The 127,172-nt window shown below is 31.9% G+C and overlaps 10 protein-coding genes and 2 long non-coding RNA genes across 14 annotated transcripts in view; 4 read left to right on the forward strand and 8 right to left on the reverse strand.

Annotated features, from left to right (window-relative positions):
• Positions 1-5,731: 5,731 nt before the first annotated feature.
• LOC123917667 (isoflavone 2'-hydroxylase) lies at positions 5,732-7,947 on the reverse strand. The gene is made up of 2 exons (XM_045969443.1): positions 6,990-7,947; positions 5,732-6,560 (listed from the first exon to the last, which is right to left on the reverse strand). Exons 1-2 carry the CDS (start codon positions 7,878-7,880, stop codon positions 5,955-5,957), a joined length of 1,497 nt encoding a protein of 498 aa, XP_045825399.1. The 5' UTR covers positions 7,881-7,947; the 3' UTR covers positions 5,732-5,954.
• Positions 7,948-23,234: 15,287 nt separating this feature from the next.
• Positions 23,235-25,350, reverse strand: LOC123915916 (isoflavone 2'-hydroxylase-like). The gene is made up of 2 exons (XM_045967192.1): positions 24,445-25,350; positions 23,235-24,017 (listed from the first exon to the last, which is right to left on the reverse strand). Exons 1-2 carry the CDS (start codon positions 25,333-25,335, stop codon positions 23,409-23,411), a joined length of 1,500 nt encoding a protein of 499 aa, XP_045823148.1. The 5' UTR covers positions 25,336-25,350; the 3' UTR covers positions 23,235-23,408.
• Positions 25,351-34,960: 9,610 nt separating this feature from the next.
• On the reverse strand, positions 34,961-38,036 carry LOC123916326. The gene is made up of 5 exons (XR_006812108.1): positions 37,795-38,036; positions 36,646-36,836; positions 36,204-36,288; positions 35,910-36,005; positions 34,961-35,042 (listed from the first exon to the last, which is right to left on the reverse strand). It is a non-coding gene; the product is annotated as an uncharacterized LOC123916326 (long non-coding RNA).
• A 2,689-nt stretch (positions 38,037-40,725) lies between these two features.
• On the reverse strand, positions 40,726-42,920 carry LOC123917604 (isoflavone 2'-hydroxylase-like). Its single transcript, XM_045969371.1, has 2 exons — positions 41,971-42,920; positions 40,726-41,554 (listed from the first exon to the last, which is right to left on the reverse strand). Exons 1-2 carry the CDS (start codon positions 42,859-42,861, stop codon positions 40,949-40,951), a joined length of 1,497 nt encoding a protein of 498 aa, XP_045825327.1. The 5' UTR covers positions 42,862-42,920; the 3' UTR covers positions 40,726-40,948.
• Positions 42,921-56,111: 13,191 nt separating this feature from the next.
• On the reverse strand, positions 56,112-58,372 carry LOC123917341 (isoflavone 2'-hydroxylase-like). The gene is made up of 2 exons (XM_045969034.1): positions 57,367-58,372; positions 56,112-56,938 (listed from the first exon to the last, which is right to left on the reverse strand). Exons 1-2 carry the CDS (start codon positions 58,255-58,257, stop codon positions 56,330-56,332), a joined length of 1,500 nt encoding a protein of 499 aa, XP_045824990.1. The 5' UTR covers positions 58,258-58,372; the 3' UTR covers positions 56,112-56,329.
• A 15,907-nt stretch (positions 58,373-74,279) lies between these two features.
• Positions 74,280-77,215, reverse strand: LOC123916437 (isoflavone 3'-hydroxylase-like). Its single transcript, XM_045967897.1, has 2 exons — positions 76,305-77,215; positions 74,280-75,034 (listed from the first exon to the last, which is right to left on the reverse strand). The coding sequence occupies exons 1-2, from the start codon at positions 77,160-77,162 to the stop codon at positions 74,414-74,416; spliced, it is 1,479 nt and encodes a 492-aa protein (XP_045823853.1). The 5' UTR covers positions 77,163-77,215; the 3' UTR covers positions 74,280-74,413.
• Positions 77,216-91,994: 14,779 nt separating this feature from the next.
• Positions 91,995-94,893, forward strand: LOC123917700. Of its 2 annotated transcripts, none has more exons than XR_006812544.1 (4): positions 91,995-92,195; positions 92,476-92,534; positions 93,027-93,153; positions 93,485-94,893. It is a non-coding gene; the product is annotated as an uncharacterized LOC123917700 (long non-coding RNA). The 2 variants fall into 2 exon arrangements; XR_006812545.1 differs by having other exon boundaries at positions 93,027-93,386; positions 93,485-94,116.
• A 1,576-nt stretch (positions 94,894-96,469) lies between these two features.
• Positions 96,470-98,902, forward strand: LOC123917629 (isoflavone 3'-hydroxylase-like). Its single transcript, XM_045969398.1, has 2 exons — positions 96,470-97,330; positions 98,282-98,902. Exons 1-2 carry the CDS (start codon positions 96,473-96,475, stop codon positions 98,900-98,902), a joined length of 1,479 nt encoding a protein of 492 aa, XP_045825354.1. The 5' UTR covers positions 96,470-96,472.
• A 3,350-nt stretch (positions 98,903-102,252) lies between these two features.
• Positions 102,253-104,948, forward strand: LOC123917698 (transcription factor bHLH91-like). The gene is made up of 4 exons (XM_045969491.1): positions 102,253-102,506; positions 102,855-103,833; positions 104,080-104,475; positions 104,583-104,948. Exons 2-4 carry the CDS (start codon positions 102,859-102,861, stop codon positions 104,685-104,687), a joined length of 1,476 nt encoding a protein of 491 aa, XP_045825447.1. The 5' UTR covers positions 102,253-102,506; positions 102,855-102,858; the 3' UTR covers positions 104,688-104,948.
• A 668-nt stretch (positions 104,949-105,616) lies between these two features.
• LOC123917699 (phosphatidate cytidylyltransferase, mitochondrial) lies at positions 105,617-110,531 on the reverse strand. The gene is made up of 11 exons (XM_045969492.1): positions 110,306-110,531; positions 109,988-110,131; positions 109,848-109,904; positions 109,680-109,742; positions 109,504-109,572; positions 109,224-109,316; positions 108,374-108,478; positions 108,213-108,290; positions 107,566-107,694; positions 106,355-106,460; positions 105,617-106,162 (listed from the first exon to the last, which is right to left on the reverse strand). Exons 2-11 carry the CDS (start codon positions 110,090-110,092, stop codon positions 105,972-105,974), a joined length of 996 nt encoding a protein of 331 aa, XP_045825448.1. The 5' UTR covers positions 110,093-110,131; positions 110,306-110,531; the 3' UTR covers positions 105,617-105,971.
• Positions 110,532-112,457: 1,926 nt separating this feature from the next.
• LOC123915747 (DNA polymerase eta) lies at positions 112,458-123,887 on the reverse strand. Its single transcript, XM_045966965.1, has 16 exons — positions 123,678-123,887; positions 123,447-123,567; positions 122,381-122,492; positions 122,109-122,279; positions 121,090-121,254; positions 120,869-120,972; positions 120,539-120,658; positions 120,088-120,211; positions 119,706-119,819; positions 119,352-119,558; positions 114,589-114,697; positions 114,406-114,506; positions 113,986-114,055; positions 113,769-113,896; positions 112,996-113,071; positions 112,458-112,892 (listed from the first exon to the last, which is right to left on the reverse strand). The coding sequence occupies exons 1-16, from the start codon at positions 123,751-123,753 to the stop codon at positions 112,618-112,620; spliced, it is 2,073 nt and encodes a 690-aa protein (XP_045822921.1). The 5' UTR covers positions 123,754-123,887; the 3' UTR covers positions 112,458-112,617.
• Positions 123,888-125,877: 1,990 nt separating this feature from the next.
• Positions 125,878-127,172, forward strand: part of LOC123918820 — a 2,431-nt gene continuing 1,136 nt past the window's right edge. The window contains exons 1-2 of one of the 2 annotated variants that reach the window (XM_045970973.1): positions 125,878-126,022; positions 127,141-127,166. In XM_045970973.1, the coding sequence (XP_045826929.1) occupies positions 127,151-127,166 (16 nt within the window). In that variant the 5' untranslated portion in view covers positions 125,878-126,022; positions 127,141-127,150. The remainder of the gene's footprint in view (positions 126,023-127,140; positions 127,167-127,172) is intronic. The other variant, XM_045970972.1, reaches the window with a different exon arrangement.

Raw genomic sequence — 127,172 nt, forward strand, 5'->3', positions numbered from 1 at the left:
TACTTACAAGCATTGTTTTGCCCCGCCGTGTAGAAGACAAAACATTGCTATAATTATTTTGTCGCATCATATGTCTGCAATTTTATTTTTTTAATCTAAGCCTCCAAAGTATCACGTACTGTACTGCATGAAATTACGTAAGAGATATTTTTTTTTTTAACGGCAAAATGATATTTATATATAAAAAACAAATTGGAAAAAAGTACAAGTGGTACTCAATCCACTTCTAAAGAAAAAGTACAAATAGTACTCCACCCAATTCGAAAAAACCATACACAAAACTAACTAGCTAAACAATCAAAAGGATTCATACACCACTCATAAAACAAGCAAGGTGTACCAATCTTTTTTGCCAAAAGTCATTTCCAAGAAACAAGCTTAATTCTATCCACCATCTCTTGTAACTCTACAATTCTCCCCAAAAAAATCCTATCGTTCCGAGAGCGCCATATAAAGTCCAAATGACCGCATGCCAAACCATAAGAACACCTTTTTAAAGCTGACATTCCATGTATGCACATCAAATTATAGAAACATTGCATCTTGGATTAAATATTTAAAATCTCGTAGATTTGCAAATGCTATGCTTAGAAATTTTCTCATATGAAAAGAAAGAATTTCTTATACTCATTCACATGGTAAATTTTTGGTTTAAAATTAATCGTGAATTCTTCAATACACATATTATGTGTGTTGAGTATGTCTTGAAATCTCAGTCACAAGAAATCAAAAAATTATGTTTTTGGGAGATTCTGTCTGCTCACGCCCAGGCGCAGCGCGTGTTGACAGTATTAGGGATGACAATGAGTAGGGTATGGGTAGGGTACTATAGTACCCATTCTCATACCCGCGGATTGAAAAAATACCCGTACCCATCCTCATACCTGCATGGGTAACAACTTTTGTCCCCGTCCCCATACCCTATGGGTACCTAGGTACCCATACCCGTACCCGTTACCCGCATTTTTATTAAAAATAAATTGATCAACTATAAAATATCATATAATTTTAATATAATTAAAAAAATTTCAAAGATTTTAATATTGACTAATAAAAATTATAAACAAAATTATTACTAACCTTATGTTAAAGTTCATATTAATGTTAAATATTCACATTATTTTTATATTATGTTATAAATAAACATTTTTATTAAAAATATGTAATAGTTTAGTATTGTTTTAAATTGATTTACATATATTATAATATAATAATACAAATAAAATAAATATATATTATGCGGGTAAGGGGAGGGTACTAAGGTACTCGTACCCGCATCCATACCCGTTCATTTTTACGGATAATTACTCATACCCGTGCCCGTATCCAAAATGCGGGTTTTTACCTACCCGTTGTGGGTAATTTTTGCGGGTACCCTTTGGGTATGGGTCAAATTGCCATCCCTAGACAACATGTATTGTTTTGCTGATTTTTGGAAAAAATCTTTTCTTGTAGCATATATATATATATGAGTCAGGATCCGTTGACACCAACTAGTTTGACACCAAATGTTACACCTCTCAATAACGTTTTAACCGATATAAATTTTATAAAATCCACCGTTGGATTGAAAGTTTACATCATATAGATCATTTGTCTAAAATTTCAAATAAATCCAAAATCATTTGATATGTTATTGAGATACATCAAAATTAACGGTTTTTGTATTTTTTTAAATGCCGTTAATCTTTATGTGTCTCAATAGCATATCAAATGATTTTGGATTTGTCTGAAATTTTACACAAATGATCTATATGATGTAAACTTTCAATCCAACGGTGGATTTTATAAAATTTATATCGGTTAAAACGTTATTGAGAGGTGTAACATTTGTTGTCAAACTAGTTGGTGTCAACGGATCCTGACTCTATATATTGATCGGTGTAGTACTATGATTGTTCTTTCTTGATGCGTTGCTCTTCAAGGAGTCCCAAGAACTCATCACATTTTTCACCAATACATTTTACTTTAATTTCTTCTCTAAGTTTTCAAAATCAGTCTTATTGTTTGCTCCTGATAACTGCAACAATCTTTTCCGTAGTATCTCTTTCTTGAGATTTCATGATGTTGTTGAAAATCATATTAAAGAACCTGAAAGTGGAGTTCTATTTTGACTATGAATGAATCCTTAACCAACTTTTAATTATTTGGTTTAAAATTTGATCTATGACCAATGGTGCATATGAAAAATATTTGTTAGAGATTTCAACACCTGAAATGAATCTAAATTATCCTGAAAGATTGGCTATACAATTATGTACGAAGAATATCTTAATTTAAAAATAAAATAAAAAATATACATCCACTTAAATGTGGTGAAATTTTTTACCGAATAAGACTAACAATTTTTTACTCATCTATTTTCAATTTATTTTCACCCATCATTTATTTTTATTTTTTGACTCATTTAATTAAAATTCTCATACTCATTTAAATGACAAATTTTCTGATCTTTCCAAATCAAAACTCAAGTCTACCCTCCCGAGTCACGACAATTATAGTACTACTAGCGGGCCAGGCAGTTCCGCGCCTGCCTGTGTCTAACTTATGTACCAAAAAAAAAAGATACGCTTTATGTTATGGTGAGTTTGTTAATAAAAGATTTTTGTTGCTACTAGGGGTGATCGCGGTGCGGTTTGGTTCGGTTTTGAGCATAAAAGTCATCCTAACCGCGAGATAAAAATGCATGCGGTTCGGTTTGGTTCGGTTGATTTTTAAAAAGTCATCCAAACCAAACCAAACCAAACCAATGCGGTTTGGATCGGTTCGGTTGGTGCGGTTTAAAACATAACGATTGTACCGAACAATTTTAAGCATTAAAAAAAAATAAAAAATTGAAGTTCCAAAATAACATTGTAGTACCAACAAAAATTATTTATCCAAAATAACATTATAGTAACTTACAATTTTAAATATATAAAAAAATTGAATTTTCAAAATAACATCACGGTACCGATAAAATTTGTTTATTTAAAATAACATTACAACACCAAAATAAAATTTCAGTACAAAAAATAAAAACAACTTGAAGTTCGATTAATTTGGTCGACTAACTTGGTAATTGGGCATGTATATTGGAATATAAATATATTTTCTTTTACGATATTGGAATATAAATATATAATAGTAACTTAATGCGGTTTTTGCGGTTATCCGCGGTTTTTGCGGTTTTTGCGGTTTGCGGTTTGCGGTTCAGTAAGAAAGCCATCCAAATACATCCAAACCAAATGCGGTTTTTGCGGTTTTCGGTTTGGTTTGGTTCGATTTGCGGTTTTACTTTTGGATTGGTTCGGATACGATCACCCCTAGTTGCTACTAAAAAAAAGCAAGGGTAATGTTGGTATTATGAAAATTCTACCCCAAAACTCATGTATTCTTTTTATATATTATAGTATAGAATAGATATAGATGAAAAAACCATAAAAAAAAAAAAGAGGAAGTTAAGGGCAATTATGGAATAATTAAAAAACCATAAAGGAAGTTAAGGGCAAAATGGACCAAAAAAAATCCAGCCCAAACTCTCTTATCCCCTTTATATATTGTTATATATATAGTATAGAATAGATATAGATGAAAAAACCATAAAAAAAAAGAGAGGAAGTTAAGGGCAATTATGGAATAATTAAAAAACCATAAAGAAAGTTAAGGACAAAATAGACAAAAAAAAATTCAGTCCAAACTCCCTTATCCCCTTTATATATTGTTATAGATATATTGTTATAGATATAGTATAGAATAGATATAGATGAAAAAACCATAAAAAAAAAAAGAGGAAGTTAAGGGCAATTATGAAATAATTAAAAAATCATAAAGGAAGTTAAGGGCAAAATAGACCAAAAAAAATCCAGCCCAAACTCTCTTATCCCCTTTATATATTGTTATAGATTAATTAATACTTCATCCGTCACAATAATATAAAAGGAAAAATTAGTAAAAAAAATTAATGTATATTTGGTTGGACTACATAGAGAATAGTTGTTGTTTTTCTTTACCAATTTTTCCTTACATTATTAGTTGCTGTTTTTTTTTTTACTCGGATAGACATGCTAATGCTAATTTTTTTTTTTTAATATGCAATATAATTTTTTTAATGACAGTAAAAAAATTCTAATCGCATCACTATTTTTTGAAATTCCGTCAATACTTATGATCACATAACGAGTGTGGTGTGCTGTCTCAATGGACTACCCCTTACTGGAATTCCTTGCTTATCCAAAAATTAAAATAAATAAAAAAATCTATAGCAACATTCAAAATTGTTACACTACTAAGACAAATTCTTATTTTTTCAACTCAAGAGTAGTATCCTCTCAGACAAATGTTTCGATATATCCTCATAAATTGATCGGAATCGGTGTCCTTCAAGACAAAATTTTTTTGTTACTCTCCCATCTCAAATTTTTTTTTGTCCCAAAACTTTAGTTCTTTTAATAAACCAAGATACAATTAATAATGTTTTATCATTTATACTCTTATAAAAGTTAAAGTATTTATTTATTATAAACCAAAACAAAAGTTAAAGCATTTATTAAATGAATTTTCTCTTTCTTAATAAATTAAGGGTAAAAAAGACTTAACTTATCAATCTTCATAGTTTTTTAATCTATGTGCAAAACTCTAAATGGACCAAAGTTTCGGGATGGAGGAAGCATACTAGTATACACATAATCAACAGATTGATTTTTTCTTTTAGGAAATTTTTATGGTACATTGATAAATTAAAATGTACCGGTATATTTAAATTCTAATTCAATAAATTAATAATTACTTTTTATAAATTAGAAAGTTATTTTCAATTATAGTATTTTAGAGAATATCATATAACAAGGAAAAACACAATTTAATTATTTATAACCATTATATTAATTTTTTTATATTTTTTTCCCATAAAATTATTACTAGAAAAAACACAATTTAATTATTTATAACCATTATATTATTTTTTAAATTTTTTTTTCCATAAAACATAATCATTTATACCTATTATGAATAAACAAAATTTTAGAAAAATTAAACATCCTAGTTGAAACGATGTGAGGGACTAAGGGAAATTATTAGTTTGTCATATCATATAAACAAGCACTTAAAAGAGTGATTGTATTTTTAGAATTGGGAGTTAGACTTAATTTAATTTTACAAGGTGATGATTGTCTCTATTTTATAAAGTTATATTCAAATCATCTTACATTTGATATGAGACTTCCTAACATGTACTCCCTCCGTTCTTAATTAAGCAAAACTTACTTTATTAGATTCATTCAACAACTGATAAATTTAGACTATATTATAAACCAGATTCATCAGTTATTGAATGAATATTCTAAAAAATAAGTTTTGCTTTAAAATAACAAAGCATAATAACAAAAAAAAAAATATATGACTTCTTAACATGTTGGTGATGGAGTTGCTACTTTGATTTTATATGAGCAGTATCATGGTCATATTAGTGAATTTTATTTAGTGGACCTGGTCAATCATTGGACCCCATGCCTTGTTATATGGTAGTCTCTTTTTCTTTTCGGACGTTGGTCCTCTTGTAATCCAAAAAATAATAATATGAAGAAATAAACAAGGAAAATTGTGCTAAATAATTACTTACAAATAATAAAAATAAAGAATTATATTTTCTCACCTTTCCGCACTCTTATTGTGTGAATTACATTGTGTGGCTATATTCTTCACACAATAGAAATGTAGAAAAGTGAGAAATTCGAGATTAGAAACCGACCCCTTCAAAAACATCCAATATTTATTAAAGAAGATTGAGTTTCAGAAAAGTTCTACAATGATATCTTATAACTTTTGCACATTACATTCATTTGAGCAAAGATTAATTGATACGGTACTTACTTTACTGGATCAAGAAAAATTACATAAAATTATTATCAATAAAAGTTTCAAAGAACGTACGGTACTATATATACTACTACACCGTTGCATGGGAAGTGAATTAATTATTTGAGAAGTTTGTTGATGACAGGACGAGTTTTACACATGGCTTTTAATGGTACCAATTTTGTTAAGGTGAAACCATCTCGCTCTGACATATCAATCTTCCCATCACCTGTAAGTTTCCAATCAAAACATTGAACCAATAATGCCAAAGTCATGCTAATCGCACGCATAGCCAAGGCTTCTCCCGGACAAGCCCTTCTTCCCATCCCAAACGCAATCAACTTCTCTGACTCTCCTTTTTTGTCGAACCTCTCGGGTTTGAAAGTCGTGGCTTCACTCCATGTTTCAGGGTCTCTATGAATGGCCCAAGCATTGATCAATATTATGGTGTCTCGTGGTACTTTGTATCCTCCAATAACACACTCGTCTAAAGTCGAGTGGGGTAATAACAAAGGAGCAGGAGTGTATAAGCGAAGAGTTTCGTTGATGACATTTTTAAGGTAAGTGAGTTTTGGAAGATCTGATTCATCTACCAAACGATCTTGGCCAACATGAGTATCTAATTCATCTCTCACCTTCTGCAATACTTCTGGATAGTTCAAAATGTTAGACATCGTCCACTCTAAAGTTATAGCCGACGAGTCGGTTCCAGCAAGAAGCATGCCCTACAATTTCAATCCAATTTGATAAGTTTTATTTCAAGTAAAACATTAAAAGTAAAGTTTAATTAACACATATTAACGTTAGAGTGAATACTCAGTATCCAACTAGATCACATCACGTCATGCTATTACTTTCAAAATATTATTACCAAAGTGAGGTGATGAAACAAATTTGGATTTAAATTCTATGCGATCAAAAGTTCTATGTTCACTTACATTTAATTTATTTTAAAGTTCAATTTTACTATTACCAACTATTATACTATTTTTCTCCATTCTCCTAGTTTTTTTGCACTAAATGTAGGTGAATGTGGAATTTTTGAATGTAGAGAATCAAAATCCAACAAATTTGTATGTTTTCATCGATCATTAACTAGTAGTAGTAGTAGTAGTAGTAGTAGTAAAACATTAATAATTTTATTTATAACTTACCAAAGCGAGGCCTTTGATGATTTGATCGGTGTAGTATTCTGGTTGCGATTCTTGCATATTTAGAAGATGATCTATCATAGTATTTGTACGCTCCTTCTTGTTTCGTTGCTCGTCAAGGAGTCCTTTCAAGAATTCGTCACATTTTTCTCCAATATGTTTGACTCTCTTCTCCAAGTTTTCAAAATCAAGAAACTTAAGAAAAGGCATGAAATCAGTCTTATTGTTTGCTCCTGATAATTGCAATAGTTGAGATACCATATCCCTAAATTGACTTGCTTCTTGAAGATCAGACATGTCACAATCTTCTCCATAGTACCTCTTTCCAGAGATCATTCTCATGATGTTGTTAAACGTCATATCGAAGAATCGGGAACTGAGTTCCACTTCTGCAAAATTAGTAGATGAATCTTCAGCCAACTTGGTGATCAACCTTTGAGTCTCATCCTTTCGGATTCCAGCAAAATTGTTGATCCGGTGGTTTGAAAGGACGTCAAGAGCAGTAATACGACGAAGGTTACGCCAGTGTTCACCGTAGTCTGTAGATCCTAAGGTTGTATAGTTGTAGAAAATGTATTTTCCTGATAAAAATTTTGGTCTATTTGCTAGGACAACGTCGTTTTTAGTAAAACATTGTTGGAATTCAGATAGAGAAGATACGACAACGACAAGACGTGATCCAAACCAAAGAGAAATCACGTTGCCGTACTTCTTGGTGAGTCCTTTAAAGGTACGATGGAGGGGGCGTTTGAGATGGTGGAGATCACCTATTATGGGAAGAGAGTTTGGCCCTGGTGGGAGGTTTTTGAATTTTCTTGATTGGAACAAAAGTCTTATGATGAAAAATATTGAAAGATAAAAGAGAGAGTAGAAGAAAAAGGAAAGGATCCCCATTGTTGAGTTTGTTAATTATTGTTTGGTTTTGGTTATTGATGAATGAGTGAGTGAGTAGTGATATAGCAAATGAAGTTTGGTATTTATAGAAACTGAACATAGAGTACGTAGTAGCTAGGCCAGCACTATTGAGACTAGTATTTGGGGGCTGCTTAGCACCACTAGGTGTAGTTGCCATCAGTACGAGGGAGGGAGTTGCCACGAAATTCCAATCCACGACTTCAATTATGGCTAGATCAATTTTCCTTTTATTTATCCCTGATTATTATTTATTTATTTGTTTATTTAGTAACACCTGATTATTTTAGTTTTTTTTGTTAAATAGTTTAGGACTAGAATTTCACCTTTTAAGATAAATAAGTAAGAGTATCTGAGTTTGAATCTCGGTCCTACTTATTAAAGACAATGTTCCTACTAAACTGGGTTATACACTCACATTAACATACCTGATTATTTTAATTTTTTGTTAAATAATTTAGTGACTAGAACTTCACACCTTTTAAGGGTGAACACCGGTATACATAATTATGTGGATATGTATCGGTACACAGTTTAGATGGATGATTGTGATTGGTCCACAAATAGTATTAATATAGAAAAATCAATAAATATTATTCGTAAACCAGAATCATCCACTTCAACAAATATACCGGTATATCCACATAATATGTGTACCGAAAAATTCCTCTTAAAATAAATAAGTGAGAGCATAATAATATACACGTACAATACTTATTTGAATCGATCCTGCATTATGCCCGTATAATTGTGCATGGCTGATTATATATTTTATTTTGTTGGCCCCATTTGCATAGGCAGAGAAGATAACATTGCTACAATTATTTATGGCATTGTGTTTTGCAAAGATTTTATTTCTTTTGTAATTTAAGGTATTTTTGCATTCATGTTTAATTGTAAGAACTAATTACTCAATGTAATTGATATTTATTTGAGAAAATGAGATCACTTGACATATACATAGATTTAATGCTTAACTAATTATTAAAAGATTTAAACATCAATGGAATTTTCTCAAACAATTTTGTCGTACAACTATGCGTGGAATTTTCTCATACTTTCCGTAGAAAAGAAAAAAAAAAATTCTACGACGACTATGATATCACAAAATTTCTGGTGTTCCAAATCCAAACTAATTTCTATTCAACAATAGGTGTAATAATAATAGACAAAGTACTAATAATTCGTAGACATTATTTTATTATTTTTTGAACAGCAAATATTGATATATATTAAAAGGTGGCCAGAAAAACTTCGTAGAAATTATTAGTTGCTGTTTTTTGACCAAAATCGAGATTGAAGAATTTCCAGATTTTCCAGATAGTGTTAGGCGGACAAATATTTAAGTTTTTAATTTAGTTGTTTATAATTAGTGTAATATTTTCTGAAGAATTTTTTGGTACCTTCTTGGAGTTAGTTAATTTATCACAACTCATTATTTACATATTTAGTGAAGTTTTGGTTTTCATTTGAAATGCACACACATACTAAAGTATAAGGATCGTAGTTTAAATTTCGATTATGGTAAATATTTTGAAAGGAAAGATTGTCAAAGTATCTTCGAATCCCGACAACTTGACTAAAGAGTATGGTCAGAGTCTCTTATTAGATGTCAGTGTAAAGTTGATTGAATTTCTTTTTAGTTGATAGACGAATGACAAAGTCATTAAAAATTCACACACATACAAAATGGAGTGATCGGTATTTCGAACTCTGGTCGTGACATCCGACACAAATAAATTTGACATTTCAGCCAGTTGAATTAGAATTTATATATGGACGATTGAATTTCTTTTTTATTTTGGTAAATACCAAATAAAATAAAAAAAGGCCGGAAGCCAAATTGAATAGTTTTGTTCATGCAGAATTTGTCTCCATTCCCACCCACATCACATGAAGTTTGCATTCATATATAACGTCTTGAAACAGTTGCTGACTATTATTGTTTTATATATATATATATATATATATATATATATATATATATATAAAACATCTAGAATAAACTGAATTCGCCAGCCAACAAAGACCATTTGCATCATAGCAACATTTTCCTTTTTCTTTTTTGGTTCGTAGCAACCATTTTTTATTTATTTTTTTATAGAGTCTGAACTAGAGGTATCCGCAGTTTGGTTTGGATCGGTTAAGAAACAAAAAGTCATCCGATCTAAAGAGAAAATAGCATTTGGTTTGGTTTGATTTTTGGATTACTAAAAATAAATCCAATTCAATCTAATTTTATGCGGTTTATTTTGGTTCAGTTGATTCGATTTTATTCAATTTTTAAATAAATAATACATAAATATTTGTAACAGTGACGGATCCGGTACCCCAAGTCAGGGGTGTAAAATTTATATACAAAAATAATTATTATATAAAATAATAAATATTATAATATATATTATTATTTTTTTAATATTATTAACCACATGAAATTTTAAATATAAGCAATAAGAACAATTTTTTTTGGACTAAAATCAGGGGCGGATCCAATCAGGTGCAGGTGACTAAAAAAATTATTTTACTAGAACTGATAAAAAAATATTAAGTAAGAAATTGACACATTTAGCATGTCCTGTCATTGATTTTCAGTAAGACATTAAAACATATTTTCAAATATCCTAGCAATAAAAATTTAAAATAAAGGTTAATATAATATATCATACTAATAAAAAGAAACATAAATATTATGTATGCAGTTTGGATCGGTTTTGAGAAATCAATCCAAAACTCGATCCGATCATGCAATTTTACAAAAGGGCGTTCAAATACATCTAAAATTATTCGATTTTTTGCAGTTTTTGAATTTTTGGATTGGTTTGTGGTTTTTAATTGAATTAGTTTGAAATTGAGCGACCCGTCTCAGCAACCATTTTCTGCGCTATTTAAATTATATATAATATTCATTTTTGGGTACTCTATTTAAATTATAAATAACTAGCGGTCAGATAGGGTGTATTCCACGTCTGTCTGTGTCTATTATACAAACTTATGTTAAAAAAAAATGGCTTATATATGTTTTAGTGAGTTTGTTAATAAGAAAATTTTGCTGCTAAAAAAATCATGTCTTATGATATGGTGAGTTCGTTAATAAAATATTTTTGTTGTTAAAAAAATATAATTAAGGGTATTGTTTGTATTGGGAAAAGTCAACACCAAAAAAAAATGTATCCTCTTTATATATAGTATAGTTGTTGGTATTGGGAAAAGTCTACACCAAAAAATTTTGTATCCTCTTTATATATAGTATAAATATTCTTTTTGAAGCTGGATAAAATTCCACAACAATTTGACACATCGATCCATACATATTACATATTTAATATTTCTATCAATTGAGTTATGCTTACATAAATTATATAATAGTCTCTTATGGCGAAAAAAAATAGATAATAGATCGATGATTCATTTTAATTGTTAATAATTTTTCTGGCGGCTTAATTAAGTGCTCGATAAAATTTAATTTAGTCTCCGACATTTTTATTTTATTGGCAAAATAAATTTTTATTATGAAAATATGAAAGACTTATGTAAATTTTATTTTTATAACTCTCTAAAGAATTGTCAAGAACTAAAATAAATATTTACTCTTTTAAAAAAGAATATATAACTCCCCACACCCTAAATTTTTATAAGAAAAAAGAATATATCTTCTTCTCCCGATCACTTGTGTTGGTCACTCACGCAGGCTTCTGGATTGCTAATGTTGTTGTTAGGGAGTAATCAGCTAGTTTATTCATTCACAATGAGGTCTTTTATAGGCAAGGTACAATAGATTGCAATCCAAGCCAACTAGTTGGCTAGCAAACCTGCAGGCAAGGCAAGGCAGGCCAGGCCAAGGCACGCGCGCGCACATCTGCAGGCCAGCAGGCTTGGCTTGGCTTAGGCTGCAACTAGTTACTTAACATACAAGCTAACCAATCCTAACATACCCTCCCTTAATTGAACCCATACAAACACAACACAAATGTTCAATGTATAAGACTACTAACATCACACATGCCTAAGCCCTCCCTTAATTTGCAAAAAGCTTCCAACTTCAAAGGCTTAGTGAGCAGGTCTGCTAACTGCTCCTCACTTCTGCAGTGAACCAATTCAATAGCTCCATCCTTAGTGAGATCTCTAAGGAAATGAAACCTGACATCAATGTGCTTTGATCTTCCATGCATAATTGGATTCTTTGAAAGCTTTATTGAGGAACTGTTGTCACAATAGATCATGATACACTCTGATTGCTTCAACTTCAAGTAATTCAACACATTTTTCAGCCATATCCCTTGACAAGCACAAGCAGCTGCTGATACATACTCAGCTTCAGTGGTTGACAGAGCCACAATTGGTTGTTTTTTAGAAGACCAAGAAACAGCACCACCTCCCAACATGAACACAAAACCTGTAGTGCTTTTCCTATCATCCAAATCACCAGCATAATCTGAGTCACACCACCCTTTCAAACACAAACCAGACTTGGAATTAAACTTGTACTGAATTCCAAACCCTAAAGTACCTTTCAGATATCTCATAATCCTTTTTACAGCAGTTACATGCATCTCAGTTGGCCTTTCCATGAATCTTGCCACCAAACATACTGAGTAGGCCAAGTCAGGCCTTGTAGCAAGTAAATACATTAGGCACCCTATCATTTGCTTATAGACAGTTGCATCTGTGCCTTGCTCAGTTTCTTCTTTGACAAGTTTGCAACCAGGCACTATAGGACTGCTTACTTCGTTACAATGTTCCATACCAAACCTAGATAGAACTTCTGCTGCATACTTCTGCTGAGTAATGAAGATACCATTGTTGTTTTGATGAACTTCCACACCAAGAAAGAACATCATCTTTCCCAAATCAGTCATAGCAAACTTCTTCTTCATAGATGACTTAAATTCATCCATCAATTTCTGATTGTTCCCAGTGTAGATCAAATCATCTACATACAAACTTACCAACAAAATCTCATTCTCCATACCATACTTGACAAATAAGGTATGCTCATATGGACACTTTTCAAACTTCTCTGTGCTGAAATAGAACTCAATTTTGCTGTACCAAGCCCTTGGAGCTTGCTTTAATCCACAATGCCTTCTTCAATCTATACAACATGGACTTGTCTTTGCTGATATATCCTAATGGCTGACTTACATAAATGTTTTATGACAATTCACCATGTAAGAAAGCAGATTTAACATCTAGATGATAGATTTTCAATCCATCATTGGCTGCAAATGCTAGAATGGATCTGATGGTGTCCCATCTAGCAACTGGTGCAAAGACCTCATGATAGTCAATACCATTATCTAGCTGATAGATTTTCCATCCATTATTGGCTGCAAATGCTAGAATGGATCTGATGGTGTCCCATCTAGCAACTGGTGCAAAGACCTCATGATAGTCAATACCATTATCTAGCTGATAGATTTTCCATCCATTATTGGCTGCAAATGCTAGAATGGATCTGATGGTGTCCCATCTAGCAACTGGTGCAAAGACCTCATGATAGTCAATACCATGCTTCTGTGTGTATCCTTTAGCCACTAGTCTTGCTTTGTGCTTATCAATCTCTCCCTTTTCATTATACTTTGTCTTGTAAATCCACTTCACACCAATGGAGTTGCAACCAGCAGGTAGAGTAGTGAGCTCCCAGGTATCATTATTCTTGATTGACTCCATCTCAATATCCATTGCATTTCTCCAAACCTCATGTTTAACTGCTTCATTGTAAGAAACTGGATCATTGTTGGTGTTAATCATTGCAAGATTGTGCAGCTCCAACTCATCTTCATCTACTTCTACAGCCTGACCAGTTACATAGTCATTCAATCTTACTGAGGGCTTTCTTATCCTAGGACCAAGTGGTGAGCTTCTCTCAGCTTCACTATCACTAGATGTTTCATTGACCATATTTTCATTGTTGGTAGCTGGAAATTGATCATCAGCTTGATCATCAGCATCAACTGGCTTCTCATCATCACTATTATTTGCTGATTCAGTTTCCTCCCAATCATCATCAGTTCTAGCTGGCTTCTTTGGCTTGTTCCAATTCCAGCTCTTAGATTCTTCAAATATCACATCTCTACTGATTATGATCTTATTCTCAACAGGGTCATAAAGCTTGTATGCTTTAGACTCTTCACTAACACCAAGCAAAACACACTTTTTGCTCTTGTCATCTAACTTCTTTCTTTGACTGTCATGAATGTGCACATGAGCCACACATCCAAAAACTTTGAAATGATGCACAGATGGCTTCCTCCCACTTCATGCTTCTTCTGGTGTCATATCTTTTACACTAAGTGTAGGACTTCTATTCATCACATAGGTTGCCCATTTGACTGCTTCAGGCCAGAATTTCTTTGGAACATTTCTTGCATGAATCATACTTCTAACAATGTTCAGCAATGTTCTATTTTTCCTCTCAGATACTCCATTCTGCTGTGGAGTATAGGCTGCAGTTAGCTGTCTTTTAATCCCTTCCTTACTGCTTCCTCCATTTGACTGAGGAGTGATAGGGCCACAGATATCTGAATGAACTAATTCAAGTTTTGCAGATGCTCTCCAATTTGCTTGTTTTGGGATAGAGTCTCTGGATTGCTTACCAGCCAAGCAATCAACACAATTATCTTCTATTTCTTCCAGCTCTGGTAATCCCTTAACCATTTGCTTCTTGGAAAGGGTGTTCAATCCCTTGAAATGCAAGTGACCATATCTTCCATGCCACAACACAGTTGACTCTTGTTTTGCAGACATCAAACATCTAGGGTTGATAACAGTTGCAGAAACCATATACATTCTATTACTAGACATAGCAGTGGTGAACAACAAACCCTTTTCTTCATGATAGATCTTGCAAACATCATCTTTGAAGATAACTGTGACTCTTTTCTGCTGTAATTGGCCTATACTGATGAGGTTGGTTTTTAATCCAGGCACAAAGTACACATTGGTAATCACATGAACCAAATCATTAATCTTTAACCTCACATTGCCTTTTCCCATCACAGCCATTCTTGAATCATCACCAAGTTTGACTGAATCTCTATAACTATCATCAAAATCAATAAACCAATCTTGATGACCTATCATGTGATTACTACATCCAGAGTCAAGATACCATGGTTCAATTGCATTGACTTTTGATTCTTGATTGGTTCTTGACATGAGTAGCATTTCTTCTACACTATTGTACTCAGCATAATGAACATTACCTTCATACTCAGGACACTCACTCTGATAATGTCCAAGCTTGTGGCACTTGAAACACTCAACAAATTCTTTGTTTTGCCTTCCCCTGCCACGACCTCTACCACCATTGTTTCTTCCTCTCCCTCTACCAGCTCCTTTCTCAGGATTAGAGATTTTCAAAGCCTGTTCATCTGTTACTTCAATCTGTCTCTTCATTCTCTGCTCTTGCACAATCAAACTACTCTGCAGGCTATCAATGGACATAGCTGTAACATCATTTGATTCCTCTATAGAGAAAACCACATAATTGAACTTTGAAGACAAAGATCGCAAGATCTTTTCAACAACTTCAACTTCTTGCAGTGTTTGACCTTGAGCACTCATGCGATTTGCAATTGCAAGAGTTCTTGAGAAGTATTGTTCAACTGTTTCATTATCTTTCATTTCAAGAACTTCAAATTCTCGCTTCAATGCTTGCAAATGAGCACGTTTCACCTTTGTGGATCCTTGATACTTGCGTTTCATAGCATCCCAAATATCTTTTGATGTGTTGCGAACAAGAATCGTTTCCATAATGGAACGCTCAATAGATTGAAAGAGATAGTTCTTTACCTTTAAGTCTTTCAATTTGAGCGCTTCAATTGCTTGCAATTGCTCAGCTGTAGCATCAGGTGGCGCCACCGTGATGCCTGGTTCAATTAAGCTCCATAGCTCCTTCGATCGAATGAGATTCTTCATTAGCATTGCCCAATGCTCGTAATAGCCATCAAATTTAGGAACTTTTGTGTGATTATACTTCGTTTCTTCCGCCATTGATGAAGAAAGAAAGCTTCAGATGAGAAAGAACGAAGAAGAATCTAACTGAAAACGGTTGCTAAAACGGTTGTAACGGATTTTGGTTAGAAATTGCAATTTCTCTCTCCTCATGTCCCTAGAATAGGAGAACCTGATACCAATTGTTGTTGTTAGGGAGTAATCAGCTAGTTTATTCATTCACAATGAGGCCTTTTATAGGCAAGGTACAATAGATTGCAATCCAAGCCAACCAGTTGGCTAGCAAGCCTGCAGGCAAGGCAAGGCAGGCCAGGCCAAGGCACGCGTGCGCACATCTGCAGGCCAGCAGGCTTGGCTTGGCTTAGGCTGCAACTAGTTACTTAACATACAAGCTAACCAATCCTAACAGCTAACACGTATATGTACGACTGTGTATATATATATTATTATTATCTGCTTATAATTATTTCTTCATCTCTATATTTATTTTTTAAGAGAATTTGATTTGGTGACAGATAACTTTATGTTTTTTTTTTTTAAGGAACAGATAACTTTAACTTTATGTTGTCACTCCGGTATAATGGTAGAGGCATGTGATGTGACAATCTCACGAAACCGCAATTCTTTCAAGTCTCACAAAGCATATGCCATCTCACTTGGTCAAATATGGGTCTTTCCAAAGTATAAAAGAAAGAAAGATAAAAAGGCTTTGAATAAACACATAAATAATGTCACTAAGAATTTAAAAATACTATTGTGTGAAAAATTAACGGAAAATTCTTTAAAAAGGAAAAATACTATTTGCTGAAATCATGTTCGAAACAATTATAATTTTGTAACTATCAATAGCCTCATCAAAAGTAGAAGAGAGACTAATGATTTCAACAAACGACTAAAAAATTTACCTAGTGTTTTAAATTGACTATAAGATTAAATAAAATATACAATTTTCTAAAATCATGTAGTCAAATATTAATAATGAGTAAATCAAAAAAATTGACGGAAAAATGAGTACGACCAATATCTTCATATCATCTTAAAAAATTAATAAAACGTCAAGATAATTATCAACTATGATAAAACTTATTAAAAAAAATATGAAGTGTCGGAGTTCGAACTCTGATTATCTCACTTATCTATTTTAAGGACGAAATTTATAATCACTAGGCTACTTAACCAAAAATAAAAACTTAATTATAACAAGAAAATAAATCTCACAAACAAATAATTATTTCAAACTAACGGAGAGGTATGTCAAAATTCACGTGTATCAATGTCCGGCCGAGGATTGTAATATGAAAATTGAACTCAGGCTCACGCTAAATATGAGGGTGTGTTGAAGTTGGCTTAAGTCTCATATTGCTCAGGTTTCTGGATTTTTGAGTGTATAAATGTGTTTGGACATCTCACTTTTTGAGCTAGATTTTGAAATGAGATTCAAATCCATTTCAGCTGGATTAAGGATTGGAATGTGAAAATTGAAAACAAGATCAGGCTCAGGGACAGACCTATGTTAAGGCCAACTGTGGCTATATATATATATAGTTAAATATGTTTTATCCCGGTGACCTTAACTCAGTTTGTTGAGACATCGCATATATTATTCATGAGTCAGAGTTCGAACTCCGGACACTCCACTTATTCATCTTTAAAGTGAAATTTCTAATTACTGGGCTACGTACTAAACAAAAAAAAAAGTTAAATATGTTTTTTATCTCTATAAAATAGTAACATTTTAAATTTAGTCTTTACTTAATTTTTATTAAATTTTTAATCCCTAAAAAATTATCATGCAGTCAATTTTGATCTCTACTGTTAAGAAAACTTGTATTTTTGAATGATTATTTCGTAGGTATGTTTAAAAAAAAGTTCATCTAGAAAATAAAACACAATTTTTTTTATTTATGGGTCATAATTTTCATTATTTTTATTTTAAAAAGTCATATTTAAATACATATCATGTCAAAAAAATGATAAATTAAAGAGGATTACAATTATTTAGTGTTGTAAATTTATTCCACTTGCATAAGTTTAATGTTAAATATAGTGAAGAGAATACTAAACTTTTAATATTCCCCTTGTTTCTAATTGTTTATTTTTGTCCTAAAATTTTAGTTATTTTAAAAAACCAAAGTATAGTTAATGATATTTTACCCTTTGTTTCCTCGTAAAAACTAAAAACATCTATTAAATGAATTGTTTTTAATAAAAAATAAGAGTAAAACTAACATAATATTTCAATATTTATTATTTCTTAATCTATGTGCTAAATTTAAAAATGACCAAATATTTAAAACATGTATAGTATATGTTTCAATGTTTGAATTCAAGATTGTCATTTAAATTCTTTTATGCTAATAAATTTTGACCACACAAAACAAAGAAATCTTAGATCCGCCCCTGCTTACGCTAGACGTGAAGGTGAATGTTGGAGTTGTTTGAGTCCCGCATTACTCAAATTTTCGGAATGTTTGGACATCACCCTATAAACTAGCTTTTATAATGAGATTTAAGTCCATTTCACACTACTCACAAAAATTATCTAAATTAAACATCGCTAAAATTTCAGCCAAAGCCCCAAAACAAATAACATTTACAACACTTCACCCATGCCACTTTTTCTTCTACTGTTGCTGCGCTTTCTATATATGTGTGAATCAATTTTTTCACACTTGCTGCCTTTTTATACTTGCAACTATTTTTTTTTTTATACTTGAATTTTAGCCAAAGTTTTAATGTGTTTAGCCACGGTTTAACCGTGGCAAAATTTCCGGATTTCTTTTTCGAACTTTTCCGGTAGCTATCTCCATTTGATTTGCTTTGTAACATACCGGATCTCTTTCTTTATAACATACCGGAACTCTTACTGTGAAAAAAAATAATACCAGATCTCTTTTCTTCAATTGTTCTGGTTTGAAATTTTGAATACCGAAAAACTTTGATAAAAAGATTAAGTCAAATGATAAAAAGGATAAAATTGGAAATAAAAATTATTTGTTGGGGTAAAGGTATACTACTCTGTCCCAAAATATAAGGGAAAATTGGTCAAAGAAAGTTGATGTATTTGGTTAAAAATTTGGACTAGATACATTAACTTTAGTTGACCAATTTTCCCTTATATTTTGGGACGGAGGGAGTAATTGTTAGGGTAGAAAAAAAAAATTTCAGTGTGGAATCCAACCATTCACTTTTTAAATAAAAAAATTAAAATTGAAGTGATAATAAAATGTAAGGCTGATATGTTACTGGATAGAAAACTGCACTGGAGAGTATCCTTTCCCCTTCACTTTATATATGTGAGTTTTTGATAACTTTGTCATTTCGTCTATCAATAAAATAAAAAAATGACATCTCATATACGTTTTTATATGCATATATTAAAGTTATAGAAAAATTGAAACTTGGACTAAATATTTTAAAGGCTTGATTAGTCTATTAATCTCTTAAAGACATTTTAGGTTTTACAATGTTCCCTTAAAGAAAAAAAGGTCTGGATTGGTCCTTTAAAGAAAAAGAGGCCCGGATTGGTCCCTTAAAGACACATATTTTTGTCATATTGGTCATTTCTGTTAAATTTTAACTCCAAATATAACAAAAAATTCCAATGGTTAAAATTTTAAAAATTAATAAGGTTTTTGGTGGACCACTTACACTTAATGACATCCACAATTCAGTCTACTAAAACTAACGTTTTTTGTAAAAATTGACGGAAAGGACCAATTGAGAAACGGATGTGTCTTTAATGGACCAATCCTAATCTTTTTTTCTTTAAGGGATCATTGTGAAACCTAAAATATCTTTAAGGAATCAAGCCTATTTTAAAAAATTCTATGAAAGACTGATATGCTTGGAAATTTTCTCATATGATCGAGAAGAAAGATATATATATTTTTTCTTAGCAAGATATAGAATTTTTTTTTTTTTTTTTTTGACTAAAGATATAGAATTTTCTTATACTCATATATTCAAATGGTAATTTTTCTGGTCATCCAAACTTGGTAAGTCTTATAATAATTTTCTTAGTACTTCATAGACAATGGTTGCTGTTTTGTTTTGACTCGTAGACGGAAGAAATTCTACAAAACGTACGTTAAACTAAAGTAGTCAATTTATACTGTATTCAGTATTCATCGTTATATGGTCAACAATTTAAATTCTTAGCAGAAATTAATAGCCAGCAGACTTAAATAGGTTTAGCTAATGTCTAAGTACGTAGGATATAGTCGGCCTGTATATAAGTAAGATTATTTTGTTTTACGCATATTAAGAAATTTGTTATTTTTACTAAAGTATTTTTTATAAGACAAATTCTAATATGGATCACTTTTTTAAGTGGTTTATGGTGGACCAGCCATTAATAACGTTATAATGAATACAAATTTTATAAAATTTACCGTTGGATTGAAAGTTTATATCGTATAGATCATCCATAAAAAAATTGAAAAAAATTGAAAATTATTTGATATGTTATTGGGACCCATTGAGATTAACGGTTTATGAGTTTTTCAAAAATACCGTTAATCTTGATAGGTTTGAATAACATATCAAATGATTTTCAATTTTTTAAATTTTTTTATGGATGATTTATAAGATATAAATTTCCAATCCAACGGTGAATTTTATAAAATTCGTATTCGTTATAATAGTATTGATCAATGGTCCATAGTGGACCACTTGTGAAGGTGGTCCACCGTAGCATCAACCTTCTTTATAAATTATAATACATTAAATTTGCATCGAGATTTGTAATCATTGTTAAAAAGTGGAACAATTAATTATTATATTTTTGGAATTATAGCATTTAATAAAGTTATTTTTTTATAACTTTTACTTATATTTGAGCCCAAAATATTTTGTTAACTTTTGCTTATAAATAAGGCCAGAAAAAGTATAGTAGAACAAAAGGTTAGTTAATTTAAAAGGGTTAGGGTGAGATGAGTAGTTCAACTAGTTGAATTAATCGATTTAAGGGTTAAAAGGAGTAGGAGATCCAGAATCCAAGTTCCGACAAAATCGTGTTTGATTATAAGAACTTATAAGCAAAATATAATTGCTTTGACAGAGTCGCGGTTGTGTTTTAAGCTTTTAAAGGTAAAAGATCAACTTCCAAAGTAAATTTGCAGAAAACTGATAATAAAGCACAAGAAAAGTTTAAAGAGATTTGAAAGTAAACGGTTTTCGACATAAATAAGCAAACAATAAATATGCAGGAAACTTGAATAAAAATGCAAGTTTGAACAAACTTGGAAAAGAAATTGATTCAATTAAAATGACAAGAAGAATAGTGCACAAAATCATACATTGGCCCTTAACATGGGTTCTTTGAATAATTTACAAAGAATTTTCTCGTAAGTGATTTACATAAAATCTCTATATATAGACAACAGAAACAATAAATGCCCCTAACGTCTTACATTAAGACTTCAACGCTTGTCTTGCTACGTATCCTTGTATTATTGATTGAGTATCTGACCAACGTTCTGAATCATTTATCAAGTCGGATGAAGACTTTAAGTAATTAATTAGAAAATATTCTAAGTCCGTATATACAGTTCGTAGGAAGAGTTTGAAGTAACATCATCTGATAGAGAAGATCTTGGAACTTTTGTTGATTATTTATTTATTTTTTTGACAATTTTTGTTGATTATGATGAATATCATAATATTCACACATTTATTTGATACTTCTCTTTGTGATTCCTTTGACACAATCAAACTGATCAGATAGTGTTTTCTCTCTTGCCTTCTCAGCTTTAGACTTGTAAATACTCTCTAATTAAGACTATTCATATACACTTTTCTTTGTTAAAAATATCATGTCTAAATTCCAGGATAACAATGACAAGAGCGATGCCGTTAAAAATATCATGTTAAATGATTATTAAGCTTGAATTGACTTTAATCTTTCAGGGTTCTATTAACACATGTCTTAAGGGCACGTGTTAAGGTATATAAAATTATAAATTTACATTTAATAATACCAAAAAAAATTATTAATGTTTAAAAAGTATAATGTATAAATTCCAAGAAAATATTTTTACATTTACATTTTTATTTAATTAAGATATGTGCTTTAAGGGCACAACATTTTCCAAACTTTCCGCCCATCTTTATATATTCTTGTTTTTTTTTTTTATCTATAATCAAACAATTTTTATGAACTTTCCTATTTATTTTTTTGTCTCGTAGTCTAGTGATTAGAAATTCTATCCTTAAGGTGGATATATGAGATGTTCAGGGTTCGAATCTCAGCCTCTGCATATAAAATGTGATGTTCTTTAACAACTGAGTTAAGTTCAAAGGAACTGAACTTTCCTATCTTGCGTAAGAATTTCACCTGAGCTAAGCCCTGCATATAAAATACTAACTCTGTTTTACTATAGATTTGCTACGAATTACCTACAAAGGAAGTGTCGTAGCTAATCCCGTATTTTCATGTGGTATACCTTAGAGATCGTAAGGTTTTTGTGTAGTATACTTTTGATCTAGGAAGCACTGACACCTCTATGATTAGGCGTGTCGCGGTGTCCGACATGTGTCGGTGTCCAACACTCGTATGACACTCGTCCGACATGTGTCGGATAGCTCATATAGGTGTCAGAAAATATTCAATTTTTTCTTTAGTTTGACACTCCTTTGATCGGTGTCCGACACCTGTAAGACACTCGTATGACACGTGTCGGACAAGTGTCCCAAAAATATTTTTTTTCTTTGTTTATACTCTCCTTAGGCACATATCAGACATATCTACAAGAGTTAAAGATGTGTAGAAACAACAATATTGATCAATGAGGGATTGAAGACATTACATTTTGATTACGATGTTTATAGTTTTTCGATTGTAGATGGATAAATAAAGGTAAAATACTATCATATCTTGTTTTAAAACTTTTTTAAAAAAATAACTTGCTCAAATTAGATTTACATGTATATATTTTGATTATCAATTTATATGTTTTATAAATATGTGTCAGTGTCCTATATTTTTTACATTAGTGTTGTCGTGGTGTCCGTGTCGTGTCGCGGTATCCGTGTCGGAGTCCGTGCTTCATAGCTTTTGACATTTCTTCATTTTTTTAATTTTTTTTGTAATTTTTTTGTTTTTATATATTTATATATAATTTTGTCATAAAAAAAACAACATAATCAAACAATTGATTGTTTTATATTATTCAACCTAGTTGCAATTCGATGAGAGGGACTACATGGAAATTATTAACTTGTCATATATAGATAAGTACATAGATATGTGCAATTTTTTTCTAAAAAAAATAAAATAACGAAGTCTATTCCTTGTAGAAAAAATAATATAACTCCAAATCCAAATACAGAATTAACTAAAAAAAAATATGATCTGAAGACAAAATATGCAAAATTTTGAAAATTACTAATGAAATGCAAAGAAAAAGTTACACTGATTGATTTGAGCAAGCATATAGCTAGGAGTATAATACTACTTACTACCATATCCCAGAAAATGAACATATAATTATCATCAAATTTTAATCAAAGAACCGTACTATAGTACGTACTATCGAATAGAAAGTGAATTAACTAGTACTTGAGAAGCTTGTTGATGACGGGACGAGTTTTACACATAGCCTTCAATGGTACCAATTTTGTTAAGGTGAAGCCATCTCGTTCTGACATATCAATCTTCCCATCACCTGTAAGTTTCCAATCAAAGCATTGAACCAATAATGCCAAAGTCATGCTAATTGCACGCATAGCCAAGGCTTCTCCCGGACATGCCCTTCTTCCCATCCCAAACGCAATCAACTTCTCGGACTCTCCTTTTTTGTCGAACCTCTCGGGTTTGAAAGTCGTGGCTTCACTCCATGTTTCAGGGTCTCTATGAATGGCCCAAGCATTGATCAATATTATGGTGTCTCGTGGTACTTTGTATCCTCCAATAACACACTCGTCTAAAGTCGAGTGGGGTAATAACAAAGGAGCAGGAGTGTATAAGCGAAGAGTTTCGTTGATGACATTTTTAAGGTAAGTGAGTTTTGGAAGATCTGATTCATCTACCAGACGATCTTGGCCAACATGAGTATCTAATTCATCTCTCACCTTCTGCAATACTTCTGGATAGTTCAAAATGTTAGACATCGACCACTCTAAAGTTATAGCCGACGAGTCGGTTCCAGCAAGAAGCATGCCCTACAATTTCAATCCAATTTGATAAGTTTTATTTCAAGTAAAACACATTAATAGTAAAGTTTAATTAACATTTAACACATATTAATGTTAGAGTTAAACAAGTTTACTCAGTATCCAACTAGATCACATCACATCACGCAATTACTTTCAAAATATTTTTACAAAAGTGAGGTGATAAAACAAATTTGAATTTAGATTTTATGCAATCAAAAGTTCTATGTTCACTTACATTTAATTTATTTTAAAGTTCAATTTTACTCTTACCACCTATTATACTATCTTTCTCCATTCTCCTAGTATTTTTGCACTAAATGTAGGTGAATGTGGAATTTTTGAATGTAGAGAATCAAAATCCAACAAATTTGTATGTTTTCATTGATCATTAACTAGTAGTAGTAAAACATTAATAATTTTATTTATAACTTACCAAAGCGAGGCCTTTGATGATTTGATCGGTGTAGTACTCTGGTTGTGATTCTTGCATATTTAGAAGATGATCTATCATAGTATTTGTACGCTCCTTCTTGTTTCGTTGCTCTTCAAGGAGTCCTTTCAAGAACTCATCACATTTTTCTCCAATATGTTTGACTCTCTTCTCCAAGTTTTCAAAATCAAGAAATTTAAGAAAAGGCATGAAATCAGTCTTATTGTTTGCTCCTGATAATTGCAATAGTTGAGATACCATATCCCTAAATTGACTTGCTTCTTGAAGATCAGACATGTCACAATCTTCTCCATAGTACCTCTTTCCAGAGATCATTCTCATGATGTTGTTAAACGTCATATCGAAGAATCGGGAAGTGAGTTCTACTTCTGCAAAATTAGTAGATGAATCTTCAGCCAACTTGGTGATCAACCTTTGAGTCTCGTCCTTTCGGATTCCAGCAAAATTGTTGATCCGGTGGTTTGAAAGGACGTCAAGAGCAGTAATACGACGAAGGTTACGCCAGTGTTCACCGTAGTCTGTAGATCCTAAGGTTGTATAGTTGTAGAAAATGTATTTTCCTGATAAAAATTTTGGTTTATTTGCTAGGACAACGTCGTTTTTAGTAAAACATTGTTGGAATTCAGATAGAGAAGATACGACAACGACAAGACGTGATCCAAACCAAAGAGAAATTACATTGCCGTACTTCTTGGCGAGTCCTTTAAAGGTACGATGGAGGGGGCGTTTGAGATGGTGGAGATCACCTATTATGGGAAGAGAGTTTGGACCAGGTGGAAGGTTTTTGAATTTTCTTGATTGGAACAAAAGTCTAATGATGAAAAATATAGAAAGATAAAAGAGTGAGTAGAAGAACAAGGAAATGATCCTCATTGTTTGGATTGTTAATTGCTTTTTGGTTTTTGAACTATAAGTTGTTTGTTGATGAATGAGAGTGAGTTGTGAATTGCAAATGAAGTTTGGTATTAGTATTTATAGAGTGAGAAGAGTAGTAGGGCAGTGTAGAGTATTATTATAAGTGTTTGGGGGCTGGGCTTGCTATGACTTCTTTTATTCAAACAATGAAGTGATGAACAGTCAATCATGGCTAGTATTTTATTTGTCTCTTGATAGTATTTTATAAGGTTTTTTTTTTTATCATACAAATTTGCATGTTAGAAAATTCAAAATAATAAATTTTCATTGAAACTTGTGTATTTTATGTGATTTTTTTTAATAATATGTTTTACATTTTGATTCATTTTAATATGAATAAATATTTTTGTGATAACCATTAATTTTAATCTATTACTATATTTTAATCTAAAATTAATAAATAAAAACTTAAATTTGGTCACCATTTAGAATTTGTCTGAAATTTTTATTTTATTTTAACATAAAATAAGATAGTTGTTTAAAAAAAACGTAAAATGAGAAAATAGTATAGTTTAAGTATCTTAAAGTATATCTTAACTAAAATATAGAATGGCTGCTATCTTATGTACCCAAAAACAAAAAGAATGGCTGCTATCTTTTAAGTAGCATTGTTTGTCTCTGGCCACCGTGTAGAACATAACATTAATTGCTACAATTATTTTATCCTATACTACTCCCTCGATCCTAAAACTTTGGTCTTTTTTTACCCATAGTTTTACACATGAATTTAAAAATAATATAGTAGATTGATAAGTTAAGTTTTTTTTTTACCCTTACTTTATTAAAAAAAAAAAGAATTTATTTAATAAACGTTTTAGTTTTTGTAAGGATACGAAAGATAATTAATCACCATTAATTGTACATTAATTTTTTAAAAGAACTAAAATTTTGAGACAAAATGTAAAACATATTAATATGTTTTACATTTTGATCCATTTTAATATGAATAAATGTTTTTATGATAATATTTTTTAATGACATTTGATAACAATTAACTTTAATCTATCATATTTTTATCCAAAATTAATTTTTAAAAAACTTAAATTTGTTCACCAATTACAATTTTGTCTGAAATTTAATTTAATCTTAACATAAATAAGATAATTGTTTAAAAAAACATAAAATAAGAAAATAGTATAATTTAAGTATCCTAAAAGAAAAGAAAGAATAATGTAGTTTATTAACATATAGAATGGCTGCTATCTTTTAAGTAGCATTGTTTGTCCATGTAACAATATTGCTTCTAAGGTAACATGCTTTACTTACATTTTGATCATTTTAAGATGAATAAATATTTTTAATTTAACTTCTTTTTTTTTTTTTGGATGGAAGAAGATTAATTAGGGGTTTTGAGGGGTGCCAACATAGTTGAAATGTCTTAGAATTCCTTTAATGTTATTAAGCTCTTAATTGAACGAAAAAAAAAGAAACATTTTTTTAATGGCATTTTTTTATAACAATTAACTTTAATTTTAATCTATCATATTTTTATCCAAAATTAATTAAAAGAAAACTTTAATTTGGTTACCATTTAGAATTTTTCCAAAAAAATTAATTTATTTTAATTACTCAATTTATGATGTGAACAAGAAAATACAGTAACAATATATGCATTACAAGTTTAATCATATTAATTAAAAGGATTTGTCTAACATGTGCAATGTGCAATATTGCACATGTTAAAGTAACCAAAAATAATAACTATTTAATGAAAAACAATAATTATTTATTAAAAAATTAAATATTTAATATAAAATACACAAATTCTAATGTAAATTTATTATTTTGAATTTCATAACATGTGCAAAGTTGCACATGATAGGAAAATCATAATTAAAATACACTAAAATGTTAATTAAGGAGGAAAAATTATATTTTAACATAATATATTTTGCTTAAACAACAGAAAATGTTTATTTTAAGATAAAATAAGAAATTAAAATATGATGATTTAAATATCCCTTAAAGAAAAGAGTGTAATTTACTAAAGGAAAATGCTAAACAGTGTCCCCGAGACACTGGTTAAGCATCTTAAAATAGAAATTCTATCTCGAAATACGTGCATTCAATGTCTCAAAAATACAAAAAGTTATTTTTTTAATATAAATTTTATTTTTTATTTTCTTTTTAGATATGCTTAACAAGTGCCCCGGGAGCACTGTTTAGCATCACTCTTTACTAAAATATAGAGGCTGCTATCTTTTATTTTTTTAGGAGGGTGTATTGGATTGAGATTTCATGGGATTTTAAAAGACTTTTTTATGACAAAAAAATCTTGAGGTATTCAATCAAGACTTTTACAAAAGTTAAATAAATCTTGTGGTATTCAATTAAGACAAACATGATTTTTTTTTCAGGGCAATAAAATCCGTTGGTATTCAATTGAGATTTGGTACTACTTTTAAAATGTCTACTGGTATTCAAAAGTCTACCGATTTTGATGGATTCTTCTATGGAATGGATTTTGAGAGACTTTTTAGTTGAAAATACACTTGATAGACTTTTTCAACAATCTCACCAAAAGCCTTGAGACTTTTTTGAAATCTCCAAGACTTTTTATTTTCATCATCACTGTATCAAATTTTTTTTTTCTTTATTTTTTCATAGTTCATCATCACTGCACTCCTTCTTCTTTTCTTTGTTCACTTGTTCAAGAATCTCACCAAAAGACTTGAGACTTTTTCAAACTCTCCAAGATTTTTTACTTTCATCATCATTATATCAGTTCTTCTTCTTCTTCTTCTTCTTCTTCTTCTTCTTCTTCTTCTTCTTCTATCAAATATGTTTTTTTGCAAAAAAATATTTTAACAAATTCTACATCTTTTTTACAAACTTTTGATTCAATACAACTTTTTACGGCAAATTTTTTTTCGTTACCTTCATCTGCTTCTTTTCCCATCAATGGTGATAATGGTTTTTATTTGTGATTAGAAACATATACGTGAAAAAAATGTAAGGCTTTTTTTTTGTTTAAAAATTTGGATTCCCAAAAAAATATAATTTCTTTTATTAAAATTTATTGATTCTTTTAAAATTTGCCTAATATACAAAAGTTTCTTAATATATAAAGTATTATGAAATCTTGATTGTAAAAAGTTTTTTGAAAAAAATCTCTCAAAATCCATTCAAATCATGTGTTAAAAATCTTGATTGTAAAAAAGTCTCTGTAAAAAAGTCTTTAAAATCTCACAAAATCAATATAGTCCAACAAAATCTCATAAAATCATCAAGACTTTTTTTGCCAAAATTGTCTCATGAAATCCCAATCCAATACACCCCCCTTAATCTAAGCCTCCAAAGTATCACGTACTGTACTGCATGAAATTACGTAAGAGATTAATAGTTTTCCTTTTTAAAGCTGACATTCCATGTATGCACATCAAATTATAGAAACATTGCATCTTGGATTAAATATTTAAAATCTCGTAGATTTGCAAATGCTATGCTTAGAAATTTTCTCATATGAAAAGAAAGAATTTCTTATACTCATTCACATGGTAAATTTTTGGTTTATAATTAATCGGGAATTATTCGATACACATATTATGTGTGTTGAGTATGCCTTGAAATCTCAGTCACAAGAAATCAGAAAATCATGTTTTTGGGAGATTCTGTCTGCTCACGCCCAGGCACAGCGCATGTTGACAGCATGTATTATTTTGCTGATTTTTGGGAAATATATATATATATTGATCATTCCTACACATATATTCCCAAGAATATTATTTCAAGAAACAAACACCCCCAAATACTTTGTCTCCTTTGTTCCGCCGCCGTTAACAAGAGTAGTTTCCTTTGTTCCGCCGCCGCCGTGGATGATCTGAAACAACTTTTCTTTGTTCCGCCGCCGCCGTGGATGATCTGAAACAACTTTTCTTGTACCGCCGCTGCCGAATCGTCATCTACTTCTGTTGGGTGCCGTCGTTTGTCTCCCCTAGGGTATATGCTTCTATTCCTGGTGGGTGTTTTGCTGTTCAATCGTTTAGGTTAGATCTAATCTGATTGCTTGTGTTATTGATTCATTTTGAATCCCCTGCTTAATTGTTTATATCAGTGAGTGTTTGTTATCTGCGATGACCGAGTTTCACTGTTTATGGCTGAACCCCTTTGATTGACTTCATCTCCACTATTGTTAATTATTTGCTTCCTCTGGTATTGATGGTATGATAGGGTCTTATCATAACCCGGTTATGTTTCAATTGTGGAATTTGATATTTGATGATGAAGGAATGGGTGCCACTTGCAATTTCATTAATATGCAAAATAAACTTGCTGAGAATGTGGTAATGGCTGGTGCTGGAAACCAAGTCCGCTGGCACAAATGAATATTGTTAGTTGGAACTGCCGGGGAGTGGGTCACCCGCGTGTAGTTCCTGGTCTTAAGTACCTCGTCCGGGTGTATAAGCCGGATGTTCTGTTCCTCAGTGAAACTTTATCAAATACTCGTAGAATGGAGGAGTTGCGTCATTTGTTGGGTTTTGATTCTTGTTTTGCCGTTAATCGTGAAGGTAGAGGGGGTGGTTTAGCTTTTATGTGGCGCTCTTCTTTCCATTGTTCTGTTACAAATTTCTCTTCTAATCATGTGGATGTGGAGGTAGCTGATGCAGTTAATGGTAATTGGAGGTTAACGAGCATCTATGGATTTCCTGGAAGTGGTCGAAGGAGAGACTCTTGGAATTTCTTGAAACAATTGTCACAGATTTCTAGTCTTCCTTGGTGTGTGCTTGGTGACTTTAATGATATTTTATCTCCGTCTGAGAAGAAAGGTAGGAATGACAGAGCACCTTGGCTGATCAATGGTTTTAGATCAGCTGTTTTGGAATCTGGTTTGGCAGATGTTCATATGGAGGGTTATCCCTTCACTTGGTTTAAGAGCCTCGGCACTTTTCGCGCAGTGGAGGAGAGGATAGAGCATTGGCTAATGATGCATGGTTCCATAAATTCCCTAATGCTGTTCTAGAAAATTTGCCTGCCCCAGCATCTGATCACTATCCTATCCTTCTGGTTCGTGAGCCTGAGTCTCGTACTAGAAGAGCTCGGTCTCGTTTCAAGTTCGAAAATGCTTGGCTTGTTGAGCCCGAGTTTAATGATTTTGTTAGCAACCGCTAGGTCTCTTATGGTGACAACCAAATTTTGCAAAAGCTGGATATGTGTGCATCTGATCTTTCTTCTTGGAATAGAAATTATTTCAAGCGGCTGCAGCGGGACATTGATACTTGCCGAAAAAGAATTGATCGTATTCGTAGTCAAGTGACCCCTGAAAATGTGAATTTATTTAATGCTTTGAGAAAGCGCATGGCTTTTTTACTTGTTCAGGAGGATGCTTATTGGCGTCAGCGTGCAAAAACTCATTGGTTACGTGATGGTGATTTAAATACAAAGTTTTTTCATGCTGCATCTACATCTAAGCGAAAGGTAAATCGCATTAATTCTTTGTTGGATTCTGCTGGCAACGTGGTTACAAAGGAGAATGAGTTATGTGAGATAGCCCGTGATTATTTTGTTGACATCTTCAATAAACAAAATAGCATTATTTATCCTGTCATCAACATTATTGATCACTCTATATCCTTGGAAGATAATACTATGTTGGTAGCACCTTTTACTATGGAAGAATTCAGGGATGCCATGTTCTCTATGCAACCAGATAAATGTCCAGGACCTGATGGATTTAATCCGGGTTTCTTTCAACATTTCTGGCATCTGTGTGGTCAAGACATCTTTGATGAATGTTGTAAATGGCTTACCACAGGTTCTTTCCCTTCTACACTAACTTTGACAAACATTGCTCTCATTCCTAAAGGGGATTCACAAGTATCTATGAAAGATTGGCGCCCTATCTCTCTTTGTAATGTTATCTACAAATTGGTGGCAAAAGTCTTGGCGAACAGGTTGAAGCCTATTTTAAGTAAGTGTATTTCTGATAATCAATCTGCTTTTGTCCCTGGTCGATCTATCCTGGATAATGCGATGGTAGCTATAGAGGTGGTGCACTATATGAAATCAAAGTTAAGAGGTAAAGTAGGAGACATAGCTCTTAAACTCGATATTAGCAAAGCCTATGATAGGATTGATTGGGATTATCTTCGCGGAGTTATGCTAAAGATGGGTTTCTGTACACAATGGCTAACGTGGATTATGATGTGTGTAGAAACAGTTGACTATTCCATCCTTGTGAATGACAAAGTGGCTGGGCCAATTACTCCTAGCAGAGGTCTTCGACAAGGAGATCCGCTTTCACCTTATCTTTTTATTATTTGTGCAGAAGGGCTCACAGCTCTTATCAGACAGGCAGAGGCTCGTGGTGACATACACGGCGTTAAAATTTGTCGGAATGCTCCTATTGTTTCTCATTTGTTATTTGCAGATGACTGCTTCTTATTTTTCAGAGCTAATATTAATGAAGCTGAGGCAATGAAAAATATTTTAAATACTTACGAAGCAGCGTCAGGACAATCTATAAACTTTCAAAAATCAGAAATCTTTTGTAGCCGAAACGTTTCAGCTGATATCCAAAACTCTGTTGCTACGTGTCTTCGAGTACATGCTGTCCTGGGTACTGGAAAACATCTAGGATTACCTTCGATGATTGGACGTAGTAAGAAATCTATTTTCAGCTTCATTAAAGATAGAGTGTGGAAGAAGATAAACTCTTGGAGTAGCAAAACTCTTTCTAAGGCAGGGCGTGAAGTTCTCATCAAATCTGTTCTTCAGTCTATACCGACATACTTCATGAGCATTTTTACAATCCCTTCCTCGCTTTGTGATGAAATTGAAAAAATGATGAATTCTTTCTGGTGGGGTCATTCAGGTGTTCGTAATAAAGGTATTCATTGGATGTCGTGGGAAAAACTATCTATGCATAAAAGTGATGGTGGGATGGGTTTTAAAAGTCTCCCTGCATTCAATCTCGCTATGTTGGGCAAGCAAGGATGGCGAGTGATGTCCAATCCGAATATACTTATCTCCAAAATCTACAAAGCTAGATATTTTCCTCATTGTGACTTCTTTGATTCTAAGGTGGGTCATAATCCTAGTTTTGTTTGGAGAAGTATTTGCAATTCTAAATTCATTCTTAAAGCAGGTAGTCGTTGGCGGATAGGAAGTGGTAAAGATATTCCTTTATTGAACGAAAATTGGTTATATGATGCTTCAGCTGTGAGCCTTCAACAAACCAATGTGCTTCTTGATGCTAGACTTACAGTGGCTGATATCATTATTCAGGATGAGAAGTGTTGGAATATGCCCCTTATAACATCAATTTTTGAGCCAAACTGTGTAACGAAAATTCTTGGTACTCCTTTATATAAATTAGTGGTAGATGATATGCGTATTTGGCGTGTGGAGAAAAATGGTATGTATTCTGTTAGAAGTGCTTATCGCCTTTGTGTTCAAGAATTACTAGATACTTCGCATTTAAAGGTGAACGGTGCTTGGGTTTTGCTCTGGAAAATTAAAGTCCCTCCGCGTGTTAAAAATCTGTTGTGGCGCATATGTCGTCGATGTATTCCAACTCGTGTTAATCTTCGTAGCAGAGGAGTAAATTGTATTGATACTTGCCCTTTATGCAACGAACACGAAGAAGATAGTTACCATATATTTTTTGACTGTCCAAGTAGCAGGAATGTGTGGAGTATGTGTACCTTCTATCCAATAATAGTAGCAGCAATGCAAAATGGGTATGATGCTGCTGAATTGATATTTCACCTGCTGCAGCAAATTAATGAGGAGGATGCTTCTCTTTTGGCGTGTGTTATATGGAGTATTTGGAAGCAAAGAAATAATATTATTTGGAATAATATTACCGACGCGCAAAATTTTGTTTTTTCACGTGCAAATATTACTCTACATGATTGGCGGGTTGTGCACACAGCTAGGACTGGTGTGAAGAACCAGCAGGTGCGACACGAGAGTAGGTGGAAAAAACCTTCTAGCGGGCGGATGAAATGCAACATTGATGCTTCCTTTTCATCTCTTAACAATAGAGTTGGTATTGGTGTTTGTATCCGAGATGAGTTTGGCGCTTATGTGTTGGCTAAATATGAACAATTTACACCTTTATGTGATGTTCGTTTTGGTGAAGCTCTCGGTTTACTTTCAGCTCTCAATTGGGTTCACGAGTTAAACTTAGGACCAGTTGATTTTGAGCTCGACTCAAAGATAGTGGTGGATAGTTTTCATTCAAATAAGTGTGATGCTACTGAGCTCGGTGATATTATTTCACATTGTAAACAGCTATTCTCTAATTATTACAACAACTCTAGTGTTGAGTTTATTAGGCGACAAGCCAATGAGGTTGCTCATAGTTTAGCTAAGGCGGCCACATATGCAGCTAGTCCCCGTATTTTGGTTGATATACCACATTGTATTGAACACCTATTGATCAATGAAATGCTATAAGTTCATTTTCTTCAAAAAAAAAAAATATATATATATATATATATATATTGATCGGTGTAGTACTATGATTGTTCTTTCTTGATGCGTTGCTCTTCAAGGAGTCCCAAGAACTCATCACATTTTTCACCAATACATTTTACATTAATTTCTTCTCTAAGTTTTCAAAATCAGTCTTATTGTTTGCTCCTGATAACTGCAACAATCTTTTCCGTAGTATCTCTTTCTTGAGATCATTTTCATGATGTTGTTGAAAATCATATTAAAGAACCTGAAAGTGGAGTTCTATTTTGACGATGAATGAATCCTTAACCAACTTTTAATTATTTGGTTTAAAATTTGATCTATGACCAATGGTGCATATGAAAAATATTTGTTAGAGATTTCAACACCTTAAATGAATCTAAATTATCCTGAAAGATTGGCTATACAATCACTACAAGAAAATACGGGATTTGCTACGACGGCCTTTGTAGCTAATCCGTAGCTAATCTCTAGTAAAACAGAGTTAGCTACAGATTTGTTGTGAATTAGCTGTCGTACAGGGCGTAGCATGGATTGGGTGGCAAATCACCTATCAAAAAATTTCCTAGCTAATTTGCAACTAATATATTGAATATCCTAGCTAGTTCCCAATTAATGCCTAGTTAAATAATGTTCAAACGTTTATGTTTCCTAACTAAATCGCTAGGATATTTCACAACGATTTCGCAATAAATCTCTAGCTACACATTCCTAGCGATTTCGCAGCCAAATCCAAGCTTTGAAAAAAAAATATATAATTATAAAATGCCGATTATGAATTCATGCCCAAAATTCAAGCTACTTATAAATTATTTATCATCTATTAAAAAATCGAAATAAGCCTAATTAAATGAACATGATTTACAGCTACAAGACTAAATTTTAAGCATAACAAAGTAACTAAACACATGTTAGCATTATATAAGTAATCAAGTATATCTTCCAACTTTGTCAAAACTAAAAAACCTAAAGAAAATGAAGACATAATATTCTCAACTTTACAAATGAAATCAAAGTACAAAAACCTTTAAAAGCTTTTATTAGCAAAACTGTACCTAGAACCATAGCTCCATCATTTGGTCTTTCATATCCCTCTCCTTCCTTCAAGATCTTCTTAAGGACCTTCCTATCCTTAGTAATGTCAGATACAATCCTCCACGATACTAACCCAAGATCCATTTGGAGCGAAGCATTGAGAGGCACAACACCAAAAATAAAATTCAAAGGTACTAGTTGGTGAGGCACTAGTAGGATCATCAAACATAAAAAATAGAATAGCTTCATCAAAGATTCGAAAACAAAAAAAAAGCAGTCATCTTGCCCTGCCACAATTGTATGGTAGCAGAGGAAATTAATTACAGGATAGAATATCAAGCCTTACGCAGAGAAAACACAAGGCAACGGCCTAAAATAACCCCATTCTGCCAACAAATTAGAAGCCTCACTTTCTAAACCCTCGTAAATGTGGTTACAAAACTCACAAAAGTTCAGTCCCACATGGTAGCACATATGTAAGAAAAAGCTCAGTCATCAATTTGAGGAAACTATTTGAGTCAAGTCTAGATTTACAAAATTGAGAACCTATTCAAACAAAGAAACTATAATGCACGTATGATCAATTATGAGTACCAAAATATGTCCTTGACTGCAGTAATAAAATATTCACCTGGTATAACTGTAGGAATTTTTCTCTCTCCAGGTACAACATATCACTATCTGTATTCTGTGTTTGTGTGTATCATTATGATCGATGTAAATCTTATTAGTTTTTGTTTCCTAATCAAAGTGATCATATGACAAAGAAAATTTGGAAATTTTCTTCTAACTACTTATATGTAGAACTCAAAAAATATATTCAGATGATGGACGATGTGTCAGTAGTAAAATTAAATTGATGGTAGCATAACCTATATAAGCTTCTTCTTCTAGAAGAATCTCTTTAAATTCCACAATTGCAAAGCTGGATATCGGTATCAAATCATCAATTTACAAGTATGAGGCATGTTCATGAATGTTGGTAGAATAAAAGATTCCTACTTCTACACATAAATCTCAAACTGATTTGGTAAAAGCAAACTGAATAATTTTCATTTCTAGCTTTGAATCAGTACCTGTTATAAAAGCTTTTTGCAACTGTCCACAATGTTAGATTATTTTAGCTTTTTGTGGCATCAAGAAGCTGACAATGAAAGCCCAAGGCATGGAAACTGCAAGGCCAATAACAGAAGAAACTAAAAAATCTGGAAGAACAACAGGGGCAAAAGTTGCTACCAAACCAATCACTAATATCTTAGACACTCCCACTAATACACTCTCAGCAACATACTTAGCTAGATTTGCAATTAAAATGCTTTGACATCAATAAATACATGAATTTAGAAGCTCATAATCTCATGATAACTTACAGCATGAAAACTTAGAGCAAATAATTACAAGGTAAGAATGTATGCCCTGATCCAACAGTTACTCCCATACACAACTGCATTAAGGCTAGGGAAAAAAACAGTGTTAGATTCAATGATGCAGGGAAGAATAAGTTAAATCATTTGGTAGATTGAATTACACAAGTTATTGATGCATCACTTTCAATTTGTCCATTTACAGTTTCTTCAATTCATCCAAAAGCAAGATAACACAAACTCATATATGTTCATTGAATCTTAAAATTCTAAAAATTTTGAACTAATTACTCATTCAAAAGGGAACTAGTAGCTATAACAATATCAAGAGAGCCTTAACCATAAAAGACAAACTTAACTCAATAATAAAATTCAATAATATACTAAATTGCATTACCATTTGAACCAATGAACTAAAATACAATAATAAATCAATTGAACCACATACCTGCATTGCATTACCATTTGAACCAATGAACTAAAATTAGTCACTATGCTTCACACACTCCGGCCACCAAAGTGACTCTGATGCTATTTCTTATATATGCTTCGACCACGTCTGAAAGTACCACTTGTAATGTAATGTTATTTCCTATATGTTGATGGGCAACCATAACAGCATATCTGGTCTCCATCAACCTGACATGCATTGTAACACAACCATACAAGAATTTAGTGGTTTGCAGCTGAAGAAAACAACAAACACCATTATATTTGAGTTGAAAATGTAAGAATATATACACATCACCTATGTTTCAGTGGCAGCAAATTAATAGTACTATCCCTACTTTTCAAACCCCCTTTCTTATAAACAGGACTATCCCTATATTACTTTGCAAATGAATATATATAGACAATATCACTTAAGCCTTGATATATCGAATTTTGAACGTTGAAAGTAACTCTTTCAACTTATTATTTATTAGAAGACAAAGCTGCTAAGTTGATATGAATAATCTAGAAATTGAGTTGTATTGATTAACTTATTAAACCATATCACAAATCACCTACACTAGAAAAGAAGATCATTATGAACACATATAAAGGGATCAGTGACTTGTACGAAAAAAAAGGGATTGGTGACTCATTGCTCTGCCCGTCAGTAAGCAATATACAGAGGGAATTATTGTCTCACAACAAAGTCTCTCGTAAGAATAAGTATCATGGAAGATCTAAATACATGCCACTGGAAATGCGACTTATAAAATCAATCCAATAAGTATCGTCTAATTCTATCACATAAAGTAAAATAAATTTGGTGAACAAATTCAGTAACCTGAACCGAATCTGTGCAAAACCTAATGAATTCAATTTGTGCAAAACCTAAATAAAGAAATGGAAACAAAAATTGCCATAAAATGTGTGCAATTGAAGACATTCAAAAAGATTTTTCTCTGTAAGTCTCATGGCAAGTAATAACATGCAAATAATCAATTCTTAGTGATTGGATCATTATCCAATTAAAGATGCATGAACTAGGAACCCTAATTTTTCGATTTTGCAGCAGTGATTATTCAGTGATATGCAAAATAAACATGAAATTCATAGCGTTCAAATCAAATCCAGAGCTCAATTAGAGTATTGAAATTTAACTTACGCAGAAATCACGAGAGGGATAGAAAATGAACAGAAACAATTTATAGAGAGGATCGAGCGGAGAGGGAGATCGGAGCAAGGTCGGACGGAGAGTCAAATCGGAGTGAGAACGGAGAAAAATCCTGAACAGAGCATGATCGGAGTGAGATCGGAGCAAAATCGTGAACTTAGTATGATCGGAGTGAGAGCGATGTTGAATGCGAACGGTGTCGCGTTCTCAGATTTTGTTTTACGTAAAAAAAAATGGAAAGAAGAGTAAGTAATAAATAAATTTGACCAAAAAATTTAAAAAGAAAAAGTAATATAAAATTACTTTCTGTCAATTGGTTGTTAATATACTTGAAATTAACAAGGAACACGTTTTGTAGCAAAATTATGGTAGCAAATCACGTTTTTTCTTGTAGTGAATTATGTACGAAGAATATCTTAATTTAAAAATAAAATAAAAAATATACATCCACTTAAATGTGGTGAAATTTTTTTAACGAATAAGACAAACAATTTTTTACTCATCTATTTTCAATTTATTTTCACGCATCATTTATTTTTATTTTTTGACTCATTTAATTAAAATTCTCATACTCATTTAAATGACAAATTTTTTTATCTTTCCAAATCAAAACTCAGGTCTACCCTCACGACAATTATAGTGCTATTAATTAATACTACATCCGTCACAATAATATAAGGAAAAATTAGTAAAAAAATTAAAAAATTAGTCCAACCAAATAGTTACTTCTTTTTTTTTATTAATTTTTTTTTATATTTTAGGACGGAGGGAGTATTTCATAGAGAATAGTTGCTGTTTTTTTTTTTTACTCAGATAGACATGCTAATGCTCGATTTGTTTTTTAATATGCAATATAATTTTTTTAATGACAGTAAGAAAATTCTAATCGCATCACTATTTTTTGGTTTTTTGAAATTCCGTCACTACTTATGATCACATAACGAGTGTGGTGTGCTGTCTCAATGGACTACCCCTTACTGGAATTCCTTGCTTATCCAAAAATTAAAATAAATAAAAAAATCTATAGCAACATTCAAAATTGTTACACTCGTTTTACACTCGTTTGCCTCTGACCTTTTTTTCTTCTTATTCAGAGCTTATGCAAACAACTTATGTAATTTTTATATATTATTATAAGTTTGTCAAGATAGTTTATTATAAAATAGCTTATAAAATTACAATTTTCACTAGTGTAAATTTATTAAATAGCATAAAACTTAATTTATATTGCATAAGCTGTTTGCATAAGCTCTAAAAAAAGTTGGGCCAAACAGACCATAAGACAAATTCTTTTTTTTTTTCAACCCAGTATCCTCTCAGACAAATGTTTCGATATCCTCATAAATCGATCGGAATCGGTGTCCTTCAAGACAAATTTTTTTTGTTACTCTCTCGTCTCAAATTTTTGGTTGTCCCAAAACTTTAGTTCTTTTAATAAACCAAGACACAATTAATGATGTTTTACCATTTATACTCTTATAAAAGTTAAAGTATTTATTATAAACAAAAAAAAAGTTAAAGCATTTATTAAATGAATTTTCTCTTTCTTAATAAATTAAGGGTAAAAATAACTTAACTTATCAATCTTCATAGTTTTTTAATCTATGTGGAAAACTCTAAAAGGACCAAAGTTTTGGGATGGAGGGAGCATACCGGTGTATCCACATAATCAACAAATTGATTTTTCTTTTAGGAAATTTTTATCGTACATTGATAAATTAAAAATTAATTTTTATAAATTAGAAAGTTATTTTCAATTATTGTATTTTAGAGAATATCATATAACAAGAAAAAACACAATTTAATTATTTATAACCATTATATTAATTTTATATTTTTTTCCATAAAACTATTACAAGAAAAAACACAATTTAATTATTTATAACCATTATAATAATTTTTTAAATTTTTTTTCCATAAAACATAATCATTTATACCTATTATGAATAAACAAAATTTTAGAAAAATTAAACATCCTAGTTGAAACGATCTGAGGGACTAAGGGAAATTATTAGTTTGTCATATCATATAAACAAGCACTTAAAAGAGTGATTGTATTTTTAGAATCGAGAGTTAGACTTAATTTAATTTTACAATATGATGATTTTCTCTATTTTATAAAGTCATATTCAAATCATCTTACATTTGATATGAGATTTCTTAACATGTACTCCCTCTGTTCTTAATTATAAGCAAAATTTATTTTTTTAGATTCATTCAATAATCGATAAATTTGGACTGTATTATAGACCAAATTCATCAGTTATTGAATGAATATTCTAAAAAATAAGTTTTGCTTTTAAAATAACAAAGCATAATAACAAAAAAATATATATATGACTTCTTAACATGTTGGTGATAGAGTTGCTACTTTGATTTTATATGAGCAGTATCCTGCTCATATTAGTGAATTTTATTTAGTGGACCTGGTCAATCATTGGACCCCATGCCTTGTTATATGGTAGTCTCTTTTTCTTTTCGGACGTTGGTCCTCTTGTAATCCAAAAAAAAAAAATAATATGAAGAAATAAACAAGGAAAATTGTGCTAAATAATTACTTACAAATAATAAAAATAAAGAATTATATTTCCTCACCTTTCTGCACTCTTATTGTGTGAATTATGTTAGGAGCCTCTAATTTTATTAGTTTTGCAGTATTTTGTGTATGTGTATAGCTTAGACTGTGTTGCTTGGGCCTTAAGTAAGTCTGGCGCGCGCGTGTATGTTGGCCAAGGCTTGCCTGCGTGCTTGGCTTGTGCTTTGTGCTTGTTTTGTATTATGACTTGGCCTATATAAGGCTTGTATTGTTGTTAGTAATCAATGAGAAGAACGAATTGCTTCAACAAATTATATTGTGTGGCTATATTCTTCACACAATAGAAATGCAGAAAAGTGAGAAATTCGAGATTAGAAACCGATCCCTTCAAAAATATCCAATGTTTATTAAAGAAGATTGAGTTTCAGAACAGTTCTACAATAATATCTTATAGCTTTTGCACATTACATTCATTTGAGCAAAGCATAATTGATACGGTACTTACTTTACCGGATCCAGAAAAATTACATATAATTATTATCAATAAAAATTTCAAAAAACGTACGGTACTATATATACTAGTACACCGTCGAATGGGAAGTGAATTAATTATTTGAGAAGTTTGTTGATGACAGGACGAGTTTTACACATAGCCTTTAATGGTACCAATTTTGTTAAGGTGAAACCATCTCGCTCTGACATATCAATCTTCCCATCACCTGTAAGTTTCCAATCAAAACATTGAACCAATAATGCCAAAGTCATGCTAATCGCACGCATAGCCAAGGCTTCTCCCGGACAAGCCCTTCTTCCCATTCCAAACGCAATCAACTTCTCCGACTCTCCTTTTTTGTCGAACCTCTCGGGTTTGAAAGTCGTGGCTTCACTCCATGTTTCAGGGTCTCTATGAATGGCCCAAGCATTGATCAATATTATGGTATCTCGTGGTACTTTGTATCCTCCAATAACACACTCGTCTAAAGTCGAGTGGGGTAATAACAAAGGAGCAGGAGTGTATAAGCGAAGAGTTTCGTTGATGACATTTTTAAGGTAAGTGAGTTTTGGAAGATCTGATTCATCTACCAAACGATCTTGGCCAACATGAGTATCCAATTCATCTCTCACCTTTTGCAATACTTCTGGATAGTTCAAAATGTTAGACATCGACCACTCTAAAGTTATAGCCGACGAGTCGGTTCCAGCAAGAAGCATGCCCTACAATTTCAATCCAATTTGATAAGTTTTATTTCAAGTAAAATACATTAATAGTAAAGTTTAATTAACACATATTAATGTTAGAGTTAAACAATTTTACTCAGTATCCAACTAGATCACATCACGCAATTACTTTCAAAATATTTTTACACTAGTGATGAAACAAATTTGGATTTAGATTCTATGCAATTAAAAGTTCTATGTTCACTTACATTTAATTTATTTTAAAGTTCAATTTTACTATTACCACATATTATACTATCTTTCTCCATTCTCCAAGTATTTTTGCACTAAATGTAGGTGAATGTGGAATTTTTGAATGTAGAGAATCAAAATCCAACAAATTTGTATGTTTTCATCGATCATTAACTAGTAGTAGTAGTAGTAAAACATTAATAATTTTATTTATAACTTACCAAAGCGAGGCCTTTGATGATTTGATCGGTGTAGTACTCTGGTTGCGATTCTTGCATATTTAGAAGATGATCTATCATAGTATTTGTACGCTCCTTCTTGTTTCGTTGCTCGTCAAGGAGTCCTTTCAAGAACTCGTCACATTTTTCTCCAATATGTTTGACTCTCTTCTCCAAGTTTTCAAAATCAAGAAACTTAAGAAAAGGCATGAAATCAGTCTTATTGTTTGCTCCTGATAATTGCAATAGTTGAGATACCATATCCCTAAATTGACTTGCTTCTTGAAGATCAGACATGTCACAATCTTCTCCATAGTACCTCTTTCCAGAGATCATTCTCATGATGTTGTTAAACGTCATATCGAAGAATCGGGAACTGAGTTCCACTTCTGCAAAATTAGTAGATGAATCTTCAGCCAACTTGGTGATCAACCTTTGAGTCTCGTCCTTTCGGATTCCAGCAAAATTGTTGATCCGGTGGTTTGAAAGGACGTCAAGAGCAGTAATACGACGAAGGTTACGCCAGTGTTCACCGTAGTCTGTAGATCCTAAGGTTGTATAGTTGTAGAAAATGTATTTTCCTGATAAAAATTTTGGTCTATTTGCTAGGACAACGTCGTTTTTAGTAAAACATTGTTGGAATTCGGATAGAGAAGATACGACAACGACAAGACGTGATCCAAACCAAAGAGAAATCACGTTGCCGTACTTCTTGGTGAGTCCTTTAAAGGTACGATGGAGGGGGCGTTTGAGATGGTGGAGATCACCTATTATGGGAAGAGAGTTTGGCCCTGGTGGGAGGTTTTTGAATTTTCTTGATTGGAACAAAAGTCTTATGATGAAAAATATTGAAAGATAAAAGAGAGAGTAGAAGAAAAAGGAAAGGATCCCCATTGTTGAGTTTGTTAATTATTGTTTGGTTTTGGTTATTGATGAATGAGTGAGTGAGTAGTGATATAGCAAATGAAGTTTGTTGGTATTTATAGAAACTGAACATAGAGTACGTAGTAGCTAGGCCAGCACTATGGAGACTAGTATTTGGGGGCTGCTTAGCACCACTAGGTGTAGTTGCCATCAGTACGAGGGAGGGAGTTGCCACGAAATTCCAATCCACGACTTCAATTATGGCTAGATCAATTTTCCTTTTATTTATCCCTGATTATTATTTATTTATTTGTTTATTTAGTAACACCTGATTATTTTAGTTTTTTTTGTTAAATAGTTTAAAAACTAGAATTTCACCTTTTAAGATGAATAAGTAAGAGTATCTGAGTTTGAATCTCGGTTCTGCATATTAAAGATAATGTTCCTACTAACTAGGTTATACTCACATTAATATATCTGATTATTTTAATTTTTTGTTAAATAGTTTAGTGACTAGAACTTCACACCTTTTAAGGGTGAACACCGGTATACATAATTATGTGGATATGTATCGGTACGCAGTTTAAATGGATGATTTTGATTGGTCCACAAATAGTATTAATATAAAAAAAAAATCAATAAATATTATTCGTAAACCAATCATAATCATTCACCTCAACAAATGTACCGGTGTATCCACATAATATGTATACCGAAAAATTCCTCTTAAAATATATAAGTGAGAGCATCAAAATTTGAATAATATACACGTACAGTACTTATTTGAATCGATCCTGCATTATGCACGTGTAATTGTGCATGGCTGGTTATATATTTTATTTTGTTGGCCCCATTTGCATAGGCAGAGAAGATAACATTGCTACAATTATTTTATGGCATTGTGTTTTGCAAAGATTTTATTTCTTTTGTAATTTAAGGTATTTTTGCATTCATGTTTAATTGTAACAACTAATTACTCAATGTAATTGATATTTATTTGAGAAAATGAGATCACTTGACATATACATAGATTTAATGCTTAACTAATTAATAAAAGATTTAAACATCAATGGAATTTTCTCAAACAATTTTGTCGTACAACTATGCGTGGAATTTTCTCATACTTTCCGTAGAAAAGAAAAAAAAAAATTCTACGACGACTATGATATCACAAAATTTCTGGTGTTCCAAATCCAAACTAATTTCTATTCAACAATAGGTGTAATAATAATAGACAAAGTACTAATAATTCGTAGACATTATTTTATTATTTTTTGAACAGCAAATATTGATATATATTAAAAGGTGGCCAGAAAAACTTCGTAGAAATTATTAGTTGCTGTTTTTTGACCAAAATCGAGATTGAAGAATTTCCAGATTTTCCAGATAGTGTTAGGCGGACAAATATTTAAGTTTTTAATTTAGTTGTTTATAATTAGTGTAATATTTTCTGAAGAATTTTTTGGTACCTTCTTGGAGTTAGTTAATTTATCACAACTCATTATTTACATATTACATATATAATATTTCTATCAATTGAGTTATGCTTACATAAATTATATAATAGTCTCTTATGGCGAAAAAAAATAGATAATAGATCGATGATTCATTTTAATTGTTAATAATTTTTCTGGCGGCTTAATTAAGTGCTCGATAAAATTTAATTTAGTCTCCGACATTTTTATTTTATTGGCAAAATAAATTTTTATTATGAAAATATGAAAGACTTATGTAAATTTTATTTTTATAACTCTCTAAAGAATTGTCAAGAACTAAAATAAATATTTACTCTTTTAAAAAAGAATATATAACTCCCCACACCCTAAATTTTTATAAGAAAAAAGAATATATCTTCTTCTCCCGATCACTTGTGTTGGTCACTCACGCAGGCTTCTGAATTGCTAATGTTGTTGTTAGGGAGTAATCAGTTAGTTTATTCATTCACAATGAGGCCTTTTATAGGCAAGGTACAATAGATTGCAATCCAAGCCAACCAGTTGGCTAGCAAGCCTGCAGGCAAGGCAAAGCAGGCCAGGCCAAGGCACGCGCGCGCACATCTGCAGGCCAGCAGGCTTGGCTTGGCTTAGGCTGCAACTAGTTACTTAACATACAAGCTAACCAATCCTAACATACCCTCCCTTAATTGAACCCATACAAACACAACACAAATGTTCAATGTACAAGACTACTAACAACACACATGCCTAAGCCCTCCCTTAATTTGCAAAAAGCTTCCAACTTCAAAGGCTTAGTGAGCAGGTCTGCTAACTGCTCCTCACTTCTGCAGTGAACCAATTCAATAGCTTCATCCTTAGTGAGATCTCTAAGGAAATGAAACCTGACATCAATGTGCTTTGATCTTCCATGCATAATTGGATTCTTTGAAAGCTTTATTGAGGAACTGTTGTCACAATAGATCATGATACACTCTGATTGCTTCAACTTCAAGTAATTCAACACATTTTTCAGCCATATCCCTTGACAAGCACAAGCAGCTGCTGATACATACTCAGCTTCAGTGGTTGACAGAGTCACAATTGGTTGTTTTTTAGAAGACCAAGAAACAGCACCACCTCCCAACATGAACACAAAACCTGTAGTGCTTTTCCTATCATCCAAATCACCAGCATAATCTGAGTCACACCACCCTTTCAAACACAAACCAGACTTGGAATTAAACTTGTACTGAATTCCAAACCCTAAAGTACCTTTCAGATATCTCATAATCCTTTTTACAGCAGTTACATGCATCTCAGTTGGCCTTTCCATGAATCTTGCCACCAAACATACTGAGTAGGCCAAGTCAGGCCTTGTAGCAAATAAATACATTAGGCACCCTATCATTTGCTTATAGACAGTTGCATCTGTGCCTTGCTCAGTTTCATCTTTGACAAGTTTGCAACCAGGCACTATAGGACTGCTTACTTGGTTACAATGTTCCATACCAAACCTAGATAGAACTTCTGCTGCATACTTCTGCTGAGTAATGAAGATACCATTGCTGTTTTGATGAACTTCCACACCAAGAAAGAACCTCATCTTTCCCAAATCAGTCATAGCAAACTTCTTCTTCATAGATGACTTAAATTCATCCATCAATTTCTGATTGTCCCCAGTGTAGATCAAATCATCTACATACAAACTTACCAACAAAATCTCATTCTCCATACCATACTTGACAAATAAGGTATGCTCATATGGACACTTTTCAAACTTCTCTGTGCTGAAATAGGACTCAATTTTGTTGTACCAAGCCCTTGGAGCTTGCTTTAATCCATACAATGCCTTCTTCAATCTATACACCATGGACTTGTCTTTGCTGATATATCCTAATGGTTGACTTACATAAATGTTTTCTGACAATTCACCATGTAAGAAAGCAGATTTAACATCTAGCTGATAGATTTTCCATCCATTATTGGCTGCAAATGCTAGAATGGATCTGATGGTGTCCCATCTAGCAACTGGTGCAAAGACCTCATGATAGTCAATACCATGATCTAGCTGATAGATTTTCCATCCATTATTGGCTGCAAATGCTAGAATGGATCTGATGGTGTCCCATCTAGCAACTGGTGCAAAGACCTCATGATAGTCAATACCATGCTTCTGTGTGTATCCTTTAGCCACTAGTCTTGCTTTGTGCTTATCAATCTCTCCCTTTTCATTATACTTTGTCTTGTAAATCCACTGACACCAATGGAGTTGCAACCAGCTGGTAGAGTAGTGAGCTCCCAGGTATCATTATTCTTAATTGACTCCATCTCAATATCCATTGCATTTCTCCAAACCTCATGTTTAACTGCTTCATTGTAAGAAACTGGATCATTGTTGGTGTTAATCATTGCAAGATTGTGCAGCTCAAACTCATCTTCATCTACTTCTGCAGCCTGACCAGTTACATAGTCATTCAATCTTACTGAGGGCTTTCTTATCCTAGGACCAAGTGGTGAGCTTCTCTCAGCTTCACTATCACTAGATGTTTCATTGACAATATTTTCATTGTTGGTAGCTGGAAATTGATCATCAGCTTGATCATCAGCATCAACTGGCTTCTCATCATCACTATTATTTGCTGATTCAGTTTCCTCCCAATCATCATCAGTTCTAGCTAGCTTCTTTGGCTTGTTCCAATTCCAGCTCTTAGATTCTTCAAATATCACATCTCTACTTATTATGATCTTATTCTCAACAGGGTCATAAAGCTTGTATGCTTTAGACTCTTCACTAACACCAAGCAAAACACACTTTTTGCTCTTGTCATCTAACTTCTTTCTTTGACTGTCATGAATGTGCACATGAGCCACACATCCAAAAACTTTGAAATGATGCACAGATGGCTTCCTCCCACTCCATGCTTCTTCTGGTGTCATATCTTTTACACTAAGTGTAGGACTTCTATTCATCACATAGGTTGCCCATTTGACTGCTTCAGGCCAGAATTTCTTTGGAACATTTCTTGCATGAATCATACTTCTAACAATGTTCAGCAATGTTCTATTTTTCCTCTCAGATACTCCATTCTGCTGTGGAGTATAGGCTGCAGTTAGCTGTCTTTTAATCCCTTCCTTACTGCTTCCTCCATTTGACTGAGGAGTGATAGGGCCACAGATATCTGAATGAACTAATTCAAGTTTTGCAGATGCTCTCCAATTTGCTTGTTTTGGGATAGAGTCTCTGGATTGCTTACCAGCCAAGCAATCAACACAATTATCTTCTATTTCTTCCAGCTCTGGTAATCCCTTAACCATTTGCTTCTTGGAAAGGGTGTTCAATCCCTTGAAATGCAAGTGACCATATCTTCCATGCCACAACACAGTTGACTCTTGTTTTGCAGACATCAAACATCTAGGGTTGATAATAGTTGCAGAAATCATATACATTCTATTACTAGACATAGCAGTGGTGAACAACAAACCCTTTTCTTCATGATAGATCTTGCAAACATCATCTTTGAAGATAACTGTGACTCTTTTCTGCTGTAATTGGCCTATACTGATGAGGTTGGTTTTTAATCCAGGCACAAAGTACACATTGGTAATCACATGAACCAAATCATTAATCTTTAACCTCACATTGCCTTTTCCCATCACAGCCATTCTTGAATCATCACCAAGTTTGACTGAATCTCTATAACTATCATCAAAATCAATAAACCAGTCTTGATGACCTATCATGTGATTACTACATCCAGAGTCAAGATACCATGGTTCAATTGCATTGACTTTTGATTCTTGATTGGTTCTTGACATGAGTAGCATTTCTTCTACACTATTGTACTCAGCATAATGAACATTACCTTCATACTCAGGACACTCACTCTGATAATGTCCAAGCTTGTGGCACTTGAAACACTCAACAAATTCTTTGTTTTGCCTTCCCCTGCCACGACCTCTACCACCATTGTTTCTTCCTCTCCCTCTACCAGCTCCTTTCTCAGGATTAGAGATTTTCAAAGCCTGTTCATCTGTTACTTCAATCTGTCTCTTCATTCTCTGCTCTTGCACAATCAAACTACTCTGCAGGCTATCAATGGACATAGCTGTAACATCATTTGATTCCTCTATAGAGCAAACCACATAATTGAACTTTGAAGACAAAGATCGCAAGATCTTTTCAACAACTTCAACTTCTTGCAGTGTTTGACCTTGAGCACTCATGCGATTTGCAATTGCAAGAGTTCTTGAGAAGTATTGTTTAACTGTTTCATTATCTTTCATTTCAAGAACTTAAAATCTCGCTTCAATGCTTGCAGATGAGCACGTTTCACCTTTGTGGATCCTTGATACTTGCGTTTCATAGCATCCCAAATATCTTTTGATGTGTTGCGAACAAGAATCGTTTCCATAATGGAACGCTCAATAGATTGAAAGAGATAGTTCTTTACCTTTAAGTCTTTCAATTTGAGCGCTTCAATTGCTTGCAATTGCTCAGCTGTAGCATCAGGTGGCGCCACCGTGATGCCTGGTTCAATTAAGCTCCATAGCTCCTTCGATCGAATGAGATTCTCCATTAGCATTGCCCAATGCTCGTAATAGCCATCAAATTTAGGATCTTTTGTGTGATTATACTTCGTTTCTTCCGCCATTGATGAAGAAAGAAAGCTTCAGATGAGAAAGAACGAAGAAGAATCTAACTGAAAACGGTTGCTAAAACGGTTGTAACGGATTTTGGTTAGAAATTGCAATTTCTCTCTCCTCAGGTCCCTAGAATAGGAGAACCTGATACCAATTGTTGTTGTTAGGGAGTAATCAGCTAGTTTATTCATTCACAATGAGGCCTTTTATAGGCAATGTACAATAGATTGCAATCCAAGCCAACCAGTTGGCTAGCAAGCCTGCAGGCAAGGCAAGGCAAGGCAGGCCAGGCCAAGGCACGCGCGCGCACATTTGCAGGCCAGCAAGCTTGGCTTGGCTTGGCTTAGGCTGCAACTAGTTACTTAACATACAAGCTAACCAATCCTAACAGCTAACACGTATATGTACGACTGTGTATATATATATTATTATTATCTGCTTATAATTATTTCTTCATCTCTATATTTATTTTTTTAAGAGAATTTGATTTGGTGACCGATAACTTTATTTTTTTTTTTTTTTGAAGGAACAGATAACTTTAACTTTATGTTGTCACTCCGGTATAATGGTAGAGGCATGTGATGTGACAATCTCACCAAACCGCAATTCTTTCAAGTCTCACAAAGCATATGCCATCTCACTTGGTCAAATATGGGTCTTTCCAAAGTATAAAAGAAAGAAAGATAAAAAGGCTTTGAATAAACACATAAATAATGTCACTAAGAATTTAAAAATACTATTGTGTGAAAAATTAACGGAAAATTCTTTAAAAAGGAAAAATACTATTTGCTGAAATCATGTTCGAAACAATTATAATTTTGTAACTATCAATAGCCTCATCAAAAGTAGAAGAGAGACTAATGATTTCAACAAACGACTAAAAAATTTACCTAGTGTTTTAAATTGACTATAAGATTAAATAAAATATACAATTTTCTAAAATCATGTAGTCAAATATTAATAATGAGCAAAAAAATTGACGGAAAAATTAGTACGACCAATATCTTCATATCATCTTAAAAAATTAATAAAACGTCAAGATAATTATCAACTATGATAAAACTTATTAAAAAAAATATGAAGTGTTGGAGTTCGAACTCTGATTATCTCACTTATCTATTTTAAGGACGAAATTTATAATCACTAGGCTACTTAACCAAAAATAAAAACTTAATTATAACAAGAAAATAAATCTCACAAACAAATAATTATTTCAAACTAACGGAGAGGTATGTCAAAATTCACGTGTATCAATGTCCAGCCGAGGATTGTAATATGAAAATTGAACTCAGGCTCACGCTAAATATGAGGGTGTGTTGAAGTTGGCTTAAGTCTCATATTGCTCAGGTTTCTGGATTTTTGAGTGTATAAATGTGTTTGGACATCTCACTTTTTGAGCTAGATTTTGAAATGAGATTCAAACCCATTTCAGCTGGATTAAGGATTGGAATGTGAAAATTGAAAACAAGATCAAGCTCAGGGACAGACCTATGTTAAGGCCAACTGTGGCTATATATATATATATATACAGTTAAATATGTTTTATCCCGGTGACCTTAACTCAGTTTGTTGAGACATCGCATATATTATTCATGAGTCAGAGTTCGAACTCCGGACACTCCACTTATTCATCTTTAAAGTGAAATTTTTAATTACTGGGCTACGTACTAAACAATAAAAAAAGTTAAATATGTTTTTTATCTCTATAAAATAGTAACATTTTAAATTTAGTCTTTACTTAATTTTTATTAAATTTTTAATCCCTAAAAAATTATCATGCAGTCAATTTTGATCTCTACTGTTAAGAAAACTTGTATTTTTGAATGATTATTTCGTAGGTATGTTTAAAAAAAAGTTCATCTAGAAAATAAAACACAATTTTTTTTATTTATGGGTCATAATTTTCATTATTTTTATTTAAAAAAGTCATATTTAAATACATATCATGTCAAAAAAATGATAAATAAAAGAGGATTACAATTATTTAGTGTTGTAAATTTATTCCACTTGCATAAGTTTAATGTTAAATATAGTGAAGAGAATACTAAACTTTTAATATTCCCCTTGTTTCTAATTGTTTATTTTTGTCCTAAAATTTTAGTTATTTTAAAAAACCAAAGTATAGTTAATGATATTTTACCCTTTGTTTCCTCGTAAAAACTAAAAACATCTATTAAATGAATTGTTTTTAATAAAAAATAAGAGTAAAACTAACATAATATTGCAATATTTGTTATTTCTTAATCTATGTGCTAAATTTAAAAATGACCAAATATTTAAAACATGTATAGTATATGTTTCAATGTTTGAATTCAAGATTGTCATTTAAATTCTTTTATGCTAATAAATTTTGGCCACACAAAAAAAGAAATCCTAGATCCGCCCCTGCTTACGCTAGACGTGAAGGTGAATGTTGGAGTTGTTTGAGTCCCGCATTACTCAAATTTTCGGAATGTTTGGACATCACCCTATAAACTAGCTTTTATAATGAGATTTAAGTCCATTTCACACTACTCACAAAAATTATCTAAATTAAACATCGCTAAAATTTCAGCCAAAGCCCCAAAACAAATAACATTTACAACACTTCACCCATGCCACTTTTTCTTCTACTGTTGCTGCGCTTTCTATATATGTGTGCATCAATTTTTTCACAGTTGCTGCCTTTTTATACTTGCAACTATTTTTTTTTTTTATACTTGAATTTTAGCCAAAGTTTTAATGTGTTTAGCCACGGTTTAACCGTGGCAAAATTTCCGGATTTCTTTTTCGAACTTTTCCGGTAGCTATCTCCATTTGATTTGCTTTATAACATACCGGATCTCTTTCTTTATAACATACCGGAACTCTTACTGTGAAAAAAAATAATACCAGATCTCTTTTCTTCAATTGTTCTGGTTTGAAATTTTGAATACCGAAAAACTTTGATAAAAAGATTAAGTCAAATGATAAAAAGGATAAAATTGGAAATAAAAATTATTTGTTGGGGTAAAGGTATAATTGTTAGGGTAGAAAAAAAAAATTCCAGTGTGGAATCCAACCATTCACTTTTTAAATAAAAAAATTAAAATTGAAGTGATAATAAAATGTAAGGCTGATATGTTACTGGACAGAAAACTGCACTGAGAGGATCTTTTCCCCTTCACTTTATATATGTGAGTTTTTGATAACTTTGTCATTTCGTCTATCAATAAAATAAAAAAATGACATCTCATATACGTTTTTATATGCATATATTAAAGTTATAGAAAAATTGAAACTTGGACTAAATATTTTAAAGGCTTAATTAGTCTATTAGTCTCTTAAAGACATTTTAGGTTTTACAATGGTCCCTTAAAGAAAAAAAGGTCTGGATTGGTCCCTTAAAGAAAAAGAGGTCCGGATTGGTCCCTTAAAGACACATATTTTTGTCATATTGGTCATTTCTGTTAAATTTTAACTCCAAATATAACAAAAAATTCCAATGGTTAAAATTTTAAAAATTAATAAGGTTTTTGGTGGACCACTTACACTTAATGACATCCACAATTCAGTCTACTAAAACTAACGTTTTTTGTAAAAAATTGACGGAAAGGACCAATTGAGAAACGGATGTGTCTTTAAGGGACCAATCCTGACCTTTTTTTCTTTAAGAGATCATTGTGAAACCTAAAATATCTTTAAGGGATCAAGCCTATTTTAAAAAATTCTATGAAAGACTGATATGCTTGGAAATTTTCTCATATGATCGAGAAGAAAGATATATATATTTTTTCTTAGCAAGATATAGAATTTTCTTTTTTTTTTTTTTTTGACTAAAGATATAGAATTTTCTTATTCTCATATATTCAAATGGTAATTTTTCTGGTCATCCAAACTTGGTAAGTCTTATAATAATTTTCTTAGTACTTCATAGACAATGGTTGCTGTTTTGTTTTGACTCGTAGACGGAAGAAATTCTACAAAACGTACGTTAAACTAAAGTAGTCAATTTATACTGTATTCAGTATTCATCGTTATATGGTCAACAATTTAAATTCTTAGCTGAAATTGATAGCCAGCAGACTGAAATAGGTTTAGCTAATGTCTAAGTACGTAGGATATAGTCGGCCTGTATATAAGTAAGATTATTTTGTTTTACGCATATTAAGAAATTTGTTATTTTTACTAAAGTATTTTTTATAAGACAAATTCTAATATGGATCACTTCTTTAAGTGGTCTATGGTGGACCAGCCATTAATAACGTTATAATGAATACAAATTTTACAAAATTTACCGTTGGATTGAAAGTTTATATCGTATAGATCATTCATAAAAAAATTGAAAAAAATTGAAAATTATTTGATATGTTATTGGGACCCATTGAGATTAACGGTTTATGAGTTTTTCAAAAATACCGTTAATCTTGATAAGTTTCAATAACATATCAAATGATTTTCAATTTTTTAAATTTTTTTATGGATGATTTATAAGATATAAATTTCCAATCCAACGGTGAATTTTATAAAATTCGTATTCGTTATAATAGTATTGATCAATGGTCCATAGTGGACCACTTGTGAAGGTGGTCCACCGTAGTATCAGCCTTCTTTATAAATTATAATACATTAAATTTGCATCGAGATTTGTAATCATTGTTAAAAAGTGGAACAATTAATTATTATATTTTTGGAATTATAGCATTTAATAAAGTTATTTTTTTATAACTTTTACTTATATTTGAGCCCAAAATATTTTGTTAACTTTTGCTTATAAATAAGGCCAGAAAGAGTATAGTAGAACAAAAGGTTAGTTAATTTAAAAGGGTTAGGGTGAGATGAGTAGTTCAACTAGTTGAATTAGTCGATTTAAGGGTTAAAAAGAGTAGGAGATCCAGAATCCAAGTTCCGACAAAATCGTGTTTGATTATAAGAACTTATAAGCAAAATATAATTGCTTTGACAGAGTCGCGGTTGTGTTTTAAGCTTTTAAAGGTAAAAGATCAACTTCCAAAGTAAATTTGCAGAAAACTGATAATAAAGCACAAGAAAAGTTTAAAGAGATTTGAAAGTAAACGGTTTTCGACATAAATAAGCAAACAATAAATATGCAGGAAACTTGAATAAAAATGCAAGTTTGAACAAACTTGGAAAAGAAATTGATTCAATTAAAATGACAAGAAGAATAGTGCACAAAATCATACATTGGCCCTTAACATGGGTTCTTTGAATAATTTACAAAGAATTTTCTCATAAGTGATTTGTGACCCTGATTTCGTACATAAAATCTCTATATATAGACAACAGAAACAATTAATGCCCCTAACGTCTTACATTAAGACTTCAACGCGTGTCTTGCTACGTATCCTTGTATTATTGATTGAGTATCTGACCAACGTTCCGAATCATTTATCGAGTCGGATGAAGACTTTAAGTAATTAATTAGAAAATATTATAAGTCCGTATATACAGTTCGTAGGAAGAGTTTGAAGTAACATCATCTGATAGAGAAGATCTTGGAATTTTGTTGATTATTTATTTATTTTTTTTGACAATTTTTGTTGATTATGGTGAATATCATAATATTCACACATTTATTTGATACTTCTCTTTGTGATTCCTTTGACACAATCAAACTGATCAGATAGTGTTTTCTCTCTTGCCTTCTCAGCTTTAGACTTGTAAATACTCTCTAATTAAGACTATTCATATACACTTTTCTTTGTTAAAAATATCATGTCTAAATTCCAGGATAACAATGACAAGAGCGATGCCACAAATACCGTTAAAAATATCATGTTAAATGATTATTAAGCTTGAATTGACTTTAATCTTTCAGGGTTCTATTAACACATGTCTTAAGGGCACGTGTTAAGGTATATAAAATTATAAATTTACATTTAATAATACCAAAAAAAATTATTAATGTTTAAAAAGTATAATGTATAAATTCCAAGAAAATATTTTTACATTTACATTTTTATTTAATTAAGATATGTGCTTTAAGGGCACAACATTTTCCAAACTTTCCGCCCATCTTTATATATTCTTGTTTTTTATTTTTTTATTTTTATCTATAATCAAACAATTTTTATGAACTTTCCTATTTATTTTTTTGTCTCGTAGTCTAGTGATTAGAAATTCTATCCTTAAGGTGGATATATGAGATGTTCAGGGATCGAATCTCAGCCTCTGCATATAAAATGTGATGTTCTTTAACAACTGAGTTAAGCTCAAAGGAACTGAACTTTCCTATCTTGCGTAAGAATTTCACCTGAGCTAAGCCCTGCATATAAAATACTAACTCTGTTTTACTATAGATTTGCTACGAATTACCTACAAAGGAAGTGTCGTAGCTAATCCCGTATTTTCATGTGGTATACCTTAGAGATCGTAAGGTTTTTGTGTAGTATACTTTTGACCTAGGAAGCACCGACACCTCTATGATTAGGCGTGTCGCGGTGTCCGACATGTGTCGGTGTCCAACACTCGTATGACACTCGTCCGACATGTGTCGGATAGCTCATATATGTGTCAGAAAATATTCAATTTTTTCTTTAGTTTGACACTCCTTTGATCGGTGTCCGACACCTGTAAGACACTCGTATGACACGTGTCGGACAAGTGTCCCAAATTTTTTTTTTCTTTGTTTATACTCTCCTTAGGCACATATCAGACATATCTACAAGAGTTAAAGATGTGTAGAAACAACAATATTGATCAATGAGGGATTGAAGACATTACATTTTGATTACGATGTTTATAGTTTTTCGATTGTAGATGGATAAATAAAGGTAAAATACTATCATATCTTGTTTTAAAACTTTTTTAAAAAAATAACTTGCTCAAATTAGATTTACATGTATATATTTTGATTCTCAATTTATATGTTTTATAAATATGTGTCGGTGTCCTATATTTTTTACATTAGTGTTGTCGTGGTGTCCGTGTCGTGTCGCGGTATCCGTGTCGGAGTCCGTGCTTCATAGCTTTTGACATTTCTTCATTTTTTTAATTTTTTTTGTAATTTTTTTGTTTTTATATATTTATATATAATTTTGTCATAAAAAAAACAACATAATCAAACAATTGATTGTTTTATATTATTCAACCTAGTTGCAATTCGATGAGAGGGACTACATGGAAATTATTAACTTGTCATATATAGATAAGTACGTAGATGTGCGATTTTTTTCTAAAAAAAATAAAATAACAAAGCCTATTCCTTGTAGAAAAAATAATATAACTCCAAATACAGAATTAACTAAAAAAAATATGATCTGAAGACAAAATTTTGAAAATTACTAATGAAATGCAAAGAAAAAGTTACACTGATTGATTTGAGCAAGCATATAGGAGTATAATACTACTTACTACCATATCCCAGAAAATGAACATATAATTATCATCAAATTTTAATCAAAGAACCGTACTATAGTACTATCGAATAGAAAGTGAATTAACTAGTACTTGAGAAGCTTGTTGATGACGGGACGAGTTTTACACATAGCCTTTAATGGTACCAATTTTGTTAAGGTGAAACCATCTCGCTCTGACATATCAATCTTCCCATCACCTGTAAGTTTCCAATCAAAGCATTGAACCAATAATGCCAAAGTCATGCTAATTGCACGCATAGCCAAGGCTTCTCCCGGACATGCCCTTCTTCCCATCCCAAACGCAATCAACTTCTCCGACTCTCCTTTTTTGTCGAACCTCTCGGGTTTGAAAGTCGTGGCTTCACTCCATGTTTCAGGGTCTCTATGAATGGCCCAAGCATTGATCAATATTATGGTGTCTCGTGGTACTTTGTATCCTCCAATAACACACTCGTCTAAAGTCGAGTGGGGTAATAACAAAGGAGCAGGAGTGTATAAGCGAAGAGTTTCGTTGATGACATTTTTAAGGTAAGTGAGTTTTGGAAGATCTGATTCATCTACCAAACGATCTTGGCCAACATGAGTATCTAATTCATCTCTCACCTTCTGCAATACTTCTGGGTAGTTCAAAATGTTAGACATCGACCACTCTAAAGTTATAGCCGACGAGTCGGTTCCAGCAAGAAGCATGCCCTACAATTTCAATCCATTTTGATAAGTTTTATTTCAAGTAAAATACATTAATAGTAAAGTTTAATTAACACATATTAATGTTAGAGTTAAACAATTTTACTCAGTATCCAACTAGATCATATCACATCACACAATTACTTTCAAAATATTTTTACAAAAGTGAGGTGATGAAACAAATTTGGATTTAGATTCTATGCGATCAAAAGTTCTATGTTCACTTACATTTAATTTATTTTAAAGTTCAATTTTACTATTACCACCTATTATACTCTCTTTCTCCATTCTCATAGCATTTTTGCACTAAATGTAGGTGAATATGAAATTTTTGAATGTATAGAGAATCAAAATCCAACAAATTTGTATGTTTTCATTGATCAATAACTAGTACTAGTAGTAGTAAAACATTAATAATTTTATTTATAACTTACCAAAGCGAGGCCTTTGATGATTTGATCGGTGTAGTACTCTGGTTGCGATTCTTGCATATTTAGAAGATGATCTATCATAGTATTTGTACGCTCCTTCTTGTTTCGTTGCTCGTCAAGGAGTCCTTTCAAGAACTCGTCACATTTTTCTCCAATATGTTTTACTCTCTTCTCCAAGTTTTCAAAATCAAGAAACTTAAGAAATGGCATGAAATCAGTCTTATTGTTTGCTCCTGATAATTGCAATAGTTGAGATACCATATCCCTAAATTGACTTGCTTCTTGAAGATCAGACATGTCACAATCTTCTCCATAGTACCTCTTTCCAGAGATCATTCTCATGATGTTGTTAAACGTCATATCGAAGAATCGGGAACTGAGTTCCACTTCTGCAAAATTAGTAGATGAATCTTCAGCCAACTTGGTGATCAACCTTTGAGTCTCGTCCTTTCGGATTCCAGCAAAATTGTTGATCCGGTGGTTTGAAAGGACGTCAAGAGCAGTAATACGACGAAGGTTACGCCAGTGTTCACCGTAGTCTGTAGATCCTAAGGTTGTATAGTTGTAGAAAATGTATTTTCCTGATAAAAATTTTGGTCTATTTGCTAGGACAACGTCGTTTTTAGTAAAACATTGTTGGAATTCAGATAGAGAAGATACGACAACGACAAGACGTGATCCAAACCAAAGAGAAATCACGTTGCCGTACTTCTTGGCGAGTCCTTTAAAGGTACGATGGAGGGGGCGTTTGAGATGGTGGAGATCACCTATTATGGGAAGAGAGTTTGGCCCTGGTGGGAGGTTTTTGAATTTTCTTGATTGGAACAAAAGTCTCATGATGAAAAATATTGAAAGATAAAAGAGAGAGTAGAAGAAAAAGGAAAGGATCCCCATTGTTGAGTTTGTTAATTATTGTTTGGTTTTGGTTATTGATGAATGAGTGAGTGAGTAGTGATATAGCAAATGAAGTTTGTTGGTATTTATAGAAACTGAACATAGAGTACGTAGTAGCTAGGCCAGCACTATGGAGACTAGTATTTGGGGGCTGCTTAGCACCACTAGGTGTAGTTGCCATCAGTACGAGGGAGGGAGTTGCCACGAAATTCCAATCCACGACTTCAATTATGGCTAGATCAATTTTCCTTTTATTTATCCCTGATTATTATTTATTTATTTGTTTATTTAGTAACACCTGATTATTTTAGTTTTTTTGTTAAATAGTTTAAAACTAGAATTTCACCTTTTAAGATGAATAAGTAAGAGTATCTGAGTTTGAATCTCGGTTCTGCATATTAAAGATAATGTTTCTACTAACTAGGTTATACTCACATTAATATATCTGATTATTTTAATTTTTTGTTAAATAGTTTAGTGACTAGAACTTCACACCTTTTAAGGGTGAACACCGGTATACATAATTATGTGGATATGTATCGGTACGCAGTTTAAATGGATGATTGTGATTGGTCCACAAATAGTATTAATATATAAAAAAAAATCAATAAATATTATTCGTAAACCAATCATAATCATTCACCTCAACAAATGTACCGGTGTATCCACATAATATGTATACCGAAAAATTCCTCTTAAAATATATAAGTGAGAGCATCAAAATTTGAATAATATACACGTACAGTACTTATTTGAATCGATCCTGCATTATGCACGTATAATTGTGCATGGCTGGTTATATATTTTATTTTGTTGGCCCCATTTGCATAGGCAGAGAAGATAACATTGCTACAATTATTTTATGGCATTGTGTTTTGCAAAGATTTTATTTCTTTTGTAATTTAAGGTATTTTTGCATTCATGTTTAATTGTAAGAACTAATTACTCAATGTAATTGATATTTATTTGAGAACATGAGATCACTTGACATACATAGATTTAATGCTTAACTAATTATTAAAAGATTTAAACATCAATGGAATTTTCTCAAACAATTTTGTCGTACAACTATGCGTGGAATTTTCTCATACTTTCCGTAGAAAAGAAAAAAAAAAAATTCTACGACGACTATGATATCACAAAATTTCTGGTGTTCCAAATCCAAACTAATTTCTATTCAACAATAGGTGTAATAATAATAGACAAAGTACTAATAATTCGTAGACATTATTTTATTATTTTTTGAACAGCAAATATTGATATATATTAAAAGGTGGCCAGAAAAACTTCGTAGAAATTATTAGTTGCTGTTTTTTGACCAAAATCGAGATTGAAGAATTTCCAGATTTTCCAGATAGTGTTAGGCGGACAAATATTTAAGTTTTTAATTTAGTTGTTTATAATTAGTGTAATATTTTCTGAAGAATTCTTTGGTACCTTCTTGGAGTTAGTTAATTTATCACAACTCATTATTTACATATTTAGTGAATTTTTGGTTTTCATTTGAAATGCACACACATACTAAAGTATAAGGATCGTAGTTTAAACTCCGATTATGGTAAATATTTTGAAAGGAAAGATTGTCAAAGTATCTTCGAACCCCGACAACTTGACTGAAGAGTATGGTCAAAGTCTCTTATTAGATGTCAGTGTAAAGTTGATTGAATTTCTTTTTAGTTGATAGACGAATGACAAAGTCATTAAAAATTCACACACATACAAAATAGAGTGATTGGTGTTTCGAACTCTGGTCGTGACATCCGACACAAATAATTTTGACATTTCAGCCAGTTGAATTAGAATTTATATATGGACGATTGAATTTCTTTTTTATTTTGGTAAATACCAAATAAAATAAAAAAAGGCCGGAAGCCAAATTGAATAGTTTTGTTCATGCAGAATTTGTCTCCATTCCCACCCACATCACGTGAAGTTTGCATTCATATATAACGTCTTGAAACAGTTGCTGACTATTATTGTTTTATATATATATATATATATATATATATATATATAAAACATCTAGAATAAACTGAATTCGCCAGCCAACAAAGACCATTTGCATCATAGCAACATTTTCCTTTTTCTTTTTTGGTTCGTAGCAACCATTTTTTATTTATTTTTTTATAGAGTCTGAACTAGAGGTACCCGCAGTTTGGTTTGGATCGGTTAAGAAACAAAAAGTCATCCGATCTAAAGAGAAAATAGCATTTGGTTTGGTTTGATTTTTGGATTACTAAAAAAAAATCCAATTCAATCTAATTTTATGCGGTTTATTTTGGTTCAGTTGATTCGATTTTATTCAATTTTTAAATAAATAATACATAAATATTTGTAACAGGGACGGATCCGGTACCCCAAGTCAGGGGTGTAAAATTTATATACAAAAATAATTATTATATAAAATAATAAATATTAAAATATATATTATTATTTTTGAATATTATTAACCACATGAAATTTTAAATATGAGCAATATCAATATTGAACAATTTTTTTGGACTAAAATCAGGGGTGGATCCAATCGGTGCAGGTGACTAAAAATTTTATTTTATCTAGAACTGATAAAAAAAATTAAGTAAGAAATTGACAAATTTAGCATGTCCTGTCATTGATTTTCAGCAAGACATTAAAACATATTTTCAAATATCCTAGCAATAAAAATTAAAAATATGTATGCAGTTTGGATCGGTTTTGAGAAATCAATTCAAAGCTCGATCCGATCACACTACAAGAAATATACTCCCTCCGGTCCTTATTATAAGAAACACTTTGACAAAATCACACAGACCAAGGAAGGTAAATTTTTTCATTAATGATTCTAACATTTTATGTTATATTCCAAAACTAACCTTTGACTAGCATGGGAAATAGACTTCTCTAATTAATGCACTGGCATTATAATGAATTATTTGATTGTATTTAATAAGGGTACAAATGGAATTGTGTCAAAGTGCTTCTTATAAAAAGGACCAAATTAAAATTCCAAAGTGTTTCTTATAAAAAGGACCGGAGGGAGTATTATTTACCAACAAAATTTATTGAGGGTTTAAGCCGCCAGTAAGTTTTGAGGGTTTAAGCCCTCACTCAAAAGAAAAAGCCGTCAGTAAGTGTTACTACACAAAACCTGATACTTTGTGGCGGTTTTAACCGCCAGTACATGTTCATGAATTAAAAAAAAAAACTGGACATTTTGTGGCTGCCCAAACCGCCAATACATGTTGCAGCAATTTCAACATAAAATATCAACCAAAACGTCAAGTTAGAATTATTCCCCATCACACTACCACAACAAACTTTCAGTTTCCATCTTCACCCATGAAACCAAACTCCCCCAAACAAAAAATAAACTATGGATTTTCAAACCACCGCTTATGCAAACCACCAACAAAGTATGGACCTGTGATGTCGATTTGGCAATAATTTCCATCATCAGATCTGTCTTGAGTTTTTTCGCCGGCCAAACCACCATGACATTCTTGGCAATTCCACAGTCAGAGATCTACAAAGACTCTTTTCTCGCGGCAGCTAAGTCAGCATCGGACGACGTTCATGTAGTTCATGAAACTCGCGGCGGTGCAAAGTCTCTTTTCTCTTGGAATTTTTCTAATACTTCTTCAGATCTGTCTTGTGTTTTTTCGTCGGCAAAACTATGACTGCTGATCCTTCATCTCACTGGATCTCATCAGATCTATCTTGAGTTTTTTATTTTTTTATGTTGCTTCAATGATAATTGATAACAATGAATTAATCATAATGAGTAGGACCTGTGCGAGCGGTTGAGGCGGAGGAGTTGTTGTTGTTGGAATGATTGTCTTTGGGGGAGAGACAGAGAAGACGTTGATGAGATATAGAAGGTGAAGAAAGAGCGAAAGAGTTGTTGTTGTTGATGATGAATGAGAAAGGTTTAAAACGAGAAATGGAATTGAATGGAGGAGATGAGAATCTGAATAGGGTTGAGGTTTCCGCCATGAATTAATCATGTGGCTTCAAGGATAACAATGAATTAATCACGTGGCTTCCAGGATAACAATGAATTAATCACAAATTGATAAAAAATAAATAATCACAGAGACACATACTGCACACTCTGTGATGCTTTAGAAACATAAATATGGTAGTGGCGGCTTGCACCGGCAGTAGTTAAAAAGTTGACACATATTATTTAGTGGCGGTCTAGGCCGCCACCGCCAGTAACTTTCGTCACACTACTTTCTGACGGTTCTGGCCGCCACAACACTTACCAACACACAATTTATTGGCGTTTTGAAGCCACCAGTAAATGGTAAGTTTGTGGCGTTTTTTGACACTTATAGAGGGTTTTTGGCCCCCAATAAATTGATGTTTTCTTGTAGTGTCATGCAGTTTTACAAAAGAGCATTCAAATACATCCAAAATTATTCGACTTTTTGCAGTTTTCGAATTTTTGGATTGGTTTGTGATTTTTAATTGAATTAGTTTGAATTTGAGTAACCCGTCTCAACAACCATTTTCTTCTACGCTATTTAAATTATATATAATATTCTTTTTTGGGGTACTCTATTTAAATTATACATAATTAGCGGTCAAACATGGCGTATTCCGCGTCTGTCTATGTCTATTATGCAAACTTATGTTAAAAAAAAATGACTTATGTTTTGGTGAGTTTGTTAATAAGAAAATTTTGCTCCTAAAAAAAAACATGTCTTATGATATGGTGAGTTCGTTAATAAAATATTTTTGTTGTTAAAAAAATATAATTAAGGGTATTGTTTGTATTGGGAAAAGTTAACACCAAAAAAATTTGTATCCTCTTTATATATAGTATAGTTGTTGGTATTAGGAAAAGTCTACACCAAAAAATTTTGTATCCTCTTTATATATAAATTTTGTATCCTCTTTATATATAGTATAGTTGTTGGTATTAGGAAAAGTCTACACCAAAAAATTTTGTATCCTCTTTATATATAGTATAAATATTCTTTTTGAAGCTGGATAAAATTCCACAACAATTTGACACATCGATCCATACATATTACATATTGTACCGGGCCATGGACCAGGGTGTGATTTGTTAAGGCCCAATACGAAAAAGCCCAATGGGAGCATCTAAAGGAGAAGCATGAAAACAACCATGAAAAACACATGATAAGCATGATCCACCATGACTTGGAGAAGAAGGAAGAAACTTGGAGAAGAAGGAAGAAGCTTGGAGAAGAAGGAAAATAAACCACCCACTACCCATGACTTCCTCTCCAAGCATGGCAGTTACTTAAGAAACAAGAGGAGATTTTTTGCCTATAAATAGGGTCTGTTTCAAGAGAAGAGGAGGATGATTTTTTTTACTGATTCTACAGAGGCTCTCATTCTGAGAAACCACCATACTTTCATTCTTGTAAAGACACAATTCTTTCAATCTTGTAAAGAGAAAATATTTTTCCTTTAATCATACTTGTATCCATTATCAATCTTGAATAATACAAACCCCCTATGTTTTTTACCAGAACACATATATAATATTTCTATCAATTGAGTTATGCTTACATAAATTATATAATAGTCTCTTATGGAGAAAAAAAATAGATAATAGATCGATGATTCATTTTAATTGTTAATAATTTTTCTGGCGGCTTAATTAAGTGCTCGACAAAATTTAATTCAGTCTCTAATTCTAAAGAATTGTCAAGAACTAAAATAAATATTTACTCTTTTAAAAAAGAATATATAACTCCCCACACCCTAAATTTTTATAAGAAAAAAGAATATATCTAATCTTCTTCTCCCGATCACTTGTGTTGTTGTTAGAAAACGGTTTACTGACTTTATAAAAAACAGAAAACGAATTTTTTAAAATTGGCAACGAAACAAATTATTGGCTGAGTCGCGTACTATGTCGCTTTCTTTAAGACGTTTCGCGGAACTACTCGAAGAAGTGCACTGTAGTATATCAACCGCGAAGTCCCCAGGATAAAATAGCCGTTTTCAATAAATACCGATAAACTACTGCACTGTAGTATCGGCCAGAATAACACCAAATATGGTCGAAATTTCGAACCACTCTAATTGATATACGAATATCAATTCTACGGTTTACAACCGTTCAAATATTGAAACAACAATAATTTAACGAAGAAGAAAAAAATAGAGAGGAAAGAAAGCAGTTTCTCAGAATGCAGAGAAAAGAAAAGTGAGTAAAAACTGAAGAAATGAAGTGGTATTTATAGGCAAGTAGGGAGCTGGAATCAGGCGAATTAAGGAGACGATTTAAAAGAAATTTAAATTCAAAAATTTCTTTTCTCTTAGTATTAAAAAATTAATATATCGCCCAAGCCCAAGCCCGGCCCGCCGGACGGATGGCGGCGGCGCGCGTGATATTCGACATTGTGTGCGGTCTCCCTTTCTTACAAAAGTGGGTACCCCAAGGGCACACCCTTGGGTTGCCACCTTGTGGTATATAAACACTACCAAGTAGTGTGATTTTTCCAATGTGAGACTCAAAGAATCTTTTTTCAATTCATACTATACATGGTTCTTACACTTGTGTTTATTTCAATACCAAGTTCCCTCAATAATTCTTCATTATGTTCCAACAGTTGGTCACTCACGCAGGCTTCTGGATTGCTAACACGTATATGTACGACTGTGTATATATATATTATTATTATCTACTTATAATTATTTCTTCATCTCTATATTTATTTTTTAAGAGAATTTGATTTGGTGACAGATAACTTTATGTTTGTTTTTTTTTTGAAGGAACAGATAACTTTAACTTTATGTTGTCACTCCGGTATAATGGTAGAGGCATGTGATGTGACAATCTCACCAAACCGCAATTCTTTCAAGTCTCACAAAGCATATGCCATCTCACTTGGTCAAATATGGGTCTTTCCAAAGTATAAAAGAAAGAAAGATAAAAAGGCTTTGAATAAACACATAAATAATGTCACTAAGAATTTAAAAATACTATTGTGTGAAAAATTAACGGAAAATTCTTTAAAAAGGAAAAATACTATTTGCTGAAATCATGTTCGAAACAATTATAATTTTGTAACTATCAATAGCCTCATCAAAAGTAGAAGAGAGACTAATGATTTCAACAAACGACTAAAAAATTTACCTAGTGTTTTAAATTGACTATAATAATGAGTAAATCAAAAAAATTGACGGAAAAATGAGTACGACCAATATCTTCATATCATCTTAAATTAATAAAACGTCAAGATAATTATCAACTATGATAAAACTTATTAAAAAAAATATGAAGTGTCGGAGTTCGAACTCTGATTATCTCACTTATCTATTTTAAGGACGAAATTTATAATCACTAGGTTACTTAACCAAAAATAAAAACTTAATTATAACAAGAAAATAAATCTCACAAACAAATAATTATTTCAAACTAACGGAGAGGTATGTCAAAATTCACGTGTATCAATGTCCAGCTGAGGATTGTAATATGAGAATTGAACTCAGGCTCACGCTAAGTGTGAGGGTGTGTTGAAGTTGGCTTGAGTCTCATATTGCTCAGGTTTCTGGATTTTTTAGTGTATAAATGTGTTTGGACATCCTCACTTTTTAAGCTAGATTTTAGAATGAGATTCAAACCCATTTCAGCTGGATTAAGGATTGGAATGTGGAAATTGAACACAAGATCAGGCTCAGAGACAGACCTATGTTAAGGCCAACTGTGGCCATCGCCACACCAAAATTTTCAAAAAAAAATTTATACATCTATGTATGTGTGTCTATATATATATATATATATATATATATATATATATATATATATATATATATATATATATATATATATATATATATATATAGTTAAATATGTTATATATATGTTTTATCCCGGTGACCTTAACTCAGTTTGTTGAGACATCGCATATATTATTCATGAGTCGGAGTTCGAACTTCGGACACTCCACTTATTTATCTTTAAAGTGAAATTTCTAATTACTGGGCTACGTCCTAAACAAAAAAAAAAAAGTTAAATATGTTTTTTGTCTCTATAAAATAGTAACATTTTAAATTTAGTCTTTACTTAATTTTTATTAAATTTTTAATCCCTAAAAAATTATCATGTAGTCAATTTTGATCTCTACTGTTAAGAAAACTTGTATTTTTGAATGATTATTTCGTAGGTATGTTTAAAAAAAAGTTCATCTAGAAAAATAAAACACAATTTTTTTTATTTATGGGTCATAATTTTCATTATTTTTATTTTAAAAAGTCATATTTAAATACATATCATGTCAAAAAAATGATAAATAAAAGAGGATTACAATTATTTAGTGTTGTAAATTTATTCCACTTGCATAAGTTTAATGTTAAATATAGTGAAGAGAATACTAAACTTTTAATATTTCCCTTGTTTCTAATTGTTTATTTTGTCCTAAAATTTTAGTTATTTTAAAAAACCAAAGTATAGTTAATGATATTTTACCCTTTGTTTCCTCGTAAAAACTAAAAACATCTATTAAATGAATTGTTTTTAATAAAAAATAAGAGTAAAACTAACATAACATTTCAATATTTATTATTTCTTAATTTATGTACTAAATTTTAAAATGACCAAATATTTAAAACAGGTATAGTATATGTTTTAATGTTTGAATTCAAGATTGTCATTTAAATTCTTTTATGCTAATAAATTTTGGCCACACAAAAAAAAGAAATCCTAGATCCGCCCCTGCTCACGCTAGACGTGAAGGTAGATGTTGGAGTTGTTTGAGCCCCGCATTACTCAAATTTCCGGAATGTTTGGACATCACCCTATAAACTAGCTTTTATAATAAAATTCAAGTCCATTTCACACTACTTCTTCAAAAAAAAAAGTCCATTTCACACTACTCAGTACTCACTAAAATTTCAGCCAAAACAAATAACATTTACAACACTTCACCCATACCACTTTTTCTTCTACTGTTGCTGCGCTTTCTATGTGTGCATCAATTTTTTCACACTTGCTGCCTTTTTATACTTGCAACTATTTTTTTTTCAACAACTTGCAGCAACAATTAGAGATTTAGAGGTTGTTTACTTTGCAAAAATATTTTCAGTTTTTATTTTTTTTTAAATATGTATTCATTTTAATAACTTACTAATAAGAAGATACGTGACTCTTAAAATAAACTATTGTGATAGAAAGTAGAAGTTTGGAAGCTAGTTAGAAATGATACATTTTTAAAAATAATGAAAATAAAATTTTAACATTTTTATTGTTTCTTAAATATGCATATAATTTTTCATCATACCAAAAAAATAAATGCATATAATTGTTGACTTCAAAGAGTCTAATATCTTTTAGGGGTGAGATATTTATATGATATAATTTTTCAATTCAACAGTAAAATTTGTAAAATTTGTATTCATTATAGTGTTATTCAAAACTTATGCATCATGTACCATATAAGTCGCTATTTTATGTTAGAATTAGCCGTAATTTAAAACCATTGATAATCTCGCGATTCTAATAAAATATAGTTTTTTTTTAAAGGGTTGTGACTTTGGTAGTATGATGATTCTATCATTAAATTGGTTTCACACAATCTCATCCATCAATTATTTTGTCTTTTTGAATAATCTGTCAAAACTCAAGATCAATAAGTTAGTGACACAATTAATACACGAATTTATCTCCGGATTCCCTTTGTAACCATTTTTGTTCTTTGGAATTTTAAAAAAAAAAATTTGCGTCTCCAACTACCGTCATATATTCTCTCTATCTCAAAATATAAATAAAAATTGGTCAAAAAAAAATTAATATATTTGACAGGGTTAATATATAGAAGTATAATTATATATTCTTTTATTTTATTGTTTGTGCTTGTAAATCAGTCATCTTATAAAGAAATAAAAGACGAAGAAAAATGGAAATCGAGCCATTTTTTAATATAAAGACAAAAAAGAATTTAAACTATGAAAAAGGTCAATATTACGCATACTATTAAAAATTAAGGTTACATTTGAATTCAATATGCATACTATTCCATATGCATACTATGAAAAATTAAGATTGCATTTTTATTCAATATAAACATACTATAAAAAATTAAGGTTACATTTCATTCAAAAATAAATAAAGGTTACATTGCGTCCCCGTGAGCTTAGCTCAGTTGGTAGGGACATCGCACTATATGTGCAGGATCCTGGGTTCGAACCCGGGACACTTCACTTATTCACTTTTAATGTGAATTTTCTAGCCACTAGACTACTTGACAAAAAATAAATAAAGGTTACATTGTGGTAAAAAATTAGTGATCTTATCTTTTTTGAACGTAAACAAATGTTGTCGTTATATTTTTTTGTGTCTAGTAGGTTAGTGATTAAAAATTACACTTTAAAGGTAAATAAGTGGAGTGTTTGGGGTTCGAACTCCGACTTCTGCATAATATATGTGATATCTTAATAAAAAGTGTAAAATAATGATTTTGGAAAAAATGTCGGGGTGGTAGACTACCTGTGGAGGGGGTGGTACTCAAATATCATAACTAGAGTGACTTTTCTTAAAATTTTATAACAAAAAATGCCAATGAACATAGAAATAATAAATAAAAAATTGAAACAATGATTAGAGATTCACTCGCTCACACATGTAGTTCGGGTTGTTTTTACTCTTGATTTTCTGATTGTTATATAAAAGGTTGAGTGTTGCATCAGTAAATAATCTCATCTCAATGTAAATTTTGATAAAATATGGAGAGGGGCTAGACTGTCAAATAATTAAGGGGTAAACATAAAGGCTAAAAATACTCCATAAATTAGTGGAAGCTAAAATCACACATTCAAAAATCTCTATAATTTTTTTTTTTTTACAGTAATAAAAATAGATCTTATGCACCTTCTATAATGTAATCGTGTAAAATCCTAAAAATTTTATGTATAGAGAATGTTAGCTAGTTAAAGTAGGTAATGCGGCCCTCTACTTAAGTAGAGAATAATATATATAAAATCATGAAAACTTCATTTATATGTGTGTCGGCTAATTAAGTAGTGATCTTTATTTGTAAGTTAAGTAGCGGATGATGTAAAATCCTGAAAATTTCATGTATAAGGGGGTGTTAGCTAGAGGCAAATTGAGTTCAGTGCTTTGATGTATTTTTTTTTTTTCAAATTTTCCATTTTTATAATAAGTGAATTTTATAAAAATCAAATTTTTAAGAAAAACAATTTGTTACCTAAGTAGTGAATCTTATAAAAATCAAATTTTTTGTCCCCTTCTCTCACCTCTCATGATTTTTTTAATGAAACACAATTCGTAAGTTCAAGTGTGAACCCTTCACCCCCAAGAAAATATTTTAAATTAAACGGTATATGAGCGAATGATAAAAAAATGAAAAAAGATGTTTCAAGTATATATACCGGGGCGGGGGTGGTGGTGGTGTGTGTTCGATACTATGTCACATCCGCTCCAATGGCCAATCAAAATATGATCTTGGACGGTGGCCAAATTTCTATAAGGTTCACTGATTAAAGTGCAAACTAAGTTCGCACTATAAGTAGTGAATTGATTTCGATTTCGCACATTAAGTAGCGAATTGTGTTCAAGTTCGCACTCTAAATAGTGAACTGTGTTTTTTCATAATATTTTTATTCATGGGGCATGTCGGGTGCAAACGTTGGAGTTGAAATAAATAAAAAATCGTCATTCCCTATTTAAGGTGCAAACTAAATTCACAACTTAAGTAACAAACAGGGTATTTTGATAATTTATAAGGGCGGGCAAGAAACTTTGTGGGCGCAAAAAAATAAAATCTCAATTAAGAGTTCTCTATTGGTCCAATTTGTTAACAGGCCCATCATAAAAAAACTAAAAGGTTGAACAATTAGAATACTGTTTCGTTGCTCTGCTAATATACCCCCAAAATCCAAATATTAAAACTCATACAAAAATAATATTCTTTTCGATTTATTTATTGATAGATAAACAATATAACAAGTCATTAAAAATTCACACATATAAAATGAAGGGGTCGGAGTTCAACTTTGGTCATAAGGTTCGACTTAACAATTTCAATATTGGCTTAAATATGAAAACGGTCCCTGCAATTATGACTTGTTTTGATTTTAGTCCCTGCAAAAAAAAATTTGATTTTAGTCCATGCAAAATACCAAAACTTTTAAAAAGGTCCTTGAGGTGAATTTTTGGCTCACATGTCAAGTAGTTGATGATTTGCCAAATACTGATTAGGATTTTTGATGACGTAGAATTAACCGTTAATTTTTATTTGCGTGATTTCTTTCTTCTATTTTGATAATTTATTTACTGTAAAAAAAGTTTAATATAATATATTTTTTAATCTAATATATTAACTTTTTTTTTTGCAAGTATATTAAATTTCTATTTTTATTTTTCAATATATTTTTTTAAAAAAACAAATCTGGTATTTTGCAGGGATTAAAATCAAAATTTACTGTTAATTCCACGTCTTCAAAAATTCTAGTCAGTATCTGCCAAATCATCAACTACTTGACATGTCAGCAAAAAATTCACCTTAACGACCTTTTTAAAAGTTTTGGTATTTTGCAGGGATTAAAATCAAACTTTTTTTTTGCAGGGGCTAAAATCAAAACAAGCCGTAATTGCAGGGACCGTTTTCATATTTAAGCCAAAATTATATTTGTAATCTTGACACCCTAATCTTTCCAACGAGTGGTCGTTTACTCAAATTGAATATCGTTTAGAATTTCAAATAAATTGTGGAACTTGAAGGTCTGATGCTGATTTATGCAGGAAAGCTGGAAAAAAAATTGGAACACAAAATTTCGGTTTTTATTAACCGGATTTTTTTAGCATGACAAAAAAATTCGGTTCGTAAAAACCGCAGTACCCCCAAGGACAAAAACATAAATTCAACAGGTAGAAAAGAAAGGCAGGGGGTCGGGAGAGAAAACATCTTTGATAATGATCACCATTATATTTAAACACCATATAAAAATATATCATTATATTTAAACACACCGGTGATGATCACATTTGTTGTCTTGGAGAGAATATTTTAAAAAGAGAATGAGTGATGCAATTTATGCATGACTTTCCCGAGATTTTTGGGTGTCCTACTCGAATTATGAACTTGGTGTCCTTTTTTTTTTTACGCAAGCCCTATTTTTTTTATAAGTACATAATTTCACTTTTTTCTTTACGGATTTATAAGTCATATATAATTATAAAAACAATAAAAGATTACATCAATATTGAAAAGTTTACACAATATCAAAACTACAATAAAATCATGTTTGTCAAAAAAAAACCTACAATAAAATCAAAACAAAATTAGTTATAAATATATCTATCGATATATCCGAATATGCATCATTCTCCTTGTATTCATAAAGCGGATATCACAATTTACACTTGGATGACAAGTGATTAACAACATAAACTTTGTATCAGGTTAAGGTAGCTTTGTGAGATTTTCCTTTTTTTATGAGAAAATTGAGATTTTTCTAAGCTCCATGATGTATATAGTCAAACTTTTGAATTTTTGAATTTTGAGATTTTTCTAAGCTCCATAAGGTAACTTTGTATCAGGTTAAGGTAATGTTTTGAATTTTTGTTTCCTTTTGACGGAAATGTTTTGATCATATATTGAATTTTCAAGACAGCGCTTTTCTTTTGTTATTTTTTCTTTTCTTTCTTAAAAAAATATAGTATTTTGTTTACAATATCGAAAGAGCCCGTTAATTAATTTACTCTAACTTAATACTCCCTTCATTTTTTAAGTGTTTTTTTATGTCGGATTTAACATTTCTATTTAATTGTCATTTTAGTATTTTAAGGATACGATTTGTGAATTATATTCATTGTGAAATTAAAGTAAAGTTTAAGGGTATAGGGTACTATTTAATTTCTATTTAACATTTCTAATTACTGCTATATTTTTTGAAAACTAAAGTTTTTTTAATTTTTTTTTATACATAACATATTAATTTTTATTTTTTTTTTACATAATATATTAAATTTATTGAAAAGAGAAAGTGTGTGCTAAAAAATAAGAATTTATTGATGGATTAAAATTAAGAGTATAATAAGAAGATAACGTGTAAAAATACACTTTGTTAATTTAATGTTACTATTCTAAAATGACTCTTAAGAAAAACGGAGCGAGTAGTAGAGTGGGTCTAAAGGTAAGATAATTATAGTCTTCGCTTTAGACCTACTAATAAAAATTATTTTTTATTAGATTTTATAAATAAAAAGGTTTAATTGTTTAAATGCATATTTGTCCTTCAAATTTATAATTGTTTAATTCTGACCTTTTAAATTTTGATTTTTCGATTTTTTTTTTGACATAAAAAAAAATTCGAGCAATCAAAATCAAAATTTTGATTTCTCGAATTTAACATCTCATATTTTACAATTATTTAATTTATCTCTTAAATTTTAATTGTTGGACTATGTGTTTTTGACGTCCAGAACTGTGAGCTAATAGGTCAGTCCATTAATCCAATCCATTTTTTATAGCTTATGAACAACCTTGTTAAACCTTACTTAAAACAATCCTTCAGGTTGTTGCACGACCCTTGTAATTTTGTAAAATAGTTTAAGTTTGTAGACGGCAGCAAACAACTATCAGAGGGGTACTAAGATTTGTGACCGGAGGTGGTTGCAGAAGTTGGATGTGGTGATCAAATTGTTAGAAATAATATAAAACTATTAATGTGGTCATATCCTAACAGCTTAAGCTTTTGGGATAATCGGTTATTTGACATGGTATCAGAGCTTCTATGACTAAGTGGTCTAGAGTTCGATCCCCGCTCCCCTCACTTTCTAATTAAAAAGTGGAATTTAAGCATATGGTAGGTGGACCTATGCATTATCCACGCTTCAAGCCCAAGTGGGCTCTTATTAATGTGGCCATATCCTAACAGCTTAAGCTTTTGGGATAATCGATTATTTGACACAAATACGGTGGCCAGAGTAATAGTTGATTGTCACCCGTTGTGATATGTTGGCGTTGAAAAACAACAAAAGTATAAGGTCCCTGCAATTATGTCTTGTTTTAATCTTAATCCCTATAAAATAAAAGGTTTGATTTTAGTTCTTGCAAAATCTCAAAACTTTTAAAAAGGTCCCTGAACTGGATTTTTTACATACTGACATGTCATATTGTTGATGATTTGGCTAATATTGAGTAGGATTTTTTTTATAACATGGCTATTTACATGGATTTTTCATTTAACTTTTAAATTGAAAATTACTTTTATCACAATTATCATTTTTTCATAAAAATAAAATAAAAAATATAGAAAGTTAATATGTTTAAAATAAAAAGGGTTAGGGTTTCTTGGTGACGAAATAGACGATTTGGAGAAGTGGATCATCTTCGTGAGTTCTGTTGGAATCCAAATTTCTTAGGATTTGAAACAACCTTTGAAATCCAACCAAATCCAACCACTTGTGATCATTATTTCTATCCACCACCGAGTTATTCTAACTCACTTTTCAACTCGGAGGAGGAGCCACTCGTTAATTTCCACTTATCCTTCTTCTAAAGACACCGATTTTCAAAAACATTGAAATACATAAGTCAAACCAAATTCTCATGGAAGAAGATTTTCAACAAAAACCATGTTTGTGTTATGACCCATTCACTCTTCTGAGAAAATTTTCTTTGATGCTTTGGAATCAAAATCACCCCTTTCAACTAATCAATACCCTAAATGTTCTTCATATTCTACTGATTCCTGTTTCACCTATAATAACTCCTTTCTATTTTTATTTTTTTGTTACAATAACCCCCTTTCTATTTTCTATTTTAAACATATAAATTTTTTAGTTTATTTTGTTTTTCTGAAAAATGATAAATGTGATAAAAGGTAGTTTTCAATTTAAAAGATAAATGAAAAATCCATATAAATAGCCATGTCATAAAAAAATCCTACTCAGCATCAGCCAAATCATCAACAATCTGACAAGTCAGCAAAAAATCTAGCTCAAGAACCTTTTTAAAAGTTTTAAGATTTTACGCGGACTAAAATCAAACTTTTTATTTTTCAATGGGCTAAAATCAAAACAAGACATAATTGCAGGAACTGTTTTCATATTTAAGTCAACAAACATTTATTTATTTTTTGTATACATACCACATACATACCAATTTATTCTTTGTATACATACCATACATACCATAGACTATGTTATTGTAGATTTTAGTGCATGCACTAGCTAGATATTCAATTCTTGGATAACTTTCTTGATGATTGGTCTTGCTTTACACATTGTTTCTAAGGCATTGAGCTTTTCCATGACGAGCCCTATTTTACTTTCTGTCATATCCACTTCTTCTTGAGTTAATCGGTTCCATTCAAAGCACTGAATCAATAATCCTAAACTCAAGCCCATTGTGCGATGTGCCAAACCTGCTCCAGGACAAGCTCTCCTTCCAAAACCAAATGCAACTAACTTGTTTGCTTCGCCTTCTATTTCAAATCTCTCTGGCTTAAAACATGATGCATCACTCCAAGTTTTAGGATCTCTTTGAATCGCCCATGCATTAATCATCACTATGGTGTCACGTGGAATAGTAAATCCTTCGATATTGAACTTGTCTGAAGTAAAGCGAGGCAATAGTAATGGAGCAACCGGGTATAATCGAAGTGTCTCATAAATAATATTCTGAAGGTATGGAAGATTTGGAATGTCCGACTCATCTACCAAACGATCATATCCTATTTGAGTATCTATTTCATCTTTTGCTTTCTTCAATATATGTGGGTTATTTAGTAAAGCAGTCATTGCCCACTCTACAGTCATAGCTGATGTGTCAGTTCCAGCAAGATACAAACCCTACAATTTAATTGAAGTGAAAAGAGTATATGTCATCTTTAAGAAACACTTGTAAATAGTTGTATAGAAAAATAACAACCATATAAGAAGAGTAAAAAAAAGCAGGGCTTTTGGTAGGACCTTGAATTTTTCGCATACTTGACTGTCATTTGAATTGACAATATATATGATTTATGATTAGTCACGTTTAAAGTTTATCATATCACCATTATACAAATTAAGGTGAATATCATGTATCCAATAAAATAATGACTTATGCCCATATATTAAGTTGCTTAGTATAAATGGTTTATATGTTTTTTAATTTTTTATTTATAATGAAGTTGAAATCAAACATATGACCTCTTACATTTTTTTTTTTAAATTTGGTATCCGGTCTTAGGCCCGACTAATCCAAGGGACCAATCTCACCGCCTATTTGCGGAAGTCCCATTTAAAGCCAGATTTTTTTTTATTTGTATGGACTTCGCCCACCGAAATTGGCACCAGGGAAAATTGAACATAAGACATTGAGAGGAGCATACTCAAAGGACCCAAGCCAACACCACTAGACCTCTTACATATTACTCAAATCTTTTATCATTAGATCAAATATAGTGACTTAGCATAAATGGTCTACATAAAAAAAAAAATAGCCTTTTTTTTTTTTTTGGTATAGAAAAAAATAGCCTTTTTAATATAATTACTAATATATATATATATATATATATTTAGGAGCTAAAAGATCAAAATAGACTACATAAGTTAGACTACTTATTAGCTCGTTAAAAGAATTACAAATAAGTTTTATGAGTTATGTTTAAATGGATCAATGAGCTAATTAATGAACCGATGCCATTAAACTTCACTAGAATATCATATTTTAATTGATCAAGTTTATATAAAATATTTAAATATGTGAAAACTGAGTTTAAACAGAAAATTTAATAAATTTATATTAATTATATTTAATCCAAAATCCAATATAATCATAATAATGAAAAACATATTATTCATATATGCTTAATCCTTCAAAAAAAAATATATACTTAAGTATACCGACTTGTTAAAGCTAATTAGAATTTTCTAAAAGGATTTATTATGGTTTGTAGTCTGATCATTTTATTTAATTAAATAGACTTCTAAAAAATTCGGCCTTTTCTATTTTAAAAATTGTTTAGTCCGGACTAAGTGTGACATAGATTATAGTCATAGATTCCAATTGTACATAGAGGATATCTGGTTCACACAAAAAAAAAAACACTAAATTTTTTAATAATTGAATTCTTACCTGAATAACCCCTTTAATAATTACATCAGAGTAATTGTCAGGTTGAGATTTTTGTAGAGTCAAAAGATGTTGTAACATGTTACTACCACCATGCTCCTCACTTCTAATCCCATCAATAATTCCTTGCATAAACGAATTACCTCTCTTAGCAACATCCTTCATCTTCTTAACCAAACCACCAAAATCAAACAACCTAATTAAAGGCACAAAATCTCCCATATTATTCCCGAGCAATGGCATCATCTCATCTATCATATCTTTAAACTTCTTCATTTCATTAGCATCACCAACAATCATTCTAGTCATAATCTCGAACGTCATATTCGTTAGTCTCGTCCTCAGCTCGACACGTGTGAACCCCTCACACGTGTCCTTAGCTAGTTTTGTTATAAACTTCAACGTCTCTTTCCTTCGCATTTCTGCAAAGGACTTGAGACGTTCTGTTGAGAGGACATCATTCGTGATGACTCGACGAATGTTACGCGAGTAGTCTCCATGAGGGGCCGAGAGTAAGCTAGAGTAATTGTAGAAGAGATGCTTTCCGGTGAGGAAGCGGGCTCGGTTTGATAAAACAATGTCATGTTTGGATAAACATTGTTGAACTAGGGTTTGGGAGGAGATGATAACGACACGCCGTGAACCGAGCCATAGCGTGAAGATGTTGCCATATTTTTGTGCGAGATTTTGAAGGGAACGGTGAAGTGGGAGGTCTATGTTGTGAATGTTTCCTATTATGGGAAGAGTTATTGATGGACTTGGTGGAAGGTTTTTTGAATTTATTTTTTGGAGTAAAAGTTTCAAGGTTAAAATGAAAGTAAGGAAAAGGAATGAGTAATATAATAAAGGGTCCATTACCATTAATTAACAGTGTATTATAGTATTTGTTATGGTTGTTGTGTTTTTAGTTGAGTTTTGAGATGCATGGTTTTATAGTTGAGGGATAGTGAAAATTCATAAGCGAGATTTGAAAAAGAGAAATTAGAGATTACCAATTTATCAAGAAAAGGATATTAAATAATGAAATGAAGAGAAATTAGAAATACCGCAGTTGTCTTGATGATGTGAGGTAGAGAAAAAAGTGTGGCAGCATCATGTTTAATATTGTTGCAAGACTTTATACTATTCTTATAAACTTTGAGAAATTTTATTTATATTCCCAAGAAAAATAATTTATTATTATTCTAAAATTCAACATTTTATTTAAAATTATACGAGTTCTCTTTTAGGTACGTTTGATTTGTTATGAACAAAGGGGTTTGTATTCTCATTAATTGATCCAACAATACAAGCTCGATCTCTTTATATAGAGAGATATACACACACAAACACAACTAACTTGACCAATTCTTAAGGCAAGGCCTACCAGCTAGCACGCGCCACTGAGGCCAACTACACAATGGGCTTGATATTGCAAGGCCTGTGTCAAGCCTGCTAGCTATATGACTCAACAACTTATTCCAAACTGTGAACATTACAAAGGCCAAGCCTTTCTCTGAATTTGCAAAATGACTCAAGCTTCAAAACCTTGGTCATAATATCTGCTATCTGATTTTGAGTGCTGCAATGAATGAGCTTCACTACTCCTTCTCTGATCAAATCTCTTAGAAAGTAATATTATAATAAGTAAGTATTAGACATAACAATAATGTCGTCGGCACTCGGCACGTATGGAAATGTGTACTATGTTAATGTCTAGTTCTACAAATAGTATTGGACAATATATATAATTAAAGTTGTTATGTTTAATTTCTTATTGAATCATTTCTAGAAGGAGATTACAAACAATGTGTTTTTTTAAAAGGTTAAATATGTTTTTAGTCTCTATAGTTTTACAGAATTTTCGTTTTAGTGCTTGAAGTTTGTTTTCTCACTTTTTAGTCCCTGAAGTTTCTTCACTCAAGGTTTTTAGTCCCTACTTTTAATCAAACTATTGTACACTTTCACATTTTTGAATGATCTTTTATATTCATGTTTATAATATTATAAAAACATCTCCGATAAAAATGTAGATTTTTTTAACATAAGATGAATTATTTATGAATTTTTATGTGCAAAAAACTAAAAACTTCATATTTAATTCATCTCTTGTTAAAAAAAATTAAACTTTTGTAACTGATATTCATATAATGTACTAAACATGGCCGCAAAAAAAAAAATTAAAATTTCGAATGATATCCACGAGTTGAATGAAAAGTAAGGACTAAAAACATTGAGTGAAGAAACTTCAGAGACTAAAAAGTGGGAAAACAAACTTCAGGCACTAAAACGAAAATTTTGTGAAACTATAAGGATCAAAAACATATTTAACCCTTTTTTAAATTAATTTTTTGTTTAATTCAAAACTGTTTTCACTTAACTCACAAACCTACAAAATATATTTTACAATTTGGCTTAAATATGAAAACAGTCCCTGCAATTATGTCCTGTTTTGATTTTAGTCCTTGTAAAATAAAAAGTTTGATTTTCGTCCGCGTAAAATCTTAAAACTTTTAAAAAGGTCCCTGAGCTAGATTTTTTTGCTGATATGTCAGATTGTTGATGATTTGACTGATGCTGAGTAGGATTTTTTTATGACATGACTATTTATATGAATTTTTCATTTAACTTTTAAATTGAAAACTACTTTTTATCACATTTATCGTTTTTCAGAAAAACAAAATAAACTAAAAAATTTATATGTTTAAAATAGAAAATAGAAAGGGGGTTATTGTAACAAAAAAATAAAAATAGAAAGGGGTTATAGGTGAAACTGGAATCGGTAGAATATGAAGAACATCTAGGGTATTGATTAGCTGAAAGGGGCGATTTTGATTCCAAAGCATCAAAGAAAATTTTCTCAGTATGTTGAAGAGTAAATGGGTCATAACACATACATGGTGTTTGTTAAAAATCTTCTTCCATGAGAATTTGGTTTGCATTATGTATTTCAATGTTTTTGAAAATCGGTGTCTTTAGAAGAAGGATCAGTGGAAACGAATGGCTCCTCCTCCGAGTTGAAAAGTGACTTAGAATAACTTGGTGGATAGAAATAATGATCACAAGTGATTGGATTTGGTTGGATTTCAAAGGTTGTTTCAAATCCTAAGAAATTTGGATTCCAACAGAACTCATGAAGAAGATAATCTACTTCTCTAAATCGTCTCTTTCGTCACCAAGAAACCCTAATTTTCAATTAACTCTTTTTATTTTAAACATATTAACTTTATATTTTTTATTTTATTTTTATGAAAAAATGATAATTGTGATAAAAGTAATTTTCAATTTAAAAGTTAAATGAAAAATCCATGTAAATAGCCATGTCATAAAAAAAATCCTACTCAATATTAGCCAAATCATCAACAATATCACATGTCAGCAAAAAATTCATCTCAATGACCTTTTTAAAAGTTTTGCGATTTTGCAGAACTAAAATCAAACTTTTTATTTTATAGGGACTAAGATTAAAACAAAGCATAATTACAGGGCCCGTTTTCATATTTAAGTCATGTTTGCTTAAGCTACATTTGAGATGTTAGCTTAGTGATAAAAGAATTTAGTTTTTTTTTATAAGCATAAAAGAATTTAGTCTTGTAATTTCAAGAATAGAAATTCCATAATTCTTTCGGAGACGATTGTAATATGATCATTAATGTTATTTTAATTAATAAAAAAATTCTCTCCGAGTATGTCGATAAGATTAATTAATAATACATCAAAAAAATTGGATGTATCTAATATATGAATTACCTTTTAAAGTGGATTCAAAAGTGTCCTATAAATTCAACATTCATGGAAGATATACGGGCTTTATGAAGGCTAGGCGAGGCCTTCGGCAGGGTGATCCCATCTCACCTCTTCTCTTTGTGGTGGTTATGGAATACTTGCATAGAACGCTGCAGAAACTTATACAAGTGCCTGACTTCAATTTCCACTCTAAATGTGAGAACCTTAACATCATCAATCTCAGCTTCGCTGATGACTTACTGATTTTCACGCGAGGTGATACGAAATCTGTTGAACTTGTTATGGCTAAAATAAAGGATTTTTCTCAATCAACTGGTCTTCATGTGAACCCTTCTAAATGTAAAATCTTCTATGGCGGGGTGGAGGACAGCATCAAGGAAAGTATTAGACAGGTTACATCGTTTGCAGAAGGGGCTCTACCTTTTAGGTACCTTGGAATTCCTCTCACTAGCAAGAAACTCTCTATTCATCACTACATGCCCTTAGTGGATCGTATTGTGGAGCGCATTCGAGTGTGGAGTGCCAGGCTTTTGAGCCACGCTGGTAGGTTGCAGCTGATTGCTAGTGTGACTTTTGCCGTGGCCAACTATTGGATGCAATGCTTGCCGCTTCCTAAACAGGTAATTCAGAAAATTAATGCTATTTGTCGCTCTTTTCTGTGGTCCGGTGGGGCTGCTATCACTAGGAAATCTCCTATGGCCTGGGAGCATGTTTGTGCTCCAAAAACCCAAGGTGGCCTAAATCTGATCTCTCTTAATGAATGGAACCGAGCTAATTTGACCAGGTTACTGTGGAATATAAATAATAAGGCTGACAGCTTGTGGATTCGTTGGATCCATAGCTATTATATTAAACAGGATGAATTGATGAATATGCCCGTGAAGCAGACATGTTCTTGGATTCTTAAGGCAATCCTTAAACAAAGGGAGTCTCTCCTACAGATACCAGGTTGGATCAACATGACGGGTAAGACTATCCAAAAGAAAGTTTATCTTCTATTGAAGGAGGAATATCCTGTTGTATATTGGAGACAAACTCTGTTTCAGAACATGGCTCGTCCTAGAGCTTTGTTTATTTTCTGGTTGGCATGTCATTGCAGATTGGCAACAAAAGATAGGCTTCATAAATTCGGTTTGACAGTTGATGTGCATTGTTGCTTCTGTCACCGGGAGGAAACTATTAATCACTTGTTCTTTGGTTGCGACGAGCTGAAGGTTATTTGGCAAAGGGTCCTTAGATGGCTGCAGATTGACCATATCCCTCTGGAATGGAATGATGAATTGAGGTGGATCACAAGACTTAGTAAAGGGAAAGGGTGGAGGGCTTAACTTCTAAAAAGTGCAGCTGCCGAAACAATTTACTACTTATGGAATTATAGGAACGATGTTTGCTTTGGCAATAGAGTACATAATACAAAAATAGAGGAAGAGATTATCAATACTATAGTGTATAGAGGTTGGAGAAGTCCTAAGCTTAGGGAGCATATTGCTCAGTTGCTTATCTAGTTTTTTTTCTCTCTTGGTTTTGGTTGTCCTGTTTAGATGGTTGGATCAGGTGATCACCTTGTAAAGATTTGTTTTTTGAATTAATAAAAAGTTTCCTTGATTCAAAAAAAAAAAAAAAGTGAACCATGACTTTTTTTTTCGTTCAGCAAATAGGGTGCAAAAAGGATCTATGACATAAGTATATAAAAAAAATACAATAATTGGAGGAACATAAAATTTAACCAAAAAGAAAAAGAAAAAAAAAGTGAGTTGGAAAAAAAATTAATTTAAAAGACTGTAACACAAATAATCAGAAAGTTAAATTGCATAAGACTACATAAATTTAGGACTTGTTTGAAGCACTTCCCAAATTCTTTATTTTAGTTTTTAAAAATTAAAAAAGAAAAAACATGTTTGGAAGTACTATTTTCAAAAACTGTTTTAAAAAACTATTTCAAATTTTGTTGTTTTAAAAACTAAAAAATCAAAACTAGTTAAAGGTGGTTTGCTTCTCAATTTTCAATTTTGAAAACTTTCAAATCTTGGGAACAATTGCGGAGTTTTTTTTCCTGAAAACACAGTTTCCAATCTTTTTCGGAAAAAAAGTTCCAATATTATTTTGAAAAAAGTTTTCGATCTTTTTTGGGAAAAAATTTTTCAATTATTTTTTGAAAATAAATTTCCCAATTTTTTTGGGGAAAATGTTTCAATTTTAGATAAAAACAATTCCGGAGTTTTTTAGGAAGTTTCCAATCTTTTTTCTAGAAAAACGTTCCGGTTTTTTCGGAATAAAAGTTCCCGATTTCAGATAAAATAATTACGGAGTTTTTTTCGGGAAAAAATTTCCGATTCTTTTTCGAAAAAAAAATCTTAATTTCAAATAAAAACAATTCCAGAATTTTTTCTGAAAAAAAAAAAATTTCAATATTTTTTTGGGAAAAAATGTTTTGATTTCCGGTTAAACAATTCCGGTATTTTTTCCGTAAAAAAGTTTTCACACGAAGAGTCAAAGACATGCCTTTGGATTTTTAATAATAAATTAAAATTTCTTTAACTGGCTGAGCCGGTTAACCGGTTTAAATTTTAAAAAGGTACTTGACGTGGTTTCACAGTTGCGCGTGTGTTTGAGCGTTTGTAGCTAGCAATTCTCCTCTTTTGGCCTTGGAATTGGGCGGATGCTAGCATGAGAGACCAGGTCATATCTCTCATCAGTGGGAAACCAACTTTCCACCATTGGATGTGTTGAAAAATTATTTAACAGCTGTGATGAAGTACACCAAGTTACTGCTACGATACAATAGCAAATTGTTAACATTTAATTTATTCTTTTACTTCAATAATCTATTTCACTTTTAACAACCAAGTTCAAAACCCAAAACTCATCATCATCTTCATGAAGTCCAAATTTGAAAGAGCTTAATTCCAAATTTTAAAAAGTTTCAGAAACGTGTTTTTTCTCAACAAATAAATAAAACACTTCATGGATTAATTAATTTAAGGAGAAAATGAATTTATCCGGTTACAGCCCCTTCTCTACAATTAGCCCCTTCACAGTTTGCTGCAACAAGGAGAAAGTGATTTTGCTGGTTGCGATGATGATGATGATATATGAGATCTGGGATTACCGATAAACAGGTTTTGGATTTGGTTTGCTGAAAATGATTTTGGATGAATAACTCAAAGATGATGATGATGTCAAAAAATAAATAAAAAATTAACAATCTCTTTTTTCCCCTTTTTTATACGAAGAAGATAACAATTTTAAGTGTGTTTGATCAGCTAAAAATTAGGAGACTGAAACGTACAACTTTTGTTGTACCCTTGTTTTATTTACAACTCGTTATGAGACGGGACAAAATAGATAACGGACAGAACAAAAAAAAAAAGATTTTTTGTCCCCCATTGAACTACGGGACGACCTTTTTATCCGTAGTTCAACTATAAAAATAAGAAAATATCCATTTTATTTTTTAATACTATTAGAAATATTATCGCTCTATCTCTTTTCGATATAGTTTTGTCTGTACTGTGTTATCTAGTACCTGAGATTTCGTGAATCAAACAAAGTCTATGTATATAAAAGTTGTTGAATTACCAAGTGACCATAATTTAACCCTAATTCAAACGAGTATTTTTTCAAACTGCAGGTATGGGGATGGGTACTATAGTACCCTACTCATTGTCATCCCTAACTGTTAGATTGCTTAAATTTCTATTCATAATTGATTGTTAGTCTAGTTAGGTGAAATTGAGCGGTATAATTGAGAAAATTTGAATTTTTTCATTACAGTCAATACAATTAGTTGAGACTTGAGTATATTTCATAGAATCTAAGTTTCTTAAGTTACAGTTAGTGAAGCTAGTTTTGATTGAACAATCGAATTGGTGAAATTTCAATTTCCAATCGATTATTAGTCCAGTTAGCTGAGATAAAATTTGAATTTTTTAGTCATAATCAGTCCATTTAGTTGCGACTTGAATAACAATTTAGAGAACCTATAGGTTTTTCAAGTCACCGTTAGTCAAACTAATTTAGATTGAACAATCGAATTGGTGAAATTTCAATTCCCAATCGATTGTTAGTCCAATTAGTCAAGATTGAAGGGTTTGATTGATAAAAATTGAATTTTTTAGTCACAATCAGTTCATAACATAAGGCATGTTTGTTTTTTTAGCAGCAAAAATCTTTTATTAACAAACTCACCATTGTTAACTACACAATTAATCAAAGAGAGAAATGGAAAAGGACAAAAGGGGCTAGGGTTTCATTACATTACAATGACTTAACATTACAAAAGTGATAAGAGAATATTTATAATATAACCTAATGGACTCTAACTTACTAGTATAAAGGCCCAATAGCTTAAGTCCAATACTTTATTATCTAACAACAATAACTTGATGTCAGAACTGACCCCGAACCAGATTCAACCGGTGGTTAATTAAAGCCAAAAAACTCACCATAATATGAGACTTTTTATTTTGACATAAATTTACGTAATAAATAGTTAGACACAGACTGACGCGAAACGTGCCTGTTTGGCTACTAGTTTTCTAATAATAATTATTTTCACCCCTATTAATCCCATAAAAAAAAATTAAATTATTATCTTTTTCGTATAAACGAAAAAAAAAGGGGGGAAAAGAGATTGTTAATTTTTTATTTATTTTTTGACATCATCATCATCTTTGAGTTATTCATCCAAAATCATTTTCAGCAAACCAAATCCAAAACCTATTTATCGGTAATCCCAGATCTCATATATCATCATCATCATCGCAACCAGCAAAATCACTTTCTCCTTGTTGCAGCAAACTGTGAAGGGGCTAATTGTAGAGAAGGGGCTGTAACCGGATAAATTCATTTTCTCCTTAAATTAATTAATCCATGAAGTGTTTTATTTATTTGTTGAGAAAAAACACGTTTCTGAAACTTTTTAAAGTTTGGAATTAAGCTCTTTCAAATTTGGACTTCATGAAGATGATGATGAGTTTTGGGTTTTGAACTTGGTTGTTAAAAGTGAAATAGATTATTGAAGTAAAAGAATAAATTAAATGTTAACAATTTGCTATTGTATCGTAGCAGTAACTTGGTGTACTTCATCACAGCTGTTTAATAATTTTTCAACACATCCAATGGTGGAAAGTTGGTTTCCCACTGATGAGAGATATGACCTGGTCTCTCATGCTAGCATCCGCCTTGGAATTGGGCCTGAATTCTTCTATCATGCATACTCCTCAATTCATTTTCATTTTCATTTTTTCAAACGACGCTTTTCTGTTACAAGTGTGGGTTCTATTTAGTTTTTTTTTTTTTTGTTCTTTGGATTAATCACACAATCAAATATGTTTAATTTTTTTTTGTTCTTCCTTTAGACATGGAGGATCGCATTGATCGCGACGTTTGTTCCTGCAGAGGATACTATGGCACCAGAAAATCATATTGTCCTTTCTGTGTTAGGAAGAGGAGTAGAGGACTGAAGAGGAATCCAGGTTCTTGGAACTGAAGAGGAATCTAATTTTCAAAAATAGTTTTAGAGACAAAGAAAATGAGATTTAAAACTTTTTTACGGAAAAAGCTCCGGAAATGTTTTACGTGAAATCGAAACTTTATTCCATGAATCCTGAAAAAATATTGAAAACTTTTTTCTGAAAAAAACTCCGGAATTATTTTTATCCCGAAAAAATAATAGTGGTCAGATACATCGTTTTCGAATGAACTTAAAAAATAATTATTTTCTTATAATAGTGATTGGATGGAGTAATTCACTGCTCTAATAATAATAACAACTTAGTCTACCATATCATTTGACGTTGAATGTCAAGCCGACTAGCATAAGCAATAGCAGCAAAAAAGGAAGTTTCCGGCTAACACCAGCAGATCATAAAGAGTTAATTATATCAATTCGTCAAAAACAAAATTAATATAAACGTATGCTGAAAATGACATTTTTGTGTTTGTTTTTAAATTAGTGCATGTGTTTTCTTATCTCTTTCTACTAGACGACATAAATAAATGCTTTGAACGTGGAGAATGCATTGAGAAAATATCAATTGATATAGACATAGTCCTAAAAGATAAATGGTCAAGACTCAACACTCCCAGACATATTTTTTATATAATCATGTTATTTCTGCTATGTATAAAATATATTACTAGAATAGAATTTTATGAATGACTAATTTTCGTCAAAAAGTCTGACTAATCAATTTGGTTTCAATATATAATTTGGATCATATTTTATTTACTCCCTCCAATTCTATTATTTATAAGAGACATTTAATTTGTTTATATTTTGCTACTAAATATAAAAAAGTACATTTTTAGGTGTATTAATTTTTTGCTCCTTATATTTTCATAAACCTTATTATCCGAAAGGGTTGTCTGTTTTCTAACGTGTTGTACTCATCCCTCGATCTAAATTCAACCATGTCCGTTCTTGGTTTCCAGTTGTATTGGTGTTCTCGTGTTTTTCGATTCTCTGATTTTTTTCTGGTCTGTTGAGATCTGCAAGTCTCAAGGCGTCGGGTGTACCTCTACTCCGACATCGTTTTCTTATCCGTCTAAGCCCATTTTTTCTTGGTTTCTTTTTCCCATTCTTCTTCCCTTAATTTTTCCTCACCGCTGGATACCTCACTGGCTCATCACCTCTCTTCTCAGTCTTACCAGCATGGTCAATAGTTAAATAACTGTTTTGTAACTTTTATAGAAATAGATGTTCTTAGAACAATTAGTAATGATGTAATTTTAGCTCATTTTTGACAAATGATTATAGATTATTTTCTTTAAAAATGTAGTTGCTGCGACAATTTCTAATATAATATGTTATTCTCCATCCCAATTATTAAAGTTGTTGGGGTCATGAGGGCTAGAGATCATCACATTGAACTTTAAACAATCATACGAGTGAGTTGGACATTACATCTTTAATTTAAAATTTTAAGGTATATAGGTTTAAGAGTCGTCTCATTTAATTTATTAAGTGTTCAACCTCCATTTTTCTGCACAATATTCTCTATCAAGTAATTAACTACATCACATTTGCATCATGAGATAGAGTTTGGATCATCACATTGAATCTTGAACAATCATACAAGTAATTAACTACTCCCTCCGTTCCAAATTATAAGGGAAAATAAAAAAATCACACTTATTAAGAAAAAGTAAAACATGAGAATTTGAAGTATGATTTTGTGAGTTTTCCTTAAAATAAGTTGCAGAGGAAGATGTAAAAACAATTTTTATTGGTTGTTGTTTATTGACAAAATGAGAGAGAGAAGAAATTATTATGAAAATAAGGAAAAAAACATTCTTGAAAATGATTTTTTCTCTTATAATTTGGGACCAAAAAAATGGGCTTTAATTTCCCTTATAATTTGAGACGGAGGGAGTACATCTTTAACCTAATTAAAATCCTAAAACATTAGATATATGGTTCATCTCATTTATAAAATATTCTAACCCCCTATTTTTCTAAACAATTCTAAAACCTCACACTACACAACAAAAATCCAATTTGTTTACTATAGATTAAATTTTGATCGGTACTATTATTATTTTTTAGGCAATATAAAAATGAAAAGATACTAGAAGCAATTGAAAATCATTTAGTTTTCTATTAAATTTTCTTAGCATGACACGAGATTATTGGGAATGGCTCATGCATATTTTTCAATTGCGACAGAATCAAGCCCTACGACTGTAAAACAACTTTCATTTTCCGGGACCAGTCCGAAGGTGAATATTTAAATCCCTAAGTTAAGAATACATTCATCGTAAAACAAGAAAAACCATATAACCGGACTGCTTAGGGCAATTTAATTAAAGAATTAATGTTGTAAAATTCTTTATACTACTATCATATCTATGAAGTGAGATTTTTCTACGATCCATGACGTATATAGGGTAATGTTTTGAATTGAATTCTTGTATAATCATATTTTGGAATTTTATTTTAATGATATATTGAATTTTTATGATAGTGCTTTGTCTAGACAAATTAAGATATAGAAATCTTAACTCCCAACCAAAATAAAAAAAAAATCTTAACTGCCACATCGAACTTAAGTAATACTGCCCATTGACTCTAACTTAATAGTAAAGTCGACTTAAGGGTAAGGCTCTTAAAGAAAAATCACTTCCTCTCTCCCAAGACTCTTCCACCTCCAAAAAAGAAAATATTTTTTCATGTATAAAAAGTTCGAAAAATATTTTTCGAACTTTTTTAGTGTAAAATATTATTTTTAACGGCAAATTACATTTTGAATTTTTAGTAAGGAAAAAATAAGAGTGTTGGACTTGGAGGGGAGAAAGAGAATTCTTTCTCTTAGGGTGTGTTTGGTTGTGAGGAGAAAGTGAGAAGAGATAAATAGATGAGAAATAGAAGTAGATTTGAGGTGTTGATTGGTATAAAAGAAAGATGAAAGAAATAGAGAAGAGAGAAATGTTGATTATTTTTGAAATGACTAAACTACCCCTAATTCATCAATAATAGTTTTTATTTTAAAAAAAAAAAAAAAAGCAAGAAATAGATTAACGCACACCCACCCACCACCGTCTCCCAAACAGGAGAAATATGGTATCTCTTCGCTCTTTCTCTCTTCCACAGTTCCACACTTCTCTCGTCTGTATTTCTCGCCAACCAATCATAGTGTTAAAATCTTGATTTTAGGCCCAATATATAAAAAAAATTGGTGATTTCCCTTCCTCTTAGCATTGTTCTAAATTTTCCTATTTTCATATCAAAAGATATTAGACCCTCCGGTCCTTTTTATAAGGAACATGTTGAGAAATTCTTTTATCTTTTTTATAAGAAACTTTGACCAATTTTCAAATGTTTTAATTGTTCAATTTCACTTGTGCCCTTATTTATTATGAGAGAGAATTTAAAAATAAGTAAGTTAGTTGAATACGGAGTAATTAAATAAGGGTATACATGAAATAAATTTAAATTTACAAGAGTATTAAATGAAATTAACTATGTTAAATGTGCTTCCTTGGTCTTTGTGATTTTTTTAAAATGTTCCTACAAAAAGAACCGAATAAAGTATTATTTAGTGTTGACGGAGTGAAAGAGCAAAACATTACAATTAAAAATGACAAAATTACACCAGAGGTCATTTATCTTATTTATTTGTAACACTTTAGTCCTTCATCTTTTTTTTTGTTCCGTTTAAATCCTTTATGTTATTTATTTGTAACAATTCGGTCCTTTTTCTCATTTTATATTCAAAAAATACTGACATGGCTTGACACATCAGAAACTTTTATTTTTTAAAATAATTTTGTATTGAAAATAAAGAAACCCAGCAAAATGATGAATATCTTCATCATCTTTATAATCTTTCCAAAACAACTCCATTAAAACCAAACTCTAAATTAAACCAATGAATCAAAGTCCAAATCGATGAAAACACAAGAGAAAACTCAAATTAACATTAGTACATCATGGACTTGATGATTCGTTATAAAAAAAAAAATAACAAAATTGAAACCCATATGAACAAAAAATACAAGAAATTTCAACAAATTCATATAAACCAAACTCAATCTTAGAACAATAAAAAAACTCAGATTTGTTTATGCCAAGAGAAATTTGTTGTTGTGCTCTCTGTAATTTTTCTTAAGGTTTACTGTGAACTTAGGGATTTTGATTTTGATTTTTCTAGGGTTGAAGTTGGGGATTTTGTGTTCTCTAGAAAATTTGAAGGAACCTGATGAAGGAACCCAATATCTCTTCATCTTTTTTCTGGATTTTTTCTATATAAAAATATATTTTAAAAAAAAGTTTCTGATGTGTCAAGCCATGACAATATTTTTTGAATAAAAAATGAGAAAAATGACCGAGTTGTTACAAATAAATAAAATAAAGGATCTAAACGGAACAAAAAAAAGATGAAGGACTAAACTGTTACAAATAAATAAGATAAAGGACCCTGATGTAATTTTGCCATTAAAAATCATCGGGTCATCCCTACATAATAGTAGTAATACTTTAGAATCGGGGAGTGACATATATATACTTTTGCTAATACGTGAGTCTTTTGAAAGGTTATAATCTCGGTTCTTTTAGACACAAACTACAAGACCTTTAATAATGAACTTCATCAAATGACGGATTCTTTTAAAGAATTTAAGTTTGATTTTTCTTGGACTCTAAATTACTAAGATCAATAATTTTCATTGTTTTAAAAGAGAGTCAAAACCGTAAAAATCAATTGGAGTACATAACATTTTCATTTTATTTTTTTTGGATAAAAGAGAGTCAAAACCATAAAGAAAAAATTACATAATTACAATCATCAAGATCTAGGGGTTGAGAACCCCATCATATCAACAAGAAATAAAGAACCAAGGCGGTTTGGACAAAGTTCATAAAAAATCACAGCATCATCATATTCTCACAATTCATATATTGGCACGAGCTTCCGCACACGAATTAACTTCAAATACACATTATTTAATTACAGTTTTTCTTTCTTTTTTTTAATTATGCATGTGTCTAAATAATTTGATCAAATAATTGTGATCATGCAAAACCACCTCGCAAAGTATTTACAACTTACAATATTATGCAAGCAATATGAGAGTAGTTGATTGTTAGTTTATTACCATGAGTAACCTTGTTAAGGCTTTACTTCAATTGTGAAGCATTGTAAAGGTGGTCGAGGTTCAGATTGCGGCTCTTGTAAAATAGTTTAAGTTTCGAGATGGCGGCAGACAACTATCAGAGTAGTGATTAGTGATTTGAGGTGGTCGGAATGTGTCTGGGGTGGTGGTTGATTGTCACCGATGATGTGTTGGCGTTGAAAAACAACAAAAATATAAAATCTATATAGGTTTATGATTGATCGTGAAAACGATTTATAAATAAAGTAACTAAAAAACTAATTTAAAACACATTGTTTCTCTAATATCCTCCTAGAAGAGAAAGTCTTACCCCTTTTTTTTGAAACGATGAGAAAGTCTTAACTTAACACAAAATTTTGCTTACAATATTTAATCACACACATAATTGATAATTGATAAAAGATAGGAAGAAAAAAAAAACAAAATAGTGTGTATTGTTGGGATTGATTGCAATATGTAAGTCTCACATTGCTAATGAAGAAAAAGAAGGAGGTTAAAAAAAATAGCTATTGAAAGTCCCACATCGCTTAGAATTGTGAAGCAAGGAGAAAATCAAAGCTATATAATGGACCTAAGTTCTTTGTTTATAATTGCACCAGTCAGTAGCACTTTAAGCTTATATCTGACTTTTTTTTTCTCTTGTACTTTTGTATTAGAGGGTTGAGAGATGTAGTTAGGTATTTGCTTTGGAGAGTGTGGGTGTATTGGGGGCCAAACACTACTAGAAAAAGTTCAAATACCGACGGAATTTAGAGACGGAATTTGTTTCTTCTCTATTTGAGACGAAATTAGAGACAGAAAAGAACATTTAGAGACGAAAATTAAAATATATGTATTAGTGACAGATGTTAGAGACCGAATGTTCTGTCTCCAAATCATTCTGTCTCTATATTTGTCTCTACTTGATTACTTTTTAAATTATAAATAGAAAATAATAGTTGGAGACAGATTTTAGAGACAGACTTTGACCGTGTCAAATATTTTCTGTCTCTGTATCCGTCTCTAATCAGTCAACTTGTTATTAGAATAGTCAAACTTTTGTTAGAGACGAAACAAATCCGTCTCCGAGCCTTTTTGTTTGGATTTTTTTTGAATTGCCTTGATTTTGAGCTTATGTGAAACAATTTATGAAAATAAATAATTTTTTATGTATTATTTTAAGATTTTCAAAGTAATTTATGAAAAAAAATTATAAAAACACAATTTATTCATTTATATATATATAAACTAAAAAATAAGTATATTCAGACGGACTCTAAATAAACATAATATTTCATTTTACACCATTTTTTCCCGCCCAGACATTAGAATTTTAAAACCTATTTTTTTAATCCCCGCCCAAACTAAATTATTTTTTAATTTTTTTAAAACCTTTTTGTTAACCCTAAGTCAGTTCGCCTCTGCCTGCACAATTCGCCCACTTCACCCTGCAGATCGCTCCGTCAAAGCGCCGCTCGCTGTTCTTCACGGTGATGCTCATATCCTCTTCCTTCTCACAGCACCAGCCGGTCACATACTCCCCACATCGCTGAGTTTCTCCATCTTCAATCAGAGGTATGCTCTTTTCTTAGACTCTAGATATTTTCCTTTTTCACCCTTCTCTTAAATTTCTACAATTTTCTGCATTTGTCTTGATTGTGTTAATTAATTTCCATGGTTTTAAGTTTTGTTAATGAGGCCATGGGGTCAAGGCTTCTCGCTGTTTCATGTGTATTATGTTATTTTAGTAGTTACACTTTTCAGTTTGTTTTCTCAAATTTTTTTCTTTTGTGAAGTTAAGTTTTTTACTGTAGCTATATGTTTGTGAAGTCTCTAATTTCTGTGTCTTTTTTAGTTACAGATTTAGGGAAAACAACAGCGGTAAATTGGTTATAGCACTCAACAAGAATTTAGGTAATTTAAGAGACATTGAACTAGAATGTTGGCTCTCTTCTGCATCTCTTGTTTCCTTAGTTTCAATTATTTGTTCAATGTTGTTGTTTATTATGTCTTTATTTGATGCTTATCATAATGTTTTGTTTCTTATAATGAACTGATGTACTCAGAATTTTAATTGATGTGAGCTTCATTTGATCCTAACATAATTTATGCAGGTGTGTCTAATTAGAGGTTCTTAATGATTTGGAGATGCAGATCTTATAATCGTTAACTCTCTATTTTAATTGATGAATCGCTGATTTTGGCGTAGGGGTGAATTAAAGATTTGTAGTTGTAGTTTATAAGGTGCATGAGAAATTCGAAAGATCTCCTTGATTACTAAGTTACTGCTAAGTTGTTAGGATTTGAACTATGAACTCCCTCTTGTGTTTCTTCTATACATTAGGTTATTTCATAACTCCATTTTTGGAATATAAAGCAACTTTACTTTGCATTGTTGTTTTTCAGGACACTTAATTACTCTCCAAGGGTGATGGGAGTTGTAACACGGACGGGACAAATCATTTATAGAAACTCTTGCCAGAGTTAGACAAGTTGCTAGCACATGAAAAGAAACTTTACTGATGAAGTTAAGGTAGGTTGAGTAGAAATTATGTTATATAGGACTAGCTAGAAGTTTAATAAATTTACCCATACTTTAGTTTTTTAATTTGTTCAAGTCATTCAATTTTGTAGCTGCAATTTAGTAGGTCCACACATTTGTGTTTTGTTCTGAATTTTGAAGCCCAATATTGTTTGATAAGCTGATTAGTTAACAAAATTTGACTACCAAAGAAAGGTGGCCACTATCAACATGCTAAAAGAAAGGTTGCTAACCATTACATTAGTAGTCCAAAATTTGAACGCTTACTTAACTAACTGAGAAAAAAATTGTTCATTTCATCTTTTGTTTTCTTTACTGTCAGGATGATGCCGGAAAAGATAAACTTACCCCAAACGGGTCAAAGAAATACAGTGATATTAAAGCTCCTACAAAAGCAGTTGTATGCAGTTCTTGATGTATAAGCTCAAATTTTATGTTTAACTTGTTTGCTTTTGTTTTGCGTTGCTGTTACTTTATGTGTGCTCACAGCAAGTTCCTCATGACTATGCCTTTGAGAAGTGCATAAGAGAAGAGCTTATCCTTGCAAATGAGATAGGGGTGACTTATTGGGGTGCCTTACCCTGCTCTATTTTGTGATAGTTATTTTAATGGTATTCATTTTATTAGAGTATATATGCTTTTGATACAATGTGTATTAGTCAAGTAATATAAAAGTATTTGTTTTTTCATAGAATTTGCAACTCAAACTCTTACAATTGATCTGTATACTCTGAACTATTATCATTGTGATATTTATCGTTATGGTTTAGAACTATGTTGCAACACTAAGATTATATGTAATTTAAGAAGGATATGTAACATATGTTACAATTATGTATACTTTAACTTCTGACATTGGAAAAATTTGATAAATTAGTTGTTTTGCAGGTATGTATTTGTTATCTCTACAAGAGTTTATGTCGGAAACACAATTTGGTGGAGTAAAATTGAAAATTAAGAATTTGGTGGAGTAAAATTGAAAATTAAGAGTAGACTTTTTTTTTTTGGTAAATTTTGAGATTATGATATTCATGTTTTTTGCATAGAATATAGTACTTATAGGTTGTAGTTTTTAACTATTTTGAAGTTTGGCATGGTTGTAAGACTTGGTGATAATTTTAAATATAAATTAAGGTTCATTTGATTTTGTTTCAGCCAAGAAGATGCAGGTTACACAAGTTTCTAATTCTCTCTTTTGTTACATTACATAAATAAATACTACCAGTGGATGTCTTACTTATAACTTTTTAATTTTTTTGGGTGCAGATTTTCTTGTGGATGCTATGGACTACATACTATCTAGAATGTTAAGCTTAAATTTGATGCAAGTGTTAGTTGAACTTGAACCAACAATTTATTAGTGACTTCTTTCTCAGCAGGCATATTAATACCGATCTTGGTTCAGATTGGAATCAGGTGGCTGCAATCATTTTAATTATGGTATTGTGTGCTTAGAAGTAAGGATTTGTTGAGCTGTTGTTAGAGGACATCATTCAAGACTATTAAAGGAAATCATATTTAGAGTGAGTGAGATTTAAGCATGGTTTCATGATATGGCATTTGTTTAGTATATGGAGTGGAACTCCATTTGTACTTCTTCTCTGTTGTATCATTTGATATAGGTCGTGGGTTTTTTTTGTTAAGATAGTTGGATCTTGATTTAGGTGTAGTTTTGCATATTGTCAATGCAGAGCAACTGATAATCATATATTTGTAAATTTGGAAACTCAATATTCCTTGTGTTTTGTGGTTGCCTTTTTAAAAAATAAAATAGATTATTATCTATTTATTTAGTGTAAGGTTTATTAAATTTATATGCAGGGCTTAGACCAATATAGTTGCAACAACCATCTTAGATTCAGAGATGAATTGTTTTTTTTTCCTAAAAAAATTATTACTAGAGACGGAAAATGTGTTCGGTCTCTACAGAGACGGAATTTTATGTTTATAGACAAAATTTTAGAGACAAAATTATTTGAATTTAGAGACAGATAAATCTGTCTCCAATAGAGACGGATTTATTGTGTTTTGGATTCAATGTTTAGAGACGGATTTTTATATGTCAGAGACGGGTAAATTCCGTCTCCAATCAGAGACGAAATATAAAATCCGTCTCTAATAGTTTAGAGACGAGGAAATTAACGACAGAATCAAATCTGTCTCTAATTTTGTCTCTAACACACTTAGTGACGGAATATTTGCATTTTAGAGACAGATTTCGCCCGTCGGTATTTAAGATTTTTCTAGTAGTGAAAGGAAGGTTGAGGGTAGTCTATGTGTTGTAATAATTTTCACATAGTGTTTATTCTCTGGTTGTCGTTTTTGACAACGACCGTGGTTTTTTCTCCGGTTTGGAGTTTCCACGTTATATTCTTGTGTTGTTGATTGCGTTCTTTTATTTTCTCTATGCCGGTTTTTCCCAACATGTATTTGTCACATAATTAAATTATATAAATAATAAATCTAAATACATGTGACCATTTAAATATTTCTCATGATAGAATCGTGATACATATTTCTCGATAATGCTAGCTAGAGATGCACCTGGTATATGTAACAAAAAAAAAGGCTTAATTAATAAAATGGTCCCTTAAAGACATTTTTGGTTTCATATTGGTCCCTTAAAGAAAAAAATGTCTAAATAGGCCCCTTAAAGAAAAAAAGGTCCGAATAGGTCCCTTAAAGACATATCCGTTAATCAGTTTGGTCCTATTTAGACCTCTTTTTAGGGACCAAACTGATTAACGGAGATGTCTTTAAGGGACCTATTCGGACTTTTTTTCTTTAAGGGACCTATTTGGACCTTTTTTCTTTAAGGGACCAATCTGAAACTAAAAATGTCTTTAAGGGACCATTTTATTAATTAAGCAAAAAAAAAAATGCACCTGGTATACACATTACGTACTATGCTAAGAATATTGGATATAAAAAATGTTATGCTAAGAATATTGGATATTTCTTTAATTTCTTTCTTTTTTCTATACCTCGCATCATCAACTTCCATATTTCTAATTTTCACTTTACATTATTTAATTTTCTTTTGTTGATAAATTTGGTAATTGGTAATCTTTCTCCTTTTTGGTACATAATTAATAGGTAATCTCTAAATTCGCCCCACTTGTTTCAAATATTCTCACTCATGAATTTTCACTTATCCCTCAACTATAAAACCATGCATTTCCAAACTCAACTAAAAACACAAAAACCACTTCAAAAAAAAAAAAACACAATAACCATAACGAATAGTATAAATTAACTTTGTTATATTACTCACTCCTTTCACAAAAATAAAAAAACAATGTTAGTAGCAATGACCCCTTTGTTATATTACTCACTCATTTCCCTTACTTTCATTTTAACCATGAATTTTTTACTCCAAAAAATAAATTCAAAAAACCTACCACCAAGTCCATTAATAACTCTTCCCATAATAGGAAACCTTCACAACATAAACCTCCCACTTCACCGTTCGCTTCACAACCTTTCACAAAAATACGGCGACGTCTTCACCCTATGGTTTGGTTCACGTCGTGTTGTTGTCATCTCCTCTCAAACCCTATTTCAACAATGTTTAACCAAACATGACGTTGCTTTATCAAACCGGCCCCACTTCCTCACTGGAAAACATTTCTTCTACAATTACACTAGCTTAGACTCTGTCGCATATGGTGACCACTCGCGTAATCTTCGTCGAGTCATCACCGTTGATGTCCTCTCAACACAACGTCTCAACTCCTTAGTAGAAACGCGAAGAAAAGAGGCGTTGAAGCTTATAACAAAACTAGCTAAGGATACGTGTGAGGAATTCACACGTGTCGAGCTGAGGACTAGGTTAAGAAATATGACGTTTGAGATTATGACGAGAATGGTCGCTGGTGAAGCTACGGAAGGGAAAAAGTTTAAAAATTTAATAAATGAAATGATGCCGTTGCTCGGGGCAAGTAATAAGGGAGATTTTGTGCCTTTAATTAGGTTGTTTGATTTTAATGGTGTGGTTAAGAGGATGAAGGATATTGGCAAGAGAGGTGATTTGTTTGTGCAAGGAATTGTTGATGAGATTAGAAGTGGGAAGCATGGACATGGTAATAACATGGTGCAACATCTTTTGACTCTACAAAAATCTCAACCTGAGCAGTACTCTGATGTGATTATCAAAGGGCTTATTCAGGTAACAACTCGATCAATTATACAATTTGATACTCTATTTTTTTTTAGATTCGACCGGCGCAATAATTGATTTTAGTCGTCCAAATGCAATTTTAATAGGGAACGTTATTTAACGATGATTTAGTGAAATTGTAATGTGAGCTGAAGAATTTTAAATCAATGTTGATCGAGATTGATTACTGCGTTTAAATGCGAGCCAACAATGTGTATGACCTAGCCTATGTTAGACTCATGTCTGGCCATAATAATTTTTAAAAATAGAGAAGACTAATTAAGGTTTTTGTAGAAGCTTGTTTAGCTGGAAAAAAAAAATCAACTACAAACCATAAAAAATCATAATTAAGTTGATATAATAATATTTTTTATCACTATTATTATATCAGTAGTATTATGTTGTTTAATTTGTTACTTTTATATCTTCATATAATATATTAAAACTAAGATAAAATTTAGACATTAGTCAAACTCATTTCAACTGAAAAATCTGAGTTTATCTAAAAAAAAAAACTAAAAACATGACTACTAATTAACTAAGTAGATTCTGTTGAATATTAGTCAATTCAAATTATACTCACACAAATTCAAGATCTTACAAAAACAAAACCATACTTTTCTTTTGACAACGAAAGAAAAGTAAGCCCTTCTTACATTGGGTCATTATTTTTCTATAAATTATTTACAACTTTTTTTTAAAGCAATTTATAAGTGTTTTTAAAAGATGACAAATACAAATACTCCTCTCATGCTTTTTTGGTACATTAACATGTTATTAAACTAAATATAATAAAAGTATCTTAAAATTTGTGTAATCAACTTCTTAAATATCACTGCATTTACTTCTCTTGCTAAGCTATCTCTTTTTTTTGCATTAAAAAAAAAACTTCTACTTAAAAATACTTTTAATACATTTTTTTTTTCTCATTAAAATATTTTCACTTCAATTGAGTTGTAGGGTATGTTTCTTGGTGGAACTGACACATCAGCTGTAACTCTAGAGTGGGCAATATCTACTTTATTAAATAACCCACATATATTGAAGAAAGCAAAAGATGAAATAGATACTCAAATAGGATATGATCGATTGATAGATGAATCCGACATTCCAAATCTTCCATACATTCAAAATATTATCTACGAGACACTTCGATTGTACTCTCCTGCTCCGTTACTATTGCCTCGTTTTACTTCAAACAAGTGCAATTTCGAAGGATTTACTATTCCAAGTGACACCATAGTGTTGATTAATGCATGGGCCATTCAAAGAGATCCCAAAATTTGGAATGATGCTTCATGTTTTAAGCCAGAGAGATTTGAAAAAGAAGGGGAAGCAAAAAAGTTAATTGCATTTGGTTTTGGAAGAAGGATTTGTCCTGGAATGGGTTTGGCATATCGCACAATGGGCTCGACTTTGGGATTATTGATTCAATGTTTTGAATGGAAACGAATATCTCATGAAGAAGTGGATATGACAGAATGCAAAACAGGGCTTGTGAGTGAAAAGCTTAATCCATTAGAAACAATGTGTAAGGCACGACCAATCATCAAGAAAATTATCCAAGAATTAAATATCTAGTTAGTGCATATACTAAAATTTACAACAATATAGTGTGTGGTGTGTGTATTCCAAAAAAATAAATGTTTGTTTAAGGTACATTTGGTGCTATTTCATTTGGCAAAAGTTTAGTTTTATAATTTCAAAGTATAAAGTTCAATTCTCTCATACACGATTGTAATATGACTATATTAATGTCATTTTAATTAATAAATAATGTTTGTGTAAAATTAATTATAATAGTACAATAAAAAGAAATTGGGTGCATCTAATATGGAGTCTTTTTTTAGCTTCAAAAATCTACTTCTTAGGGTGACCTTAACAATTTTTAGTAAATTTTAATAAAATGGTACCTCTCTTCCCTTTTTCTACTGCTATAAACATTATTTTTAATAAAAAAAAGGTAAGGGTGTCCACCTTTGGAATCTATCATAACATTATTAGACAAACCCTATAAAATTATATAGAATATTTTAGTTTTTAGGCTTAATTAAATATTTGATCATGCAATATGCTCACATTTTTTTATTTATTTAGTTCTTACCATTAAGAATCTTTTGTTGATTGTAGCTATTGTGCATATTTTCCAATGTTTAATGTTAGTATGAGCTATATTAAGTAGATAAGAAAGTTTAAAGACAGTAGGTTTTCATCTTTTTTCTTTGGTAAGTATAAGTTTTCATCTTTAGTTTGATATTCCAACATATATTGTATTAATCAGCTGATTTTTAATAAAATAAATTAGCTTTCTTTTATGAATAAAAAAATATGCCAAAAATAAATAAATCAAATTATTATCACAAAAAATCAAAGAGTGATAGGGCATTGCTATAAGTTAGTTTGACCTACCAATCTGCATGGAAAAAAAATGTACTATTGCCATTGTGAGGGACCACAATGTACTATATTTTATTATTCAACTAACCATTTTCTTCTACAGTCACGTTTTGTGTGAACCATCATAATATTCTCTCTTTTTACCCTATTTTCTACAAGATATTTGGAATCTTAAATTTTTCTTAAATTTTCTTTTTAAGATATGATAAAAATAAGTACAAAAAAAATAATAATACATGGAATTAATTAAAACCAAATATTTGATAATTCATCATCAATTTTATGGTTAAGATCTACTCATTTACTCTTGTGTAAAAATAACCCTTTCATAGTTAAAAACATTGACTAACTATTTTTTGACAGAATTAAAATGATTAACTAGCTAATACCATATTATAGACTTTCAAAGAAAAAAAACTAATACCATATTACAGGCACTAACTAACAAAGGCTGACCCAATACATATGGATATATACCTATGACAAAATTAAAATGAGGCATTTGTAAAGTTTATAATTTCGTTGTGATAAAATTACTAAATTTTAGTTTAAATGCTAATTTTTATACATTTTAAAATACATAATTATTTATTAATTAATTTTTTTATATTTCTTTGTTAATTGATAATACAGTCAATTGATAATATTTGTTTGGGACAATGTTAATTTTAGATTAAGTTTAATTAATATTTTAAAAAAATAGTAGAATATGAAGAAAAAAAAATATTAAGTAAATTTATATTTAAGGAGGTCTGTGGTTGTCTCGATGACCTTTACCCTTAAGCCGACCTTAATAATTATTTATTTTTTTGTCAAGTAGTTTAGTGGGTAGAAATTCTACCATTAAGTTAAATAAGTGGGATGATCGGAGTTCGAACTCCGACTCCCTGCATATATAATGCAATGTTCCTGCCAGCTGAACTAAACTTACAGAACTCCGGCCTTACTAATTATAACTAGTATAGTACATAATATGTTCCATATTTTGGTCATCTAAACATTATAGTTTCGTGCAATATTGTTAAGAGTGAACAATACTCATCTCAAGAAGAAAACAAACAGGCGTAGGAACTTGGATTGCCTAAAGAAGTTAAAATAACACACTATATATTGCATCTCGACCATTAATTGAAGATCAGACAATTCATATTATTTATTAATAAAATCAACCGAAAACAAAGTTATTAAGTTTGGTCTAGTGGTGAGGGGTTTGGGTAGTATGCAGGAGATCCTAAAAAAAAAACCAACCGAAAACAATCTCAACTTTTTTTTTATAAGCAAACAATCTCAACCTTTGATGGAAACTAGAAGGACAAACTAGAAGTTGCAAACTCCAGGCGTAGTACTTGCAACATTTAATCTGGAAATAATCCTAGGTTTAAGGAGAATAGTACAATCAAATGTTGCTATCTAGCAAGTAAATTTTTTTTTTTTCACAAATTAAGTATCTTCTACGCGCAATTGTGGATATTTATTTCTTAGACTTTGTGTGATCCGAATGGACAACAAATTCTTAAAAGTTGTAACAACCCAAACTTGAATTTGAACATAAAATCTTGATAAAACTATAAGATACTCGTATCATTTCATTTAAAGGCTCTTGAGTATCTAGATGTAAATTTTAATAGAGTTTTTTATGTTCAATTCAATTGCATGGTTTTTTTTTTTAATGTAACTGCATTATTAAAAGTAGTAATTTTTTATTGAAAAATAACAATTTATTTATTAAAAAATTATATTTTTAATATAAAATGCACAATTTCAATATATACTTAGTATTTTGAACTTCTTACTTTTTATTAATTATATACTACTAGTATTGGATTTTATTCGAATTCATGATTTGTTGAATAATGTAAATTATGTACCCAAAAAAACACAAATGTACCAAAGAATAATGTAAATTATGGTTAACAAATAACATTCAAAGAGACTCTAAAATATAAAATATGAAGGAAATTCCTTTTTAATAAGAAAACCATTTTTTTTGTTAGGTGTAATCTAGTGACTAGAAATTCCACTCTTAAAGAGAATAAGGGGATTGTCTAAGGTTCGAACCTCAACTCCTACATATAAAATGTGATGTTCCTATCAACTGAGTTAAACTCACTATACATAACAAAACCATTTGTTTTGGTCAAGATAAGAAAACCATTTTAATCCATCAATTCTTGTAAATACTTGTATTAGAAAAATGTTCCATAATGTAACCAAAAAGAAAAAAGAAAAATGTTCCATAAACCACATGAAGAAATAACACATCTTTTAATCACTACTATGACACAATATCTAATACTATAGTATTTTCACCGTTTCATTTACTATTATTAAATTAATATAAAGAGTGAGTCCTATCAAATTTGTAGGTCTTTCTATTTAGTAGGACATAAATAAAATACTACTAACAGAAATTTGTTGCTAGTATTAGTACTTTCTGATACGTGACTGAAATTGAATGATCATGTGGTCCCAAGAAAGAGTAATGTGACTGAATTTCTTGTAACAAGTTGTAACTGAACAACATCTTTTTCTTTACCCCCTTAAACACAACAACCTTATCGATAGACAGTTGCTAGAATTTCAGATAATTTTAAACACCGTTCCACAGGCGTAACGCCAACTCCTATTTCTAACATATTATAAGCTATTATTATTCTTCCTTTCAGTTTCATAAAGATTTTTTCCTTTTTTAAGTACCATAACCCTTCCTACTTCCTTCTACCTTGTCTCACTTATAAAAACTCTTTCTTTTATAAAGTTTGGATTCACACTCAAAAGAGAGAAAAGGGTAAGAACAAATCCTATAGTCTCATATTCTTCATTTAAAATGGTTATCTAGTTTTTATTTCTTTCTAATATAAGTAACTCATACCTACAAATAATCACAAACCATCACAAGTAATCACTTTTTTCTTTAAAGGGTTTCAATCTTTTTTTAATTTGGTGCTAATACAACAAACTTTCACCAAAATATAATAATTCAGTAAAATGTGTTAAAAATAAGGTCTTTTTTTGGGGGGGTCTTTTCTTTTGGTAATTTCTTTGGTGATAATTATATATGCATTCATATGGTATGTTCTATTTTCATTCGTTATAAAATTTTCTGATTCTGTTAATTTTGTGTTAACTATTGCAGACAAATGCCAATGAGTTCAGGTTCAGGAGACAAGCAAGATATGCATGATCAAACTGGTTGCTTTGATCCCAACACAATGGATGAAGGTATTGAAAACTCTCAGAAAGATTACAACACAAACAATAATAATATTAATCTTGAAGAGGATTTCAAGCCTTCTGTGGAAGAGGAACTCTCTTATCACAATCCACAACACCTTGAAGATGTTTCCACCTATACAAATGGTTTCACTCCCTCACCAATAGACATTGAACAGCAAAATCTTGGTTTGAACATTGGGGGCTCTTACAATAACAGCAGCAACAACGACATGGATAACCATTTGGCAAACGAGGTGTATCAGAACTCGACTTGGGACCCTAGTGTTCAGGATATGGACTATATCAATCACCAAGAACACCACCAACTATCTGAACAACAATATCAACAATTTGTTGAGACGCAAAACCATAACCAAAGCTATAATCCCTCTAGCATACTAGACCCTTCTTACTCTTCACCCGATCTCCTTAACCTTCTCCGTTTACCTAGATGTTCAGCTTCATCTTTGCTCACAACTCCATCCAATATTTGCTTGACAAACCCAACTCAAAAAGCACCTAATTTTCATAGCTCAATGAGTTTTCTTGGAGACCTTCCAATAGGATCATCAGATAATACAAGTGGATCATCAGTTTTGTATGATCCTCTATTTCCTTTGAACCTTCCCCCACAGCCACCAGCTCTTAGAGAATTGTTTCAATCTCTCCCTAACGGCTATAGCATGCCGACAAGTTCAAGGAATGGTTCTATTTTCGGTGGAGGGGATGAGATGGAGGGAGATGGAGACATGGGAGTGCTGGAATTCAATAGGGTCACTGCTTCTGTTGGCAAAGGAAGAGGAAAAGCTACAAAGCACTTTGCAACTGAGAAACAAAGAAGAGAGCAGTTGAATGGAAAGTACAAAATCTTGAGGAGTCTCATCCCAAATCCCACTAAGGTAAACAAAAAATAACTATCTATGAATTTTTTTGAGGTTCATATATGATATATTAGGATTAGCTTATACTTTTGTTATATCACTTGTTTTTTACTTAAAAATTGACAATTTTATTAGTAATGTATTTTACGATTCATAATAAGATTTGAATAATGATTTGGAAAAAATGCCGTTCGATTCACAATTTGAATCTCTATTTGATAACCATGATTGAGATGATTAATAGGTAATTTTGTTGTAATGCAGGTGGATAGAGCATCAGTGGTTGGAGATGCTATTGAGTATATAAGAGAGCTGATTAGAACTGTGAATGAGCTGAAATTATTGGTGGAGAAGAAAAGACATGGGAGGGACATGTGTAAGAGACTTAAAACAGAAGATGATGCTGCTGAAAGCTGTAACATAAAGCCTTTTGGTGATCCAGATGGAAACATAAGGACCTCATGGCTGCAGAGGAAATCCAAAGACAGTGAGGTTGATGTTCGGATTATCGACGATGATGTTACAATAAAACTGTTTCAGAGGAGGAAGGTTAATTGTCTGCTGTTTGTTTCCAAAGTTCTTGATGAACTTCAGCTGGAACTTCACCATGTTGCAGGTGGACATGTTGGTGAATATTGCAGTTTCTTGTTCAATAGCAAGGTTAGTATTGGTGTATCTTCAGACATTAAAATTATGAATAGAATTATCACATTGTTTTTGTAATATTATTAAACACTTCGAGTTGTTTCACATTTTCACTGATATAGGTAACTGAAGGTTCATCAGTTTATGCAAGTGCTATAGCCAACAGGGTGATTGATGTTCTGGACACTCAATATGCAGCAGGAGTTCCACATACAAGTAGGCTGTAGTCACAATATCAAGCACCAAATGACATGAATGAGACAATTTAGAATAATGATAATAGTTATATTATTATAGTAATAATTTCATAGGAACATCTAGGAGATGCTAAACTTTACAAGTTCAATAGTTTCTTACTTTGTGTGGTTTTTTTTATTGGTACTTTGTGGTGGTTCATGACATAGTTTCTTGAATTCTGATGAAAAATTATTGTCTGGATTTTTATTTGGGATAATTAATTTAGTTTAATTTTGAAGTATGCTATGTTCAATTATGTGCACTATTAATTTACTCTTTTTTCTTCCTGCATCTTGTTTTTGCTATTTTGGTTTAGCTTTAGCAGGCATTATGTCTGTTATTTTGTCTCTACTGGTTAGTTGAGTCATACTTTACCTTTACATGTTTTGGAAAATAACTACTTTGCTTCATTGCTTGAAATTACAAATCTTGCTGTTTCCATATCTATGAGAGATTTTTAAGTGATATGAAATTGGATTAACTGCACTATTACTCTCTCTTTAATACTATAGCTAATACATGATTTTAAAGCTCAATAATTTTTTTTGAGTGAATTTAATCCTTCAATTTTGACTTTTTTTATTCTTATAAGTATATCTCAAATTAAATTAATTACATTTTTAAGTATTGTGCTGAAAAATTACCAACCAAAAAAGTAGTAAACAAATTTTAATCACAATACAAAAAAATTATATCTCAACTTTTCTAACTCTTCATAAGTCAAAATAAAAAACTTTTCTAACTCTTCAAAGTCTAATTTCATACCCTTCAAATTCTATAAATTTCCATAAAATATCTAAAATTCTAAACATAAAGTTATTTTATATACTAAATACATCATTTTTTATGAGATACTAAAAACATATAAATATCTAAATATTTGAAAAGCAAATGAGAATTCAAGGATTGTACAAATAAATGAAAAAAGTAGTGATGGGACCAAATTTGAGTTCAAAATTGCTATTCCACAAACATATTCCCTTTGCAGTTACACAACATCTTCTCATCCACAAGTACTGATAAACTTTACTATAAAATGTATTTGGCAAATCAAACACCAAAGCCTATTTTTGTTGGTAGGTTACTATCTTCTTCCCCCAAGAGAAGAATGACGCCAGTCAATCCGGTTAAACCTATTAACTTAGACTGTGAAGGAAGGGTTTTAAGGGGAAAAGGTCACCGCCAAGAAAAATGTTCACAGAACTAGTCCTCCTATAAACTTCCCCGGGTGCAAGAAAACCTAAGGTCTATTGATTGTTAATGCCCAAAAAAAATCATCTCCATGACTTCCAAGCTTTGTTGATTTTGTTAGCAACATACCTGGTAGCACCTACCCCACCAACAGCCAGTAGACCAGATATGGCCTGCCTTGTACTTGAAACCATAACCTTTCGCCTCAGAATTCTCTGCAAGCAATTCGCAGCCCCTTCTCTTGAGCTGATTTTAGCATCATGTATAATTCTACCTGAAATCATAGCCCCTTTTTATTCTCAATATATGACTCAGATCCCTATTAAGAGGTAAAACCTTATCGCCATCATTAAGTACCATTCAAAGATTCTAATTTTCAGTTTACTAATAATTATTGGAGGATTTGAACTTCAAGATTACTAGGAATTGAAGTTACAAAATATTCTTTAACATTCTACAAGCATACCAGTTTGAGTAGATTTTGTTTCCTCTCCTAGCTTCGTGCTCATCAGGCTTCTGATTGATGGAGGAAGAGCAGAAACTAGAGACCGAGCAGCTGATAAGTCACAATCCTGTTTTACAAAATAAAAGAAGCTATTTTATATGGTTTGTTAAAACTAAAGATGCAACATTATATCGTAAGGTATTTGACACTACCAAATTTCCTATTTATTTATAAAACATTGACAACAAACTTTTCCATTAATGTATCCACAAAATACAAAACCTCAAATGCCATCAACAATTAAATAGCAACCAAATGGTGGAAACTAGAGTATGTACAAGAAGATGGAAAGCACAAAATAGAAGCATGCTACTATTCTCTCCTTCTTAACAGTTACTAATGAAACAATAAGAAAAACCCTCGTGACAATATCAAGGGCACTATATAACAGGATGAACATAAACATAAGAAATCACAAGTTCATGTGTCACATTTCATAGGTTACACTTCATTTTTTTTGAAGAAGCTAAATTAGCCCACCCAAATTGGCGCCAGAGAGAATCGAACCTCAGACCTCAAGAGGAGCACACTCCCAGGTCCCAAGCCAATACCAATGCACCAACCCAAATGGGTACCATAGGTTACACTTCATAGTATTCATTAGGTTTCAGAAATATTGTGAACAGTGACATAAAAAAGCATATACATATTAACACCGAAAAATATGCATGTGTTACTCTCTTCAAAAAATAAAAATTAATTGCTGATATTTAAAGATCAGAAAAATGTATTTGCTTATTGGCCATTGATGAAAGTATTAATAACTTATTATCATTTAGCGTTTGATATTATAAACTTATAATCAAATTGTTTTCGGCACATAGCTGCGCCTATAGTATCTGAGCCTCAAAAATTGTTCAAACCAGAAAAAAGACCAAGATGTAATAAACAAAGCAATGTTGTGTCGGTTAATACTTTATTAAAGAGTCCAAGGCAGCACAACAAAGCTAAATGCCTTAAAATGTGTGATTAATAAAAGGAAGAATTACTATTCAGAATATTTGGCGAATATATTTCTAATTTGGGATGAACGGCTAATCAAATCAACGTAAACTCTATTTTTTAATGTTATTAATCGCTTTTTTAGTTAATCATCCTAAATTCAAAATATGTTGGTAAAGATATTCTAAATTGTAATTTTCTCAAAAACATAAATACAAAATAATAAAGACCTGAGAGACATGTATTTGGTGATTGCCAGTTGATGAAAGTTTCAATAACTTCTTAGCCTCGTATTCTTCAAGAAACGGCTTATACATCGAGTGGAATAGATCAAACTGCCCAGTTACAATCTTCTTCACCTGGACAGATAGTGAACAAGGGAACCTCATTGAAAACATAGAGCAAAAATTGGAGACGTGTATAATTAATCTGACTTCCTACCACAAAGATGCTACAAACAAAAACAGTTTAACAACAGGTGCTGCCTATTCTTAAGTGGAAAAATGCAATACAGGGAAGGAATGAACATGTGCAGCAAATATTCCATCCATTTCATTATATAATTCTAATGGCATTAATTCTAATGGCATTAAGAATGGGATGGCTCATATTAGTTACATGACAACTATCCAGTGTTTCACATCTTTTTTAAAAGCAACTTTGGGGGAAAAGTAAGCTATGCAAGAGATATTAATAAACTCAGAAAGGCATAAAGAGTGAGCCAGAACTTGTGACCAAACTGGCATATAACCTATGTAGACAAGTGTTCCTCAAGTAAGATGGTATCAGGTGGCCACGGAGAATTCAAATATATTGGAATTCAAAAGACATTAAAAATTGCATACCACAACCTACATAAGTAGCAATCAAGGACTACCTTATTTTTATCCTCAGCAAATAACATGCGCACATCACCCATATATGACAGGTTACAAACTTTAGCATACAGATCTTCCTGCAGGAATGCGGTTGAATCATTTCAGTTGTTTCAAGTTCCAACTCCCAACGAAAACACAATTAAACAAGAAAGAAGTATACCTCTGTGAATTCTGATGGAAGAAGGAGAAGAGAAGCTGACAACGCAGCTCGCAAGTTAACGGAATTGGTTTTGCTTATATCTGAACTATCAACAACAATTTGAACCTGCATCAAATGCATAAAAAATGCAGATCTCAGTCTGGGTCTAATTATCAGGAAAATTAAGGACAGGGTAAGTGTAAGATTTTTTTTTGAACAGCAAAGAACCAATTATATTAATAGGTGTGGATCAAAGTACAATTAGTACTCCACCCAAAGAACATGGAGAAAGTACAATGGGTACTCTAACCACCCAAAAAAGAAAATAATACAAACAGAATGACAAGAAAAGCCCAATACTTATCTAAGAATGCAATCCAATTGGTAAGTATATTAAGTATAAGATAATTATGGGACACATATTTACTAATAACAAGAGCAGTGTTTCATGAATCATGGTACAGTTTGGTACATGGTATGCATACCAGTATGCTGTACATAACTCTTATTGATATGAAGTATGAGGGGTTTCATGAATCATGGTACAGTTTTCAGTGCCTGGCACTACAGATAAACAAATATCTGTATATTTTTTCATTCAAGGGTTATTTGATATGAGAAAATTTAGAATCTCAGATACAATGGTCAATCGCTTAGCTCATAAAACATGCTAGAAACATGTCATGTACTGAGGAGCCAAGAATCGTTATGCTATACAATTCCCTACAAGGCAGCATCGTTCATTTGGTGAGATTCATGTTTGTCCTTTTATTGATTGAAAATTTTCTAGGTTTTACATGAGTGGTCCAAAATGTGCAAACCAAGAATCAAATTATTCCGTGACATGAAGAGGGGGAAAATGGTAACATACTGGTTTCTGTAAACGACCACACAAGTAGAAATTCTCCCAACACTGCACATCTTGAAGTAAGTCATGCATTCGAACAACTCCGTACTTGAACATCTACATGATTTACAAAAGATGAGGGCGTCTAAAAACGTAGCCTTGATTTAACAAATCAACCAAAAAAAAGTTGTCACGGACAACTAAAAAACATGCCAGATTTCATAAAGTGGAAGGTGAGTTGGAAGAAATTGAATAAAGAATCTGACTTACACACTACACCACTGACTCAAAAAGTTAGTAATACCTTTCCATTCCAAGTAACAAAAGGGTTGAAATGTACTCCCACACCAATTTTATCTGCAACCGCGGTAATCTTACATGTTGCATCAAGATACAACATCAGATATCATCATTGATTCATAAAACCCAATTCAGATACATAAAATTTACTAAATAAATAGGTAAATTGAGAGCAAATACCAGTCTCTCTCCACCAAGGTGCGCCATCCATGATGCATAGTGATGCTTGTTCAATTTCAGATTCTTGATTGAAACCATTGCAAATATTAGACACGGAAAAAAGTGAAACTATATCAGTAAGGCATTCAGATATTATGCAACTAAAATTGCATCATGACAAATCAGTACCTCAGAATGCCATTGTTTGGGGTCAGACACACCAAGAATATAATCAATCATTGTTGTCTACAAAGCCAAAAACACATAACTGAGGGCAAATATCAAAACAATAAGCAAGTAAAATAAATGGGCATGAAACAAAAAGGGACCTTGTCATGATTGGTTGGATGAAGAGATGATCCATAAACACAAGCAAACTCCACAGGGGGAAGAACCTGAAGAAAACTTTGAAATGCTTCTGTGTTATTCTCCATATCAACAATGCCAATGCCTACATAAAAAGCTGGTTCAACCTGAAATCAACATAAAAAAAATGTTAGTGTTGGCCATTGAAGATCACTCGCAGTAGTGTTGGCATCAAAGGGTTTATTAGTAGCTTGAAAAAATGAAGAATGGAAGAAAACAAATGTGTGGGGAATTTCATCGAACAGTTTAAGTGCACTGTGATGTGAGAGAGTAAAGGCAACCTGTTTCGTTTCCCATTGTGGGTTTTCACTTCGATGCCTTCAAAATGAAGCTGGGTTGTGCTCAATTCCAAGTCTTGTTTGATGGGTATCTCAACAATGGAAGCAGAAACACAGAGAAGAAGGAACAAGGAAAGAAGTAGGTATCTCGCGCTTCTTTTTTACTGGTTGCTGGTTTTTACATTTTACTGCCTTAACCTCTTAACTTTGTGTTAACACTTGAGTTTGAGTCCTTTAAAAAAAAAAAAAAAAAAATCTTCATGTTTTTGGTACAAGGAGGGAAACAAAAGGGAAAATAAACAACAAACAATAATTTTTTGCTACTTACCAAAAAAACATATATTGTTTGCTGTAAAAAAAATTATAGGTTTAAAGTTTGAAAAATCATATATAAATATGGATGAAGGACGAAAAAAGGGACAACAATAAGGTAAAACAAACAAAGGACTAATAGTTACTTGAAATTAAGTTAAATGACTAAGGCTGTTTGGATTGGTTTATTTTTGAGCTTATGCAAAACAGTTTATGCAAATAAATAAGCGTTTAAACATTATTATAAATTTGTCAAGGTAGTTTATGAGAAAATAACTTATAAATTAACATAAAATTTTATTTATTTACATAAGTTATTTTCATAAGCTCAAAAATAAGCTAAATCGGACCCTAATGATGTAATTTTGGCCTTTGGCTTTACAAATTGTTATTTTTATATTTACTTTTTCTTTTCTTGTTTTGACCAATTTATATTTACTTTGTTAATTAAGTTGTTAACTAATGAAATTATTAATTAGCTCCAAATCATTAAGGAAATTTTACTTATCTCGCGGATGAACTATCGATTATTGGGGGTCCTCCGTTGAGAACCAGATAGTTAATAAAAAAAATTGTGAATTGTACTAACTAACTTGATTTAATGGTTTTTTCAACGAATTAGGCATGTTTTTCCTCTTTAAGGCCCTGTTTGGCCCTACTTATTTTTCACTTTTCTACTTCTCCTAAAAGAAATAGAGAAGTAGAAAATTGTATTTGACCATATTTCTCCTTAAAATAATTAGAGAAATAAAGTAAAGAAATAAAAAATAAGAAGAAGTTTGGTCAAACACAATTTTTTACTCATTTACTACTTTTAAGGAGAAGGAAAAAAGTGAAAAATAAGTAGGGTCAAACGGGACTTAAGAATAGTTGCAGATTTGGATTTCTAACTTTGAATTATTTATCTTTTAAAAAATCTTAAGATCAAAGAGCAAAATGATAAAAAAAAAAAAAAAAAAAAAGAGAAATATAAAGAGAGCCGTGTGATTTTCCTTTCTAAACTTTATGGCATTTTAACATTATCAACTTCTTTTTTTTACAATAGAAAATTTATATCATTTCATTATATAATAAGTTGTTAATACAAGGCGGAATCAAATAAAAAATATGGCAACGAGACCATGAAATGGCCACTCTAACTAAAATGTGAGCAACCATTTTCGATTAACATTATCAACTTTGGTATAATGAACTTTTGTATTCCTAACTTTGAATGTCATGTCTAAAGTTAATCCTAAATTCAAAATGTTTTACTACTCATTGGTATTAAGCATTAAGCCAACTTTAGACATGACATTCAAGTTTTTCAAGTTTAGTTGACCAAGTTAAATGTTTATTGAGAGGATTTTTTACATGTGATTCTAGATTTCTAGTTTAAAGAGGAGGAAAAAATTATTTAACCTATCAATATGAACACTTTTTCTATTACCTGTTGAAAATCTGTTTGTTTAAGATTGAAGAAGTAACTTCTTTTATTACTACTGTTTTATGAAAAGTAGAAGCTAAATTGATTTTCACATTTTCTGTAAAGTAAGCTAAAATTGATTTTATTCCTATAGGTTTTCCTCACTTCACCTTACAACTGTCAACTTCACCTCTTTTTCCCTTCAAACAAACTGACATAGCTTAAGAGACAATTTTACCAGCTTAAACAAACAAGTTATCACTTATGGTCCTTTAAAACGTATTATTTTCTTTTTTAAATGGAGATTTCAATATTACTCAAATGGAAGTACTAAAAAGGAGGATAAGTGGATAACAATTGCCGGAGCAACCCAATAAGAGAGTAGTAAATCTATGTTGAATTCTGAGGGAAAGAATGATAGGCAATTAGGCATGCATATATATTTTTACATTTACATAACATTAAAAAGGTACATAGTATACAAAGTTCCTGGCACTAATTCCCTAAAAATCTAAACCAAGTTGCCAATGACAAATTACATATATTTAAAACATCGATATGTACAGTAGACCAATCACCAAAGTCGATAATCATTTTATCAACTTTTGTCAGGCCGGAAATATTGAGTAATACTAGAACCTCGTTTAACCACATTAGGCCGCTTATGAGGCCTAAGCCATGTTCGAAACTCATCCTGAATTTCTGGCGGTAATTCATCAATGATAGAGGGGTCAATCTCATCAACATTATAACTCCAAGCTTGTCTTCCTTGAGGCATATTATTTATGCTACATCCACTGTTATTTGTATCAATCTCAGCCGATATCTCAACTTGATTACTTGTTAAATAACTAGCAATACCAGCCTGTGATCCTGCAGTATCGGTGACAATAGGAATAAGAAATAGAAAGAGGTTATAAAACAGAATAAAGGAAAGTGGTTAGATAATTAACATTCAACAATGGTATTTTAGCACCTTGACCATTTCTAACATTCTTCTTCTCAAATGAAGACTGGGAATTATTGAAGAATTTCGTAATTGAACAATTCCCCTGCCACAGAAGGAAGAAAAGAAAAAACTCATGTAAAAATCATTGGATTCATGACCACCTCCATATCAACAAAAGCTACCACAATTTAATACTGATTAAAGGGAGAACCTCCCAAGTTGAATGGTTGATATGACACTTCCATTCTTTTCATTAATAAGACTTCTAAAGTAATATTATGAATTAGAACAGGTACAAAGGTGTCCCATATTCTGAAAATTGAATCAGTTATTAAATTGTTCAAGAGACTGCGACAAGATTTGATAGTTTAACCATACTTAAATTGCAACTGTACACACACATGCCATATTTGTGAAAGAAAAAAAATCAACCATATATCCCTGTAGGATGTCTTTCAAGGTCGCAACACATAATACAGCGTATATAAAACCCACAACAATGCACTTGTTTATAGCATGTCTTACACTCAGGCAACCTGTGCAGAGCACATTTTAACATATACTTAGGCCAGCATAATAACTGGCCAGAGGGTCACCTTATTTTAGAAAAAATATTCCTTTCAAACACTGTCAAGAAACATGGATTGGTGCAAAGATATGTAGGTTTGGTCAAGAAACAGTATTCAGAGCAGCACGCTACCCATCTTGGATCCTTGCTTTGTAAAATTGCAACCAATTTGAAAAACACACAGGACGGCAAACTATATAAATAGAAATTAAAATAGTGAGGCAATGCATACTTGAGGCTTTTTTCCTGTTGCCTTTTTCTTCTCAACTGCTTTCAAACTGGAGATGTTGGAAGCAAGCCTAGATTCTTTTGCAGGTAAATCTCTATATGGCTTATTCTGTGTTATCCTGACTTCATTTTCTGAATTAAAAAGGCAACATTAATCATAACCTCAGAAGAAAACAAGAGAGAATGGAAATTTATGAGTTAAAACTAGCATGACAAAGTACCTGGGGGAGCCACAAGGGAGGATGCTTCAGTAAAGCCATCTACTTTCTCGGATAAATTGCTCAACAGATCCTGTAAAAGAGTAATTGTATTTAAGTGTGATAGAATACCAATAAGCAAAGGATCTTTCATGAGAAATTCAAGCTTTTAAATGTTCTGATACTGTCGATAAACTACTTATATTCATACTAGGATGGTAGTTAAATCCAATGTTAATTGTTTGTACCAGATCCCAATATTCGCCCTTATACCTTTCAAAATCTATTGGCTATTATTACTACTAAAACCTATCCACCTTTCGGTCATCTAGTATTTGCCTTGCCATCATCATGATTGAAAGAAAAAAAAATCAAAATTTGCTGCAAAATTACAGATTTTCACTTAAATATGACTGACAACATATACTTCTAACGTTAATATACCTGTTGATCTAGACAAACCTTTGAATGGTTCACTCCCATGTCTTCTTCAGGATATTCAAGTTGCAATTCATTAGGAATCACTCCCAAACAATTTTCACTACCTGATTCAGCATATAGCCTCTATCAAATTAAAGTGGAATGGATGATTTAATAACGAATGCAACTAAATAGAAGATCTAAAACCTGAAGGTGACGATGGTGCAACTTCATCAATGAGATTATCTACTGATTGATTTGATGAAGAACCAGATGGAAGTCGCTCACTGAAGTATTTAGCAATTGAATGTGTCCCCTAGATACAAATGAAGTTCAATATGTTAAATATCATTATGTGATCCTAAAGGCTGTGACTTGCTTAATTTCAAAAGAAAAAACTGTAACTTGCTAACAAGTAACTACCACCCAAATAAAAGAAAAATAAAATTGCATGGCTAATGTTGAAAAGTATTATTGTAAATAAATAGTAAATATTCTATTATTAGGAGTAATCTTCTATTAGTAATTTGTATTCGGCCCATGAGCCCATTAGGTTAGAATAGCCTATATAAACACATTAGTGATTGTAAATTATTCATAACTTGAAATATAATAATATATTCAGTTTTCTCATGGCATCAGAGCTCTCGTTCTTTGAGGGCCTTGCTTCCGCATAAACCCTAGCCGCCTTCATTGCGGTCATAAACCCTAATTGCCTTCATTGCAGGATTAGGATTTGTTACTACTGCCTTTATTGCAGTTTCAGCAAACAGTTGCGAAATCACTGTTCACGTGATACTGTTCATCCACGACACTGTTCACACGCGTACTGTTCATAACAGTACTGTTCCTGCGTCACTGTTCATTCAAAAAAAAAATTGGATTTTTTGCTATTTTGTTCTCCTTATTAAGAGAATCACATGACATCGGTCAATATGTCAAAAAAAGGATTTGTTCCACTCAACCAAGATGAAATAAAGATGTTGAAATCTTTTCTTAGTGAATTGGAGACACCAACAACGGTTACAACTTCTCTGGCATATTCAGGTATGTTTCCGTTTCCACTTTCTCTTGGTAAGTCTCAATTTTCTGTTGGATTTAATGCTTCGGATAAACCCTATAACCAATATTGGATACTGGATTCTGGAGCCACCGACCACATGACACCCTTACCCACACAATTTTCCACTTATTCACCTTGTCTCAGTAACAAGAAAATATCCACAGCAGATGGTACCCTTTTAACTGTAGCAGGTCAAGGAGATATCCAAATAAGTCCATCTATAATCCTACGAAATGTCCTTCACATTCCCAAATTGTCTACTAGCCTAATTTCCATACAAAAACTCACCAAAAACCTATCATGTAATGCTATTTTTTATGACAATGCTTGTGTTTTTCAAGATAAGCATTCGGGGAGGACAATTGGAAATGCGAGAGAATTGAATGGTCTTTATTACTTGGATAACCAAAATCTCCCCCCAAATCCACTCAACAACAACAACTCACTTTTTTCGGAATCAATTAAGACCAACAGGGAGAAGGTCTTTCTATACCACCGTCGTCTTGGTCATCCTTCATTTAGAGTCATGAAACAAATATTTCCTTCCTTTTTTAAAAATTTAGATGTTGAGAGTCTTTGTTGTGAGGTGTGTGAACTTGCTAAACACAAACGTGCCTCTTTTCCGGTCAGTAACAAAGTGAGTACTTCTCCATTTTATTTAATTCATACTGATGTGTGGGGTCCTTCTAATGTTCCAAATATATCGGGTGCTCGATGGTTTGTAACCTTCATCGATGATTGCACTCGGGTTACATGGGTCTACTTACTAAGACAAAAGTCCGAGGTTACCTCTGTGTTTCTACATTTCTTCTCATTGGTAAAAAACCAGTTTGGAGTGAGTATTAAGAGGGTCAGGTCTGATAATGCCAAAGATTACTTCAATCAAGGACTTAATTCCTTTTGTCAAAAAGAGGGTATTATTCATGAGTCCTCTTGTGTCAAAACACCCCAACAAAATGGGATTGCTGAGAGAAAAAACAGGCATTTATTAGATCAAACACGTGCTATATTATTCCAAAATAAGGTTCCCAAGAAGTATTGGGGAGAGGCGGTTTTAACCGCATCGTATCTCATAAATCGTTTACCTTCTAGTGTCCTTGCCTCTAAAACTCCTATGGAGGTTCTATCCTCATTTTATCCTGATGTGTCCACCTCTTGTAATCTAATTCCTAGAATATTTGGGTGTAAGTCGTTCGTCCATATCCATAGTGATGGTAGAGGGAAACTTGATCCTAGAGCCTTAAAGTGTGTCTTTATAGGGTATTCTTCCACCCAAAAGGGTTACAAATGTTATCATCCACCGTCTAATAAATTCTTTGTCTCTCGAGATGTCACCTTTCATGAACAAGAAAGTTACTTCGCTCAAACTCATCTTCACGGGGAGAGCACAAGTGAGGAAGATGAGTCTCTTATACTTCCTGACCTTAATCTCGGACCAGAAGTTGAGGCTGAAACTAGAAGTGACAATGTTGAGACTGAAATTGATCCTAAAAATGTTGAAACTAGATGTGACAATGTTGAGACTGAAATTGATTCCGAAAAAGATGGAAATGTTGGTGTTGATGTAAGATATGGGAAGAATTTAGTATACACAAGGAAAAAGAATATCATTCCTGAATCTACTCATATCCATGAATCCAATCCAACATTACATGAAGAAACTTTCCTTGACCCTTCAAAATCTAGTGATTCAATTTCCGAATTTTCTCCTGTTCAGGTACCAGAATCTAGCTCAACCTTACAAGAACCCAACCCGATAAAACATAAAAAACCAAAATCAAGAGAAGTAACACCAATACACTCTAAAGACTCGCATCTCCCAATTGCCCATAGGAAAGAAACTAGAACCTGCACCAACAAGCCACTTTACCCTCTATCCAATTACTTATGCTTTGAACAATTATCAACTACCCATAAAGCCTTCCTCACAAGTCTAAACACTACCACAATACCTACTTCCTTGTCTGAGGCATTGTCTGACAGGAAATGGAAACAAGCCATGGATTTGGAAATGGAGGCACTTGATAAGAACAATACTTGGGAATTGGTCTCTCTACCAAATGGAAAGAAACCTGTAGGGTGCAAATGGGTATACACTGTAAAATACAAGGCTGATGGATCTATTGAGAGGTACAAGGCAAGATTGGTAGCCAAAGGGTTCACTCAGACTTATGGAATAGATTACTCGGAGACATTTGCTCCAGTTGCAAAAATGAATACTGTTAGGGTGATATTATCTTTAGCAGCTAATTACAATTGGAACTTGCAGCAATTTGATGTAAAAAATGCTTTCCTTCATGGAGAACTTGAAGAAGAGATCTACATGGATGTACCCCCTGGATATCGTGAAGATATTGCTGCCAACACCGTGTGTAAGTTAAAAAAGGCTTTATATGGACTAAAGCAATCACCACGAGCTTGGTTTGGAAGATTCACTAAAGTTATGGTTGGTTTGGGCTTCAAACAAAGTCAAGGAGACCATACTTTATTTGTTAAACACTCTGAGTCAGGGGGAGTCACAGTGTTATTGGTGTATGTGGACGACATTATCGTAACAGGTGATGATGAAGAGGAGCAGCAAATGTTAAGTCAACACTTAGCCAAGGAATTTGAGATTAAGACCTTGGGAAAATTGAAGTATTTTTTGGGAATAGAAGTGGCTCACTCTAAGAAAGGAATTTTCATATCCCAACAAAAATACATTACCGACCTTTTGCAAGAGACTGGCAAGACAGCATGCAAGCCTGCATGTACACCAATTGATCCAAATATAAAGTTGGGGAATGCAGAAGAAGATGTTGCGGTTAATAAGGAAATGTATCAAAGATTGGTCGGCAAACTGATATATTTATCACATACTAGACCTGATGTTGCTTTTGCTGTAAGCTTGGTCAGCCAATTCATGCACCAACCAAAGGAGATTCATCTACAAGCTGCACTCCGAATTGTTCAATATTTGAAAGGAACTCCAGGTAGAGGAATTTTGTTCGAACGAAATGGAAGTGTGGGACTTGAAGCATATACTGATGCTGACTATGCAGGGTCAATTGTGGATAGGAGATCAACTACAGGATATTGCACTTTTTTAGGTGGAAATCTTGTGACTTGGAAGAGTAAAAAACAAAGCGTGGTATCCAGATCTAGTGCTGAAGCAGAGTTCAGGGCAATGGCACAAGGTATATGTGAATTACTATGGCTGAAAAGCATCTTGGAAGACTTGAGGATAAAGAGTGATGAACCAATGAAACTCTATTGTGATAATAAATCTGCTATTAGCATAGCTCATAATCCAGTGCAACATGATAGGACCAAACATATTGAAGTTGACCGACACTTCATCAAAGAAAAATTAGATAGTGGTCTAATTTGCACTCCATATGTCTCTTCCCAAGGCAACCTTGCAGATCTTCTAACTAAGGGGCTGAACGGCAATAACTTTGAAAGAATTGTTTCCAAGTTGGGAATGATAAATATTCATTCACCAGCTTGAGGGGGAGTGTTGTAAATAAATAGTAAATATTCTATTATTAGGAGTAATCTTCTATTAGTAATTTGTATTCGGCCCATGAGCCCATTAGGTTAGAATAGCCTATATAAACACATTAGTGATTGTAAATTATTCATAACTTGAAATATAATAATATATTCAGTTTTCTCAAGTATAAACCAAAATATTGAACACATAGCTTCTTTTTTTTTTTTACGAAATCGAACGGATAGCTTAGAATACTGAATACGGGGTAGAATTATTTATAGTAACAGTATACCACATACTATAATTAATAATTAATAATCACTTATTTTAAATCTAGTGTATCCCTATCTGTTTTAAGGTGATCCTATATCAAGAGCCACAAGATGAACCTAAACCACAATCAAGTTAGTAATCCAAGGGGTTCAAACTTACAGATGGTATGGGGACAATCTTACTCGCAGAAACAGAAAGTGCAGTTATTCCCCAGTTATTTTCACTGCCGTGGGTCTTGCAAAAGCCCAAAAAATCACGTAATCCAGCGTGAAATAGAGTTAGGGCATCCTCTTGGATCTTTGTAGTCCCGTATCTTAAAGGACAAGATTTAGAAGGGAACTTTTTATGTGAATCTGAATCCCCTTTCTGCAAGAAAAAAACTGAAATAAAATAGCTGTAGCATAAAACCTCTGATGAAGAGGACAAAAGAGAACCTCCCTCAAAGAAAGTGAAAATGGACAAATTTATGAGTGAAGAGAACTGTGCAAGATCTATCATTCACATCATAGTCACCTTATATGCTCTAGCATTCAGAGTCAATGTATGCGCAATCCGTTTGTTTTGATCCATGTCAGAGTCAAGGCGTTCACTCAGCTCTTCACACAGTTCATTAAGCCAGTGTTGAACCTGAGGGGGAACAAAAAACTAGATGTGATGATATGGAAATGCTTGTAAAACTGACCAAAACAAAAATACTAAAATGGATAATGAATCACGATCCATGAATGTTAGTCAACAAAACACCAACATAAAAACCAAAAATATTTATTGGAAAAAATAAATATGAGCCCCAAGAAAGGATTAGAAGTTTTCATTAGTAATAAGCACTGCTGAAAGCAGCAGCATCCAAAATAAAGTGCAAGAAGTTTTCAGCAGCTCAGATGAAAATACTTACAGAAACAATTGTCTTCAAAGATTGAGGCCCAGGAAATGTCTTTCCAGAACCATGACTCTTGGGAAGTAGTCGCCCCTCAACTTCTTCCCCACTGATTCCTCTCGCAATATTCCACAACCAAGTACTGCAATGCTGTAAAAGTTAAATCAGGTATAGCATGCCAACAGATTGCTATGCAGGCAATCAAATTGAAATCGTAAGTAACTAAACCGCAGGGTAAGCAATAAAAATTTCATCATAAGAAACCATGAATGCACATGCATGCGTATATACGAATTGGTAAAAAAAAATGTATAGTCATCCTAGTTAAGGTAATGCTACTAATGCATGCAGTGAGATTAGAGAATGATTCAAAAGTTGCTACAAAAAACATGGGATCACGAAAATAAAATCAGGACAGAAAGCCAAACTATATTCCTGTAGTGTGCTGTGTTAAAAGACAAATAATCACCCAGTATTGATCCCATAACATTGTTGTAGCTTCTCCTCTGAAAACTGAAGCAAATCACCAACGGTATTGATACCAAGGTCACTTTGTAAAGAAGTCCCCAGCTTTCCTCCAAGCTGTTTCCTGAAAGCCAAGTTTTCTTCAATATCATACTTTATAATCTAAATGATCGTGATCTTAGGAATTTCAACACGGTTAAAACCATTGCAAAAAAGTACAACCATGTGATTTATAAACTTCAAAAGAAAGTAGACACGAGGTCATATAGCATAAAATTTAAATCAGAGGAAAATAGATGAGAAAATTATTTCAATAGTAACATTAGTACATTACATTTTCTTTATCGGAAAAGACTCAAGTAACCCTGCAACAGATGAATGTGGCACAACTGTTTGTTGTGCAGGTTTGTTCATAGCACTAGCAAGTTTAGCAAGCATCTGAAAAAGAAAAACACGGGGCCTATGTTAATGGCCATTACAACTTTACAAACATCAAGGACATCCTAAGGAAGAAATTTGGGATGTAATTTTAAACACGCCAAGGGTGTTTCTTGCCTTATTATGAGCAACACCAGCAGAGCATGTGAATTCTGTCTCTCTCAAAACTTGCATCCTGAGGTCGGCAACAATGAAGGCCCCACAAGCTAATAGCTTTTCTTGGTAGCTAGCATCGCTCCTACAAAGCCACTTCTTAACTTCTTCTTTAGCATCATCTCCATCCTGAATAAAAAAACAATTTAAATACTACTGTATGCTCTAGTCATGCCCCATGAATTTATTTGGCAAAAGAAATTAAAGGTGCAGTAAGCTAATGAAGCGTATCACAGCATTATAATAAAAAAGTATAGCTTGAGAATTGGACTGACCAGTTTGACTGCTAAACTGGCCAATCATCATTCTCTGTCATTATGTCCCATCTAGTGAGTCAAAGACTCAAAGGTGTACTCTAACCAGTTTTAATCATAATTAACCTAATTTATCATGCTTCATAAATGTATAACTCTTATTTATTTTTTATTATGGTTTTTTTAAGGGATGATTTTATCATACATCTGTTAAAACCAGCAATGTTGTAGTCAAATCTCTAGAAGCAGATGAAGGACTGGAGAAACTATTGAGAAAACCTAGAGATTAATGAGTTGTGAGTTGGATAGAGATATGATACATGACATGACATTATGGCATTGCTTGATCCATGTAGCCGACCCTACTTAGTGGGATAAGGCTTAGTTGTTGTTTTTAAGATGGCTTGTTAATATTACAAAAAAATTCACAACCTAAGCTTTCACTAAATTGTTGTCCATATGGTATATTTTTATTTATTTTGCTTCTGTTATACCACATAATAAAATTTAGATTGAACATTGGTTGAACTTGTGAACCACACAGCATTGAAATTTTCATTATGCTCATTATTCTAGTTTTCTTTCATTATGCTCATTATTCTAGTTTTCAGAATTTGATATAAAGCAAAAGACCCACCCACATAATCGAATAACTTTAAGCAAAAGACCCGCCCACCTTTGAAATTACCAATTGCTGAAAATGCAAGACCTTTAAGCATAGCCACTAACCTTAATTTGAAGCCCCAAAACATGTGACTTGAGAACTTCCTCATCAACATCTTCCACGCTTTCAGGAGGAGTTTCCATTAACATAGTTTGAGCAGCATCGGTGAGGTCAAGATACACCTCATCAATTGAAGCTCTCTCGCATCGACCCTTCCGTGAAAGAATCGAAACAACCTTTAAAATTCAAAACCAGACATAATTTAACGTCAATGAATGACTACTCTAATCATAATCAAATAAATAGTGTGTTGTGCTCCTCGAGATAAACGAAGTACCTCTGATCCTGCATTCCTATATGTGTTGAGGTTGGCTTTACCACGTGCTACAGGGACTTGAACCAATTGAATTTGTGGGCATGCTTTCTTTGCTTCATCACCCCGCATTGAACTGAAAACAAACAAACAAATATGTGTATGTATTCTTGTATGGTAGAAACAAAAGAGTAAACAGTCATTCTGTAATATGTGAGGAGTGAGGCATTGTCAGTCATTATAGTCCTTGAATGTATCGAAACTTCAAAAACATCCCCGAGTGTGTCTTATATAGGGCAAACCACCATTTTAGTCCCTAGAAGTGTAACTCGCTGTAAAATTGGTCCTTGAATGTATCAAAATTGCAAATATAACCCTGGTGCAGTGCCTCTTTGTTAGTAATTTTATGGACTAAATCTACTAACGAAAAACACATTTGAGGACCAAATTGATTACCTAAAAACATATTAGAGGACCAAAATGACTAATAAAAGAGACATTTGTGAACCTAATTGCAATTTCGATACATTCACGAAGAAATGTGAGAACAAGATAAACTTCCGGGGACAACAAGATACCATTTTAGTCCCTAGAAGTGTAACTTGCTGTCATATTGGTTCCTGAATGTATCAAAATTGTAAATACATCCATAGTGCCTCTTTTTAGTAATTTTATGGACTAAATTTACTAACGAAAAACACATTTGAGAACAAAATTGACTACCTAAAAACAGACTTGAGGACCAAAATAACTAATAAAAAAGACATTTGTGGACCTAATTGCAATCTCTATACATTCAAGGACAAATATGACAACGAGATACACTTCCAGCCAGGGAACAAAATGGTGGTTTGCCCGTTTTATATATGTTAGTCATTTCATGGACAAAACAGAAGACACATTTGAGGACCAAACTAATTAACAAAAAATGCATTTGAGTAACAAATTGGCTAGCAAAATGGGTTTTTTTTTTTTACAATTTTGAAACATTTAGGGACTATAACGACACCGCCAAACTTAATCGGTAATAAAAATGGTATTTTTACAACAAAAAGTAAAAGAAAACGTGAATGTGAACAAGATAATATACCGTTTGACTCCACATTTGCGAGCTTCATAGCTAACAGCAATCAAGCCTCCGCCTTTATAGGAATTGTACTGTACAACTGCAGTAGGCAAACCCCTTAAACTAGGTTGCTTCCTCTGTTCAACTGCAAAAGTAATATTACAATAAATTCAATTTTAATTCCGAAAATTGGGATGAGAAGCAAAGAAATAAGTGATTATGAAACCCTAAGAATGAGAGAATGGAAATAAGCACCCTGAACGTAAAAGCAATCCATGTCAACGTGAGCAATGACTCTTCCATCACAAGTCTCTGGCCTCGCCACCGGCATCGCTACTCTCTTCTTCTCTTCTTTTCTTTTTCTTTTCCCTCCAAATCTATTTATTTCCTTTATTTCGTTCTTCTACTCATGTTTTTCTCACGCCAAATTAATAATTCATTTGTTCATGTGTTTTTCTTTCTTCCATCTTTTTCTCTCAATCCAAACACATTATAATTGGTGTTAATCACAACTTTAAAAATTAAAAATTACTTATATTTTTTTCTATTTTTGATAATTTAAGGTTATTTATCTAAGAAGAACTAATCAAAATATACATGTGAAAGTGAAGTGAATTACATGCAAATTTATATTTGTTCTCACCAAAAATTATAATAAAAAAAAAAATTAAAATAAGTCATATTTTTTAAGCAAAACATATTCATATCATTTCATTTAAAATAATTCAAAAAATACAATTCGGTGGATCATATTAAATACTTGGGCTAGACTGAAATATAGACGATGTATCTATATTGTGAACTACTTTATTAGCTTGCCTCTGAACAAAAGCTATGTTGTAAAGCATTCGCCTCAATTTTCACATTTGAGGAGTAAATTGCGTAACAACATGTGTTGTGTGTAGCAACACGGTGGAAGATGAATTCCAGTTCTTATTTGATTGTTCACATGTTGTATCAGAATAGAAGTGAACTCGTGGCAAAAATTATCAAAATTTATCAAGTGTAATATACGTCTCACCTAAAAATAATTGTTATTATTTTGTTTTGGGTCTTGCTAAACAGTGCCCCGGGACACTCTTTAAGCATTCTATTTAAAGAAATAATTTACTCAAAAAGTGGAATATTTCAATTTTCGAGGCGTTGACTTCACACATTTTCATAAAATTTTAACAAAAACTTACTATTTAAGATGCTTAAAGAGTGCCCCGGGGGCACTGTTTAGCATTTTCCTTTTGTTTTTATATAATGGGGGGCCTAAGCCTAAGGAAGAATTGCACCAAAACTAGCCATGAAATACTAATCTCAACTTTGTCACCGAGAAAAATATGCTGAATTTGAGTATGACATAACTCATAAAAAATCATTGAGAAACCTATATCACAACCTATATGTGCAAGGGCATCAGCACGACGATTTGTTTCACGTTATGTGTGTGAAACTATCACCTTCCAATTCAATTGCAATAGTCTTCGAATTTGTTGCAGTAATCTTCATCATTCGATACAATCTTTTTTTCATTTTTCATCACCACACTCAAGGAATCACTCTTTAACTCCACTTGTCGAAACCCCAACTCCACACTAGACGCAAGCCTTCTAACATCCCCCAAAGTCACAAGATACGATTGATTAATTAATGTTTCAACATTACGGTTCCTCAATCCTCTTGTATATCTACCCAGTCAGACGTCATTACTTCCTCACACAATCCCACCACATCCACTTGATCTCGTCCTTGCTCCATATGTGTTAACAACAACCCGGTCAATTATTGGAGGTTGCCAACCAACTTGATTCTCAACGTTATTTTAGAATTGTATTGTCTTATCTGCCTTATTGGACAGTTCATACTCTCGAGCATAATCGGCTATAATCATATGAGGATTGTTCGATCTATTGAAAATTTGAAATTATCGTCATGTTCTTCAATATTATGCCACTTCCAAATTAAGTGACACGCTACAACCCATAAACTAGGCAAATTTTTCAATACCAATACCACAAATAGTTTCAGTGATGTTTAACAATAACCACTAGTAAAAATCATAATTAAAAAATAAGTTTGGTTGCTGCTGATCCACATTGTGCAACCACACTACCATGCAGTTTGGAATTAGGCCCTCATTATTATCAAGAAAAAAAAGAAGGAAGTATTATTGTATTTGTATTAAATTAAAAGAAATACAGTCCCTGTGAGCATAACTCAATTGACAGAGACATTGTAAATTATTGCAGGGGTCGTGATTCGAACCCTAGTATTCCCACTTATTCACCTTTAAAAAGTAAAATTTTAGCCACTAGGATACTTGACAAAAAAAAAAAAAAAAAAAAACATAAATTTTAGAAGGGAGGTGTGAGAAACAATGGATTGGGGTAGATAGATTGGCCCAAATTCAATTTACGAGCCTTACTTTGATGTAAACCTAAAACTTCCAAATAGCCCAGGCCCATCAGATTTTCTTTCCGATTCTTCATTCTCGTTTTTCTCTCATATCACAATCTGCAACCACTTCACTTCTCACTGATCGCCGGCGTCTTCTCCGTTCAAGTTCCGGTCTAAACATCATCAGCGCCGCCTTTTTAAATTCTCTCTCCACGGTAACATATTCCATTCCTTCTCTATTTCCCTTCCTTTGCTTCTCTTTTCACTCCGCATCGCGATTGTGTGATTAACAATATAGATTTATTTATATTTGAATCTTAAAAAGAAACCCTAAACATTTATGCATTCTTAGGTTAAGTTAATGATTTTTCTATTTTTTCTGATTAATATTAGATATCTATAATAGTTAGAGTAATCATAGTGTGGAATTTGGTTAGGGTAGAAGAAGAGAAAATAAATTACCTATGAATGTGTTCATTTAGTTCATAAATTAGCCTTCGTAAGATTATCCACGGTTATTCGAGCAATCAAGTAAGGGTACTCTGTGTTTCCCTTGAGAAATGGAGATGTGGATTACTATAGTTTTTTGGTGTATAAAGAATATAAAGACACACATTTTCAAAATTTGTGACATTAGTTGAACTTTTATACACCGAAACCATAGTGATGGAGATGCTTATTTCTGTTGAGAAATGGAGAGGATCTCTACATTGGTTACACTGAATCATGGATGGATGAAACAATCACTGGTCAGTCTTTACTTGGCTCTTTTCCCCTAGGAATCGGAGATTTAAGAGCTAAAGTTATTGTACTTGATTGTTATAGGAGCTACTTCTTGTGTTTATAATTGAGCATTGGTCTTAGGCTTTACTTACTTCCCGAGTCTCGACCAATCTCCGAATTAGCCAGGACCCCTTTCCCCACCAAAAAGTTATTGTGCTTGATTGTTATATGATTTACTTATTTTGTTTATAATTGAGCTTGGTCTCTTGGAAAAGTATTGCTAGCTACACGATTTTTTAAGCATAGTGTGATTTCCTACTTGTTGTATGTATATCTTTATGAACTCTAGATGCAGAAGGGCATAGATATTAAGTGCTGTAGCTCGTTAGCATCCTAAAACTACACTCTTCAGTTGGGTGAATCATTTTTGGTGATTCCATGTGCAATGGCATTAGTTTTGTTAATCCTGACTGTGTGTAATTTTTTCTTGAGATAATCACCACTTCTATTTATTGTAATAAGATCTCTTAATTATAGGTTTTAATACATGTTAATTTATATGCAAACGCCAAATAAAAAAACAATTTTCATTTTCTGGTTGTATTTCAAGTTGTAGGATAATGGGGCGGAAAGCTGGTGGGC

Source organism: Trifolium pratense, linkage group LG3, assembly GCF_020283565.1.
Source record: "Trifolium pratense cultivar HEN17-A07 linkage group LG3, ARS_RC_1.1, whole genome shotgun sequence".
Taxonomy (NCBI): Eukaryota; Viridiplantae; Streptophyta; class Magnoliopsida; order Fabales; family Fabaceae; genus Trifolium; species Trifolium pratense.

What these genes read in the sequence shown, in the direction of transcription:
- LOC123917667 (XM_045969443.1), bottom strand. Translation starts at nt 7,880, where the DNA reads ATGGGGATCCTTTCCTTTTTCTTCTACTCTCTCTTTTATCTTTCAATA. An exon ending in TCATCAAAGGCCTCGCTTTG is followed by an intron (nt 6,561 to 6,989) that starts GTAAGTTATAAA and finishes TTGAAATTGTAG; the next exon opens with GGCATGCTTCTTGCTGGAAC.
- LOC123915916 (XM_045967192.1), bottom strand. Translation starts at nt 25,335, where the DNA reads ATGAGGATCATTTCCTTGTTCTTCTACTCACTCTTTTATCTTTCTATA. An exon ending in TCATCAAAGGCCTCGCTTTG is followed by an intron (nt 24,018 to 24,444) that starts GTAAGTTATAAA and finishes TTGAAATTGTAG; the next exon opens with GGCATGCTTCTTGCTGGAAC.
- LOC123917604 (XM_045969371.1), bottom strand. Translation starts at nt 42,861, where the DNA reads ATGGGGATCCTTTCCTTTTTCTTCTACTCTCTCTTTTATCTTTCAATA. An exon ending in TCATCAAAGGCCTCGCTTTG is followed by an intron (nt 41,555 to 41,970) that starts GTAAGTTATAAA and finishes TTGAAATTGTAG; the next exon opens with GGCATGCTTCTTGCTGGAAC.
- LOC123917341 (XM_045969034.1), bottom strand. Translation starts at nt 58,257, where the DNA reads ATGGGGATCCTTTCCTTTTTCTTCTACTCTCTCTTTTATCTTTCAATA. An exon ending in TCATCAAAGGCCTCGCTTTG is followed by an intron (nt 56,939 to 57,366) that starts GTAAGTTATAAA and finishes TTGAAATTGTAG; the next exon opens with GGCATGCTTCTTGCTGGAAC.
- LOC123916437 (XM_045967897.1), bottom strand. Translation starts at nt 77,162, where the DNA reads ATGGTAATGGACCCTTTATTATATTACTCATTCCTTTTCCTTACTTTC. An exon ending in TTATTAAAGGGGTTATTCAG is followed by an intron (nt 75,035 to 76,304) that starts GTAAGAATTCAA and finishes ATTAAATTGTAG; the next exon opens with GGTTTGTATCTTGCTGGAAC.
- LOC123917629 (XM_045969398.1), top strand. Translation starts at nt 96,473, where the DNA reads ATGACCCCTTTGTTATATTACTCACTCATTTCCCTTACTTTCATTTTA. An exon ending in TTATCAAAGGGCTTATTCAG is followed by an intron (nt 97,331 to 98,281) that starts GTAACAACTCGA and finishes ATTGAGTTGTAG; the next exon opens with GGTATGTTTCTTGGTGGAAC.
- LOC123917698 (XM_045969491.1), top strand. Translation starts at nt 102,859, where the DNA reads ATGCCAATGAGTTCAGGTTCAGGAGACAAGCAAGATATGCATGATCAA. An exon ending in TCATCCCAAATCCCACTAAG is followed by an intron (nt 103,834 to 104,079) that starts GTAAACAAAAAA and finishes GTTGTAATGCAG; the next exon opens with GTGGATAGAGCATCAGTGGT. An exon ending in GTTTCTTGTTCAATAGCAAG is followed by an intron (nt 104,476 to 104,582) that starts GTTAGTATTGGT and finishes TCACTGATATAG; the next exon opens with GTAACTGAAGGTTCATCAGT.
- LOC123917699 (XM_045969492.1), bottom strand. Translation starts at nt 110,092, where the DNA reads ATGGAGAATAACACAGAAGCATTTCAAAGTTTTCTTCAGGTTCTTCCC. An exon ending in GTGGTCGTTTACAGAAACCA is followed by an intron (nt 108,479 to 109,223) that starts GTATGTTACCAT and finishes CATTTGATGCAG; the next exon opens with GTTCAAATTGTTGTTGATAG. An exon ending in TTGCTGAGGATAAAAATAAG is followed by an intron (nt 107,695 to 108,212) that starts GTAGTCCTTGAT and finishes CTATCTGTCCAG; the next exon opens with GTGAAGAAGATTGTAACTGG.
- LOC123915747 (XM_045966965.1), bottom strand. Translation starts at nt 123,753, where the DNA reads ATGCCGGTGGCGAGGCCAGAGACTTGTGATGGAAGAGTCATTGCTCAC. An exon ending in ATAGGAATGCAGGATCAGAG is followed by an intron (nt 122,280 to 122,380) that starts GTACTTCGTTTA and finishes TGAATTTTAAAG; the next exon opens with GTTGTTTCGATTCTTTCACG. An exon ending in CTTTGAAGACAATTGTTTCT is followed by an intron (nt 119,820 to 120,087) that starts GTAAGTATTTTC and finishes GTTCCCCCTCAG; the next exon opens with GTTCAACACTGGCTTAATGA.